The following is a 126,487-nucleotide window of genomic DNA, read 5'->3' on the forward strand; positions in this document are numbered from 1 at the left end:
GGTCTCTGAAGATTGGGGCTCTGGAAAGTGGAAGGGCCACATTTGTCTTTTCTGAAAAGGTTAAACAACATGCTACAGAGGGGTGATTTATTGGAGACTTTGATTCTGAATGAACCCAAGTCGGGGAGTCAAGGCCAGGGCTCCTGGGAAGAGGCCAGGAGAGGGAAGCAACTCCATCAGGGCTCATTCTGAGTCAGAAAAGAGACGTGGAAGGAGGAGAGCCACAGAAACAACAGATGTGTGCCCTGTGCTCAAGCACAACTGCATCACATCACTTCCAGGGTCTTTTACCAGGTCATGAATACACTCTGGCATGTTCTCCAACTGCAGCAGCAAGAAGGGGCACATTAAAATCAGCAGGGAAAAGTTATGAGGAAGGGTTCCTTGATTTATCTAGTGAGTAGGTGCAAATGGCAACTTCTCCAATTGAGGATGCTCTTGAAATCTGTTTTTAATGAGAGCAAACCTTTTATTCTTCTACCAGAAAAAAAAAAAGACCTTAAGAGTAAATATAAGCCAGCCACAGTGGTGTTGGGTGGGGGGAGGGAAGCAGGCCTTTAATCCCAGCACTTCCAGAGGCAGAAGAAGGTGTGCTGTGGGAAGGTCTTTCTGTGTGCTGTGAACATGTGTTGCTCTCATTGGTTGATAAAGCTGATTTGGCCTATAGCCAGACAGAATATAGCAAGATGGGAAAGCCAAATGGAATACAGGGAGAAGGAAGGGCAGAGTTGAGGCAGACGCCAGCCAGTCAGCCTGCCCAAGGAGCAACACACCAGCAGACCGGTAATGCCACGGCTATGTAGCAATGCATAGATCAATAGAAATGTATTAATTTAAGATGTAAGAGCTACCTAGTAATAAGCCTGAGCCATCAGCCAATCATTTATAAGTAATATTAAGCCTCTGAGTTAATTATTTGGGAAGTTAAGGCATTTGGGAGTTGCTGGCAGGACAGAAACTTCCATTTACACAGGTAGATGTCTCTGTGAGTTGGAGACTAATCAGGGCTAAGAGCCTGACTCAAAAAGGAAAAAGTCAATATTCAAAAAGACATAAGTCCATGTATTATTAGTAGATATTAATGATATTCTTTCCTAACAGCAAAGATATTTTTGTTTTGTTTTTCTGTTTCCCTTTGGTTCTTTGTTGATTTTGTTTGGTTTGGGTTTCATTTTGCTTTTTATGTTGCCCAAATTTGTCTTGGACTTCTTAGCTCAAGTGATCCTCCTGCCTCAGCCTCCAATGCAGCTGGGACTACAGGTGCATTCTACAGGGCCTGGCTCAAGAACAAGCCTGGATTAGGGATCCCAGAAGGCAGAGGTTATTACATAAAACTCTAACTGCCAGGCACAGGTTACCTCCTTATGAATTATTGCTCAGGGAAGCCCCAGAGGCACCTAAAACATACAGGCTATCACCAAGGCTCTTAGTTTCACACACTAACTAGATGGTAAGACTCTGTTGCTGAAGACATCACATACTTTGGTTATAGAATACAGGGAAATTAATCTTGAACCGACCCTGCTGGCTAGCTTTCACAGTGCTGGAAGGTGCCATGCAGGTTCCTGGAGGAGAAGAGACATCAGTAGTTTTATCCAGCACCAGACCCTGCGTGCTGTAATACACCAACCCACCAGGTGAGAGATGCCCACTGGTATGATAGTAGCATGACTATGTAACCATCTGTTCTCTTTATTGGACTTGAGGCATGCTCTATGGGCATACATGATACTATAAGTATAGTCAAAACTCATGGCCAGGCCCTAGGGGAGAACCTATGGATGTTGTTTTCTAAGTCATCATGTTATCAAACTGCCTTCTAAATATTTGTTTATGTCCACAAATTTATGCTTCTCCCAGCCCTGATCTGAGAAGCTCCTTACTGAAGTGGGTAGTGGTTAATGCAGAGACTCTTTGCTGTTTAAAGTGCTGAGAAAAAAAGCGACAATGACTGTTCAGCCATCAATGAGACATCTGTATCAACAGAGGAGACCTGTCCGAGGCTGGCCTCTGAAGATAACGTGACTGCTGCTCATGTAAACTCACAGTACCATGATTGTCCCACATGATAAGCCCAGTCAAAAATTCCAGCATGGAATGGAAGAGAAGTTCATAAGACCTGACCCCTAATTGAGGATGTATTGGCAGTTGATGGTTGCTGGGGAAGAGGCAGTCATTTTTCTTTGGGGGGTTGTCCACTGTTATGCTCCCCCATTTCCCCATGGCTGACCCCACACCCATGAGTACATGGACATGGACAGGACTATTACACTCAATAGGTTAATTAACTCATTAATTTTTTTAAAGATTTTAAAAGTGTTTCCTTTTATGTATATGAGTGTCTTTGCCTGCATGTCTCTAAGTGCATTACATGCATGCAGTGCCCACTGAGGCCAGAAGAGGGCACTGGATCCCCGGGAACTGGAGTTACAGATGGGGTTACAGATCCACCCCTAGTTAATTAATGTTAAGAAGACATGAAGTTTGGAGGTACGATGTGATAGCTGGAGTGGGAATTTCCAGGAGGATTTGGGAACAAGTGAAAGGTAGATATGATCAAGATACATATTATACGTGTGTGACATTTTCAAGGAGTTAAAAGAGAGCACATATCCTGTCCTAGGTATAAATGTTACTAAGAATCATCCTAGACGCTTTTGGGGAAAAAAAAGAAGAGACAAGAAAAAAAAAACTGATAGACTTGAACAGTGGATGGAAAGGAGAAAAGCTGTCCTCAAATCACGGAATGTACTTGGTGATCATTAGTCAGGGGTGTTTGAATTTCATCCTGAACTGGTCCATGAGGAGGAAGAAGCAGATGGTACTCAGTACACACAGGAAGCAGGTGGTGGTGAGGCTGGTGATGCTAGGAGTACAAATGACATCCCAAGAGATGCAGATAAGACAAGTCTCACCACAGGCAGCCACAAAAGGTTGGGCACATGTGCTTTCAGATAATGATGAAAACCAATTAAGTGAAGTTTCTGGAGGTCAGGCAGAAAATGGTAAAAGGAGTGATGGAGAAGTTGACAATGAAGGGGAAGGAGAGGGGAAAAAAATGGAAGCCTCGGGACATGCCTGCTGGTAAAAAATCTTTTTACGGTGGAATATTTAGATGAACTAGAAGAAGAATGAAGCCCACTGGATTTAGAAAAATAACACCAAGTTGATGGGAAATTCAACATGAGTTGAAACAAACAGCATTAATCTTTTCCCCACCAAGAATCAACAGGATGTTTATTTCTTGTGACAATTCTGGACAATTGCATTCCTCCAAAGCAAGAATCATCTCCCTAGGTCTTCCTTCTTGACTCTGGCTACATCTCATAGTAGGCCCAGGGTACTTCATGACAAATTAAAAATGGCCATAACAGAAAATGATTGATTCATGCAATGTCACTTAATGAGGATTATAACTGCTTTCTAGCTTTTGGGTTTCAGTGGGCATTTGTTGTTAACCAGGAACAACATGCCTGGCCTCAGTGGCTTTCCTTAGTTGCTACTTGACTCCAATGCCAGAACCATGTGGCCAAAGCTGCCAAGTTCTGCTGCTTGCTGGGGCTGGAACATGGCCCCTTGTTCAATTACATCTTCACCAGTTATCTGGTTTTGATGATTTCCTTCACTGCCTGAGCTTGGTTGTTCTGGAATTTGCTCTATAGACCAGGCTGGCCTCAAACTCAGATCTAATTGCCTCTGCCTTCCAAGTGCTGGGATTGAAGGTGTGTACCATCACACCTGGTTCTAAGCTTTTCTTTAATTCCTTTTCAGAAGTTGGAAACTTAGCTGGGTTGGATCTTGCCCTGAGGTTACCACCTCCTATATTCTATTTCTTAATCTGTTTATCTCTTTGAACACAGGATTCAGCCCCATTCCACTTCCTGGTGCCCCCTTTTCTCCTCAAATTGTACATTGTGTGTTTTTCCTTTTCATTATAGATCTTCATAAGAGTGAACACTAATAACCACATGGCAGAGTCTATACTAGGCTGTTTTGAGATTTCCTCTGCCAATGGAATTAATCTAAAACCCTTTACTTTGGCCTCAGTCACACTCTTTGGACAAGGGCAAAAAGCAGCCATATTCTTCACCAAAATATCACAAGAATGATTTCTAGGCCATATACTAAAATTCTTCTCCTCTGAAACCTCTTGAGCCAGACCCCCACAGTTCAAACTTTCCATGCCCCTACTAGTATGGCCCATTAAGCAGTGCTTAAAGCATTCCACTGCTTTCATAACCGAAAGTACCTAAGTCCAAATTTCTTCCAAAAAAAAAAAAAAAAAAATATATATATATATATATATATATATATATATATATATATATATATATATATAATAAGGCCTATCACAGCAATACCCAGTACCTGGTACCAACTTCTGTCTTAGTTAGGGTTTCCATTGCTGTGAAGAGACACCATGACCATGGCAATTCTTATAAAGGAAAACATTTAATTAGGGTGGCTTACAGTTTCAGAGGACTAGTCCATTATCATCATGGTGGGACATGGCAGATATGGTGCTAGAAAAGGAGCTGAGAATTCTACACCTTGATTCAAAGGCAACAGGAAGTAAACTGAGACAGTGGGCATGGCTTAAGCATATATGAAACCTCAAAGCCCACCCCCACAGTGACACACTTCCTCCAAGAAGGCCATACCTACTCCAACAAAGCCACACCTCTTAATAGCTTCTGGCAGCCATTTTCTTTCAAACCAGCACACCAAGGCGGCTTATAGAATCGTTTATTTTGGCTTATGGTCCAAGAAGGACAAGAGTCCGTCACAGCAGAGTGGCACAGCAGCAAGAGCCCTGGCAGCAGAAGCATGAGCTGAGAGCTCGCACCCTCAACCCAAAGCAGAAGGCAAACTGGAAGTTAAGGTAGAGGCTTTAAGCTCTCAAAGCCCATACTTCCTCCAACAAGGCGACAGTGACTCCTGAACTCCCTTAAGCAACACCACCAACGAGGCTCCACATATTCAAGTATTGAAGCCTCTGGGGAATGTTTCTCAGTTTGTAAAGGGAAGTGAAACACCATTCTTGCCCTTGCTTCTCTAAGGATAAAGTACTTTATGCCTCTAGCTTTTTTCTAGAATGTCCCTTAGTCTTTGATTTTCTGCTATCTCACTATTACGTGCCTACATATCAATCTTTTGGTGTTTATTCTCTTGCTATTCTTTGTGTTCTGTGTGAATCTACACCTTTCTGTCTGTCATTAATTTTAGAGAATTCTTGGTTGTTACAACACATGGACTTTGGGGGACATTTAAAAGAAGAATGGAGGGAGGGCTGGAGAGATGGCTCAGAGGTTAAGAGCACTGACTGCTCTTCCAGAGGTCCTGAGTTCAATTCCCAGCAACCACATGGTGGCTCACAACCATCTGTAACGAAATCTGGTGCCCTCTTCTGGCCTGCAGGCACACATGCTGTATACATAATAAATAAATCTTTTTAAAAAAAAAAAAAAAAGAAGAAGAAGAAGAATGGAGGGAGAGCCCCACACACACAGGGAGAAAACCTTGTGAAGTGCATAACTGATAGAAGCTTTGTGTCTAAAACACAGGGAACTCCAGCATTGAGAAATACAATAATTGAGAAAACAGCATTGAGAAAACAATGCTGTGTTTCAGATGGGCAGGAGGACTGAACAGAAGTAAACTGTTGCTCCACATTAAATGTCATTAAGGAAACTCAAATTAAAACAACCTTTAAGACGACACGGCTAAGAGATGGCAAAATTCCAAATACTGAGACCACCAAGTGCTGGAGAAGACTTATGGCATCTGCTCTCACTGCTTCTGGAAGCGGAAAATGGATACACTCTTGCTACATCCAGAGAATGGAATGTTTGTCAGCAGCAAGAAACAAAATGGCAAGCCAGGAAAAAGTATGGCGGAGCCTTCAATGCACTAAGTAAGAGACTCCAATCTGAAAAGGACTCATAGTGTATGATTCCAATCACACTGCCAGAATGGAATTCTGGGAAGGCAAAACTAAGTTAAAGTAAGAGCAAAAAGATCCTTGGCTGCCACAGGTTGGGGTGAAGAAAGGGTTAAACACATAGAAAGTGGGGCTTTTTTAGGACAGTGGAAGCATCGCATGGAACTGTATCAGAAGACATGCGTCATGCATTTGCCAAAATTCATAGAACAACACAGTGAAAGACAAAATCATAGAGACTTAATTTAATAATAATATATCCGTATCAGGCCAACAAGAATGCTCAGCAGGTAACGGTGCTTGCCCCACAAGACTGATGACCTGAACTAGATCTCTAGATGAAGAGAAAGAACTGAAAAGGACCGACCCCCCAAAAGATGTCCTCTGTCCTCCACACCAGTGCCGTAGCCCACCTACACACATGCCGGATTATAATAAATAACTTCAAGACAGAAGAATACTACATCAAGACAGGCTCACCAACTGTAATAATGTACCCCAGCAATGCAACATGCTATGGGGAAGCCTACAAGACAAGAGGAAGCCTATGGCAGCTACATTGTTTCAGTGAGATTTTTCTAGAAAACTTAAACTACTCTTAAAAAAAACCAGTTGATTAATTTTTTAAATCTCTGCATAAAGGCTGTTTCTCTAGTGTTGAATCTCGGAGAACAGCCATTTATCAAGCTGAATGGTATCTACGTGCAATTTTCCAGCAGTGGGTTTCACTAAACAGCCCTAAGCTGTTTTCTTCAGAGTCGAGTAAATAAGTCAAGTTGGGGCTGTAGCTCGTGATTCATCCTGGCCTATTTCCTTCAGAATAGAAAAATCTCCCTACCAGTTCCTTCTCTGCATTGCTTCTTATGTCTGCCTGTCCCCAGCGTGCTCTGAACCAGGTGTTTTTAAGCTTTTTCTGTCTGGCATCCGTCCCTCAATTATCCTCATTGTCTTGCCAGCTCATTGCCACACTGCCTTCCTCCAGAAAAACCCAGCTTCCATTCTCCTGGGCCCTGGATGTCCCTGCTTGTTCCCAGGATGTCCCTAAATTTCATGCTCCTTCTCTTCCTTGCTATCTTGCCACCCTAGCTTCCAGACATTACTTCTGTTTTTACATTCTTCCTCTGTTTCGTGGCATCTCAAATGAGTCAACTCACGGAGCCAAGCTGAGCTGTGATAATATGACTAACAAACAAAGAATATAAGCCCAAAAACTACAGCAGGGTTAAGTGATTCCTGTTTTAATAGTTTTTCATTATTTGTTACATTTTAGTGGGGGGGGGGGGGTGCGTGTGTGTATTGGCACATGTGTTTGGGGGATATCTGGGACCTCTCTAGAGAAGGCTGAATATTTATAAATATATCAATACATCACTAGTAGTTTCTGTATCATTAAGAAAATTTTCAAGACCATTTATTGGATATATAAAATATAGTGGGGGGTTTTTTAGCTGCTATTCTTTTTCCCCTCTTACATTTATTTCACTATTTTAAAGGACATGAGGAGAAATACTTTTACATCCAAGTCTTACTGAGAACGTCTAATAGTTACCTTGGGAAGGTGCAGTTTCCTTAGAAGTTGAATTCACTGGTGTTGAACATTTTTAAGGCTCTTAATCTAAATGATTAATTTGATTTCCAAACTTTTGTTCAAACATAAGCTCCTAGTTAAAATGCAGGAGCCTGCTCCTGTACTACCTCTGCAACAGGTAATGCAAGGCAGTTAGTTGTCCATGACTGTGCTAAGCTCTTTGTATGAACATTGTGAATCTGCATTGATTTCATTGATGACGAGCGAGAATGAGTAATGTTCATTTGTGTTGGCCGTGTAGACTTCCTGCTCTATGTAGCTCCTATTCATTCCCTACATTATTATTTCAGCTGTATCCTGATGATTTCCTTTAGGTATATATATGTGTGTGTGTGTGTGTGTGTGTGTGTGTAGGTGTATATATATATATATATATATATATATATATATATATATATATATGTATATATATATATGTATGTATATGTATGTCCATGTGTGTGTATATATGTATATATATGTATGTATGTGTATTAATTTTTTAATTTTAATTAATATAAAATAAATTTAAAATGTTAATCTTTATAGTATCTTAACAAGCATTTTTCTCAATATAGCATTTATCTTTCCATTGGGGTTATGATATCTGGACACAAATGAGGAAAGAGCCGTGATTTGGCATTTATTGGGTAAAGTCAGAAATCCATTTGATGACTCTCTATTAAAAAATACACACGAAGTCAGGTATAACAGCATATACCTGCGATCCCAGGAAGAGAAAGGGGGGAAGGGGAGAAGAGGGGAGAGGACAAAAGTAAGATATACACACATGAAAGCACATATATCTGAAAAAAAATTTAAGGGCTCATGGGCCATTTAAATTCTATGTCTGGCCAAGCAGTGGTGATGCACACCTTCAATCCCAGCACTCAGGAGGCAGGGGCAGGAGGATCTCAGTGAGTTTGAGGCCAGCCTGGTCTACAGAGTGAGTTCCAGGACAGCCAAGGCTACACAGAGAAATACTATCCTGAAAACAAAAAAAAAAAAATCCAACTATACCATATATTAATTATTATTTCCTCTGGGCTCTAACTACCTCACAACCTCCTCAGGGTGATTATACATTTATTGCAATTACTTACCAACTTTTTTCTTCTGAGACAGGATCTCATTGTCTTGGCTGGCCTGGAACTCTCTATATAGATGAGGCTGACATCAAACTCACAGAGCTCTGCCCACCTCTATCTCCCAAGTGCTGGGACTAAATGTGTGTCCTACAATGGCCTCTTACCAATGCTGATGTATGAAAGGCATGTACAATGTGTTCTGTGTCATAGTGCATTTAGGGAAAGCATTATGTAGTGGTAAGAAAAAATTGGTTTGGGGTCAGGATCCCCAAGAGTTTGTCCTAAGTCTGTCAGTAGCTAAATGAGGTGGTAAAAAACTATATGTTCATATCAGCATTGTTTGTAATAGCCAGAACCTGGAAACAACCTAGATGCCCTTCAACTGAAGAATGGATAAATAAAATGTGGTACATATACACAATGGAATACTACTCAGCAGAGAAAAACAATGACATCATGAGGTTTGCAGGCAAATGGATGGAACTAGAAAATATCACCCTGAGTGAGGTAACCCAGACTCAGAAAGACAAACATGGTATGTACTCACTCATAGGAGGATACTAGATGTGGAACAAGGATGACTAGACTGCTACTCACATCACCAGGGAGGCTACCTGGAAAACAGGACCCCAGGAAAGACACAGGGATCGCCCAATGATGGAGAAATGGATGAGATCTACATGAACAGCCTGGACATGAATGGGGGTAATGAAGGGCGAGGGTCGAGGGAAAGAGAGCTTGGGGGAGCGGGAGATCCCAGCTGGATCAACAACAGAGAGGGAGAACAAGGAATAGGAGACCATGGTAAATGAAGACCACATGAGAATAGGAAGAAGCAAAGTGCTAGAGAGGCCCACAGAAATCCACAAAGATAACCACACAACAGACTGCTGGCAATGGTCGAGAGACAGCCCGAACTGACCTACTCTGGTGATGGGATGGCCAAACACCCTAATTGTCGTGCTAGAAACCCCATCCTACGACTGAGGGATCTGGATGCAGAGATCCACGGCTAGGCCCCAGGTGGAGCTCCAGGAGTCCAATTGGCGAGAAAGAGGAGGGTTTATATGAGCGAGAATTGTTGAGACCAAGGTTGGATAAAGCACAGGGACAAATAGCCAAATGAATGGAAACACATGAACTATGAAAAAATGGCTGAGGGGCCCCCAAATGGATCAGGCCCTCTGAATAGGTGAGACAGTTGATTGGCTTGATCTGTTTGGGAGGCATCCAGGCAGTGGGACTGGGTCCTGTGCTCATTGCATGAGTTGGCTGTTTGAACCCTGGGGCCTATGCAGGGTTGCTTGGCTCAGCCTGGGAGGAGGGGACTGGACCTGCCTGGACTGAGTCTTCCAGGTTGATCTCAATCCTCAGGGGAGGCTTTGCCCTGGAGGAAGTGGGAATGGGGGGTGGGCTGAGGGGAAGGTGAGGGGGGCCGGAGGGGGGAGAACAAGGGAATCCGTGGCTGATATGTAGAACTAAATTATATTGTAAAATAGAATAAAATAATTAAAAAAAAAACTATTTAAATTGCCTCCAGCTCTTCATCTATAAAGTATACCCATGGTATATGTTTTTACCTACTTACTTTGTGTGTGTGTGTGTGTGTGTGCGTGTGTGTGTGTGTAAGGGGAGAATCAGCCTTCTCTAAAGTTCTCTCTATATCTAAAACATGCATAGATTGTGTAGCAAAATAGTGTTCCTATATCCAACACACTTTTATTTTGGAGTCATTAACCACAATCCTGTAGAAAATACAGGTGAAGGCCAAACAGCAAAGCTGCTAGTGTGCAGCTCCCTTAGTTACAAGAAGCTATACCACCAGTTAATGATGTCATTAAAAATACATTGTCACCATAGTAACCACAACACTATAGTTACCGAATCTCTCCCTGCGAAGCTCATGCTGCTCGCCTTGCGTGGTCTACTGTGACGGTGGCTGCAGATTCTCTCTCTTTTTCAACATGCACATCCTTCTTCTTCCCCCCCCCCCCAAACTTTACTGTGATTAAGAAAAATCATCAAGAATCTAAAAGCACAAACTATCTGATACCTTGACACACGCATCAGTGGTGGTCAATAGTGCCCTGTCTTATGGGTTGAAAATCAGCAATGATCCCATTATAAACAAAACTGCTGTCATTCTCCGGCCGTGACCTTTTCAGACCTTTCTCCCTTCCCGGTGTTTTCTCTCCTGGGTGGCCCTTTGGCTCCATTCTGTCACTCACTCATGACACCGTGTTGCTTTACCTATTCTGCATCTTTTTTTAAGGAGTAAATTCATAGGACTATTTGCACTTTAAACGGGGGAGGTTGGAGGCTACAGGTCTTACAGGACTTGAAGATGCCTGTGCTTTAGCAGTCATCCTGTGGGAAATAGGATCAACACTTTGAAGTACAGCAGCTCAGCCCCAGGTCCTCCTCAGCTGACTCCACCCTTCAACACCACCCACTTTGGACATCTCTCTGTTCTCCATGATGCAGGGTTTACTGGGTGCCTATTAAATTTTGCCTTAGGCACAGAAGATATACAGGTCAATGGTTTAAAAAAAAATAAACTTTTAGTCACATTTCTCTTGTCTAGTTCAAGGTGGAACAACAAAGGAAAGATATGGAAGGAAGAGGAGGAAATTTGACAGGGTTTCTCTGTGTAGCCCTGGCTGTCCTGGAACTCGCTCTGTAGACCAGGCTGGCCTCAACTCATTGAGACCCACCTGTCTCTGCCTCCCAAGTGCTGGGATTAAAGGCGTGCGCCACCACTGCCCAGGGGGAATTCTTACAGTGTCTGCATTGCCTTCTAAGGATTGGAAAGAACTTTCCAGCACAGGACCCCACTGGTACCAAGTTCTGAGACAGTGAAGCTCTGAGATAGTGATAGAGAATTATATACACTTCCGAAACAATAGCAAGTCAATATGCCTGGTGGGCGGTGCATGAAGTAGAAATGTGTTCGGAACAAGATCAGAGAAGGGAGTACGGGCCAGTTCAAGTAAGATCTTGAGAAAAATGAGGAGTCTGCATTTTATTCTCAGTCTAATAAGAGAGTTGCACATCAAAGTATAAACTGACTGGGTTTATTCTTGAAAAGGTTGTCTTGGCCACATTGTGAATGACCATAGTAATGGACAAGGGAAGAAAAGGAACTGAAATCTCTACAGTGATGCTTGTAATCATCAGGAAGAGGGACCGCCTGGGCGCTGGAAGTTTCTTCACAGTTACAGAAAACCTTTTACTGGAATGTTAAAAAGTTTTATTTGCTTTTACATCTCTCCAAAACATCATCATAGATGCTGTTATCCTGCCCAGATTCTGACAAACCGATGAAAAGATTCCAGCCATTCCTCCTCTACTCTAGGACTTCTGGGTCCAGCTCTACTTTAGCCAAATGTTCAAGTGAAGCACAGATTGTGAGGTGTCTCGGAACTTTTAACAAGCCTCAGTGAAAGCAATAAATACGATGTTATGAAACAGCATAGAGCTAGAGCAAGGGCAGAAACCCGGCATTCTCTCCTCCCACTTGGGGTCTTGCCTACCAGCCCGTCGTTCCAGGATTCCAGGTTTGTTCCACTTTGTCTCTCGATACTTCCTCCAAAAGTACTGATTTGTGCAGCCGTCATCCAAAAAGCATGCAAGAAGCAACTGAGGGAAATAATTAGTGGCTAATTAACCTTAAGATGATGCGAGAAACCTTCGCAGAAGTCTGCCTGAATGCTTCGTGCTAATTGAACCTATTCCTCATTAGTGTCTGTGTTGTGTGCTACTTTTTTTTGATGAATCACAGATGAATAGACTATGGAATCTTAGGGTAAGACCTTGGTAGAGACACGGGGTTTATTCTAATCTGATTCTCTAATTATATAATCTATGGATTTAGGTGATTTCCCCCCACATCGTTTACCAGTATCTGATACAAAGCATGACACCACGGGTACCTTCTCTCACAAGGTGACCTTGTCTTACCACTTCCCTCAAACCTTTACTCTCCTCTGTGTGGTTGCCTTCCCACTTTGGGGGCCCTTGTTCTGGTACCCTGTGATCGTCTATTGCAACCACTCCCCTGCATGAGTGCTCAACTATCTTGATCCTCATTAACTCTATCATACCCTACAGCATCTATCATGACTAAACCCAACCTTCTACCTCTGACACACCTGTGCCCTAAGGTCTAATTACGGTTGGAGAAAAGTGCATGATGGACAGGCTCAGTTAAGTGTGAAAACACCCACCTCCAGGATCTCTGGTTCTTTCCTGTAGACCTACTAAATTCCTTTCCCACTCCTGAACCACCCTCACCTTTAGCCTCCACCTCTGCGAGTCTGTGTCACCATTGTATTGTCACACTAAAGAAACCAAAGCAACCAGAAGAAAATTTCAGAATTTTTCACCAAATCTGCCCTTCCACCTTCCAAAATACCTGTAATATACATGACACTGGCAAATTGTCTATTTAAACTTGTTGAAAGTGGATTCTGGGTGCAAGGAGACCCTCCCTGGTCTCAGCCTCACGAATATTTATGTCAAGTGCTCTCCAAAATCTGCTGTCCTGGGTCAGGTTGGCCCCTGCCTCTGTAACAGACAGAAAAGCAGCTAAGGGGATGATAATCATTGTGTCCTTGAGAACAGCTAGAAGATAAGCCATTTCCAAAGGATATAACTATCACTCATCCCATGATATAAAAATGCCTGTAGTGAGAACAGGAAGCACAAAGCTCTCAATCACGAACTCAAGCTGACTGCCTCAATGCAGCTCTCCAGCTAATTTCTGCTAGATGTTATAAGCTTCTGTCTGATGATGTCATCTCTGTTTGCTCTCTCAATCAGGCCCCTCCAGTCATCTGTTGGTTTTTGTCAGTTCATGATTTGAAGATATTGGTATCCATCTGCTGCTTCCCATCTACATGCTACTTTACTTTCATTTGCTACACACTAAACAAATTCATTTGAAACTGTAAGTATATCTTAGATCACTCTCCAGACTGCACAAAGCAATGCCCCATTGTTTATATGCCCTCCTACCATTAAAGAGGGAAGCCTCCCTGTGTTCCTTTTTTTTTTTTTACTAGACTTCTCCATCACTTCTTTCCTATTATAGATCATGGTTCTTGCATGGCCCCTCTGCCCCCTAATGCACATCTTCTCTTTCTAGTCTATGTAAGAAGGGAAATTTTGTTCATGATGCTTGAATCTAGGCTGACTTCAGTGGGCAGTTTTTTAAGATGTTCTCTCTTATGGCTACTGTCATCTAATAGTTCACATGACTTCACTTGTAATAACCAAAGCTATTGGCTAGGGTTCTCAGTCCTCTTCTGCACAGGCTTTCCGGCTAGAAAGACCCAATACTGAGCATGTAGAAGACCATTCCAACTGGGAATAGGCAGAAACTACAAGATCCATCAAGACATTGTGGGAAAGCCATATCATCATTTCCAATGCAAGATATAAAGCCAGCTCAGATTAAAAGAGACTCCTAGTTTTGTCTGGAGAGGCTACAAAGATTTGTGGCAATTTTTGTTTTGCTTTTGCAAATAAATCTTATAGTACATATTTAAAATCTACAATATTATATAGTAAGATGACATATTTAGTCAGATGGTTTGTGGAACAAATGATATCCATCATTTTACTTTGTTACTATGGCCATATTTGGTCCAACACAGTCAAGAGAAATTGGAGGAAAAGTGATGCTTCATTTGCTGAAAATGCAAAGAATCCTACTTAAACTCTATACATATTTGTTCGTGGTGTTTATATATCCAAATTGAATGTTCAGAGGGAGAACCGTGTCCCATGCTGTAACTGTCTATACTAAGCAATTTCCTCCAAAGTTCCCCTTGAAGTAACACTAGAAATCCTCTAAGAAAGTCTCCCTCTTCCCCGCCTCCACCATCTCAGGCACACCTCCATTTCTACAGCAAAGTCGTACCTGAGAACATCTGGGGAGGCTGAGAAGAAGGGACGGACTGCTAAACATGTGCTGTGCGTTTATTCTGAGCAAGATCACAAGTCATTTCAAACACTCATTCAACTAAACCATAAAATATGTGGAAGTGAGAGAATTTTCAAAAATTCTCCCATGAATATAAAAGAGGACTTAGATTATATTAGTCGCTTTGGAAGTAAGTGGTAACAGCTGATAAGAGATGTGCCTAGGTTTGCCTAAGAAATTGGGTAGAAAAAAAAGAAGGTAATAGATATAAATTAGCTAGTTAGAATAAAAGGTCCTGAGATAGGGCCTTGAAAATGTCAGGAGGCGGCTTAGCTAATGAAGGGAAGATCTAACACATGGCAGGTACTCTAATGTGGAGAACATTGTGTTCTGCTAAACGTCTCTTAGTAGAGAGAGCATCGCCTGTGTTAAGATCCCATTGTCAACTCGTTAGCTAGAGGGACAGATCAGCTGGGCTTTGGTTTCTTTGAGGAAGAGCGAAAATTCCTCAGCATTCAGCGCTTTTCTGAAAAGAAAAACATTTGATGTGAACAGAAAGGAAAGTCCAGATTGCGCAAGCTGAGGAGAAAGAGTGTATCTGGAGGAAGAGACTGGGCTCCTAAGAAAAGGGAAACAGTGGTAGGAAAAAAACTGAGGATGAGAGCCAGCACCGTACACACACACGTGCATGTATGCACACATGTACAGGAAGACAGCCATGTATACAAACACATACATACACATCCATATGTACACTCATGCATATATACACACAAAAATCTACCAAAGTCTACCAAAATTTGTAAAACCCTGCATATGAATGGACCTTCCTTTATAGATTCCTCATGTTGTATGTAAAAAAAAAAAATCTAAGTTATTTCAGAAGAATAAGGGGATGTTCATTTAAACTAGTCCCAGAAAAGGGCTGGAACCAAGAATTGTGGCATCTTTGTGCTCTCTGCCTCTCTGTTTCTTAACACCTTGCCTTGTTTGTGGCAGAGCACTTGGCACCAGCAATTCCAGGCCTCACAACCCACAGCTCTGCCACACGCTGAGCGACAAAGGATCCTGCTACTGACCCAGCATGGGCCAGGTGTCCACTCATTCAGACAGCATGAGCTGCTGCAGACAAAAAGACAGTATCTCCCATCGCATGACAGTGAAGGTACTGGTCCAGAGGAAAAACAAAAGAGCAGTCAGTGTCTGTTGTGGATGGAATATCTGAGTCCCTCCAAATTTAGGCTGAAATGTAATTCTCCAGCACCAAAGGATTCAAAGGCGGAGAAGACTCAGTCCTCATGAACAGGGTTAGTACTCTTACGAAGGGCTATTTGTCTCCTGTCTTTCCTTTTACCATGAGAGGACACAGTAACAAGGTGCCTTCTGAAAGGAATGGAACCTTACTAGACTCCAAGGTGGCTGGCACCATGATCTTAGACGTCTCAGCCTCCATAATCGAAAGCAATACGCTTCTGTCGTTTGAATAATTTACCTAGAATAAGGTGTTTGATTATAGCAGCAGAAACAGGAGCCTATCAAGAGAATGTATACTACAGGTTGTATGAGGAAAATACTAAGAGACGTAGCTCTACAGGCCAATCAGTGAAGGAGTAAAGACAAGTCACCCAACATTCGATGTCATAGAGCCAAAAATACAATTATGGTTTTTTTTTCCAGTGCTACAGATTGAACCCAAGGCTTTCCATAGGCTAGGAAGAACTCTACCACTGAGCTACACCCCCATCTCCAGTAACTTTTGAGAAACAATTTAACTCACATAATCACTATTTTCTCCTTTGTTATCAAGTACATTATATCATTTCTGTCTCATTTTGTTTATCTGGGTTATTTATTATTTTTTGAGACAGTCTCTATATAGACAGTCTTTTGTACAGCCTAGGCTGCCCTCAAACCTGGGATTCTTCTGCCTTAGTCTTTTTCTCACCGAAGAGTTTTTAGAAGACAGTAACAGGATAAAGATCAAGCTACCAAGCAAACACACTATAAACAGAAAGTGTGGCTATTCTTGTATTTAGTATAGTAAACTTCAAAACTAATCAGAAGAGATAAAGAGGGCACCACATATTTAAAAGAGGAACAAGACAACAAGAAGACATAACAATTATGAACATTTATGCACTAAATACCATAGCCCTAAATTTTGTAAAAAGAAAAAAACACTAAGTCATAAAAGGCCATATAGGTCCTGACACAATAATATTGACAGACTTCAATTCCTTACTCTCCTGTCAGAGTAGATCTTCCACACTAAACGTCAGTAAAGAAACTTCAAAGTTAAATTACACAATAAACTAATGAGACTTAACAACTGTATACAGAATATTTCAACCAACAAATAGAGGATGCACATTCTTCTCAGAAGCACATAGAACCTTCTCCAAAACTGGTCATATCATGGGCCACAAAGCAAATCCTAACAAATAAAAAAAAAATTCAAGATAATTCCCTGGATCCTATCAGATCATAACAAAAAATTAGAAATCAACAGCAAAAGAGACTACCAAAAGTACAAAGACACATGGAGACAGAATGATACACTTTTGAATGAACAGTGGGTCACTTAAAACACTGTGGAGGAAATTCAAAAACAGAGTCAAAAGAAAATGAGAGCAAAATCTACCAGAACCTCAGGGATACAGTCAAGATAGCCCAAAGAGTAAAGTTTATATCTGTAAGTGTTTGTATTTTAAAAGAAAGATAGAGATTTCAAATAAAACAGCCTAATAATATACCTCATGGCTCCAACAGATGGCACGGGATAATAGGGTAGGGGAGAAATGAATGAAATAGGGTCTAAAAGAACAATATACAGAATCAAACAAAGAGTGGGTACTTTGAAAGGATTAACAATATTGGCAAACCCTTGCCCCCAAAAAAGAGAGAACACCCAAATTAACAAAACTTAAAGATTAAAGGGGTGTCATTATCATGAACTCCAATGAAATCCAGAACATCATTGGGGAATACTTTGAAAACATATATTCCAAAAAAGTTGGAAAAGCTTTAAAAAAAATGAGTGAGTTTCCAAATGCCTATGACTTGCCAAAATTAAAGTCAGAAGAAATAACTAACTTATACAGATTCTTTATAAGTCATGATATTGAATCTAAAATAAAAAATCTTCCTACAAAGAAAAGACAGGGTCAGTGAGATGACTCAGCAGGTAAAGGTCACACATGTCTGATGACCTGAGTGCAATGCCTGGAACCCACCTACAGGGGAAGAAAGGAACCAACCCCATGAAGTCATCTTTTGATTTCCACACATGTGCTATGGCATGTACACACCACACACGCGCGCACACACAATTTAAAAAAAAAAAAAGAAAAGAAAAACTGAATCCAATCAGCCAGGTCTACCCACATGACTACACAGAGTTTCCAGTGTGTTAAATTGTTGCAAGAACATTTCTTGTACTTATCAGTAGATACATCTGAGTTTTTTGGTCAACCCAGAGAACTCAAGGCAGAAAAACAAAGTTCATCATTGGTTATTATGAGCTCTGTTCTCTCCTTTCAAGCACCAAGACCTAGGTATAGTATGAAGAATTTAGACTTTCACTCCAGACTCAGGACTAAATCCTAGCCTCATCACTGACCACCAAAAGAACCATCACATTAATTACCTTACCAGATATGTTCTTTCATCTTTGAAATGGAGTGTAGCACCTAGCCCAGGAGGTACTGTAATGGTTAAATCAGTACAGCAGACATTATGCCTTAGCCCACATTCTTCCAGGAATTTTTCAGTTTTTTTGCTCTGATCATTGCATGATAACCAACTTCATGCAATACAATCTGATAGCCCAAGACAGCTCCATAATTTGAAGAATCTAGTGAAAATAAAAAGCCAGTGTCTCTGGTTATAAAATCATTCAGAATTTCAAGACCCAGAGCCTTGTGAGGTTGCACAGGTTGTATATCTGCCAACAGCTCCTCCCCTCTCTCCCCTGACTGTGCCAAAATCATCTACTTGTGCTTCAGAGCTTCTTGAACTCTATGGCATCGAAAGCATGAGTGATTACAACCTATGGGTCAAGGTTGGCGCAACAGAGGAGGGAAACCAGTGGGTAAATACCACCTTCATCTGTCATGCGGACGGGCAATTTGGAAGTGGGTTCTATGGGAATCCCTACTCACCTACCTCTGTCATGCTGATAGGCAATTGGAGGGGGCGGGGGTTCCTACAGGAATCCCCACTCGCCTTCCTCTGTCATGCTGATAGGCAATTGGGGGGAAGGCGGGTCCTACAGGAATCCTCTTCAAGGAGGATCCAGCTTCAGCCGTCCATAGCTGTAACCTGCTGATGTCAAGAATCAACTTCCCTCCTTTCTCTCACCTGCCCACAAGTTTTGGTCTTAAACACTGTCTCGGGGTTAGACATACTATGGCAAACGCCCTTATAGAGTCCTCCTCCTCATCAACCTCATCAGCATGCTCTTTGTCCCCTTCTGGATTGCAAGAGCCAGTGAAGAAGAGTTCCCGGCGCGGGGAGAGGAGTGTCAAAATCCCACCTTAACAACAAAGAAGAAAACAAAGGGTTCCTCTTCTCCTCACACATCCAACAGCCTTTGCTTCAAACTCATAGACTCATTTTGTCTTTAAACTCTGATAGAAGATTCCAGACATTCCATTTATTAAAGTTCTGTTTTCTCTGACATCCATTTGGCCTTGATCCTATAATAATCTCACTGAAAGAGAAAGCATGATCATGACTCAGGCTCTGAATAGGGCAGGAGAGCAAGATTCATGATCTTACCAATAACACAGTAAACTAATTTAAAGGAAGTGAAGTACTCTCAAGACATCACTTTAGAAGAATAAAGGACAATTGGATCCTTGACCAGCTGAGAACCTCATTCTGATAGCTATTAAAAATTTATAAATCCTACTTGCTTTATATCCCGTGTTACAGGATTGTACTTTTCTTTCTCAAAATAGAATCCTTTATCTTATATCTTTAATTCATCAGCACAGTTTTCCAGCAACATGTCTCAGAAACAATATTGGAGCAGGAAAGCTACATCAAACTCACTCATCAGTTCAAGTCCTGACACCTGCTAGCTGTCCACCCTTTGACACATTTCACTAAAAGTTCACTTCAACGGAGTCCAATCGGAGTCTCTACCAGATTATTGGATTTTTTTTTTCTACGCTGTTGGGTATAGGACTGACCACTTTGGGCACAGGCAATCTATCACAGACTTGTCCCTGGAGAAAACTGACTCTCATTCCCTCAGCAACACTTCAGCTAGAGCAGGGGCCTTGTGAGCTCTTCCTGAATCCTTGCTTGAGTGTGGACTGGTATAGTCTTTATAGAGGTCTTCAGGCAACCCTACTGTAGAGAGTACATAGCTACAGCATCCCTATCATGTGAGGAAGACACTACGCATTCTTAACAAATAAAAAATGGGTAATTGACTTTTGCACAACTGTAAAACATGCATGCAATAGAAACTTATTCAAAATAAGGGAGATACATGTTAAAGCAACACTAGAAACCAGTTTGCCCACCAACTAGACAACGATCAAAAAAAGTACAGCAATACTCTATAAGTATTTGTGGAAATATACAACTAATTCAACCTTCTTGCAGTAAAATTTTGCAATAATATATATCAGATTATCTACTCTTTTTTTTTTTTTTTTTTTTTGGTTTTTCGAGACAGGGTTTCTCTGTGTAGCTTTGCGCCTTTCCTGGATCTCACTCTGTAGACCAGGCTGGCCTCGAACTCACAGAGATCCGCCTGCCTCTGCCTCCCGAGTGCTGGGATTAAAGGCGTACGCCACCACCGCCCGGCTCAGATTATCTACTCTTAAACAGAAAATTCCTTTTCCAGGACTTTGTCCTTTAGATACATTCAAACAAGTACTCTGTGTTGAATGTTTAAGGCATTTGCCACAGCACTATGATTTAACAAAAGATTGAAAATAACCTACTTGTCAGTAGGTGACTGACTAAATCAATTTTAATGTATCTGTACAATGAAATATTCTGTAGACACAAAATTTAGTGAGGATTTTTGTAACAATATGTAATTTGATGATTTTGAATATTTTTATGATTTTTAATGATTTTAAATGTTAAGTTTTTTAAAACCACAAGGTGTTTTAAGGAGTGAGTATTTAATTATCTGCCTGAAGAAGAGGAATATATCTGCATATGCTTGCACATAATTAGGCAATTCTGGAAGCATATTAACAAAACTAATAGCACAGTTTCTAAGGAGGAGAGCTAGATGTTTGAGAACAGAATGGAATGGAGATTTTTCACTACATGCCTTTTGTAGCTTTTGAAGCATGTGAATATATGCTCTAATTCAAAATAAAAACAGGGCTGAGGAGATGGCTCAGTGTATAAGAGCATTTGCTGAGTTCAAATCCCCTGTGCTCATATACAAAGCCTATAACCCCAATGCTGTTGGGGGACAGAGACAGGGGGATCAAGGGGCTTGCTGGCTGCCAACTTAGCTTGGATTCAACTAGAGACCTTGTCTCAAAGGAATAAAGTGGAGAGTGTCAAAACAGGACATCAGACATCCTTCTCTGGCCTCTGTGCCCACCTATGTCCACACACACACACACACACACACACACACACACACACACACACACACTTTTTAAGACAGGGTCACACAACATAGCCCCAGCTGACCTAGAACACACTATGTAGACCAGGCTGGCCTTAAACTCAGAGAGACCCCTCCCTGCCTCTGTCTCACTAGTGCTAAGATTAAAGGCATGTACCACCATGGCCAGCAATATTTTTTTTTTATTTTACTAAGGAAGATGAATTAGTAAATCTCTTCTTTTAAAATTTGGGGAATGTGTAAAACAATTATGAAGCTTTTGCATTTTGAATATAAATCTGAAGAAAATAAAGGCCAAAAGGGACAGATAAGGATTTAAACAATATGGTGTCAGTGAGGGTATCTGGAATCAGTTAATATGACCATCATCAGCTCCTGAAGAACCATGAGAAAGCAATAAATATGACTGTTATGTAAGTTATTTAAACAGCCCTGGTAAGAAGAATTACACTTCTGTGTAATTCTCTTTTAAAATGTCCTTGGGATCAAGGGCACATTTGTCAGTGGCTCCTTGAATATTCTTTCATCTTCTAGTTCCTTCTATTCTCCATTTCTAGTCCTTGAAGTTGGCACTGTCAAAAGCCTAATGGTGGCCTTGGTCCATACAGTTGTGGTTTCATTTCTTTACAATCACATAGCAAAAGCCTGAATTCTGTACAGACACTTTACTTTCTTCCTTCAAACACTTAGTATTAACATGGTCTTTATGAAACTGGACATGAGCATGCACAACCCTGTAACCACATGCCAAGCAAAGAAAACCCTGTAATTCTCCACCTCAGGACTCCTGAAGACAGGTAGTGCTCTTAACACACTTCACTTAAGCGTGTCAAAGACCCCAAGACCTATTTATAAAGTTCACCCACTCTCACTGCAGAGAAAGATCTGTCTGCTTCATTCGTAGACAAATATGCTGGGGGTGGGACTGGAGAGATGGCTCAGTGGTTAAGAGCACTAGTGGCTCTTCCAGAAGACCTGGGTTCAAGTCCAAGTACTCAACTGGAGACTCACATCTGTAATGCCTGTCCCAAGGGACTCTACTTCTAAAGGATCTGATGCCCTCTTCTGGCCTCTATTGGCACTGCATGCAATTGGTACATAGACATATACTCAGGCAAAACACCCATAAACATGAAATAAAAATAAAGGTTTAATTTTTTTAAAGAATATAAATAAAACTATGCTGTATTTTATCTGTGCATGTACCATTTAACGGTACACATGCCACTTAGTGGCTCAGGAGGTAGTGTACATACATCTTAAGGCTATTTGTATGTAATGAAAATGGCCAAGAATATAGTTTTTATATGTAACACTAGAGTGTAGACACTAGAAATTGTACCCAACAACTCACAACACTTTAACATTCATTTATGATCATAAAGCAGAGGGTCAGTGACAGACTAAAGCAGGAATAATGCAAGGATAGCTATTTTTCCTTGGCTTTGGGAGAACTGCACTGATTTCACGTGTGAATGAGTATAAACAAGGCTTTTGCACACTTCTTAAGAACTATGCAGTATATAGCCCAACAACAGTAGCACAACTCTGCAACCACAAACACACTGATGTGAAAATCTTCTAGTTAGCTGACTTTCTTTCATGAAAACCCAACTTTAGTCAACTTTAACACTTAAAAAACAAAAATAATAGTCCTAATTTGCAATCTAAAATTTAGAGGCTATGAAGTGTTTTGTCTCTACCTTTCTCATTTGTAAGATAATATTTATTCTTACTCCATGGGGTCCTTTTAAGGATCAGATGGTAAAACATACTGTAACAAAATTTTATAAACTACAATCAGATCTGTATATTTCTCAGATGTAAATTATTACTTTCTTGGAGGACCTTCCTCCAATGATCATGCAACCTTGAGGACCCATGGGCAAAAGTTGAACTATGAGAGATCTCAAAGGATCCTTATAAGACTGGGGAATTTTGGCAAAGGTTAACATTTAGTTGAGTAATTGAAATTAAAGCTATCATAAAACACTGTTTTGAGATTAACATGTTGCGGATCTGCTGATAGGTCTATACAGTGTGCCTGTATTTGATCAATGAAAAAAATTTCCTAGCAAGAGGGGTTTCTTTGGTACAGCTAAGCCTCTAGTCCCTGACAAGCAACTGTTGAGGAAATAAAACAAGCCAAATTTCACATTCCCCCTTGGGAAATATGCCCTGCAGATATTTAATAACACACTCTGTTTCTTTGCAATCCTTATATTAGTATATGCAAACTCACCTTCAGGATCTGTTTTAATTACAAGAGTGTCATGCATAAAACATGGAGAGTCATTTTAACATGTTTATTATCCAGCACTTCATTCTTCGATTCACAAGGCAAGTTTACTCACAGTTTATTTGTTGATTCTTAATCCTAAGATTTCTACAGGTGTTAATTCAGCTGAAATCAGAGGCAAGTGCCCCTGATTGGGAGGCTGTTATTAGTCAACATACTAAAAATCTTGTGAATACCAAAGCTACACTAAGTCTGTGCTGGATCCCGTAGGGCTCTGATTATGAAAATAGATTCACATGTTTTAATAATGTTAGGGTTCCCGGTACTTTTCCAAATGAAGCCTAATGTATCCATGCAGGTTAGGGCTGATGTAACACTTCAAAAAGTTCTTTTTTATTAGGCAGAGAAATGATTGCCATCTGGCTATGCATTTCCCAAACTTTGATAAGGCAGCTCAGTGTTTAGTCAGACATATTGAAGACATTTAACCCTCCAAAGTCTCAGCTTCTGTGAATGTTGAATCATTATTTAATTTTAGGGGGAACATTTTCAAAAGCTCTTTCCTGAAATCAAAAGCAATTTAAGAAATCCCAAGATACTGGAGGCTGGAGGTTCTGAAATATAATTAGTTGATAGATACACTATTTTTTTTTTTTTTGAGACAATGGAACAGAAGTGGCCTCTCTGATGAGAATCCAAGTAAAATGTCAGGGAGGAAGTAAACGTGTAAATTAAGCTGGAGAACTTCAGAAGATAAAACAATAGGGAGTTATAAGAATTGCGTAGTGGCATTAAGCATCAAGGGCAACTTAGGTGTTGTTTTTTTGTTTTTTGGTTTTATAATAAAAGTTAGGTGCCCTGAGGAGAGAGAGTCTAATTGAATTGGTGTGCAGGCGTCTGAAAGGAAAGCAATTTTGATCAGCCACCAAAAAGGAGATTTGAGACCTGAATAAAAAAATAAAAAGAGTAAAAACTTTCCCATTAAGGAAAGATAAAACCAGACCTAACACATGATGTCTCCATTTAAGTCACAAAATAAGCCTGGTATGTGTGTAATTGTTTGACACAGTTCATCCACTTTAGAATTGCAGTGTGCAACTGGACCGTCTTGGCAGGACAGAAACTCTCATGTATGAGAAAAATTCATTGTTATCCTTTGGATTGTACCACACTAATATTTAGATAGTTCAACTTGTTTCCTTGCCCTTAGGGAGGTAAGCCAAGTTAGAAAGGGCAACTGGAAATGTCCAAAGAAAGGCCAAAATGTCTGTCAGCTTGTCTCTAAGCTCATGAAATCCCTAGCATAAAAGAAATTAGACATTCCCCCAAGAGTCTCCTACCACTGCCATGAGGACCAGCCTTCAGCAACTCAGGGTTTGAAGGGGAGCCAACGGAGTCAGCAGACTATCCCTAAGCTTGACTTTTCTATGTGAGGGAATAAAACTTAATTCTCAGGGGCCAGTGAAGGGAGCAAGCTTAACTCTCTAGGGCTGGCAAAAAAAAAAGGGGGCGGGGACACACACACACACACCCTTAGGGTCTTTCTCTGTTCTTTCTTTCTCTCTCTTTATTTCTTTTCATACCTCTACCCAGATGTACCTTCTATCTCTCTTGATACCTTTCTTCTCACTAACTTCATTTTTTTCCTAACAGCTTATACAGCCTAGGAAAATCTTTCACGCAATATAAAAATCACAATGTGGTTACATACTATTTTTCAAGTGAATGATTACAATGCAAACAAGTAAAAAAAAACAGCATGTTTTCCATATCCCTTCATGATTAAACGTTTTACATATTACAGGTGAAAAATTATTCCCAAGAACCCACATACATTCATGTCCAAGCAATTTGTTATAGATTAACAGAGTGTAAGTAAGCAAAGTATTTTTCTCAGGCAGTTCTTTTACCAGTAGGCTGCATTTTGCAGTTACAAAGGAAGGATCCATCACTTTATTACTTATCTCAAAAGGTAATCTTATAAGGAATCTTAAAAGAATCACAAATCTAAACTTTTATATATGAAAAACAGTCAGTTCTATTTTAAATCCTCAGAGTGTATACCAATTCATCAATAGCTTTTTCTATCAGGAAGCTGAGGGCAGAAATGGGTACAAGGAATTAATCATCACCTTTGATCACCAACCCATACTAGCAAGAAAGGCACGTCAGCTAATGATAATTGCGCTGCTTTGTTCTTGTTCTCTGACCTTAATGAGTCTCTCACTCAACTATGTGCTTTTCCAAACTTTAGATTGTTTCCCCCAGGGTTTTCACCTCAAAGCTATTAACAAAAACACCTTAATCTCTCAACATTAAGATTAAAAGAACCTGAGCTAACTTAGCTTCTGGGACTCAGTTATTTTTCTTAATCATTATCCTTAGCCACAGTCCTCAAGAGAAACTCAAGTGTTCTAGCAGTGTGACCTTTCCTTACTCTATTTTCTATCCTCTGCAGGCTCTGCTTTACAGGGGTAGGGCAACACCATATCTTGCTTTTACCTCTATTAATTTTCCCACTGAGCTAACTTCTATCATAATCCCTTACTATATTTACTAAAGACCCTCAATCATCAAAATTCTATTTAAACTAACACTATTTTTGTATAAAATCATTGCTTCAGTTAAACAGTACAGCTTAGGAGAAAACCATCTTCATAATAATCCACAGGTAAAAATGCCCAGTAGAATGAGATATTTCCAAGAGATAATCCTATCACATTAGGGTCAGTGGAGATTTCCGCACACCCATTCACACCGTGCCAGATACCAGAGAAAAATGGCAGCGGCAAACATGTGAAGACACAGCCGTAGCACGAGACGTTCTGGGGCCCAGGCCCTGGGGCGGGGTGGGGGGGCCTCTTGCCTATCAGAGATTCACCCATTGGAACTTTGCTTCCTGGTGGGCTGACTTCCTGAACCTCAACTGCCACCTGCTGCCCCTCTGACATGCCACTGGCAGCCTCTGATGATGAGGAGCCAAGATTCCTCTACTGGCAATATACAGCCTTCTATTCCCAATCCAGTTCTTTAAAGATATAACCTGTACATTTTAAACTTTAGACATTTTAAATAGTATCAGCCCACTCCTCAATAAATAACCTTCCAAATAACTTTGCAAAAAGGAGGGAGCTGCTTTTCACCGAGTCTTGACAAAACTATGAAACCAAAATCCTACCACAGTATCTTAAAGCAGACAGAGAAAGACCAAACTGTCTTTCTCATTACATGTCTTCTACCTGCTTATTCCGTGTGCCTCTCTTTTTTTTTTTTTTTTTTTTTTTTTTTGGTTTTTCGAGACAGGGTTTCTCCGTGTAGCTTTGCGCCTCTCCTGGAACTCACTTGGTAGCCCAGGCTGGCCTCGAACTCACAGAGATCCGCCTGGCTCTGCCTCCCGAGTGCTGGGATTAAAGGCGTGAGCCACCACCGCCCGGCTCCGTGTGCCTCTCTTATCCGGCTGAAAGGATTATCACCATTCAGAGAAACGTTTGGTCACAAACCTGCTACCGGTATTTAATTTTTTTATGTCCTCCTATCTCTCCAATCTGATAATAAAGTTCTGGTGATCGGTATTGAGTGCCACTCGGCCTCCAGGCATTGCAGGCACAGAGAAGGCGTTCTGCCAAGTGCTTGTATGACGAAGTAATTACACAAATTGATTTCTCTGTGACTCCATGTTTCCTGCTATCCTTTCCTATAGCGTTACTTTAATTTTACTACAAGCCAAGTAAAACAGCTACATGTATGCATATGGACATGTTTAATAGCTAAAGGGACACAGCGACAGATGTCAAATTGTGTGTGAAGATAAGCATGTCCAGGGCTGGAAAGAGAGCTCAGAAGTTAAGAGTAGACACTGCTCTTTCAGTGGCTCACAACAGCCTGTAACTCCAGCCCCAGGAAACTTAACACCTCTTCTGGCCTGCATAGTCACCTACACTCATATGCACAAACCACACACACACATATATGTGTGTGTGTGTGTGTGTGTATATATATATATATATATATAATTTAACAAAGAAAAATATGTCTGCAGAAACTATACAAATTGTTATCTTGAATAGAAACTGCTTTTACTATAAAAACAGACTAAAGCACACATTTGACTGTAAAGCAACCTTTTGTCTCACAGATTAAACTCCTGGACTTAGGGATTTAGGTGGATGGTAGGGCATTGGCCTAGCAAAGGCACGGACACTGGGTTCAGACCCTGAGCACAAGAGGGGAGTTGAGGAAGGGGAAGAAATACAGATTGTGATGATTAAGGTTGTCAACTTGACAGAAATCACCTGGGAGATAATCTCCTATAGACGTGTCCAGAGGCTATGTTGACGTCTTAAATATGGTGGGAAGAGCAAGCATGCATTCACTGCTCTCTTTTGAACGTGGATGTAATATAAGCAGTTGTTTCAAGCTCCTGATTCCTTGACCTCTCAACCAGGATGAACTGTATGTAGCACTGCGAGCTAAATCAAACCCCTTCTTCCTTAAATTGGTGTTGCCAGACTATTTTATCAGAGAAATAGGAAAATAAATAAGACAAAGACAAAATTCGATTAAAATCCTAATAGTATAAGCTGTGCTTGTTTTGATATAGCTCAGTGTTTTCTTTTGCATCAGTTTTACTATTGAAATTATCTTCTTTGGACCTAGGCTCAAACTGAACTGTAAGTCTGAATCTCTGCACCCACAGATCAATGCAGCTCCTCTCAGACCTCCTCAGAGACGTCTCTTGGTGCAATGGACAGTGATGAATGATGAAAGTGCGGGTTTAAATGTCAGTGGATTACTCAGCCACAGTGGAGCGTCCACATTACACACACACACACACACACACACACACACACACACACACACACACATCCCAAGACTCAGGGACAGACCATCATGGAAAAGGGTACAGAATGACTGTAAGATCCAGAAATCAGGGAGGACTAGACTAAAACCATGTCTTCTGTACATAACAGGACTGCGGCATCAGTGAACTCATAGTGGCAGTGGTTGGTTACCTGTACCAAATCTAGCCGGTCAGTGTTCTAGTTTACCAGCCCCCAACCCCGAGCTGAGGAGCAATTGACAGTTGATGGTGTAGGGTGGGAAGAATCAGTTTTCTTTAAGGATATAACCCCTGTAAGTCAATCATATTCCAGGAGCAGGTGGACAACACAAATTAGATTCAATGGGTTATTGTGGTAGTTTGAAAAAAAAAATGTTCCCCAAAAGTATTAGTACTATTAAGAGGTGTGGCCTTGTTGGAGGAAGTGTGTCACTGTGGGGGCAGGCTTTGGGGTCTCTTTTCTCAAGCTTCACTTGTCAGTGTGACAGTCAGTCAACTTGCTGTTGTCTCTGAGTTAAGATGTAGGACTCTCAGCTCCAGCACCACATCTGCCAGCAAGCCACCATGCTCTCCATTCTGATGATAATGGAATGAACCTCTGAAACTATAAGCAAGCCACCTCAATTAAATATTCTTATTTATAAGAGTTGCCATGGTCACGGTGTCTTTTCACAGCAATAAAAAACCCTAACTAAGACAGTTATTTAAAAAAAAAATAAAAAGAGGATGCAAAGTTGAGAGTAGGTGGCAGGGGGTGGGGTTTGGAGTTTGGAGTGGATCTGGAAGAGTTAGGGGAAGAGTTAGGAGTGACTATAATCAAAATTCAATGTATGAAATTTTCCAGCAATTAATAAAACACTGTACTTTAAAAGAAATTATCTTCTCACTCACAGTGTCACTTCATTCAGGAAAAATCGTATCGAGCTAAATCTGAGAAAATATTCACCTACCCAAGAAAATGGATAAATTAACATAAAAATTGATAATTTATAGCCACATTACTATGAAGCATGATCCTTATCAATTAGTCTTATCAGTAAAAACCAAGAGTCAAATATTGGGGTAATAAACTGAAAGGTCAGAAAAACAGAGCAGCAGGCACTACAGAATCCTCAGACGGAAAGGGGGCTGAGATCCTATCTCCACCCACCTTATATTCCTGTCTCTACCTCCCAGTTGTGTTGGGATTAAAGGCCTGAGCCTCCCAAGTGCTGGGATTAAAGGCAGGAGCCACCATTGCCTGACCTCTATGGTTAACTAGTGGCTAGCTCTGCCTTCTGATCTCCAGGGCAGCTTTTTTTTTCAGAACACAAGCAAAATATCACAGAACATTATTACTTTAAGAATCAAGGGAAGGCCGGGCTATGGTGGCAAACATGTTTAATCCCAGCACTCAGAGGCAGAAGCAAGCAGGTCTCTGTAGTTCAAGGTTAGCCTAGTCTACACAGCAAGTTTTAGGATGGCCAGGGTTGCATAATGAGACCCTGTCTAAAATAGTAATAACAACAATAATGATAATAATAATCAAGGAATACAGGGCTTGACCATATTTCTGACCAGTTTCAGGAAAATTAATGTCAACCCAGAGAATAAATAGCATGAAAGCAAACAGCAGCTTAATGGCTAATGTTGAGCTAGCTACAAGGGAAATTAGGTTCAGGGAGAGAGGTCCGAAAAATGCCGTGTGTGGGCAACCTGAATTCCTCAAAGAAGAGAGTACAATATCAGGATGGACCAGTGCTTCTCGGCCTTTGCTTTGCTAGTTATTTTTCTCTTTGCTGGGACAGAATGCCTGATGAAGAAGGGTTTGTTTGGTGGCAGCTCACAGTTTGAAGGTACAGTCAGTCCTCCAGGACAGGGAAGGGTGATGAAGCCAGCTATATTGCATCTGCAATCAAGAAGCCAAGAGACGGCCGGGCGGTGGTGGCGCACGCCTTTAATCCCAGCACTCGGGAGGCAGAGCCAGGCGGATCTCTGTGAGTTCGAGGCCAGTCTGGGCTACCAAGTGAGTTCCAGGAGAGGCGCAAAGCTACACAGAGAAACCCTGTCTCGAAAAACCAAAAAAAAAAAAAAAAAAGAAGCCAAGAGACATAACTATTGATGCTCAGTTTCCTGTCTCCTTTTATACAGTCTGGGATCAGGGATGGTGCCCCTCACATTTAGGGTTAGTTTTCTCACCTTCATTAACCCAATCTAGACACTCCCTCAAAGGCGTACCCAGACTGGGTAGATGGCTCACTTGGTAAAAGTGCTTGGCACACAAGCCTGACTAATTGAGTTTGATCTCTGGAGTACACATAAAATGCTAAATACAGTGGCATGCATCTGTAATCCCAGCACTCCTACGGTGAGATGGGATGCAGAGAAAGGAGAATTGCCTTGAAGCTGAGGGACCAGCCAGTGGAAGTTTGCAGTGTGAAAGAAACAGCAAGAGCAGCCTCACCTCAAAACACGGTGGAAGAAGAGAATAAACTCCCAATAGTTGTCTTCTGACTGTTGGACCCCAAAGGTTTAGGGTCTCGAGTGGGTGCCCCAAGAACCTAGACTCCAGTCTAGTTGATGCAATAGCAAGAGGTTTATTAGCAACTGTACAGACAGGCAAACTCTGCTCCTAAGAGCAAGAGTCGCCTCTTACTGCAGCCACATGGGGGTTTTTAAAGGAAAAGCCCACAAAAACCACAAGATTACAATTCCCATACAATTTTGTTTCAATTGATTTATGTCTAGAGGCTAATTTCATAAGATCATAGTCTGGTCACAGAGTGATCACAGAGGGGGTACAGTTACATCAGTGTGTACATCTTTCCCGAAACCTCAAGGAGGGTATCAGGGCGGGAGTGGAGTTTACACAAAGGTCACAGTGGTCCTTCCTGGAACACTTGCAACTATCCCAGTCACAGTTGAGCGCATCTCTTAACAGAAATCTTTTTACATTGTTATATTGTTATAGGGGTGATTGAGTAGTGGCTGAGTTAGGTGACCCTTGGAATTAGTTTTCTTTTTAGTTCCTTATTTCCTGGGGCTTGGGGGTGTAAGCCTGAAGGGCTAGGGTCTTTCACTGACCTCCGTACATACACCCTGGCATGCGCATGCCTGATCTCATATGTACACATCATACATACCAATTATTATTATTATTATAAATTATTAAAAATAAAGACCTGCTCAGAGATTTCCTAGGTGATTCTAGATCTGTAAAGCTGACAGTCTCACACTTGCTAAAAGTAGAAACCTGGGAAGTTTTGAACAATACCAACATTTGTCACTTACCCCCCAGAGATTCTGGTTTGCTTTGCCTGGGATGTTCCTAGTCATTGGTCACTCTATAAGTACTCCACATGACTGCACTGCATATCCAGAGTTGAGACCCATTTGGTTAAGTGATAGATAATTACAAATAAGCTTTCTAAGAACATGCATACATTTTGCTGTGTTCATTCCAGTACTAATTAAGACATTTGAACTGCCCATAAGTGTGTCTTTTTTGTTTGTTTGTTTGTTGTTTTTTGAGACAGAGTTTCTCCATGTAGTTTTGGTTCCTGTCCTGGATCTCGCTCTGTAGACCAGGCTGGCCTTGAACTCACAGAGATCCACATGGCTCTGCCTCCCGGGTGCTTGGATTAAAGGCATGCACCACCGCTGCCCGGCATCATTCTTTATATAAACTTAAATGTTAACACCTGTAGTTCACATGTCTGTAAAGTCCCAAAGAAATCAATCTATCAAATTTATACAGTTTCATCAGAGCCAAAATCGTAACCATCCTGTAAATAACGCTAGATCTCCAAGCCTAGTGCACCTCCTTGGACTGTTAAGACCTAATGTGATAAGCGCTAAATCAATCTAATTTAGTGGGGGGGGGGGGAGAATCAGGAGAAAATGGTATGTGGCCCAGTGCTACAGCACTTACCTAGCTTTTGAGATACTCTGGGTTTTTTTCCTCAGCACCACAGAAAGGGGAGAAGTGATAGGCAGTGTATTTAATCAACTAATAATTGAAGATGACTAGAAAAGATTCCATATCAAGCATAATTTAAGCCTCCGTGTCACCAAGACTTGGTTTGCCCCTCTTGCCCATGCTCCAGTCCTCATCTTTCCTTTCTTCTGATGGTGATGACTTTTTCTCCACCAGTGCACATCTTCCAAGTGGTAGGAACTCCAACTTCACATCCTCACAGCATTTTGACCCAAAAGGCAACAGGGGATCTTCACGACTGAAATCAGGATTAAAAAATCCCAGGCAAGGGCCTGGAAGACTCTGACTAGATCATAAGCAAATCCTTTAAAACAACTAAAAGGAGAATCTTCCCATAAATGTAACACCAGACAATCAGTCTGAGTTTTAAAAGGTTGCTATGAATGAACATTTGGAAGAAGCAGAGAGAAGACCAAGTGGGAAAGTTCTAGGTGTCTCCTAACCAGAGATACAGTGGTTGGATTAAACAGAGACCACTGTCTAATTGTCTAAAAGGCAATGGCAGACTTTTGCTTAGAGAGGTGAGATTGAGTTGTGTTTTGAAAGCGAAAATACCCTTAGAATGACTTCAGCAAAGGAAGGAAGAGAAGGTCATAACAGGGCTCCTGACCTTAATAGGCTCTAGACCTTAGCACAACTGACTCCATGATGGAAGTGCCATTCTGGCTGTAAAACTCAGCATGTAGACAGCATACTAGCCAAAATGAAAACAAAGACCTAATCCATCAAAGTCCATTGATCTGGGAAAGTCTCTAAATATACTTACCTTGTTTTTTGGCTTCTGTAGTTGGCTAACTGTTCTTGTTAACTGAAGTATGTCAACCCAGGGCATGGTTTTTTTGTGATTAAAAGCTCACCATCAGAAAGAGCCGTGTAGTCACTGGGATTCAAGACACCCAGTGTAGTCAGTGGTAAGCTAATAAAGACTTTCTATTGGCTTAACTTCATGTCCAAGCAGTCTTCTCTGGTGACTACCACACAACAATGGTCCTATATGTTTTAGAAAGATTATTGAAGAGAATGAGCTTTAAAAATAGAAACCAGTTAGGAGATAGAAGTTCTCTATAACTAAACCTGTGATAAAGCAATGGAAACACAAAAAGAAACATGGAATGGACTGAAGGGGATTGAAGAGTGTGTTGTACAGTAACTGAATTGGATATGGAATGTCCCAAAAGGGAGACGATTCAGAATGACTCATTGTTTTCTGACCTGGGAAACTAAGAGGTTAGTGACATTGTTAACTACCAGAATTTAGAAATAATAGCAAGTTTGGAAGGGGTAGATTATAAATTTAGTTCAACACATTAAATAGTCAACATATTTATAGTTCAACATATAAAAAAAATAGTCATCTATGTAACAAAACCGGAGACCAGTTCACACTGCAAAGCTAACTCTAAGATCAACCTAACTCTGAAGTCATGGCATTGGACAACTATTGCATAAACATAAAGCATCAGAACTCAAGGCAAAAGTACAAGTAGGAGAGTGAAGGGGGAAAAAACATTTCAAATAAATAAGAAATGGCACATTCACAAATAATGCCCAGTAGAACAGTATAAGGGGTGTTTTGCTCACCTGGCATGAGCCCCCAAAGAGGTCTAGCATGAGTGAGAGTGAAGACTTTTTTTTTTTTTTTGGTTTTTCGAGACAGGGTTTCTCTGTGTAGCTTTGCGCCTTTCCTGGAACTCACTTGGTAGCCCAGGCTGGCCTCGAACTCACAGAGATCCGCCTGGCTCTGCCTCCCAAGTGCTGGGATTAAAGGCGTGCGCCACCACCGCCCGGCGAGAGTGAAGACTTTTATGTGGTGGTAAGACAAAATGCATTCTGACCTCACCCCTTCCCAGATCTAATTCAGGAGCTCTGGAGAAGAGCATTAGTCTCTTGGTGAGGACAGAAGGAGAGGGGGCCTTGGAATTTTGAGGTATCAACCAAGGTGACCAGTCGTTCCACTATCCAGCTTCTTAAAAATCATAACTAAATGTGAGAGTTGTGGAAACAGTGGATACATATGTACCACAATTTCAGTTTCCACCCATCTGTTAATAGACATCCAGTCTGGTTCCATTTCTTTGCTATTGCGAATAGAGTGATAAACACAGATGAGCAGGTGTCTCTGTAGTAGAACATGGAATCCTTTGGGTCTACGTCCAGGAGTGATATAGCTGGGTAACATGGAAATCCTAGTTTTAAGTTGTTGAGAGTATCCTCCTTGCAAGATCTGGAGGAAAGGGAAGTGTTCCTTCTTTGGCTTCTGCTCCCCTGCTAACGGGAAATGCTGCTTGTACCTCCACTGGAACCTCTGCTACAGTGGAAAAGAGATTGGGATGCTGGAGAAGCAAAATGGGAGAAAGTTCAGCATAGGAAAGCTTCTTAAATTGCTCCCACTTGCCTCCCCTTGTCCCCTCAAAAATCTTTGTGGACCTATATATGTACGTTTTTGAAATAGGCACACAAATCAAACATCTACTGGTAATAAATCATAAAGAAATTTATTTTAAAACAATTCTTTGGTATATATATAATTTTACTATATAATAAAGATCAAAGAAAATTGGCATAATAATATGATTTTTTAACAAAGAATTAAATCAGGTGACTATTTGATACCATAGTATACAGAACATCTTCAAATATTTTTCAAGGTTGATAACCTGATTTTATAATTGTTAATATCAAGAAAACCACTTTATGTAAATATGTGGTTATAAAATTGTAAAATATATGTAGGAAAACTTCATAAATTGTTAGAAATTCTGTCCTAATCCCATTTAGTAATTTTTATCTATGAAACTCAAGTCAGCGACTCAAACAGTAACTTTTTGTATAAGGCACATGTGTATGTATGAGTGTGTGGTATATGTATGTGTTCATGCATATGCATGCATGTACAAGTATTGTGTGTAAACCAAAGGTGTCCTCAATTGCTCCCAATCGTGTTGATGTGTGTGTAAGTGTGTATATGACCCAGAGGTGTCTTCAGTTGCTCTCCAATTTATTTTGAGACAAAGTCTTTTATCCCACCTGGTGTTCAATGCTTTGACTAGGCTTTCTGACTAATGAGTACCAGATACTGTCTCAGCATCCCTCTCCCCAGCACAATGGATTTTTTTAACACGACTATAAAGAAAAAAAATGATATTATAAAAATTTCAAGGAAATGGATGACTCTTGAAAATATCATAATAAAGGTGGTGTGGTGGTTTTAATGAGAATGGCCCACAGAGGCTCAGATGTTTGAACGCTTGGTCCCAAGTTGATGGTACTATTTGGGAAGAATTAGGAGATGTGACCCTGTTGAAGGAGGTGTGTCACAGGGGGTGGACTTTGAGGTTTCAATAGTCTACACCATTCCAGGCTAGCTCTCTCTCTCTCTGCCTCATGCTTATGGATCAAGATGTAAGCTCTCAGCTACTGTTTCAATACTCTGCCTGCCTACCTGCTGTCATGCTCCCCACCATGGTCGTCATGGTCCTACCCCTTTGATACTGTAAGGCCCCAAATAAACTCTTTCTTCCATATGTTGCCTTGGTCATGGTGTCTTATCAGAACAATAGAAAAGTAACTAAGACAGGAGATAACCCAGATTTTTAAAAAGGGGGAAAAAAACATGTGTTTCCTCTCATATGTGAATTCTGGATTGTAATGTGTATATGTGTGTATATAGAAGGGTGTAAACATAGGTAAAGCCCAAAAAACTAGAAAAGAGATCAAAAGAGGAAGGGAGGAGGGCAAAAGGAGATTGGAACCATCGAGACATCCAGTCTCACGGACTGAGCAAGTCTGGATTCTCAGCCTGTGTGAGACAGCCATTATTAGAATATCCAGACAGTGTGTGTGTAATATATATGTGTCCATAATGTACACATATATAATCAGTTCTGTATAGGTATATGTAGTATACATATATATAATATATATAATCAGTTCTGTTCATCTAGAAAATCCCTACAAATATTATCATACCTAATACCTTGTATGCTAATTTTTAATTGATTTAATTTAAATAAAAAAGAAAGTATGAGTACCCATTGGCTCTGGGTCCTATCCATTTGTCCCTGACTTCTAGTCTTTCTCTTCCATTGTTCATGTTCATTCTAATGAAAGCAGTGAATTTATCTTCTGTCTTTTTAAATCTTCCAGCAGCTATGAATCCTCATTGTAGAAAACTTGTTTTGCATTTGAGGAAAAGAACTGGGTTTGAGATGACCGCCACACCAGGTAAGACAACAGACAAGCCTCCTGGACTCTCTGGACCTATGAGTGAAAGAATTGAGAGTCTCTTTGCATCATAGAATTGTGAGGAAACAATAGACGCTGCACATAGCCAAGAGCCATAAACCACAAAGCTTTATCAATATTAAAACATTATACTTGGTGGCTAAAGTTTCCATTGACTCCATCACAGACCCCCCTTCCCTACATTAACCTTCAACTTTAATCAGATGTCTCCAATCTAACATTAGCACAGACTGACTGAGTTCCTATTTTATGTGAAGCTCTGTGCTAGGAGCTAAAGATCCTGAAGAGAAGGAGCTGGAACTGCATGAGCTCAGCTGTGCTATTGAACACAACAGAATAGAACAACCTTGAGACATGTTGTGCACAGTAATGTCTGACGTTCTTATCGTCTAAGGTTTTTCCTTCTCTTTTTCTCCTTGTATTCTTTAACTTATTAAACTTCATGAATGCCAAGAGAGCAAACATGTTCTCCATTACTGAAATAGTCATAGAACATCATGTCCTCAGAGACAAAAACTCTTCCTGCTTATCAGTCCATTTAAAGTTATAGCATGATATAACAACAAATTATATTTCTTAGTTATAAATGGAAAAGTTGACAGATTCTCAAGACTCTAATTCTTCCCTTAATTACACAGCTCCTTCCCTACCCACAAGAGTCTATTCCTCATCCTAAAGTCCTAAGATTTCCCTACAGTGGTGAATGTGTGTAAGAGCAAAGCTTCTCTGCCTAGACTAGGGTTAGACTCTTTGTGCATCCTCTGTATTCCACCATATTGTCTGATGGGCTTACCAAGGATCCCCTGCCCAAGTGAAAGAGTATATAGAGCTGGTCCTTTTTTCCTAGTCATGTTGGAGAAAGAGGAGAATGGGAAAAAAGGGAAAGAAACAGAATGGGAGAGGGAGCCATCCAATATAGATCACCACCTCAGAAACCATAATGTGAAATAACCACTTCTAATCTCTTTATAGCCCTCTGAAAAGTGTGCCTTCATGCTGGGTTTAGCCTTGAGGTCTAGTTACGTGTCCCTGAGGACTACATTGTAGACTGAGTTCCTTTTCTCTGGAAGAAGAGAAGGACAGATATGAGTTCCCTGAGCCACATAGTCTAATATTTCCTACCCATGAGATTTGAACAAGTCAAGCTGCCTTGTTTGGCCTCAAGTTTCGTTACCTGTCAAATAAAGGGAACTGGATTGTTAGTCAGCTTTCCATTGCTATGAAAATAAAATAACTGATAAAATCAACTGAAATGAGGAAGGATTTTTGTCTCAAGATTTCAGAGATTTCAGTATGTCGTCCCTTGGTCCCATCAATTTGGGCCTGGGGCCAAGCATCATGGTGGAAAGTGAGAGGTTAACCAAAGATGCTCATATCATGGCAGAGGGAAAGGAGGGAAGGAAGAAATGATGAGCTTATCAATAATGTTATCCACTGATAAGGCCAAGAGTCCTCATAAATCATTCACTCTCCAAGGGTTCAACCCCTAAACACTGCCATATTAAGGACTATGCCTTCAACCCATAAACCAACTATACCAGTTGAACTAGATGGTTCCCATGTTCCTCTCCTTTCTAAAATAAGTTTTAAAGATATCTTGAATTAAGCTTTGTATTTTCAGTGGCATTAGAAACTGATAAATTGTTTCTTAAAAAAATCACTGATATGAATTATGTATGGTCATTCTTCATTTGTCATTGTATTTCAGGAGCTGATTCCCAGCCAGAGCTAGGCTGCATGCCAGGATCAATGATGTGTGGAGAAAGGGCTTCTAGATGAGACGCATGACCGTATTTGTACAAAACAGAATGGATAGATTCTACGGTTCATTTTAACACTGTTCACAAACATTTATTCCCTCTTTGTAAGAGGGTCCCATTTGACTTCCCTTGCCAAGCAGGGCATTCTTCCCACTGCACTGGCACTGAACTTGGCTATGTTGATTATTTAGCCAACAGCATGTATAAAAATATGACCTAGTTCATATCTAAGTGAAAATATTAAATTTGTTTGATTCAGCCAGATCTCTTTCTGCCATGACCTTGTGCCACAAGAAGGGCACATCACTATTTCTTCAGCCAGAGTCACAGAATCAAATGACACACAAGGTGACTGAATTTGACATGCAATCTTAAGCAGAAGCATCACTAGGAAGCCGCAGCTGCAAACATATAAAGTAAGAGGTAAATCTTGTTAGTACAAGCCACGGATACTGAGGTGGCTTACTGTTATGCAACAGCACTTACTACAGCTCCCATAATAAAGCATGTTAAAGGTATGCTTGCCTGGTGACTGAGCAGCTGACCCATTCACTCATTAGCTCTCTGTTTCTGGCCTCACTTCTCAAAATATTCCACTAAAACGTTATTTGGTTACCCTCTCCACCCTCTTCCCCTTCATCAAATCTTTAACTCACTCCTGTTAGGCTTTTATACCACCCATCAAATTGAACAGTAAGTTCTCCTTTGCCAAACCTGATGGGCAATCATTTTATTCCATGTCTGTGCAGAATGGACACAGTTGACAATCTCTTTGTTTAACATTTGTTCTCTCCTTCACAGTCTCCCTGTTGAGTCCAGATTGACCCTGGAACTCGAAACTCTTTGACCACACTCTTCCAAGTGCAGGATCATAGGTGTGCACCATAATGTTTGGCTTCAGCATCTTCTTTACATGGCTTCAGAAATTTCAGCCTCTTTTTCTTCCCATATTCCCTTTCCCATCATCCCATTTTCCTCCTGTCTTTCTTGGTACCCTCTTCCTAAGGTGGAAGATTTACAGCAGGCAGTTAGAGGTGAGGAAGAGACATGTGAATCATCTTCGGATGCTTACTGCCACTCAGATGTGACATATGAATGAGAAGAGCTACATTAGGCAAACTCTCGGCATACTTCACAGTGCCTAGGACCTGTGTCACCAAATGTGCCAACCTCAGTTCAATACCTGGAACTCACATAATGGAAAGAGAGAACAAACTCCTGCAAGTTGGCCTCTGACTTCCAGATGCCCACTGTGGCACATGTGTACACACATACATACAGATACACACTAAATAAATACTATGTTTTTTTAAAAAAAATAATAATAAATTTGCAGACTGATTTGATATGATTTCAAGATCTACAAAACTACAATAATCAAGACTATGAAATCAGCACAAATGAAGATGTGTAATTTTTTTTTTTTTTTTTTTTTTTTTTTTTGGTTTTTCGAGACAGGGCTTCTCTGTGTAGCTTTGCGCCTTTCCTGGGACTCACTTGGTAGCCCAGGCTGGCCTCGAACTCACAGAGATCCGCCTGGCTCTGCCTCCCGAGTGCTGGGATTAAAGGCGTGCGCCACCACCGCCCGGCTAGATGTGTAATTTAGTAGAACAAAACTGAGTATCCACAAACAGATTTGTGTATCTTTGTCAGTAGTGGTTTTTTTTTTTTAACAAAGCAGCTCAATATCAGAAAAAAATATTTATCAATAATTAGTGTTATTATCAACTGTTTAGCACTTGAAAAAATGAGCATAGATCTTTACATCACACCATATACAAAAAAATGATTAGCAATGGATAACAAACCATATTTTAGAGTCAAACTACCAAGACTTTAGAATAAGAAAAAATTATAATGACCTTAAGTTTATTATCTTCTACACATGGACATGGAACTTTATAGAAGCTCTTAAATGACAAATTCAATTTAGTAGTTAAGTGATTCTCTGAGCTTTCTGTTTTGTTTTGGAACACTGATAATTTGTGGTTTAGAAGAACAAAATTCCCTCCCTTCTCTCTTTTTCCTTTTCTCTCTTTTTCAGTACCTGGAATGGAACCCAGGGCCTCCTGCATGCTAGACAAGCACTCTACTCTAAAACAAATATACTGTAGATTTTTTTTTTAGTGACATAAAAATCACAAACTATAGCAGAAAAAAACAAATTGGATTTTGTCAACTAGACTTCAATATTTTAAACCTTTTTCTGCTCAAAACCCATTACTGTACAACTTTAAAGAAATAGAACATGCACTAGTAGAGTGCTTACCTAACATGCATTGGGCTCTGGGCTCCATCCCAGGTAACCTCAAAAGAAAGAGAAGCATGGGGAGAGGGGGAGAAAGAAAGGTCTGTTCTCCTAAACCACAAATTATCAAATGTTCCAAAACAAAACAGAAAACTCAAAGAATCAGTTAACTACTAAATTGAATTTGTCGTTTAAGAATTTCCAAAAAGTTCATGGTCCAAGCACAGATTACCCTAACAAATTCCACCAAATACTTTCTGGCTTGATAGACATCAACTTTACACAAGCTCTTCAAGAAACCTGAACAGGGGGCTGGAGAGATGGCTCAAAGGTTAAGAGCACCGGTTGCTCTTCCAGAGGTCCTGAGTTCAATTCCCAGCAACCACATGGTGGCTCACAACCATCTGTAATGAGATCTGGTGCCCTCTTCTAGCGTGCAGGCATATATGCAGGCAGAACACCGTATACATAATAAATAAATCTGGAAGGAAGGAAGGAAGGAAGGAAGGAAGGAAGGAAGGAAGGAAGGAAGGAAGGAAGGAAGGAACCGAGGAACCTGAACAAAAAGGAACATTTTTGAACTCATGGTATGAGGCAGTATTACCATGGGACCAAAAATGGACAGGCAGTCCAGAGAGATCCAGAGGCTTAAAAAAATCCTAAACCAGGAGTTGATTAAATGTGTAAAGGTGATTGCTACCAAGCCTGATGACCTGAGTTGGATAACCTGAGTTTGATCCCCAGGACCTACATGGTAGAAGGAGACAAATTGTCCTCTGACCGCTACATGCATATTCTGGCATATACACACACTACATAAACAAGTAAATAAGTCAAATTTCTAAAATTTTCAACAAGGAGGAAATTCTTATACACCGTTGATGGATGAAATGTAAACTAGAACAGACACTTTGGAAATAAGTCTGGAGGTGTCTCAAAAACCAGAAATAGAAATGGCACATGGCCCAGCTATAGCACTACTGGGCATAGAGCAAATAGACTTTATAGCCTACTTGTCTTAGTTAAGAGTTACAATTTCTGTGACGAAACACCATGACTGAAAGCAGCTTGGAGAGGAAAGGGTTTGTTTCACTCACAGTTCCATATAACAGTTCATCATCAAAAGCAGGCAGGGCAGGAACTCAAGCAGGGCAGGAACCTGGAGCCAGGAGCTGATACAGAGGCCATGAGGGAGTAGCGCTTACTGGCTTGCTCATCATGGCTTGCTCATCCTGCTTTCTGACTCGGGACCACCAGGCTAGGGACAGCACCAACCACGATGGACTGGGCCTTCCCCCCTCAATCATTAATTAAGATAATGCCCTACAGGCTCGCTTACAGCCCGAACTTAGAGAGAGATTTTCTTAATCGAGGTGCCTTCCTCTCAGATAACTCTAGTTTGTGTCAAGTTGACAGAATTAGCCAGCACACTACTACAGAGATACTTACACATCCATGCTCATTGCTGATCTATTCATAGGAGCTAGAAAATGGAAACAGCCGGATGCCCATCAACAGATGAATGGAGAAGAAAAATGTGGTACATATACACAATGGAATATTCCCCAGCTGTAAAGAAAAATGAAATCGTGAAATTTGCAAGTAAATGGATAGAACTGAACAAAACTATATTGAATGAGGCAACCCAGGCCCAGAAAGGCAAATACTGATACTTTAATAGTCGTTCACATGTGGATCCCAGCTCTAAATCTTTTCTTTTGTGTTTAACTTGGAGCACAAGGGAACCCAGGAAACTAAAAATGGGCCTTTTGAGGGAGGAACATTGTTATATTTTTGGTTGTGAGCCTAGCCTTAACGGCTGAGTCATCTCTCCAGCCCTTGGGGGGAACATTGTTCAAGAAGAGGAAATGGTAGATTATAGGTAGATCAACAGTAGCGTGTGGAATACTGGCAGTGGAAAGGCTTGAGCAAAGAGGGACATGGGAATGTGGAGGATATCAGGCCATGAAACAAGGGGTTGAGCCCAAGTAAGGAGGTATAAAAGTCTACTGTTTCACAATGCAAGTTAAAAAAAAAAATAAGTACCTGGGGGAACAGTAGAAAAGAAGAGAGAATACTGGGGGATTAAAGGATTAAGCAGGCAGAGATGGAGTGGGTGGGAGCAAAAAGAGAAAGTGGAAGGAGGTGAGTTCACCAAAACTAAGGATGTATGAAAAAGCCTTATGGAAATCCACTAGCTACAAGATCGTTTCAAAGTACAACTTCAAACAAAGCAGAGCTTACATGGAATTCCTAGAATATATGGGTTACTGAGGGAAAATGGCAGTGCAAGGCATCGGATGCCTTCTTAGGAGTTGTTGGTCCGAGAGGTCCTGGAGATCTCCAAAGCAACACAGGCAATGGCCATTACCCTTCGTTGGCTGCTGTGACTATGTCCTAGGACCCTGCTGCTGAAGACACATTATACTCTACTGCAGGCCATACAGAAATCAATCTCGAGCCGACAAGGAAACCTCTTGTCTGCTAGCTTGCTCCCGTGGTGCTGAAAGGTGTTATGGAGACTAAAAAAAGATATCCATACATGCTGCAATACTGACCCGCCAGGCAGGGTGTGCCCCCTGGCACAAAGCATTATGGAAAAGCTAATTCATTCTGGTCAGATCTGAGGCCTGCTTCCTGCCTCGCACTGCAATCGTGATCAAAAGCTCTTGGGTAGGGAGGTCCTAGGTCCTAGGAATAGGACCTACTGTTGTTATGTTGTTAAACGGTGTTCTCGTTTGCTTTCAGCTGCTGTGATAAAACACCATGACCAAAAGCAACTTGGGGGGTGGGGGAAGTGTTGGTTTGTTTGGCAAATAGATTGCGGTCCACCATCAAGTGAAGCCAAGGCAGGGATTGAAATCTGAAAGCAGTAACCGGGAGGCAGGAATTGAAGCAGTGGCCACAGAGGAACATTAATTACTGGTTTTCTCCCCTAGCTTGCTTGGTTTTCTTACACAAACCAGGACCACCTGCCCAGGGATGGCACTGCCCACAGTCAGCAGTGCCCTCCCATATCAATTATTAATCAAGACAAGTGTCCCACAGACATACCCACAGGCCAATGTAATAGAGGCGATTCAACTTAGGCTCCCTCTTCCCTGATGTGCCAGGTTGGAAACCAAGATTAGCCACCCCAAACGGTTATACTGTCAAACTGCCATCTAAGTATTTGTGTTCATAGTCATAGAGCAGGGCTGCTCCCAACCTTGGTCAGAGAAGCTTCTTTTTGCAGTAGGCAGCCATCAATGAAGGGACCTGAAACTGGCCAACGTGGTGAGAACGAGATACTGAGTGCTCAGCCCTAAATGGGACATATAAATTAAACTTCTCACCACCAACACTCAGAAACAATGGAAAGAATGTAAGAGCTGGTGGATGAAAGAAGTGTCATGAAATGCTGTCTTCTGAACACGGCATGGCCCTTGCACCCATGAATTCACAATAGCTGTGATGGCCTGCATAAGACTAAATTCCTAGCATAGATCAAGTAGATCTCTAGGCCCACCACTTACTGAGTAGCTATTGGCTGGGAGAGGAACAATCTTTTGGGGGGACATTCCTACTGGTAGATTTCTCATGTTCCAGTGGATGGCCCCATACTCATGAACATATAGATGGGCAGCGCTAGCCAAACTCAGATTATCAAAAGAAGATATGAAGTTGAAATGGAGGTATGATGGGGTATGAGGAGTTGTGGGGGACATGGGGAGTACATATGATCATGTTTCATTGTATATATGTATGAAATTCTCCAAAAAAAAGATTTTAAAATTCTCAACAAAATATCAACAAATAAAATCTAAGCATATACTTAAGCCAGCCTGGACTACAGAGTGAGTTCTAGGAAAGGCGCAAAGCTACACAGAGAAACCCTGTCTCAAAAAACCAAAAAAAAAAAAAAAAAAAAAAAAAAGAATATACTTAAAAAGAGATTATTTGGGTGGCTCAAATCTAATCACAACCCCACTAAAAGCAGAATTTTTTTTTAAGGTGGCATAAATAAATATCAGATTCGAAGAACAAAAAGGAGCAAGCCTGCTAATGCAAGACTTTAATTTCAGCAGCTCAGGAGGCTGAGGCAGAAGGATTACAAAATCAAGGCCCACCTGGGCAACTCAGTGAAACTGTCTCAATTTTCTTTTCTTTTTTTTTTTTTTTGGGGGGGGGGGGTCATTCAGTGGCAGAGCACTTGCCTAACAAGTTCAGTCCCCAGTTTAAAAAAAAAAAGTAAAAGAGACTGTGTGCTATTTTGGCTTTGAAGCTGGAGGGCCAAGTGCAAGGACTAGACAGGAACTTTTAGGTACAAGAGACTCCCAGGCAACTGCCCATGCAACAGGCCGCATGGAACCGTGCTGAATTCTGCTCCACCAGAGAGAGGATTTTAAAACGGCACTCCTCCCAACAGCCTTCAGGTAAAAGCCCAGCCCAGCTACCACCACAAACAATAAACTAGTCTGACCGCTTGAAGCGGACCTAAGAAAATTGAACAATGGGGGCTAGTTTAAGCCATCGTGGTTGTGGTTATTTGTTATATCAGCAACAGAAAACTACCAATAAATGAATGAAATCTGGTTTACCCATATAATCCAATACTGTACACCAGACCACACAATGGAAAAATCTCAGAATAATTATACTCAGTGATAAAAGACAAAAAAAAAAGTATGTGATGCATGGCTTCATCACTGTAAAGTTCTTAAAATGTACATAAGGAAAGGAAGCAGATCCCAGGTCTGAGAATGGAACGGGAGTGATTAAGGAGAGATGGGCTATAAAGGTCCATTATAAAATTCAGGTTGCAATGAGTACTCTATAACTGAATTAAGTTGTTTATTATCTCTTATGAAACGGTGACTTCATCGATATACACATAAATTAAAACTCAAAAACCACACATTTATTTATGTTAAATGGATAATATAGAAAACAAGACTTTAATTCATCAGTAAATTTAGTATCGTTTTATTAAATTGGCAAAATCTTACCCATTCATATCTCAATGTTTTAAAGCTTACAGTCTAAAGGACGGTGTGACTTTGTAACTCTTTGGAACCAGCACATTCTAGCTGCCTAGTGTCCTTAGCAACATCACAACCACTAACTAGCGTGAGTTGGAAAATAGAAGTCAATCAAGGCGCAGTTCTGGCCCTCCACCTCCCATCTTACTTAGTGATAGCTACACTTTGCTCCACAGCTCTGGGTCTGACTATGCTGCACTGTCAGATGTAGTTGGAATTCTCTTTGAGCCGCCAACCAGCTCCCAAATAAAGACATGGAGACTTATTAATTACGAATGCTCAGACTTAGCTTAGGCTTGTCCCACTAGCTTTTTTAACTTAATTTAACTTGTTTCTATTCATCTACATTTTGCCCCAGGGCTTTTTACCTTTCTTTCATTCTGTTTGTTCTACTTTCCTGCTGCCTCCATATCTGGCTGGCTGGCCCCTGACGTCTCCCTGCTGTCTCCTTTTCTTTCTCCCTTGACCCTAAATTCCTTTTCCTGCTTACTCTCCCTGCCCAGAAGTCCTGCCTATACCTCCTCCCCCACTATTGACTATTCAGCTTTTTATTAGATCAATCAGGTGCCTTAGTCAGGCAAGGTAAAACAGCAACACATCTTTACATAGTTAAACAAATGCAACACATCTTTACATAGTTAAATATTCCACAACATAAACAAAAGCAACACATCTTTACATAATTTTAAACAAATGCAACACATCTTTGCATAGTTAAACAAATATTCCACAACATAAACAAAAGCAACACATCTTTACATAATTTTAAACAAATGCAACACATCTTTGCATAGCTAAACAAATATTCCGCAACAGTGAGACGTTGTACTAATTCCTTGCATGAGTCATGTCTATTTAGTTAAGTCCAAAGATACAGTAAGGCCAAAGTCTGCTCATTCGGTCATTATATATTGGCAGTTTCAATGTAGTATGATGGAGGGGGGAAAAATGTTCCCTCTATCTGTATAAAATCTTGGCTGGGGCCTCTGTAATAAAAGACAGATTAGCAAGCGAAAAACAAACAGAAGCTTATTAACATGTGTATTTCAAATGCGCATGGGAATAAGAAATTCCCACAGTGGCTTAGCAATCTGGCTTAGAACAGTAACTTCAACAGAGAATAATAAACCAGAGAAAAGCTAAAACAAAAGTCGTCTACCCCAGGACACGTGAAGAAGCTGGTGCTAACGGTAGGAAGGTGATGCCAGTGTTATTTGGGGGTTCCTCTGGGGTCCCCTGGCTGATGAGGATAGAGAGTACCCTCAGGTTGGTGATGAACTTCAATCCTGTCTTTCCCTGTAGAGAAGGAACCACCCTCTTTGTGAACTCGCGTCCTGCTTTTTAACAGATGAGGTCAAGGCACGGGGAGCCCTGTCTTGTTTCGGCTTCTCAGCCTCCGGCTAAAAATCAACTCAATCCAAAGCATACTTTGGCACGGCAGATTGGGCTGCCATGCATCGGGATGAGAGGCCACTGAACACTGGTCCTGCCTCCCATTATCTACTGGGGAGGGAGAAAAATGACCTGGTCTGTTCCAAAGGCGTCCCTGGGAGCTCCTCTCTCTCCTCGTCTCGCAGTGGTGATGACCCAGGAAAACAGCAACTCACCAAATGCAGATAAACAGACTCAAGAGCAAGTGCAAAGATCATCCAGAAGCAAAATACCAAGTACATCAAAGCAAACTGGTGCTGGGAAAGGCAGGCGAAGACCAGATTCTAAAAGGAGAAATAGCATTTCCCGAGGCTGCTACTTCTCCACAGCAGGAAAAGTGCACCTGTGAAGTGGTCGGTTGATGCTGCTGTCACAGTCACAAATAACAACCTGGAGAGTCGGCTCCAAGTCCCTGAAGGTACTAGGGGACCATTTTAGCTTTCTCATCGCCATGACTGCACATCTGACATAAACAATTTAAAGGGAGGAATGCTCGATTTTGTTCAGTTTTTCAGAAGTGGTGGGGTGGGGAGGGCATGGCAAAGCTGTGCGGTTTACATCATGACAGCCAAAGAACAGAAGTGTGGTTGTGCTAACTGGCTTTTTCCTCTTTCTCCGTTCTTTCACCTGGGCCCCTAGCATATCAGACGGAGCCACCCACATGCAGGGGAAGTTTCCTCCCCAGGTTAATGCTCCCTGGAAACATTCTCAGGCACACCAGATGTATGATTTACCACTCTCTTAAGACACTCTCAGTTCAATGAAGTATACCACCAAAAATAACCATCAAAGGGCTGGCTGGTGATACGGCCTCAGCACTTAAAAGCATGTGCTGCTCTTGCAGACGACCCAAGTTCAGTTCCCAGCATGGACTGAGACGCTTATAAAAACAGCTGTGCCTTGTTGAGAGAAGATTCTAGGAGCTACCCAACTGACCACGGTGCCTTTGCACTCTAGAGACATAGAGAACATTGTTACTGAAACAGGTGAACAGACTCAGGTTGTGGCAGATGGAGGAGCACTTGATGTCCTTCCTGGACTGCTCCTAACCTCATACCTAACATTCAGAAGAAATCCACACTGTAACTGGACCAGATCAGCAAGCTGTGAACCATGGATAGTCCTATTGCTCATAGCTAATCTAAATCAAACTTTAAAACACACGTGAGCTATCTGGGTTGTGCCCAAGTATGTTAAGTGGTGGGACAGTTGAACAGATTTATAAACCTCATTCATTGTGGAACAATGTCACTATCAATGAGTCTCTTATCAGCTAAGGACACCAAGAACATTCTGGTTGTTCTAGATGCCACTTTAAGTATCTTTCAGGCTTCTGTAAAACTATACGAAAGTGAGAAACTTACTACAACTCAACAACGTGTAGCTTGGCCAGAAGGAAGTTCTGCAAACCCATGGAAACAATTGTGGGGGAGGTCTCATAAAGCCACTTTGCAAGTGTCCCCCAGGAGAGGATAAGACCAAAACCTCTGAAACCTATGCCTTCCAAGCTCAAGATGGAGATAGAACCCCAGGGACCTTTGACTTTTGGATTATACAGTTGAGGTGTCGTTGGTGTTTGTATGCTGTTTTGCATAAACTTGTCTGTCTAGTAAGAATGTTTTTTAGGCCAGGGAGATGGCTTATTGGATAAAAAATACCACCTTGATTGCAGAGCAAGTTCAAGACCAGTCCGTGCTAAATGAGACTCTGCCTCAACAAAAACAAAAGTTCTAAATGCCCTATTGTCCTTAATGATGCTGGCTGAAAGCATTTCCCATACTGCAGACCACCACTCACTTGCCTGAACCATCACTGTACGGTGTCCCATTGTCAGTACTAGATACTCAGGCCTATGTCTAACCTGAAAGAACAGTGAATAATGCTCTTGTGTTCTCCGCCCCTAGAGGTCCATTTGTTCTTACCTGGTCCAAGGGTTTGAACTGATCTTGGAAAAAAAATCTATAGATTCTACTAGAGGTCATAGAAACTGGGAGATGTGGATTAGCTCTAAGAATATTTATGCAGAAAAGGCAAGGCGGTAGAGTTCAATGCCATGATAGTTCTGGCTTGTTATCAAACTGGAGCAGACTGGTAACAGAATGTGGAGTTTTGAGTTGGTTCATATATCCAGACAAAGATAACAGACAACATCAGTCATTTTTAGCATCCTTAGGTTATGGAATCTCCCCCTTTAACTATCTGTACTCAGTGTTATTTAGAACGTCCTTAAAATGTGACTGCGTGGATAAGTACAACCTCATGGTAATGTTAATGGCTTAGCCAACACATTTAGTAGCCCATTAGATTTTAAATCTTTCTCAAGTTATCAGTTCACCAGTAAAATTTAACAAGAAACATTGTGTCAGGAACTAAGAAGACTGATGCTATGGCATATTGAAAAAGGTATGTTTCTGTGTTAATATAGGAAACATTCTAAACACACCCCAGGCTACCCAATGAGCCCTCTGATCAGGAACTAATGAGACTGTCACTTTTAAAATCTCAGGTTCAGGGATGGAGAGAAGGTTCCGTGGTTAAGAATACTTGCTGTTCAACTTCCAGCACCCATGTGGCAGCTCACAACCACCTGTAACTCCAGTTCCAGGGGATCCAACATTCTCCTCTGGCCTTCGATAACACCAAGCACATGTATGGTACACATCCACACATGCAAGCAAGACACTCAAACAAGAATTTTAAAAGTTGAAAATGAACCCAAATAAGCAAATGGGTACCACATCAAGTACCTTCAGTAAGGAACTCAAATAGAATTCAAGTCTTAAGTCTCTAGCCATACAAATCAGCCTGAGGTCCTACTCCCTCATTTTGGCTGTATCTTCACAAGCATGTACTGGGGATAAAGCAAGGTGACTAGTAATCAGGGAACTAGGCACACAGTGCTCTGGTACTTCCGGGATGTGACAGACCAGTGGTACACTGGGGGGTGGGGGTGGGGAAGAGGGGAGGCAGAGCAGGGAAATCCCTGGAGCTTGCTGGCCAGTCAGCCTAGCCTACTTGGTAATTTCCAGGACAGTGAGAGACCCTGTCACAGGAAGAGGAAGACGGCACCTAAGAGACAAAAGCCAAGGTTGGTCTGGCCTCCATGCGCAGACGCACATGCACGTGCACACACACACACAGGGGGGCAGGGAGGGGCTGGATGATTTCCCCGAAAGGTGGTTACTACTCCAATGAGCCCTACAGGGAGTGTAAGAATCAACAGGACATCCAAGGATCTGAGTTTCTTGAGTTAGCAGGGAGGTTTCATGTGGGTGGCTTATGATCAACTGTGAATCTACAGTCTCTTCTGAGTCCAAAATCAAACAAAACTTCATAGGTGCAGAGGGCAATGAAACCGTTTCAGACACCCTTGGTCATCTGTTTGGTGTTCAGTGCTCTTACATGGACTACGGCATGGGCGGTCCATCTGTTCTCTACTTGATTCTGGGTTTACAGATAAAATGGTCCCCTCAGCTTTACTTCTGCCAACCAACAAATGCAGACAGTAGCTATCTCCCAGAGCTATAAAAGGAGAAGATGCAGTAAAACATGTGAAACAGAGGAAAACCATACTATTCAGTTAATGTTAGCTCCACCCTTCAGCCCAGGCTGTTTTGGTTGGTTTTTCAAGACAGTGTTTCTCTGTGTAGCCCTGGCTGTCCTGGAACTCATTTGTAGACCAGGCTGGCCTTGAATTCAGAGATCCTCCTGCCTCTGCCTCCTGAGTGCTGGGACTAAAGGTGTGCGCCACGACACCCAGCCTTCAATACAGGTGTTATTACAAAGTCCCAAAGGATCTTGAACCTATAAACAAACTATGACAGGTCACTGAAAGCCCAAAGAATTCTTAGAAGTTACAAAGCCTTCTTGTTTGTGTTGCTGGGTTAGTTGGTTTGTTGACGGTTTTACTGTTGTTGATGTTTTGGGGTTTGATATTTTATTTTGTTTTCAGAGAGGGTTTTCCACAGTCCAGGCTAGTTTTGAACTCACTGTATAGCTGAAGATGACACTGTATTTCCAATTACCTCCCAAGTGCTAGTGATCCAGGTATGTACCACCACTGCCAGTGAGAAGTTACAAAGTAATATATAAAGCCCTTTATGAAAAACAATCTCAAAATAAGTTTATCAGGTCAGCTGGCTAAAAGTGAGTTTAACAATGGCAAGAGCGGTGTCCTTGCTACACACTTGTTCTCATGGGGCATGGAAGGCATGCCACTGTAAACTCTGCAGTCACCCTTCTATCCACAAAGATCCTAATAAGGAAGCTTAGGAATGAGACCCAGGGGTGACAGAACTTAAGAGTTAGAGCTAACACTTTAACCCCTGCCAGTTGAGTACAGGGCTCATTGAGTGAAAATTATCTTTCTCTTTCAGGACCAATATTCATGATGAAAAAGAAATTCCAAAATCATGCTAATAATAAAATGCTTCCACAAACTACACAAAAAAAGCTATAAATACATGAAGCTGCAAATAATTTCAAATGAAATCCTTAAAAACTTGCTTCAAGTTTAATGCCTTTTCCCATTTAAGTAACAAGTCAGGCTACACCTACAAACACAAAATTAAGTTTCTGATGTTAGCCTTACACCCTCAAAAGATGAACAAACCTCAAAAATAATTTCCGATGAGATTGGTGAGTAAACTAAGCAAGCTTGTCAAAGTAATTTCAGTCTAACCATTTCCTAAGTAAACAGTGAGCAATTTATAAATAGTGCCAATGCTTTTCCTAAACGCTAAGCGAAAGAAACCAGACACACTGTTTCTCCACATGATTCCATGTCTACGAATGTCTAAAAACTAATGTGAGAAAACAAATCACTGTTTGCCAGGGATCGAGATGAAAGGAAGGGACGCATTGCAAAGGACCATAATGTGGACAACTGTGTATGATGTAAAACTCACTCCACAATGGAAACTAGTGGATTCTATTATTCGTTTTTTTTTAAAGAAAGGGAAAAAAAGAGCAGGGAGTTGGATAGATGGAGAGGTAAGGAGGATATGAGAGGAGTTGGGGAGAGGAAACCATGATGAGAATATATTATATAAAAAATTTTTTCAATTAAAAAATGTATAATTTTTGAGTACATATTATCAACATGCTTTTCAAAGAATCCTTTCAATGAAAACATTTTAGAAGCCGGGCAGTGGTGGCACATACCTTTAATCCCAGCACTTGGGAGGCAGAGCAGGCGGATCTCTGTAAGTTCGAGGCCAGCCTGGTCTACAGAGTGAGTTCCAGAACAGTCAGAGCTGTTACACAGAGAAGCCCTATCTCAATAAACCAAGAAAGATAGATAGATAGATAGATAGATAGATAGATAGATAGATAGATAGATAGATAGACAGACAGATGCTTTTCAAGTCTGGAGGTTTAGCTTAATGGCAAAACATCTGCATACCATATGTAGAGCCCTGGATTCAGGCCTCAGCACTAAAGAAAAAAAAAAAAAGAAAAAGAAAAATACCTTGGTAGAAAAATATTTATTTGTGTAAAATCTATAATCTAAAAACTGTAAGCGGTGTTTACTTCTTGACATCCTACAACAAATATCTTGGGCTGGAGAGATGGCTCAGAGGTTAAGAGCACTGACTGTTCTTCCAGAGGTCCTGAGTTCAATTCCCAGCAACCACGGGTGGCTCACAACTATCTGTAATGAGATCTGGCTCCCTCTTCTGTATACATAACAAATAAATAAATCTTTTTTAAAAAAAAAAGAAAGAAAAGAAATATCTTAAGTTGTCTTCTAGAAAAAGGCAAAAATAAAGAAGTGCTTAAACAGTGACCCTAAATACAATGGAAACATTCCAAACTGTCCAAACTATTCAGCACATACGGACACCAACTACCTGGCCAGCGCTTTTCTTATATAGCAGAGGCTGCAAATTCAGGCCAAATAGGAGCCACAGAGCTAACACAGGGAAGCAATGTGGCAGAAGCTACACACTGGGAAACTGGAGAGCACATGGCCTTCCCCAATTGAGCTGTCACCACTGGGTACTGCAAGCTGATGCCACCCAAGGACACAGGCTCCAATGGAGCTGGAGTTTCTGATGTTTAAACACGTGCAGACATCTGGACTCGGGTAATCTTTTCTGATTCTTTCCAGAATGAGGCTTCCATTTATTTTTTAATACCACCAAATAAACAATATCCATAGACAAGCTCGTGACCTGGAGTCCACAGTACATGCTTTCTGAATTAGTTCAGTAGCAGAGGCAGGTCGTTCTCCTAACCGCTTACCTCTTTAATTGTAGAGAATCCACAACGGTGTGGGATATTAGTGCAAGTGAAGTAGAACTCATCTCAAAATACAGGAAGGACAATCACTGGTTGAAAAGCCAAAGTCTAGGTCCATTTCTAAGCACATTGATTGGTATAAAGTCCACATGTCTAAGCACACCGCCTGGTACAAGGAGAAATGAGTCTGAAGGAGCTGGAGTAAAAGGCAGCACAACTTTTACAGTCAGCTTCCGGACTCCAGAGCAATGAAGTAATCCACGTGCTGAAACTTGAGGACCTCGTTGCCCCAACTCATCCAACCTGGCTGTAAATTTCGAGCAAACAATTCCAAACACTGCCCACCTGGCTTAATGTAGTCCTTCAGTACTTCTGTCCAAAAAGAAAAGAAAAAAAATCAATATTAAGAAAGAAATCAGTTTCCTTTTATAAAGTAGAGAAGCATAGATGATATTTCAGATATTTCAGTTTTTAAGACAGACAGCAAACCAGAGTCAAGCATGTCATGGTCGGCTCTGCTATTCATGTCAGAAACTCAAAGAAGCATCACCCGCAGGCTTGGGAGCGGCACCTGCGGGCTCGGGAGCCGCACCTGTGGGCTCGGGAGCCGCACCCGCGGGGCTTGGGAGCGGGACCACTGCAACCTGCACTAGTTCCGATTTACTGCTTTCCATTTGCAGATGAGAGCTTTAACACCCACATACGTGACTCTCCAGTTTTCCAATACTGCTCACACGTCTCCTGAGAACTAATTTACTTGATTTTTTAATAAATGCAATCCATGCATTTAAAACAAAACTGTAGAAACAATATAAAGACAATCTTCCTGGAAACTGAAGATAAACTATGAGTCTAGTATTAGCAAATACTTTAGTGAAATAATTAAGCAAAGAGTATACAGACAGAAGTATTCAAAAGTCATTACTACAGCCCCATAGCTGAAACATGGAGGTTCTAAGACTATTCCCATACTATAGTTCTTTGCCTAACTTTCACCATGCTATTTCCAGTTTAGGAGCCCTTATTTATATGTTCATAACTACAACACCGAAAAACCATCTTTTTTGGAGAGAAGACACTTCATTTAGACTAGTTAAGTAACTGTGGTCCACACTGCCTGGGAGAAAGGAAACCACGGCAACTTGTTCTTAAAAAGCACTCGTTCACTTAGAGGACAAACAATTCAATCATTCTAACCCTGATCATGTTCTGGTTGCTCTACGAACCACATAACAGGAATTGTGTATAAAAATAGTTCCAAGAAGAAAGTACTTCAGCAAGCAGAATATAGTTCATAGTTGCTATGTTGGGATGGCCTTCGAAGAAGCCTATCAAATTCTAAGAATGACAAGGCTTCTTCCGGATTTTTCTTTTTTCCTTGGGAAGGAAGGATCCAGCCCAGGACCTGTACATGTTAGGCAAGCACTCCATCTCTGAGCTATACCTCCAGTCTCGTGGCTTCTTTGGGAATAACTGAAAGTTTTAAGAGATAACAAATGTAAAGTTAGAAACACAATATAGCAGGGATGGATCTGGGAGGAGCTGGGGAGAGAGAGGAAATGAATATGAATACATAATATGAAACTCAAATAATTAATTAAATTGTTACATTATTATTAAAAAACATTTTGAGTGTCAGACTGTTCTTTGTCCAAAAGTAATATTCTTACTTATCACAAATCAAAGAAAATTAAAAGCTGTTATTGCCTGCAATTGAACTAACTCTAATTTAGGCTTTGGTGAGTTTCTAGATGTTGACATAAAAGATTCTATTCCTTTCAAAAGTATGGAATTAAACACAGGACAACTTGAAAGAGAAAACTTTCCCTGGAGACCTAAAGGAGAAAATCCTAACTCCCCTTCTATTTTCTAGAAGTTACCATGGGTTACGCTACAGTGACATAAGATTGTGCTAAACCACCCCTTCTATTTTCTAGAAGTGAGCATAAACTAAGGTACAGTGATATAAGATTGTGGGTTTACTTAGGTTCTGCAGTCTTTCGGCAAAGATGTTCTCTTGATGAGGGGGCTGGAGAGACAGCTCAGCAGTTAAGAACTCTTGCTGCATCTGCGTGAATAAGAGGGTCTCTGACTCTTGCCTACTCTTGGGCTCTTTTCCTCCTCTTGGGATGCTATGTCCAAATTCGATGTGATAGTTTTTGCTTTATATTATTGAATTTTATTTTGTCATGTTTGGTTATCTGTTGGATGCTTGTTCTTTTCTGATGAGAGACTGAAGAGGAGTAGATCTGGAGGTGGGGGAAGCTAGAGAGGAACTGGAAGGAGTTGAGGGAGGGGAAACTATGATCGAGATGTATTGTATGAAAAGGGAATCTATTTTCAATAAAAGAAAAAGGAGGAAAAAAAAAACACTTGCTGCTCTTACAGAGGAGCAGGATTTGATCCCCAGCACCAACATGGTGGTTCACAACCACCTGTAACTCTAGTTCCAGGGGATCCAATGACCTCTTCTGGCCTCTGCAGACATCTGGGATGCATGTGGTGCACAGACAAGCATGCAAACAAAACACCCATACATATAAAATAATTTTTAATTAAAAAGATGTATCTTGAGATTTTGAAGCAAGAGAGAACAGTTCATGTTTTGAGAACACATAAAACAGTTTAATAAGGTTCACAGGAAAAGTTCTAAGTAGTATGTACACACCATACATCATGCAAACCCCCAGAGTTATGATTTCACTGTAAAATTAGTTACTTTCTGATGGCTTTAACTTGTACCTCTCTATAGCTAAAATACATATACTAAACTAATGTGAACTCAAAAACAAAGTACTACAAATACTTCATGCATATTACTATGTAGCCAAAGCTTGAAGGTTAACTCAATTGAGTCATTCAGATTTTCCTCACAAATACAAGTTTGAGTTGAAATGTTTTCAATTCTAAAATGTGTTTGTGCTGCCCTCTACTGGCAGTACAGCAGAAACACTTCATAGGCTGTTCAGGGCAAGACTAATTTTAAGGCACTCTCTTTAAATCTTTTCTCTTAAGAATAATCTTTAAATGTATTTTTATTCTATTTCAAATGAAATGGCAGATTAAAAATTAGTTTAGAATTGAAAGGTTTGGGGTCTTAGATTTTTTTGGTAAATCTTTTATAGCAAACTATAAACCCTAAAACAAATTACTTATACCTTAAGCGTTGGTACATACCAAATGATAAACAAAATTCAAGTAAACAAACTAGATTTCATTAAAGTACAACTGGTGTTAAATAATCTTTTTTTCAAGGAACAATAGAGTTCACTTTCATCTAGGTCACAAACTAATGCACTAGCATTTACAGAGTCCCAAGTGTGAGGTTGCAGAGGATCCTTCTAAGCCACAGAATAGTCAAACACATCGGAATATTTCTCAAATTACAGGTACTGTAAGGACTGCTTTGCAAAGCTATTCAAGGTAACAGAAATCTTGAGTTCACTTTCTTTTGCTTGTTGTATGTCAGCGTGTGTATCTGTGTTATACAGGTGTGGCACAAACACTGAGCATGTAAGTACCAGGGTGCACTTGCCAAGGTCAGAGTAGTGCCTCCTTCATGGCTCTCTGCCTTATTCCCTTGAGATAGACTCTCTCATTGAACTGGAAGCACACCATCTGGCAGGCCTGGCTGGCCAGTGAGCTCTCAGTGAAGCGCCTGTCTCTGCCCCTAATGATGGGGCTGCAGGCACACACAGCCATGCCCGGCGTTTTACATGAACACTGGGGACTTGAACTCATATTCCTGAGCAAGCACTCTTCCCCACTGAGCCATCTCCCCAGCTCCCCTAAGTTTACTTTCTTATGTTTTCGTTTCCTAGCCCACAAACTATACTCTGCAAAAGTAAAATTGATAATTGCCCCATAGTTTTTAAACAGTAATGATCAAATTAGTAAAATATCGTCCTGAAGAAGTTATCTAACAAATAAACTTGGAATACCAAATTCCGGCTCTCAAAGACTTCCATGAGTAAGTCTTTAAACTCTCACTTGAAAAAGTTGAGCATTTACTGACTTTTAAATACATTGTAAGCAGTGTGAGCAATCCTTACCACTTTGCAGTATTAGATATCATTACTCACTCTGAAAATGAGGGTGGCAAGGAAAAGATCTGGGTAATCTGCCAAGCAACAGAGCCAGAATCCACATGCCTGCGAGCCAATGCCCAAGGCCAACACTGGCCACTAGTCCTTGCTGCTCAGTGACCCTGAATGAGGAGCACGACACTGAGCACTCCAGCTTGAGGGAACTGCATCCTCAGTAGCTGCCTTCCCATGCTGCAAAACAGTAGCCTGCCTTCAGGAGACATAAAAGTACCACGCTCAGGGGATCTAGACATCTATTCTGCTGGGTTCCTAGTTGGAGGGCAAGTAAGGGATTTCCTGTTCTGAATCCTAAACATGAGGGCAAAGCAAGGCCACTCAATGAACTACAACCTCTGAGGCCCTGACAGCCTTTGTCTGCCAAGGCTACTACTAGAGGGACAAAGATATAAAGAAAACCTGGGAACTGATGCTAAAGGATGGCTGAGGTAATATAAACCAACGTGCTCTGTTTCATAAGTTCTGCAATGAATTTCCTACAGCATTTCACAATATTAAAACATCTCATTCACAAACCGACAGACCACTCAAATACTAAATTCAATCCTTCTTTGAATATTTCCCAAATTCTAACAGTTCTGTTTCACAGACACATACCGGCCAGAGGTGGCTTATGTGAGTGAAGAATGCAGGGTACACTGACAATCAGTTTCTGATCTGGAACAGGGGGCACTTCTACATCTGTGTTCCTAATTAAAACAGAACAAGAGAGCAAACTATTACTTAAAGGATCATTGTTAATTATATGCTACAGTTGCATCATATTTTTTCTCTTCTAAATAGTAATTAATTCTATTAATAAATAAATTCAAAGACAGAATCAATGAGGAAAATCAATTTTAAAATTCAAACATTTTTAGAATGTTATTTTTCATATTAGCTACCTTACTCTTGATAAAACAAAAGTTAGTATAAATTTTTATTTACTCTCACTTTTCTTACCTTAATGCTAAGGCAGCTTTTTCTCGAACTCTCCCCAGTACAAGACACTCATAAGGCTTTTTGTGTGGGGAATCCAGTGGGAACACAAACTCCCCTGAATGTGTGATCTGAAAGGAAGGAACCAAGGAAAGCAATTTTTTTTTCTGTCATTATACAGTTTCCAGCAAAAAAGAGAAGTTGTTAAACCTCCAGGCTAGGATTGTCTAATAAAAAATATAGTGTGAGCCAAAAATCCACATATATAATTTTAAATTCTCTAGTGGTAACAGTAGAAAGAAGTTAAAAAAAAATGCAAAGTAATTAATCTTAATTGCATTTAATCTAGCATGCCTAAAACAGTATTTTCACATGCAATCAATTTGAACAGGTATCATAATATATGACATTCTTTCCTCCATAGTGGGTCTTTCAAGTCCAACATATATTTAACACTCAACGGCACCTCTCCATTTGAAGGGCACAGTCAAATGCTAGAGAGCTACATGTCACAGTGGCTACCATACTGGACAATGTAGCTACAAAGAATGTTTCAAACTCACATAACATGGATATGTTTAAATATATTGTATTATTATCTCACACATAAACAATCTCTACTTTTTATGATCACTTGTTCCTGGAAACCAGGCCATTGTTAATTCAGTCATTAATTCACTCAAATAACATTCACTGATCACTAACCACGTGACTAAGTAGTTACAAATAAAGCCTTCTACCCTTGAGATGGCAGACCGCCAGAGAGTGGGGGAGGTGTGAGGTAGAAAAGACCTGGTGCAGAGGCTGCCTCTTGGCACTATAAATTCCAGGCTGGCAACTTAGCAGGATCCTGTCTACAAAATAAAATAAAACAGAGACTGAGAGCCTAGAAGGTAGCTAAACATGGTTACATAGGTTGAAGGTCAGCCTCGGCTACAAAGCAAGGTCAAGGCAGTGTGGATTACAGGAGACCCTGTCTCAAGGGGGGAAAAGCAAACCAACAACAACAAAAAAGAGAATGAGCCGGGCAGTGGTGGCGCACGCCTTTAATGCCTTTAATCCCAGCACTCGGGAGGCAGAGGCAGGAGGATCTCTGTGAGTTCGAGGCCAGCCTGGTCTACAAAGTGAGTTCCAGGAAAGGTGCAAAACTACAGAGAAACCCTGTCTCGAAAAACCAAAAAAAAAAGAGAATGAAAGGTTCTTGGTTCCCTTTCTTCTCATACACTCGACAGTGGCCTTGCTATTCTCTGCTCTCATCCCCACAAACAGGGGCTAGGGATGGGTAATGCAAAGGGCAATGAAACTGTTGGTGTGTGGAGAAGACAGTGAAGGCAAGACAGTCCCAAAATTCCTGCTTGTTCATTAAACTACAGATATCACATGGGTGCACACACGTGTGTGCATACGTGCGTGCACACACTCAGGCACACAAAAATTTTTTTTAATAAACTAGAGCTTTTTATAACTTCATTCTGATCTCTCTGATTTCCCAAGGTCAGCAGTTTGGGGCCCTGCTGCAAAGACAGAGGATAAACAGACAAACACCTTGAGAACAGGAAGATAGGTATTCAGGCACAAAGCACAGAAAGCTCTCATCAGAGCCCGATGAGGACACCAGGGATGCGGACGCAGTGAGAACAGCCGGTGTCTTCCCGTGAGCAGTAGGAGACACTGTGTATGTAACAAATGAGCTAACTTCTCAACTCACTTTTACCCAGTACCATTCCGCAACGACTTCCACAGACCACGAAGGATAGAGTTCCTCCTTCACAAAACACAGGTGCTTCTGCCTGTTGGTCACCCACGTAACAACCAGACAGTCGGCAGCAGCCAGCTTAGGAACAGGCATTTGCTTTATCTGCTGTGGTGATAAGCAACTGTACCTAAAAATGAACAGGAAAAAAAAATGAGAAAACTAACTTCAAGAAAGAAATCTAAGCAGGAGAAGAGCTGCAGGGCACCAACCCCACAAACGCAAAGTTCCAGGAGCCACTCACGTGTGGCAGGTATGGAGTCACACTGACACCTGGTGGATTCGATGGCACTTACACATGCACCAATTTTTCTGTTTTATTCGTTTTTTTTACATTGCCAGGCTGTATGTTCTTTATTTTTTTAATTACTTTCAAATGACTTACATTTTGGTAATTTTCCCACACATAATATGCTTTTTCTCTCAGACTTAAACAAATATTGCCTGGATTCCATCATTATGTGTTTCACAGGAGCCCCATTGGAGTGAGTCTTGAAATTAGTAACCCAAATGGTGACATCGCTTGGTACAGGAAGCATTGGCTGTGAGCCCGGTGATGCAAAAGCCAGCTGACTTTAGGGAGGTGCTGGGCCCCACTGTAAGCCTAAGTCTTGCGCACACTGCTGACCCCGAGATCTCCTATCACCTTGCCCAACCTCACCTTCTCAATACAGTTTCAAGCCCATCTACCACCCTGCTCCTGTCTTCCCGTTTTCTCTCAAGTCTGCATGCTCTCATTTTGAAGGCCCAGTGTCTTCTGCCTCCTGGCCACTAACAGTACAAAGGAAACTTGTCTTGCTAGAACATTCCTTGCTCTACAAATATTCAAACAAATACAGCTCTTTCTCCAACACTCCACATACAACTGGAGATGCCGAGGTGGTATTCTAGTATCCCCGTGATTGCTTCTAGACGCTATCAACATTTGCAAAACCCCCCTTCTCTTTCAGCATTATCCAGCCACCCTAGCCCCAACTTTCCTCACTAAACACATTTTGTCCCCACTTTCAACATTCAGTGTGCTGAAGCTCTGAGATCCCTCTACCTCAACAAGGAAAACCTTGACACTATCCTGGGCAACTTCAAAGTACAACCCATATAATGTGCACACAACTGTTAATTACCTATACAAACAATACATGCACTTACCCTCCAACAACCCATTCCAATGACATAACTAAGGCCTTGTCACTGTGCTCACATGTGGAGGTATGCATGTGCATATACATGCACACGATAAGGACTGAACCTAGGACCCTGTGCATGCAGAGCACACACTCCACCACTGAAGTATGCCCATGCACACATAGCCGATGTCACAATGCAATTCAACTTCTTCACACAGATAAATGAGGTGAAGGAAAATGCAGAGGGAAAGAATTAGACCACTGAAGCTTTCAGTCTGTTCTCAAGTTCTCAAACCAGTCATGGATTCTTTTATTTCCTCAGGGTTCCCACTTCTCAGCTCCTTTTGCTCATTATTTCCCTTGGCATATGAAGTTATCTCATACTTTAGTTAAAATAAAGCCACCAGGTCTCTTCAACTACCACACTATCTCCTTCCTCCTTAATACACTTTACTCATCTACTTCAACCAAGTTCTCCTTGGGGAAATGGATGACAGTGTCTACTGAAGTTTATCCTTCCAACTGTCTTCTCATTCCTATATTCCAATACCCTGTAGTATCAATTATTACTTCTGCATTTCCATCCTCTCTGGTAGTTTATCATCATACTTGGATTATGCAATTTGAAAAGAAAAGGAGAGAATGAGGAGAGATGGGGACAAGGGAAATGAAAGAGAGAAAGGAGGAAGGAGAGAGGTTTTTCAGATATTTATTTATTTGTTTGTTTGTTTGTATTGGCGTGTATCTGTTGTAGCATGTGTGTGGAGGTCAGAGAACAATTGAGGGAGTCAGTTCTTTCCTTCCATCATGTGAATTCCAGGGACTAAACTCGGGTCATCAGGCTTGGCAGTGGGTGTGTTTTCCCAGTGAGCCATCTTGCAGGCCCAACCAAGTCTTATTATTTTAGCCTGGAATGTCTCCCTTTGGCTCAGGTGGGGAGTGTTCAGTCTGGATTGTGGTGCTGTTCTGGAGACTAGCTAGCCTTAGGGGTGCAGAGGGCTGGCAGCAGTAGATCACTAGGAGGGGTGGAGATCTTCGAAGGTTACGCCCACCACTGGTTGCCATCTAGTGCTCTCTACTTCCTGTCTGCTGCTATGTGCTCCTGTACCTGTGAACAGGGGCCATGCCTTTCCTACTGTGATGGACCGAGATTTCTAAAAGCATGCGTCAAAAGCATACCTTTCCTTCCTTAAGATGCTTCTGTCGAGGGTTTTGTCAGTTTCCTCCCAGGGCTGACTAGGCTACGGATGCCATGGACCTAAGTCTCCCTACTTCCTCTCCCTCGTTTCATTCCTCTGTCAATGCCAAAGAAACTTCTACAACTCTACTCACTCAGAAAAAGACACGGAGTCTCCCCAGGGCCAGGCACACGCATCTGGTTCTGACATAAAGCAACATTACATTGAAGGGGTCGGGAATAGCTGGCAAACTTTTCTTAAGCAGATACACTTGGTGGAAGAACTTAAACAGGGAAAAGGACTCAGATTGCAAGCATCCTGGGCTCATGCTATCCGGACCGTCACACTCCCAGAACACTGGCTTTCCCATTCTCACAGGGACAGTTTTCAGAGTATTTTGTCACGGTGGATAAAGCATTAGGTGAAACCTCTGCAGTGACATTTTTCAATGGCTATGGATTCCCGACTGCCTTAACTTATCTGGAGTGTTTGGAGGTGAGGAAATACTCACTTTCTCTGGTACCTCTAAACTCACAGAAATCACTGAGCAAATTCCAAAGGATGCATCCTTATGCCTTATGAGGATAACTATGCAAAAGCACCTACTTTTCAAAGGTAACGTACATCTTCATACACCCTTTGAATTAGAATACAAACAGGAGCCGGGTGGCGGCGGCGGCGCACGCCTTTAATCCCAGCACTTGAGAGGAAGAGGCAGGCGGATCTCTGTGAGTTCAAGAGGCCAGCCTGGTCTCCAAAGCGAGTTCCAGGAAAGGCGCAAAGCTACAGAGAGAAACCCTGTCTCGAAAAACCAAAAAAAAAAAAATACAAACAGGATTTCTTATAGAACTTTCACACAGGCTAAGTTTTAGTTGATCCGTGTTCTGTACTCCTCCCCCTCATCTCCCTGCCCCCTACTCGTACCCTTCCACCCCTAGTCTCTTTTTTCCAACTTTCATATCATAGGTGTTCTATTACCTCCTCTACCCTCCTCCCTTAAAGTATCTTATGACTTTGTGTTATGTCAAAAGAAAAAAAAAATTTTTTGATTTTTCTAAGACAGGGTCTCACTTACCAGGCTGGCCTCAAAGTCATAGAGATCTGCCTACCTCTGCCTCCCAAGTGCTAGGATTAAAAGTATACACCACCACGCCTAGTTTGGCAAAAAAAAAAAAAAAAAAAAAAAAAAAAAAAAACCACTTCCTAAATAAAACACTAAAAGCTTAAACAACATTGAAAAATTAACAAAGTTCTGAGCAGTGATGGTGCAAGCCTTTAATCTCAGCACTGGAGAGGCAGATCTCTGTGAGTTCAAGGTCAGCTTGATCTACAGAGTAAGTTCTAGGACAGTCAAGGCTACTCAAAGAAACCCTGTCTCCCTGTCTCGAAAAACAAAACAAAATGACAACAACAAAAATCAAACTTCATGCTTTATATAATTCTGAAGAAAGCAAACAAAAAAAGGTTGAAGAAAAATATTTGCTAATCATGTATCTGATAAGAATCCAATATCTAAAATATACAAAGACCTCTTATAAATCAACAAATTTAAAGATGCAACCTTAAAATATACATAGAAGCTTTTCTATAGAACATAAAAGAACTGATAAGAACATGAAAAACTGTTAGGTATGGTTCGTCTTTAGAGAAGTGCAGATCAAAACCACAATGTAATACTTCATAGTAACATAGTTATAATTTGAATTACAAATAACAAATATTGGTAAAGATGAAGAAATGTCATACGCATTATTGGTAGAGATGTAAAGTGATACAGCTACCATGAAAAATTGTTTGGTGGTGCCTCAAATTTTTAAGGATGGACTCAACACAAGGCACAGCAACTTTATATCTAGGTAAGTGTCCAAGAGCTAGTCAAACTACAGAGTTTAAAGGCACAGTCTTCACAACTGACCCCACTTTCAAAACCAATTATAATTCTCTAAAACGACCTCAGACTCAACAATCTGTCAGAAAGTTTCACAAAACTTACTAAATGTTGTTACAGTCATAGTTATAAGGAGTCACAGGAAACTGAGGGCACACATCTCAGTGTAGAGCATGATCTACAGTTTCAGTGTGCTACAAAGGCTTTTGGAACAACTGGTAAAATCTGAATAAAGTCACAGATGACACCAATGTGTCCACAGACATTTTATATTAACATTAGTTATCTACTTGATAACTGCATTATGATGATGTAAGACCACCTCTGTTTTTTGTTTCAAATACACTTCAAATTTTTTTTTTTTTTTTTTTTTTCCGAGACAGATTTTCTCTGTGTAGCTTTGCGCCTTTCCTGGATCTCGCTCTGTAGACCAGGCTGGCCTCGAACTCACAAAGATCCACCTGCCTCTGCCTCCCAAGTGCTGGGATTAAAGGCGTGCGCCACCACCGCCCGGCACACTTCAAATTTTTAAGAGTAACTTTCTCTTATTTCATTTTCAAGTGGTTCCAAAAAATGTAGAGAGATATATAGAGATACAGATATAGATACACTGAAAAACATAGATATCTATACACTCCAGAATAGATACATGATTCTTCGCACAATTCTTACAACTTAAAAAGACAATTATCACACACCTTATAAAGAAAAATCCAAAGAAAGCTAAAGATAAGTGTTGAGAGGAAGAACTTCAGTCTAAGTTTATAACAAAACAAGAATTGTTATATCTGGAACACTGAAGGGTGAGAAGAAACTAAAAGCATTCATCGAAAGTACCAGGGAAAGTTTCTTCAAGTGATAAAGATGTTAGTAAAAGTAAACACCATCCCTGTCACTAACTGAGCTTATCCTATGAGATGACAGGAACTAAACATATAAACCATCTGTGAACTAGAGGATTCACTCCCTGCACATTACTCTAAACTACAAGAGTGGCACATGGCTGAGTTTCCAAACAGGACAGGGAAGAAGGCAAAAGGATGGCCTTAGTGTTGCTCAGAAAACCTTGAATGTTTCAGGCCTCAGCGACAGCTGTAGACACTGTTTCACAGATATATTGGCTCCAGTTCAAGTATCTAGAATTAAGGAAGTTAATTTTTTTGATGAAAGCATTGCTAGTAGCTTCGGATAACTGCTATCGTGTTTATAGTATACCAAACTAAAATTCACAAAGGACTGAGGTTTCCAGAATGCAATCTAGCAGGTGAGTCGTTCCCACTCACCTGTTACTTCTTTTAACCGATTTGTTCTCCCACGGTGGATCAATCACAATGACATCAAATGTCTTACCGCCTGAAATCAAAGGCACAATTTCAAAAAACATCCTCTGTATGTGCTGAGTTTAAGAGCTAAACACTGGGACTGAGGGGAAACCATGGAGCCCACACTCTCATAAGCGAGCTCTGAATTGAATCCCCAGAACCCTTCAAAGATAAAAATTAAACAAGTAAAACACACACACACACACACACACACACACACACACACACACACACACACACACAAACACACATGACTAAAAATGAAATTAAGACAAAAAATTTTAAAGAGGGACCAGCAAGTGCTCTGCAGGTAAAGGCCACCAAACCTGCTGATCTGGGCTGGATCTCAAACCCACATAAGGGTGGAAGAGAGGAGTCCACAACACTGTCCTCTGACCTCTACACATGTCACAGACATACACAATGATAATAAGAAATCAATACATTTCAAAAGTAAAGTACTGTTTTTTGAACCTAGGACCTTGGGCATGTTCAGCAAGCTGCATAAGTGAGTTATAGCCCCAGCCCAAGGACTTTCATTATAGACACAAATACAATGGAATACAACAAAAGAGTTCATGGCATTTATTCAGCTACTGTCACTCTGGACCTTTGAGACAATAGCGATTGTAATTGTGCACACTGACTTTTGCAGAGCCATCTACGGATGGTTACAGTCCACTGAGCTGGGTACTAAGAACTTGAAAATGCCCTTACTGTTTGGAAGGAGTCTGGTGGAAGATCCACCTAGGCTCCCTTCCCCAAACCCACCCCTTCAAAGCCTGCTGGACACAGCTCCTCCCCTAGAGAGGCCCAGGATGACTCCCACAGGGGATATATAAGCAGCATCCCAGAAAACAGACTCTCTCTGCAGGGCCAGGGAGTCACCCGGGAGCACTTTACCCATTAAACCTGGGCTTTTCCTGATTCGGTTTGTTGTGATGGCAGGAAGGCCTAAACTTATCACTTACAAGTCTGGCAGTCTCATTTATGGTCCTCCTGACCCTATGTACTTTTTAACTCTCTCTTTTTTTAACTTTTTATTTTGAAATTACAGTTTTACAGCTGATATGGTAACCATAAGAAAAAGAAAACTTCTCCAGTTATCCCAAAATCTTTTCTTCTTTCTTCTTTCTTTCTTTTTCTTTTTTTTTTTCTTTAATCCAGGCCAAAATCAGAATCACATTTTGCTTTTAGTTACCACATCTCCTATTTCAGATTATTTCAGATGTCCCTAACTTGGGTTTGGTATTTCCTCATTACTAAATTTAGATCATCTATTTCTGGCAAGAGTATTGCCAAAGTAAGTCTGCCACCTCTCCTCCAAATCCAACCCCCAGCCTCATCCCCAGCTCTGTAGCAGACTACCTGTCGTGGCCTCTCCCCACTCTTTGCTACCATTCTTGGGGACTAAGCAGATCCTGATGAAACACCACACTTTCCTCCCTCCTGTGGACCCCTTCAGGACTCTCCAAGCCCATCCCCATTCCTAAGTGTCAGCTCTCAATATTGGGATCCTATCCATTGCAATTCTAGAATCCAATCTGAGAAGAATTCCCTACCAGGCAACACACAGACACCAGAGTCTCCTAAGAAAAGGGGGAGGGGACAGAAACCAAGGAACAATACACCCACCCAATAAAAACAAGATGAGGTATCAGCACCTAGAATTAGAATCTTCCCAATCCCAGATGCCTAGACTCCAGAGTAAAAACACAATCAATAACAGCCAGGACAGTATGTCTCCACTAGACCCCAGCAATCCTACCACAGCAGGTCCTGAATCTTCCAACATAGATGAAGCACCAGTAAAAGACACTAAAACACCCTTAATGAAGATGCTAGAGGTCCTTGAAGAAGAAACAAATAAATCCCTTAAAGAAATGTATGAAAACACAGCAGAAGGAAATAAATAAAACCATTCAAAACCTAACACTAAAGAAAGTCCCCTAGCCACAAACTAGTCAAAACACTAAATGTATAGAACAAAGAATATTAAAAGCTTCAAGGAAATAAGACCAAGTAACATATAAATGCAGACCTATTAAAATGATACCCAACTTCTCAATGGAGACTCTAAAAGCCAGAAAGGGCTGGACAGATGTTCTACAGACGCTTAAGAGACCACATATGCCATCCCCACACTACTATACCCAGAAAAACTTTCAATGTTAGATGGACAAAATAAGACATCTCATTATAAAACCAAATTTAAGCAATATCTATCTATAAATCTAGCCCTACAGAAGATGCTAGAAGGAAAAATTCAACCTAAAGAGGCCCACCACACCAAAGAAAACACAAGAAATAAATAATCCCACAAATCAAAACAGGGAAAACACACACACACCACCATCACCACCACCACTACCACCACTACAATAAAATAACAGAATCAACAAACACTGTTCATTGATATCTCTCAACATTGGTGGTCTCAATTTCCCAATAAAAAGACACAGATCCTGCAAAAACAGGATCCATACTGCTGCTGCATCCAAGAAACACACCTTAACCTCAAGTTAAAAGAATGGAAAAAGATATTCCAAGCAAATGGACCCAAGAAGTAAGCAGGTGTAGCCATTTTAATATCTGACAAAACAGTCTTCAAACCAAGACTAATTAGAAGAGATCAAGGATATTACATATTCAAAGGAAAAATTCACCAAGAGGACATTGCAATTCTAAACATCTATGCATGTATACAATGGCACCCAAGTTCATAAAAGAAACACTACTATAGCTTAAATCACATACTGACCCTCACACATTTTTGTTAGTGACTTCAATACCCCACTCTCACCAATAGATAGGTCACACAGACAAAAACTAAACAGAGAAATGGTGGAGCTAACTGATATCGTAAACAAAATGGACCTACCAGATATTCACAGAACATTTCACCAAACAAGAAAGGATACACCCTCTTCTCAGCACCTCATGGAACATTCTCTAAAATTGACCAAATACTCAGACACAAAGCAAGTCTCCACAGATACAAGAAAATTGAAACAACATCATGCGTCCTATCTGACGACCATGGATTAAAGCTGGATATCAATGATAGAAACAACACAAAGTTTATAGACTCATGGAAACTGAACTCACTACTGAATAAAAAAAAAAAATGGGTCAAGACAGAAATAAGAAGGAACTAAAAAACTTTTTATAATTGAAAGAAAATGAAACACAACATACCCAGACTTATGGGACACAAGGAAGACAGTTCTAAGAGGCAAATTCACAGCATTAAGTGCCTACATTTAAAAAAAAAAAAATTTAAGAGGTCTTATTCTAGTAATTTAACAGTACACCTGAAGGCTCATAACAAAAAGGAAAAATCACACTCAAAATGAATAGATAACAAGAAATAATCAAACTCAAGGATAAAATCAATAAAATAAAACAAAATTACAAAAAAATCAATGAAACAAAGAGTTAGGTTTTTGAGAAAATCAGTAAGATTGACAAACCTTTATCTAAATTAACTAAAAGGTGGAGCAAGATATCCAAATAAACAAAATTAGAAATGAAAAGAGGGATATAACAACAGATATTGAGGGAATCCAGTGCTGTGGGATGTCTTTCTGTATGCTGTGAATACGTGTTGCTCTGATTGGTTGATAAATAAAATGCTGATTGGCCATTAGCCAGACAGGAAGTATAGGCAGGGCAAGCAGACAAGGAGAATTCTGGGAAGAGGAAGGGCTGAGGAGGAGTCGCCAGCCAGACACAGAGAAAGCAAGATGACAAGGAAGAACTGAGACAAGGTACCAAGCCACATGGCTAAACATAGATAAGAATTATGGGTTAATTTAAGTGTAAGAGCTAGTCATTAATAAGCCTGAGCAAATGGCTGAGCAGTTATAGTTAATATAAGCTTCTGAGTGATTATTTTATAAGTGGGCCACGGGACTGCAGGGGCTTGACAGGACCCGAGAAACCTTCAGACTACAGTCCAGAGAATAAGGACATACTTTAGAATCCTGTGCTCCATCAAATTGGAAAGTCTAAAAGAAATGGATAATTTTCTCTATATATGCCACTTACCAGAGTTAAATCAAGATCAGATAAACAATTTAAATAGACCTGTAACCTCTAGTGAAATAAAAGCAGTCATTGTAGCTAGAGTTTTCCTGCCTTGCCCACAGTCAGGACAAATCTCTATCACCCGCCAGTCCCACAGCCGTCAGACCCAACCAAGTAAACACAGAGACTTACATTGCTTACAAACTGTATGGCCGTGGCAGGCTTCTTGCTAACTGTTCTTATAGCTTAAATTAATCCATTTCCACAAATCTATACCCTGCCACACGACTCGTGGCTTGCCGGAGTCTTCACATGCTGCTTGTCCTGGCGGCGGCTGGCAGTGACTCCCTTTCCCTTCCTGTTCCCTGAATTCTCCTCTCTGTTAGTCCCAACTATACTTCCTGCCTGGCCACTGGCCAATCCATGTTCTATTTATTGACCAATCAGAGCAACAGATTTGACATACAGACCATCCCACAGCAAGTCATTAAAAGTCTATCAATAAAATTTTTTTTAAAAACCCAAGGTTTTTATTTTTTATTTGTTTTAACACAAAAATCTACCAAACTTACAGAGAAAAGTTAAAGCCAATATTCCTCAAATTATTCCACAAAACAAAAATAGAAGGAAGTTGCCTGATTCACTTTAAGAGGACACAGTTATCCTGATACCTAAACCACATAAAGACTCAACAAAGAATTACAGACCACGCCGGGCAGCAGTAGTGCATACCTTTAATCCCAGCACTTGGGAAGCAGAGCCAGGTGGATCTCTGTGAGTTCAAGTCCAGCCTAGTCTACAGAGCAAGATCCAGTATAAGCATCAAAACTACACAAAGACTCTGTCTCGAAAACCAAAAAAAGAAAGGAAGGAAGGAAGGAAGGAAGGAAGGAAGGAAGGAAGGAAGGAAGGAAGGAAGGAAGGAAGGCAGAATTACAGACCAATTTCCCTTATGAACACAGATGTAAAAATTCTCAACAAAATACTTGCAAACTGAATCCAAACACAAATTAAAAAGATCATCCACCATGACCAAGTAAGCTTTACCCCAGAGACGCAGGGATGGTTCAACATACAAAAATGAGAAAATGTATCTACCAAAAAAACAAAACAAAACAAAAAAAACCCTGAAAGACAAAAATTTCATGATCATCTCATTAGATATAGAAGAGGCCTTTGACAAAATCCAACACTCATCATGATAAAAGTTCTGGAGAGATTAAGGATACAAGGGACATACCTCAACCTGATAAGGGCAGTTAACAGCAAGCCCATAGCTAACATCAACTTCAATGAAGAGAAACTCAAAGCAGTTCCACCAAACTCAGGAACAAGACAAGGTTGTCCACTCTATACCTATTCAATATAGTACTTGAAGTTCTAGCTAGCGCAATAAGACAACTAACAAGGGGATAAAAATTGAAAAAGAAGAAGTCTAAGTATCTTTATTTGCAGATGATATGATAGTATACATAACTGACCCTAAAAATTCTTCTGGGAAACACCTACAGATGATAAACACTTTCAGCAAAGTAACTAGATACATAATTAATTGACAAAAATCAATAGCCTATCTGTATACAAATGACAAATGGTCTGAGAAAGAAATCAGGGAAGCAACACCTTTCACAATAGCCTCAAATAATAGAAAGTATCTTGGGATAACTAACCAAGCAAGAGAATGACTTGTAAGATAAATTTTTTTTTTTGGTTTTTCGAGACAGGGTTTCTCTGTAGTTTTGCGCCTTTCCTGGAACTCACTTTGTAGACCAGGCTGGCCTCAAACTCACAGAGATCCTCCTGCCTCTGCCTCTTGAGTGCTGGGATTAAAGGCGTGTGCCACCACCGCCCGGCTGTAAGATAAAAATTTTAACACGCTGCCGGGCGATGGTGGCACACGCCTTTAGTTCCAGCACTTGGGAGGCAGAGGCAGGTGGATCTCTGTGACTTTGAGGCCAGCCTGATCTACAGAGCAAGTTCCAGGACTGGTTCCTTAGCTACTGAGACACCTTGTTCTGAAAAAATAAAAATAAAAAACAAATTTAAGACACTGAAGAAGGAAATTGGTGAAGATTTCAGAAGATGGAAAGATCTTCCATGCTCGTGGATCGGTAAGAATAACATAGTAAAAATGGCTATCCTACCAAAAAGCAATCCACAGATTCAATGCAATCCCCATTAAAACTCCAACATAATTCTTTATGGATCTTGAAAGGAAAATTTTCAGCTTCATAGCTTCATATGGAAACACACACACACACACAAATTGATCAATTGAATCAAACTGAAGATCCTGGGACATCTGATTTTTGACAAAAAAAAAAAAAAACAGAAATACACACTGGAAAAAAGACAACATCTCCAACATCTTCAACAAATGGTAGTGGTTAAACTGGATGGTTGTATGTAGAGGATCCCAAATAGATCCATACTTATCATCCTGCACAAAACTCAACTCCAAATTGATCAAAGACCTCAACCTAAAAACAGATATCTTTGAATCTAACAGAAGAGAAAGTAGGGAACAGCTTTGAACTCACTGGTACAGGAAAAGACTTTCTGAACAGAACAGCATGAACACAGATGCTAAGATCAACAATTCATAAATGGGGTCTCATGAAAAGCTTCTGCAAGGCAACGGATCCCATCATTCAGACAAAGTGGCAACTTACAGAACGGAAAAAGATTTTTACCAACTACACATCCAATAGAGGGCTAATATCCAAAATATGTATTAAAAACTCAAACAAAATATATAAAGAACTCAAAAGACTAGGTATCAAGAAAACAAATGACTCAATTAAAAAATAGGGTACAGATCTAAACAAAGAATTCTCAATAGAGGAATCTTAAATGGCTGAGAAAAAAAAAGAAATGTTCAATATTCTTAGTCATTAGAGAAATGCAAATCAAACCAGCTTTGAGAGTCCATCTAACACCTGTCAGAATGCCTAGAATCAATAACACAAGCAACAGCTCATGCTGGCAAGGATATAGAATAAGGGGGGGGGACACTCATCCATTGCTGGTGGGAGTGCAAACCTGTACAGCCACTATGGAAATGAGTGTGGTGGTTCCTCAGAAAGATGGGAATTAATATACCTCAAGATCCAGCTATACCACTCTTGGGAATATACCCAAAGGATGCCTTATTCTACTACAGAGACACTTGTTCAAACATATTCGTTGCTGCTCTTGTATCCAAAAATTGAATAATAATTAATATTCAAGAGATGAATGGATAATGAAAATGTGGTACATTTACGCGAATGAATATTACTCAGCCATTAAAAAGAATGAAATTCACAGGTAAATGGATAGAACTAGTAAAAAAAAAAAAATCATCCTGAGTGAGTTAACACAGACCCAGAAAGCCTAATACGGTATGTATTACTCAGCCATTAAAAAGAATGAAATTCACAGGTAAATGGATAGAACTAGTAAAAAAAAAAAAAAAAAAAACCATCCTGAGTGAGTTAACTCAGACCCAGAAAGCCTAATACGGTATGTATTAGCTTACATGTGGATATAAGCAGTTAAGTCAATGGTAACCAAGCTTCAATCTTTAGAATCACAGAGGTTAAGCATAGAGTAAAGGACTAGGGAGGAGTCCTTCCCCTAGAAGGGGAAATAGAAGAGAAAGTTATAGATTGGGGTGGGGGTGGGGAGCTGGAATGAGAGGATCAGGTAGGCAAGGAGAGAAAAGAAGGGGACCAGGGAGTGAATACAGGGAGAAACAGCTAAAATTAAAGGCCATTTGAGCAGCAGTATGGGAAATAATACAGTAGAAGCTTCCTAAAATATATACATATACAAAGGCAATCTAACTGAAATCACCAAATAAAGGGGAAGGGGGCAGAGCCCAAAGTGGACATCTTTTGTCACCAAATGAAATTTCCAGTACCAAGAATGGGTTATACCTAATTGAGTTGTTGGCCAAAGGGTTACCATGGCAACCCTCAAACAACCCAAGCTGTTGCCCAGACTATAGGTTGCTCTCCACAAACTGAAGGCAAGACTCAGCCAGATAACATGCAGAGAGTGAGAGACCTTGGAACACTCAGCCCTAAACAGGATGTCTCCATGAAATCCCTCCCCTTAGGACTCAGGGAACACTGTGGAAAAGGAGGAGGAAAGAGTGTAAGAGCCAGAGGGGATGAAGGATGCCAATAAAAGAAGGCGCTCTAAATCAACAGATCGACCCACATATGAACTCACAAGAGATTGAGGCAGCATGCACGCAGCCTGCACAGTCTGCACCAGATGCGGTCCTTCAGCTGATGGACACACTCCCCCATCCCTAACCCACAGCAATCTCCAACTGAAAACCACTTGGACACAAAGAGTTAGTTCCTCCAAGGCAGTCTCACTAGGAAAACAAACTACTCTTAAGGGTAAGCTGCATGCCCAGCAGTAGATGGCCAACAGAAAACAAATTCAAGAGCATCTTTGGAGGATCCTTGTCCCATAATGTTGTGTCAGGGCTTTTTGTTTGTTTTGTTTTGTTTGAATTTCATCTTATATTCTATTTTTAATTAATTTTATTTTATTTATATTTTTTCCTCTCTAGTTACCCTACAGGTCCTTTGTGTAGGTATTATGGCTTCCAGTTTAGTATTTTAATGGGATTCCTGAGTGTGCACGCAAATGAGCTTCTATGTCTGTATCTGTTTCTTGTGTCTTTTCTTGGGCTCTTTTCCGTCTGTTTGTTTTGTCCTATTCTGATGTGTTATTTTTGTTTTATCTTACTATATCATATTTTATTTTATTGTTATCCCTTATCATCCTTTCTATTTTCTAATGAAAGATAGAAAGAGGGTTGATCCGGATGGGAGGGAAAGTGGGGAGGAACTGGAAGGAGTAGAGGGAGGGGAAACCATAATCAGGGTATTTTTTTTTTTTAAGATTTATTTATTTATTATGTACACAGTGTTCTGCCTGCATGTATGCCTGCAGGCCAGAAGAGGGTGCCAGATCTCATTACAGATGGTTGTGAGCCACCATCTGGTTGCTGGGAATTAAACTCAGAAACTCTGGAAGAACAGCCAGTGCTCTTAACCTCTGAGCCATCTCTCCAGCCCCAGGACATACTATGTGAGGGGGAAAAAAATCTATTTTCAATGAAAGGAAAAAAATAAGGATGTGAGTCTGGAGAGATGGTTCAGCGGTTAAGAGTATTGGCTGATATTACAGAGGATCCATGGTTCAGTTCCCAGCAACTATATAGTGGCTCACAAACCCAGAAAAATGAACAAATTCTCTTTCATCAGAGGCATCTAGCTCCAAAAATTCAGATGCAAATAAATATCTTGGAATAACTGCAGAAACCAGGAAAGCAAATGGGACCATTGCTGGCGTAGGTGGTTGGGGGAGCCGTGAAGAGGGGAATAGCAGGGTACAGGTGATCTGGTGGAGGAAAGGGGGAAATGGGGGCGCTCTAATTAGGTGGTTGGAGGGAGATAAATACACAAGGAAACAGGAAGGGGGAATAAAATAACAGTAAGGATGTTTGAAAAGTCATAAAGAATAATACTATTATCTACCTAAAAAAAGCATAATACACATAAATATATATAAATATACATATACAGCTTAAATGAAATTTTCCCATCTAGGCTGATAATGCTTCCTCCAATACCCAAAGACCATCTAACAAAAACCCCCATACCAGTCAAGAGAAGCAGCCCTCTTCTGGGTTGTTGATGAGGCTGTCTCAAAACATTAGACTATTGCTATTGACCTTGGTTGTCTCCCAGAGATGGAAGGTAAGCCCCTATTGCTGAAGACCCCATTCACTTCAGACACAGGGATCAGAGGCCCCTAAGCTGGAAGTGACCTGAAAGCTTCCTCCTTGAGGATTAGCCTTCATGGAACCAGAAGGGGCCGTGCAAGCTTCCAAAGTCGGGAAGCAACCAACAGTCCCATTCAGCTATGATGCCTAGGAACCACAACAATGACCAGCATGGCACAATAACCCTAAGGGTGCAGCAGTGGTATGCAGACCTTGGTGATACCCAACAGCTCTCTAATTGGACTTCAGACTCACCCAAGAGGAAATCATACTGGAAACCCAGCCAACTACCCAGGACTAGTGAAGTGATGGATCTTGGAGGAGAACCTATAACTGTCACTTTACTAGATCAGCATAATCCCTAACTGTACCTCTAAAACAAACATAAAAACTACTTACAGTTCAGGAGCGGCTGCATACAAGAAATGTCAGATAAAAGAAAGGTGCTTTTTGGTGGTAGCAGGTACTTCTGCCCCATTAAAGTAATCATTTTGGAAAAGCTAGAGCCGTTTTCAATGACCTGTGAAGATAAATCCAGCTCTGTAACAGACATGTCGTCTTCCGGCAACCGTAGCATCTGAAGCTCCATTTCATTCAAGGCAGGCCACTGCTTTGCCATCTCACAGAATTCTGACAAATTGCAAGCATCAAGTGGTAAAGCGGTGTGGCCACTATTGCCATCCTGTTTTTCAACAAGTGGATAAAGAAAACCACTTTTGAGACCTTCTTGGATTAACTGTGAAGATCCACCCAAAATCAGCTCTCTGATCTGTTAAAAAAAAAAATTGTTTAAAGTACATTAAAACAATACTGGTTTTAAAATCGTTTTACAGGGACTGGAAAGATGGTTCTGCAGTTAGGAGCACTAGCTGTTCTTTAAAAGAATGTGGATTCAATTCCCAACTCCCACACAGTTGCTCACAACTAGCTGTCAATCCAGTTTCAGGAGATCTATCACCCTCCTCTGGCTTCAGAGGGCACCAGGCATAAACACGGTACACAGACATGTATGCAGGCAAAACATCTATACACATAAAATAAAATTAGATTACAATTAAAATAATTTTCCAAATAATTAATTCTACTGTGCTTTGACTATTTTATTTAATATACTAAAATCTACTCTTATTCAGCTTAGAGTAATTTTATAGTATAATAAGATTATAAGAGTGTTAAGAGCATACTTTTGAACTCTACAGAATGAAACACACGTCATAAACCCCCTATTAAATAATGTGACGACATATGTATAGAAAATGCTGAAGCTTCCAGCCAAAAATAACTTTTTCTTGCTTGGGTTGTTTCTGTCAGACATCTGTATGTAGTGATGAGAAAAATAACCACTGTCTATGCTTGCAACATTCTTATAGGACATGGGGTACAAAGGGCATATCAACATAAAGCACATGCTTTTCCTTGTGCCAGGAACCACAGTCCTTTGTCCTGGTCCAGACATTCCACATCTTCTGCCAGCATCTATGAAACTTCATGGTAGGCTAACTTGTTCACTTCCTAAATCACAGTCGTCACAGTCCTCACTGGAGCGTTGGGTAATCACGTCACTCAGTAGGGGAGAAATACTGACCTTAGACACTGCTCTAAACCCACCTCTTAAAACCAACCAGAGGCTAGCACGCCTTTAATCCCAGCACTCAGGAGGCAGAGGCAGAACTCTGTGAGTTCGAAGCCAGCCTGGTCTACAGAGCGAGATCCAGGACAGGCACCAAAACTACACAGAGAAACCCTGTCTCGAAAAAAAAAAAAAAAAAAAAAAAAAAAAAACCCAAAAAACAAAAAACAAAAACAAAAACAAATCCACCAGAAAGGGTAGAACAAGAAACACAAATTCTGCAGACAGTGAAGTTCTCAATCCTACACTTAGGAGCACTACATCCAACAGTTACAGAACATAATCTTCAACCCCACACAGTACAATCTCAAAGATAATTCACACGCTGGGCAATGAAACAAAGCTCAACAAACTTAAAAGAAACTAAAATTTATTCTTTTTTTTTTTTTTTTTTTTTTTGGTTTTTCGAGACAGGGTTTCTCTGTATAGCTTTGCACCTTTCCTGGAACACACTTGGTAGCCCAAGCTGGCCTCGAACTCACAGAGATCCGCCTGGCTCTGCCTCCCGAGTGCTGGGATTAAAGGCGTGCGCCACCACCGCCTGGCCTAAAATTTATTCTTAAACCCCAAAGGATTTAAGTTAGAAATCAAGAACAAAATGATACTAAAATTAACCCCAAATGCAAATGAAATAGTTCTGTTCTAAAGAATTCACGCAAGTCAAAGATGAAATCACAAGAGAGATTAGAAAATGTTTTTTTTCACAATAGAAGTGAAAATAAAAAATATTAAAATACATAAATCACAACGAGATCCCATTCTGTACTCATTAGGATAGCAATTACAAAACGAAATAGAATGTTTTGGTGAAAACGCGGAAAAGTTGGAATGCACTGTTGGTGGTAATACAAAAATTGTACAGCAGCTATGAAAAACAGGATGACAGTTTCTGGGGGAAAAATAATTCCATGTATATAATCTACCTACTCCACGACCTCTATAGCAGCAATATGACAAGATCTACCAAATGTTCAAACCAAGATAATTAGGGGAAAGGGGAACAAAAAAAATGCATGTTTTCTCTCATGCAGAATGTACATTTGATGATACATGCATGTATATCATTATTTAACTCTGTGTCTATGTATGCATCATGAAGGAAGAAGGGGGACTACTTGGAGAGAGGGACTAGCAAAAAGGGTTAAAAAGAGAGAGAAAAGTACTGGAGGTGGAATATGAGCAAAGTACAATGATACATATGTATGAAAATGTCATGATCAACCTCATTATTTATAGGCTAAATAAAACAATTAACAAAAAATCAGCAATTCATCATAATACAAGACTGTGGCCTTATTCCTGCTGAGCTACTCCTGGCCTGGCTCCAGAGAGTAGCATCTAGCCCTAATCCATCCTTTGTTTAACCAATACCTTTTGTTTCTCCTTTGTGAATCTTGTCTGAGAGTCCCCCAAGGATCAAAGGCCTATGCAAAACTTGGTTCAGGAAACCCGGAAGACCATGGTACCTTCTTCCAGCCATCACTGGTCGCCTTTCTACCCTCAAATAATCCCTCTGTTTCATGTCATAGCTACATACAGAAAGTTAAATAACAATCCATGTTCAGCTGTTTACTGTTGAATCTAAATTGAACGCATGAGAGGAAACATGCAAGAGTAAAAACACTGAACAGCCTCAATGAACTTAACCAATAACACAAGATTAATTCATCAACTACTCAGACTGACAGAAGCATATGTGATGTTAATAAAAATTGGCTTCCACTGTTTATTACTGAGAAGAAATAAACCACCTGAATTCTAACTCGGACCAAAACAATTGCTTTTATTCCTAAAATATATTTTGCTCATTTTTATGCTACTTCACATTAATCTTCCTACAAAATCAATAAACATTTTATACTTACCTTTGTATGATATTCTATGGCATCCAATTCACCTTGATTGAAAACCAGACATCTTTTACGTTTCTAAAGAGAGGGTGACAAGAAAAAAAATAATGTTGCCATCTCTCGAAAAGTTGACATTTTGAAAACTGTTATAAAGACAATTGACTTCTGAGCCCACTGTTTATATTGTGTTTTATTTTTTTTACATTTATCTATTTATTCATCCATTGTGCATTGAGGGGAAGGGTACATAGCAATGTCACCCATGTGGAACTTAGAGGACAATTGGTGGGAGTCAGCTCTCTCCTTCTACCACATGGGCCCTGGTGACCAAACTCAGACCATGAGGTTTGACAGCAAGCACCTTGACCTGCTGAGCAGCTACCTCTCCAGGCTTCTGCTTACTTTTTTTTTTTTTTTTTTTTTGGTTTTTCGAGACAGGGTTTCTCTGTGTAGCTTTGCGCCTTTCCTGGAACTCGCTTTGGAGACCAGGCTGGCCTCAAACTCACAGAGATCCGCCTGGCTCTGCCTCCCGAGTGCTGGGATTAAAGGCGTGCGCCACCACCGCCCGGCTCTGCTTACTTTTTGAGACATGCAATGTGTTGTTCTAGAATGGTAGATAGATAAATAAATAAATAAAGTATTGCTCTTGGGTATGCTAACACCTTCTCCATTATTAATTCGTCTTTATACTTAGGAAATAGAAAGTTATTTGAGATACTGGAATTAAAATTTTATTTCATGTAAAAAAAAAAAAAAAGCTTAAAACTTCCTACCTTCCCAATAGAAATGGAGACTTCTTGTTTATTACCAGCCACTAAATTCTCGTGGTTGTTGTTTTGTTGGCATTCTTTGCGAACAGCTGAAGTTATGTGAGGTTTGGTGACATTAAACAGTTCAGGTCGGAAAACGTATTTCTGGGTGATCATTTCACAACTTCCTCCGTCCTCACTGCCTGGCACAGTAGTGGAGTCTGGAGCAAAGCCCGCAGCAGGAGCCCCAAAAGGAGACATGGCTTCCATCGGACGAGAATCCAGGCAGACAGGAGAGGTGGGCTTCTTTTTACTGCAGGAAGGCTCTGGATGCTGGTGAAGTTGATAGTTGACCTTGTTAATGAAAGAAAGATGATCCAGTAACCACCCAGGTGGCAAATGGTGTACCACAGACATACTTAAAAGGAAAAAAAAGAACTGAGAATCAAGAGTCAGAAGTAGGGCTTGGAGCGTAGCTCAGTGTGGGGGTGCTGGGCTTGACACCCAGTGCTGAAACAACAACAACAACAAACAAAAAGAACTTTTAAAATCAGGTTTTTAATGTCCTATATTTCAATGATGTACTTCATACGCACAAGTATGTTTGATATGCAGACATACATAGCACCTCTAAGGAAAAATGCAATACTTTAAATGTCTTTTAATTTTAGAGTTGGTCATTCAAATTGTTCAGCCAACTTGGCCAAAGATGCTTTTAGAGTGATGGATCTGGAATCCCGGTTTGATCCTCCTTTCTTCCATTGTCCTCCATGGTCCTGTTTTGGTCCTCGGATTGAGGCACTCGTCCACATCATCCAAGTATTCAAGTCACTTGGTCCTTAAAGGGTGAGTGGCCTGTCAAGTCAAAGAATACTAATTATCTACAAGAATACACCTTCTTAAATTACATAAAACCTGTCTAGAGAGGGCCACAGAACTTCAAGAGGAGCTAGCCTTTGCGTTTTCAAACTATATCTTCCACAGGATGTCTAATCCCTGCCCTGTTTAACAGCCATCAATGGAAGAACAGTAAGAATAAAAGACTGCTCCAGCCAGGTGGTGGTGGCACACGCCTTAAAGCGAGTTCCAAGAAAGGCGCAAAGCTACAGAGAAACCCTGTCTCGAAGAAAAAAAAAAAAAGACTGCTCCAGCTAAAGGAACTGCAATATGAATCGCACATCAGAAGCGCATACCTAACTAATTTTCTAGGTCAGAACTTCAAGATTAAAGGTCTAGACCTGTAATCTGTTTGCGCCACACTCCAGTAAATTGGTTTTTCAGAACTTCTTTATCTTCATTTAAACTATGTTTTGCAGTTCTGGATATAGCTTATTTAATTATGATGTAGTGGAAACTTTAAGAGGGCACCGGAGAAGAAATACGTGAAAGGCACAGCTAATAATAATAGCATTTATAGTCAAATTTCTTATGAAATTGACCGTGAACTAGTTTTTGTTTGTCAGTTATTAAAGACGGGGTCTTATGATGAATCCCTGGTTGGCCTGGGATTCGCCATGTAGACCAGGCTGGCCTTAAATTCAACAGACTCACAGAGATACACCTCTCTCTGCCTCCAGTGCTGGTATTAAAGGTGTGCCCCACTTTCAGGCTAGGTTACTTCATTTCACTGAGCTTCAAAGTTCTTTTTGTATGGCTAGGTCGTTTTGTTGTTGTTGTTTGTTTGTTTTATTGTTGTTTTTGTTTTTGTTTTTGTTTTGAGATAGTGTCTTACTATGTTGCTCTGGCTGTCCCCGAACTATGTAAACCAGGCTGACCTGGAAATCGGAGATTCCCCCTGCCTCTGCCTCCCGAGTGCTGGAATTAAAGGCGTTCGCCACAACGCCCGACCAAAGGCATCATTTTTATGTTCTATCGTCATTAGTTTGGAGAACTAAATGAGATAATCCCCATGAAACTGCTGCTCACCGGATCTGAAACATAACAACGGCTAACACATCTGATGACTTATTAGTGACGGGGTTCCTGGTGATACCTGCGATTTTGGTTCCCCCACCCTCCACGCCCGTCGTGACGTGAGCTGAGGAGACAACGTGATGGCTAGGAAAAATTGAGACTCAAAAAGGCTGCTAGACCCAAAACTACAATTCTAGCTAATGCACAACAGCTCCGAGATTCAGGAATCAAACTTTCTCCCTAGGACCTCCCACCACTTTCTGGGAACTGCAATGCCTGCTTGTCGTTCTCCACTCTGGGAGGGGAGAATCCACAGCACTTGGAGCACCCTGCAGCTATTTATCCTTCAGACTCTTCCTGGCCTCTGCCCAGCAGAGCACCACCACACTCAATAGCCTCTCCTACCGTCAGAAAAGGTCACGCTGCCTCCTAGACTCTCCCCATGGAAACAGCACTCATGTAAACCTGGTCCTCCTTACAAAGTCAAAGGAAACCCTCGCTTCCTTAGTCCATGGGCGCAGCCATGTTGCTGTACGGAACAGGACCCCGGGAGCGCCTGGGCCGCTACATCCCGACGTCGCTTTTGTCCTAGATTCCAGTTTCGAGGATAGGGCCAGACTCCTCTCGGGACAAGGACACCGGCTACAAAACGCCAGGGGCCCCGGGTACGCTGAGGAGCGACCGACCCGCACACTTCCGGCGACTGCGATTGGCGCGGAGGAAACGCGTCTGCGTACTCGCCGCAGGCGTCTGACGTCACGGGGGCGGAATTTTTTTCAAAATTCAAACGGCCCTTGGTTGGCGGAGACGGAAGCTTTGGTTTTGGCGGCTGTTTTCGTGTGCAGTTGTGTGCAGTTTACTTCAAGTTGGGCGCTGGGTCTCGTCGAGAAGCCGAGAGGAAGGTAACTGCTGACGTGGGGTTAACTCTGTTCGTGCGAAAATGCTCTGCGGCGTTAGAGCCCTGGGGTGGAATCTGCCAGGCTCTGCTTTCACATTTCAGTGAGTTTGTGCGGGCAATGCTTGTAGAGGGAGAAGGGGGTACTGACCGGGTGGGGAGTGACAGGGAGGAGCTGATTGGAGCGCTGCGTTCGCACGCTAATGCTGCAGCTTAAAAGCCGTGTCCGGAGAAAAGCCTGGGAAACTGGAGTCTTTGAGAATAAAATCTAAGTGGAATGTAAGCAGCCAAACAAGGAGGGGGTGTGTCTCAGTACACAGCCTGTCGTGCTAAAGGTCCTGGCTTTCCATCCCCAGCCAAACAAAACAGACAGTAAAGTGAGGTCTGTCAAACCTCAAAGGAAGCCAGGGCAGGACCTGCAAAGGCTGAGTGGATAGTCTCTAACACTGCAGGGATCGAGACAGGATCCGACACAGACATGCTTATGACACTAATGTGTTTTGGAAATGGAAGCAGCCTGTATGTACATCATGTTGTGGACCAGATTGTTTATCGTTGTTGAAAGGGAGATTAGAACCAGAAAGACAGTAGTGAGTATTAACTGAGAAACATTTGGTTTTGAAACCAAAGGAAACATTTTGAGAGAAGTAAAGGAGCCTGAGATTTCTTGTCAGGAAGCCTGTGAATTACCACTGAAATAGACTTAAGCGATAGCAGTAATGTGGTCAGGGATAACATATAGGAATTTTGTAATCATGGATTGCCTTGTGATGCAGGAATCATATTGTTCATTTTTGTATTGCGTTGTTTGAGTGTATTAAATACTTGAAGTTGCATAGGTGTTCTTTGTAGTGGGGACTTAAGTATACATGAAAAACAAATATAGACCCAGGGAAATGACTATCATAAAGAAACAAACTTAGTTGCTTTTCTACTCCAGGATAAAAATGATGATTGTTGCTTAATGAACTGCTTGCATCTGGAACACTTTTCTAATATTGAAATTATGAATTAGGTTATAAGCATGAAGCGCAGTTCAGTTTCCACCGGTGGTGCTGGCCGCCTCTCTATACAGGAGTTGAGATCCCTGGACCTCAATAAACCAGGCCTTCATACCCCTCAAACGTAAGTACCTCCACCTATGGTTCTCACCTGCATACTTTACTATCTAAGGTGGAGAAAATGTAAGAAATGGTTAATACAAAAGTGTAAGTGGTGTCTTAGTGAATCTTGTCTCTTCCGGGTAGTACTGGATGAGGGTCAGTGAAACCTAAAAGTGGACATGGTGCTAGGTGGATTGGCTTGCCACGTTATTTCTCTAATTCCCAAGTCAGGTACTTTACCAGGCATTCTATCAAAGGATGGTTGAGCCCTTTCAACACTCTGTTTTCCTCTCCTACTTTATAATTAACTGTTTAAGCAGGTGCTAAGATGTTTCCAACTACTAAAAATAGTAATAAAATAGGGCCAGTAGTGTTGGCACACACTCTAGGGAGGCAGAGGCAGGTGGATCTCTGAGTTCGAGGCGCCAGCCTGGTCTACAAAGTGAGTTCCAGGACAGCCAGGACTACTCAGAGAAACCCTGTCTTGTCTTGAAAAACCAAAAAAAAAAAAAAGTAGTAATAAAATCAAAGCGATTTTGATGATAAACTATAAAATTATTTCCTCAAGTTTGGAGGGAGAAGGGTTTCCAAATGAGCGTGCTATCATAGCTGAGTGTGGTCACACACACCTGTAAGCCTAGTATTCAAAAGGCTCTAGGAAGAAGATGCCTCCATGTCAGTTCAAGGCCAGTGTGGGCCATACAGTAGTTCCCCAACCTACAGAGCAAGACATAGTTCACAAAGCAACCAACCAAAGAAATTGTCATCATAAGCATTAGCCTTTCACTCTGAGCGTTGCTCTTCTTCCAGTTAACAGAAGGCTGTTTCTACTGTGTATGGGTACTGTGTGTACCCATATCCTATAACGTCTACATATGAGCTACTTAATCAGCCATTCTTAAATTACTTGGAGTTATGTAGTATGAGCCTCTCCTGCTTTTAGAAATTTGAGCCATTTACATATGTTCCTTCCGGATTCTTGAAGCACATTTATTTTTAATCATTACACATTGCTGACACCAGAAGATTTCGTGCATTGAATCATATTAGAAGAAAAACTTCACCATCACCATCGTTTTTTTCAGAGTTCAGAAAATATGACTTTAAGTCGCTGTACCTAGTACAGGGGCTGAGAGAAAAATTTTGAGTTTGAGGCCAACTTAAACTACATAGTGAGTCCTAGGACATCCTAGAATGCAGAGTAAGACCCTATCTCAACATTTAAAAAGTAGGCTTTAGGGACTGGAGAGATGGCTCAGAGGTTAAGAGCACTGCTTGCTCTTCCAAAGGTCCTGAGTTCAATTCCCAGCAACCATATGGTGGCTCACAACCATCTGTAATGAGATCTGGTGCCCTCTTCTGGCCTGCAGGGATATGTGTACTGTATACATAATAAATAAATAATTTAAAAAAAAAAAAAAAAGTAGGCTTTAAAAGAAAAAAATTCAAACATAGCTGTCAACCTATAATTATTTTTTATATTTTTCTTAAAATTCTTATCCATACATAAATAAATTTTAAGATTAAAAAAACATAGATTAGAGGGTTGGGGATTTAGCTCAGTGTTAGAGCGCTTGCCTAGCAAGCACAAGGCCCTGGGTTCGGTCCTCAGCTGGGGTGGGGGGGGGGGGGGTAGATTAATTTTCTTTTTTTTTTTTTTTTTTTTTTTTTTTTTTCCGAGACAGGGTTTCTCTGTGTAGCTTTGGAGCCTGTCCTGGATCTCCCTCTGTAGATCAGACTGGCCTTGAACTCACAGAGATCAGCCTGACTCTGCCTCCTGAGTGCTGGGATTAAAGGTATGTGCCACCACCACCCAGCTCATAGATTAAAATTTTTAACGTTTTAAAATTATACCATCTTTTAGCTCATTCCAGTGAAAACAGTTACCAAAAACTTGTGTGGTTTTGGAAACTTGCTATAGATAGTGGAAAAGAGGTATTTGCTCTAACATATTTCCAAGATTACTTGAACTGATATTTTGACAATTACTTTAAAGACTTGTTTTCTATTTTTCTTTAAAGCAAAGAGAGAACAACCTTTGGAAAGTCGAGTACAAACAAACCCACATCTGAAAGAAAAGTCTCAATATTTGGTAAAAGGTAATGAAGTTTTTCATTATGTTTAATGAATAGATTCTTCTAGCCATTCATTAATTCCCTAAGAGACAAAAAAAAAAAAAATTATATTGTAAAGGTGCTTTCAAGACAAAAGTTATGATCCAATTTTCCTGTTTTAGATGGTGAAAATTCTAGGTGGTATCTGCTTTGCTGATGCTAGAGATGAACAGATTCAGACTACTGTTCTATCACTATAAGGTGATGGTCAAGTCTGTGCCATGTTCTGTACCTGGTTCTCAGAAACTGTAGAATCAGATGGTAAAAGGGCAACCATCCTCTAGTTCAACATTTGAGTCTTTTACTCTGTGAAAGTTAATGATGACTTCAAAGAGCTTTTGTTTTATTGTCTAGATCTGTCACTGTTATATTGGAAATTAAATTAAGAAACTCAATATAAACTCAATTTAAAATAACAATATTCCCATTGCATGGTTTCAAAAATAAAAAGCTTTTAATTTTTTTTTGCTTGTTTGTTTTGTTTTGTTTTGTTTTTCGAGACAAGATTTCTCTATGTAACTCTACCTAGCCTGGAACTCACTCTGTAGACCAGGCTAGCATCGAATTTAGAGATCCACCTGCCTCTGCCTCCCAAGTGCTCAGATTAAAGGAGTGCACCACCAGCAGCAGCAATGCTTTTAATTTTTAAAAATGTTTCTGTGTAACATGAATTCTAATTGATCTTAAAAATTAATAAATCGCCGGGCGGTGGTGGCGCACGCCTTTAATCCCAGCACTCGGGAGGCAGAGCCAGGCGGATCTCTGTGAGTTCGAGGCCAGCCTGGTCTACAGCGAGAGATCCAGGAAAGGCGCAAAGCTACACAGAGAAACCCTGTCTCGAAAAACAAAAATAATAATAATAATAATAATAATAATAAATCTATAATAAAAACCCAGAGTGAGATATCAGGGTAAAAGCTGAAAGATCAGGGAAGTGAAGGAGCCAGCCACTAGAGAAACTTCTTGCCTCTACCAAATCCTCAGACCAAAAGTGGGGGCTTAGCTCCTGTCTCCTCCCACCTTATATTACTGTCTCCACCTCCCTAGTGCTAGGATTAAAGGCGTGAGTATCCATTGCCTGTCTCTGTTTTTTCTTTTAGACTTGATCAATCTGGTATAGCCCAGGGTGGCCTTAGACTCCTGATCTTCTTGCTTCCTCCTCCCAAGTGCTGAGAGTAAAGATGTATGCCACCACTGCCTAGCCTCTATAGTTAGCGAGTAGCTAGCTCCAAACTCTGATCTCCAGGCAAGCTTTATTTGTTAGAGCACAAACTATCACCACATTTCTGGTGGAGCAAGATGGCTCAGCAGGTAAAGGCGCTTATCACGAAGCTAAAGACCTGCTTTCAGTCCCCAGACCCACATGGTACAAGGATCGAACCTACTACTGCAGGTTGTCCTCTGAACACACACACACACACACACACACACACACACACACACACACTCACACCCCTATCTAGACCCCCCACCCCCCTCCTCTGCCTCTCCCTTCCCCCCTCTCTCTCTCTCTCTCTCTCTCTCACACACACACACACACACACACACACACACACACACAATGTACTAGAATTCAAACATTTCCAGTGCAAAACAGTTTAATTGAGAAACAGAACATGGTCTCCCACTTTTAAAGTCAGATACCGTTAATATCTGACTAATGGAAGATGGTTAGAATCCATGTCTGCTGCTGCATTCAGACTGTTGAGGAATTCAGTCTCTAGAAAACTGTACTTGTGTAAGAATGAAAGGGTGAAAAGAACAAATAGCATCTGAGTTTTGTTGTAGTGGTACCTAGATGCACCTTGGAGGCCTTTTTCTGGACTAGATCAGCAGTTGTCTGGATTGGAGATGGAGAAAGTTTGATTGACAGGAAACATTCTGTTATTTGTATAAGCTGGGGTATGACCTCACCTTTTTGTGCTTTGAATTCCTTGTGTATCAGAGTGGAGATAATGGGAGGTGGCTCAGTGGTTTAGAGTGCTTGCTGCTCTACCAAAGGACCCAAATTAGTTCTCAGTACCCACATTGAGCAGTTCACAACCACCTGAAACTACAGCTCCAGGAGATCCGATACCCCTCTTGTGGCCTCCATAGGCATTTACCCACCCATGTGGAATGTACTTATACAGACACACTACACATAAATAAAAATAGATCTTTTTATTTCTTTTTAATGGAGATAATGGCAGACTCTCCTTTTAGAGCAGTTCTGAGAATTTACTGATAGAAATGAATATTTACAAACTAATATTTATTGAGTGTTCATTTAGTCCAAATGTTGTTTTTCAGTTCTTTGTGTATGTTAACTCTTGATACTCAAAGACAGTTTTCCCATAAGGAGTAGCGGCAGGCCAGGGATAGAAGTAAGGGAGCAGTTATGGGGGAAATAGAAATGAAAGTGCTCAGGCAATGGAACAGATTTGTAGGCTGCTTGGTACAGAAGATCTGTGGGCCTGAAACACGCCTTCAAATTCATTTTGGTTTGCTTTGGTAATTGTGGTGCTGTGGACTGAGCACAGAGCCCTGCACATGCTGAACAAAACACTCACTGAGACACATCTCCTATCCCAGAAGTACATTTTATTCCCACCTCACTTTATGCCTAAAACTGCTATAGCCTCACATTACGCTCTCCTCCTGCTTTAAGTAATACATTGTGTTTAGCTATTTAAAAATTAAAGATTCATGTTTGATGCTATTGTTACAAGGGTGTGTGTGTGTGTGTGTGTGTGTGTGTGTGTGTGTGTATGTGTGTGTGTGTGTGTTATGAATAGCCTTGAAATAATGCAGTCTTGAACACAGAAGGAAATACTTTTGATTGCCTTTTTAAAATATTCCTCTAGGACTAGCGGACATGGATCCAGGAATAGTCAACTTGGTATATTTTCCAGTTCTGAAAAAATCAAGGATCCAAGACCACTTAATGATAAAGCATTCATTCAGCAGTGTACTAGACAGCTCTATGAGGTATTCTATAATTTAAATTGCCTGAATTGGGTGTTTTTGTTTCTGTTACTTTTTTTCTAATCCAAAACTTTCGATGCTTCATAAAAATGATTGTAGTTTCTTATAGAAAATGGTAATGTGCATGGTGTATCCATGAAGTCTCTCCAAGCCCCATCAACCAAAGATTTCCTAAGGATCTTTGCCTTTCTTCATGGCTTTCTGAGCCCGTCATATGTACTTCCTGATACAAAATTTGAAGAAGAGGTCCCAAGAATTTTTAAAGACCTTGGGTATGTAATATTTTTCATTAGTCTAGAGATCTTATCAGAATACAGAAAAGAAACACATGTAATAAGTTCGTGAATACTTTGAATTAGTGAGTTTAGTTTTAGGATGAGCACTGTGAGATGTGTGGATAGGATAAACTGAAGAGAAAGGAAAATTGATAAATTGTGGAATATTCAGCTTTTTTTGTTGCTATAACAAAATACCAGTGCTTAGTAATTTGTAAAATATAGGAGTTATTGAGCTAAAGAGATGGCTCAGTAGTTAAGAGTACTGACTGCCCTTCCAGAGGACTTAGGTTAGGTTCTCAGCACCCACATGGTGGCTCACAATCATATATAACAATTCCTCTTCTGGCTTCCACAGCCACCAGGCACACACATGTTATACCTATATGCAGGTAAAACATCCATACACATAAAATTAAAGACATATGAATACATTTTTATGTAATATATCTGTTGTAGACTACTTGGTACAGAAGATCTGTGGGCTTAAAACACGCCATATATATTTATACACAACACACACACACACACACACGTGTGTGTGAGTGGCAAAACTTGGTTATGAAGGATGAAAAACCCAAAAGCATAGCATCAGCATCTACTCAGCCTCTAATAAGGAAGGTCCTTCTTGGTGGGTCATGACTTGCTAGAAGGTATCACATGGCAAGGAAGAGCATGTGTGTCAGAAAAAGATTACATTGATAACAATACCATGCCTTCAAAAGCCCAAAAGTCTCATCTCTTTGTATCATTAGTATATGACTCTGGGGACAGAGTTCCTAACATGAATTCTGCAGAATAAACATTCAAACCGTAGCGGTCCATTATTATAGGTGATAAGAGCATAAAGCTCAACAATGAGGAATATAAAGTACAGCCTGCTTTGGTGGTAGGCCTTAATCCCAGAACCCCAAAAGCCGAGGCAAGTAGATCTCTGAATTCAAGGCTACCCTGGTCTACATGATGAATACCAGGCTAGCCAGTTAGACCCTGTCTCAAAAAAACATAAAGTACAACCTGGTTACCACAGTTTGTAGTGGCAAAACCATAACTTTAAGGTCTGATGAAAACAATGAGATTAGTTTGGTTTCCTATAAAAGGATAAAACACAGAATGAAACCAACTGATGGAAAAGTTTATTACATTAATCATTGAGGGAAGTAAGGGCAGAATCTTAATGCAGGAACAGAGGCAGGAACTATGAAGGCGAGCTCTTTACTGGCATGTTCTCCATGGCTTGCTCAGTTTGCTTTCTTCTACAATCCAGTACCACCTACTGGGGTGGTACCGCCCACAGTGGACTAAGTCCTCTTCCATCAGTCATGAATTAAGAAAGTGCTATGCCCACAGGCCAACCTAATGGAGGCAATTCCTTTATGGAGGTTCCATCTTTCTAAATAACTCTAGTTTGTGTCTGGTTGACAAAACTAACCAGCACAGAGATAAAGTTAAAAAGCATAAATCTTTATTTATAAGAAAGCACAGAACAAATGTGGGGAAACTGAGGAAGGAGAGCTGTTTGTTTGTTTGTTTGTTTGTTTGTTTGTTTGTTTATAGACACAGGGAAGTAGGTTTAGTGGCAGATAATCACAAATATGTAATAGAAATACACTGAATGTAAGAAAATAAGAAGGCTTTTTAGGAAAAGTCTATATACTCGCCTGTTAAACACTATGCAAAGTAATCTGTGAAATGTGAATAAATACACAGAAATCATTGATGAGTAAGGTCACCAGGGTAGACTCAAATGTCTTCACAACAAGCAGACTAGGCAGGTGTATGCAGAGCTTTAAAACGTAACTTTAGTGTAGCCTCTGTGCTTCCTGCTGTGATGGCTCCTTGTTTGCTGATTTCCCATAGGTATCCCTTTGCACTGTCCAAGAGCTCCATGTATACAGTGGGAGCCCCTCATACCTGGCCTCACATTGTGTCAGCCTTGCTGTGGCTCATAGACAGCATCAAGGTACTGGATTGATAGTTTAAATGTTACCTTTAAACGTTTGGGTTTTGTTTTGTTTTTTCCTCACAAAGATTTTCTATTTCTCTCCAATCTGACCTTTGCCACTTGTCTTAAACCTCCTTCAGTGTTCAAAGCCCATTTGATATGAAATGCCTCAAACAGTTAGCATAAGAAAGGTGAGCGGGGAGAAGTTCTGCTTGACCTAGAGATCGTTTTCTTAGGTGCTACAGCTTAGATAAAAATGAGTCTATAGTCTTTCTTTATGAAATTCATTCTCTCCTTCTTTACAAATGAAATCAGTATTATCATTAAAAATTGGGGGGAAATATAGAATGAATATTCTCCCAACTAAGAAATAACTTCAGTCATTTTCTTTGGATGTAGTTTTATTTGGTTTTGTGGTATTAGGAGTTGAACCCAGGGTGGCTCTGCCATTGAGGTATACTTCAGCCCTGGGTATAGGTTTCAAAGTCCTGTTTCCTCTAAAAATGTGTACAGTCATGTGTCACAGGCTGTTGTTTCAGTCACCGATGGATGACACGGTGGTCCTATAAAATTATCACGAATATGTTCGAACTATTTCTGTCACTTAGTGATGGAGCCATTGCAACATTTGCTCGTCTGTGGTGATGCTGATATAAACCTGTGCTGCGGCCATATGAAAGTACAGCACATGGGTTTAATGCTGCCTAACATGTTTCCTAGACTCATGTTAGGGTGCACTACATTTTTTTTTAGATTTTTTTTATTTATTATGCATACACTATTCTGCCTGCATGTATCCCTGCAAGCCAGAAAAAGGCACCAGATCTCATTATGGATGGTTGTGAACCACCATGTGGTTGCTGGGAACTGAACTCAGGACCTTTGGAAGAGCAGCCAGTGCTCTTAACCCCTGAGCCATCTCTCCAGCCCCTAGTGTGTCCTACACTTTTAAAACAAATAATTTTACTGTAAAGCAGTGCCATGTTATTCTGTCAGCAGCTTCATGTATCATGTCTCTTGACTAGCTCAAGGGGCACGTGGAATAAGTGACCTATACCGCCTAGGATTTTGTACGTACACCATGGTGTTCACACAACAAAATCACCTGATCATTCCTCAATGTGTCACCATCATTAAGCAATGCATGACTGTATGTTTCTTAAGCTTTTGCAACCTACAAACAAATCTTCCTCCAAGGAAACTTACAGCAATTAAAAACAACTCAGCCACCAGATGTGATGGCACACACCTTTAATCCCAGCACTCGGGAGGCAGAGGCAGGCGGATCTCTGAGTTTAGGGACAGCCTGGTCTACACAGAGAAACCCCGTCTCTACTCAGCCATGTGAGAGCATCATGTGCATACTGTTTTAAACTCTTTACCTATTTGGAAATTTTAAAATAGCTTGTTTTCATAGTTTTACATCCCACCATGTGCTTTTGCTATTAATTTGAAACTTAGATTCTATTTCTTGATTGGTTGGTTGGTTGGTTTTTCTGAGAGTGGATCTCACTATGTTGCCTAGGCTGTACTCTGGGGTCAAATGATCTTCCTACTGCAGTCTGGTAAAGAGCTGGAACCACAGGTGTGTGTCACTGCATCCAGCTTTTAATTTAAACCTTTTTGTATGAAATTTCTTCATCTCAAACTGAGCCAGTGATTGGGGCAGGGGGCGTGTTGTGTTTTGTTCTGTTGTCAGATTGCTTTGGATTTGAGAAAGGAGTGACTAGGATATGGTGAGTGGTTATTTTGGTTCACCTCTTTGGGATAGAAACTATTTGTGTTTCATGGGTAGTCTTAAAATCTTCCCACCTTGAACTCCCAAGTAACTGGCACCACGAGTGCTTGGCATCATATCCAGGTTTTCACTTGACTTCTGGTTCCCTAGATTCATGTTCCCCCATGTTAGAGTTTGAGCCTCTTATATACTATGCAAGCACTCTTAAGCTGAACTATACTTCCCAGTCCTGATAATGCCTTTAAAGGGCTTTTTAGTTTGTTATTTCTGTGTGCGTAAGCTATGTGTAGACATGTAAATGGAGGATTTAATAAGGCAACTCCATGTAGTTTATCTGGTAGTTAAAAGGAGGTTTATTTTGGGGTAAATTACAACTGTAAAGGGGTTGGTCACAGGATCCAGGAGAGGTGAGGTGCAGTCCAGCATAGTTCTCTGGAGAACTCTGACTTGGTCTGCAATCCAGCATGCAGGATGACGAGGAGCCAAGCGCACCAGAATGGCACATACGGATCTGGGGCTTAAGGGCTCCCGTCTTGGCCACGCCCCAGGGGCAGGTCATAGGTGGGTGTGGCAGTTACCAGCTGCCTCACTAGGGGCAGTGCTCCGAAGTCAAAGCTGGAACAGCTACCCACTACAGACATGCCATGGCACACATGAGAAAGTCAGAGGAAAACTTTTTGGAGTTGCTTACTGAGCCAAGTCCCTTGTTCCTGTTTTCAATAATTGACAGCATGACCAGCAAAAAGAATATTGCTAATTTTTTCATATTTTTGTTTTTAAAGTTGGACATAAAAGTTTCACACAAAAATAATTGCCTGGCTAGAGAGATGGCTCAGAGGTTAAGAGCATTGACTGCTCTTCCAGAGGTCCTGAGTGGCTCACAACCATCTATAATGAGACTTGATGCCCGCTTCTGGCGTGCAGGCAAACATGCAGACAGAACACTGTATACATAACAAATAAATAAATCTTAAAAAAAAAAAAAAAACAGTAATTGCCTATCATCTCCTATTTTCCTTTTACATCATCATCATCATTATTATGACTGTGTGTTTGCATGTGTATGTGCATGTGCACATGTATACATGCTACAGCATATATGTGGGATCAAACCCAGGTTGCCAGGACTGTAGATCATGCTGTTACCTCCTTCTCTCTAGCCTTCTTTTCCTTTTTTCTTATCAATTTACAAGAATGGTGTTTTGTGGGACTGGAGAGATGGCTCAGCAGTTAAGAGCAGTGCTCTTCCAGAGGACCAGGGTTCAATTCTCAGCACCCACATGGCAGCTCACAACTGTCTGTAACTCTGAGATCTGACACCCTCATATAAATACACATGCAGACAAAAGCACCAATGCAAACAAAGTAAATAATTCTTTAAAAAATGAATTTTTTAAACCATCAACTCAGCCAACTTAATGTGTTTGTGTCTTTATTAGGTTCATACTGCCATGAAGGAAAGCCTACCTTTATTTGATGATGGACAGTCTTGGGGAGAAGAAACTGAAGATGGAATTATACATAATAAGGTACTATACATTACCATAAACATATATAAAGAGGTTGCTTTGATAGTCTTCACTAAAAAGAATTCTTTTATAGAACTTGTCTTTTACTTTCTAAGGTTGATTTTTTTTCTGAGGTTGATTTTTTTTTTTAATCAGACTTAATTCATTAATTTTTCTTGTGTAAAAACCCTTATGTGGTGGCCACAGCTGAACCCTGGGTCCTCTAAACAGAGACACTGGTGTGAGGTTTCACAAGATGGTCAGTAAATTCCTGATTGGGAGACTTAGTGAGTACAGTCTCTTTCCGGAGGTCCGGGGGCTCAGGAAGCTGAAGGTCATGGAGAGGGCAGCAAAGGTGACCTTGGCAAAGTTGCCCAAATTCTTACTATGTATTCCTGACTATCCTAGAACTTTCTGTGTAGAGCAGGCTGACTCCTGACTCAAGGAGAGCTCCCTACTTCTGTCTTCCAAATGCTGGGATTGACAACATGGACAACCATTCCCAAGCAAAACACGCATAAAATAAATCAATCTAAAGAAAATGTTCTTAGTAAAATAAAATTGATCTTTAAAAAAATGCTTATTAGTGTGCCTACTATTGAAATGACACTATAACTTCCTAAAATTACTAACCACAGAAACTTAAAAATGTTAACTAAAAAATGCGGACGTAACCAGGTGCACACCTTTAATCCCAGCACTCAGGAGGCAGAGGCAGGCGGATCTCTGAGTCAAGGCCAGCCTGGGCTACATAGTGAGACCCTGTCTCAAAAAGGAAAGAAAGAAAGAAGGGATGTACTGGAACTAATATACATGTTATAGGTAAGATTTTTTTTCCCTCCTGTATCTTACTTTAATGTGATTCATGGGCGATACAAAACATAGCTATGTGGGTATCTTTCATGCCAAAAAGTCCTCTTAAATTGTTGAGGCTGCCCTTAAACTTACTCTGTACTCAAGGCAAGCCTTGAACTCACAATCCTTCTGCTTTGGCTTCACAGTAGCTGAAGTCTTATATTCAGAATTGGCATATTGGCTCTTAAAATGTAGGTTCTGTTTTATTTTGTTTTGACTTCTGTAGTTAGCCATATTGTCACTTAGCTCAGTTACCACTTCCAAAAGTAGTTGTGCTAAATGCAATCAACAGCTGGGTGTGGTGGTACGCTCCCATAACCTCAGCACGCGGAAGGCTAACGAAAGGAAGATCATAAGTGCCGAAGAGAAAAGCAGTTATTAGCAGGTGATAGAAGTTGGTTCCATAGGCTTTATTAGAGCCTAAAATGCATGGCAAACCCCACCGTATTCTAAAATACAAACAACGGCTCACAAACTTCAGATTATGTGTGCTGCCTGATGTATGCTAAAGACCAGTTATTACATAGGTCTCTCAGAGGAACAATTGCTGTGTGCACTATTTCTAGCTTTATCTTGTTAAAGCCTTTCTCACAAAATGAAAGTGATAATCAATCCTGTCTCATCTTTTGTTAATGCCTGAGAAATAGTTCAGAGATACATTAACTGACTAGCATAGTATCAGTGACCTTTTTTTTACTCTGTGTGTGTGTGTGTACACATCCATGTGTGTCACATGCACACATGAGATCAGAGGACAACTTTCAGGACTTGACTCCTTCGACCACTATAGACTCTGAGGTTGGAACTCAAGTGGTCAGACTTGTACAGGAAGCACTGTCACCACCGAGCTCTCCCCCAGTCCACCCCTTTGTTTTGAACAAGAATGAACATGCCACATTAAGCAATGATCAAGCTGCAGAAGCTTCTGGAGAGACTTTGATCCTTTCCTCTCAAGAGTTCTCAGGCTGGAGCCAGAGCTCCTTCAGAGTGCTTGCCTGAAGCATCCAGAGCCCTAGGCTCTCTCAGCACCTCAGCAGTAACAGCACAGCCCCTAGGGAGAGGCCGCAGGGCACAACATGGGGGGGGGGACGACACGACACGACTATATTTACACAACATGTACAGGGGACTATATTTACAGCACAGTTTATTACAGGCAATTTCAACTTCTGGTCGTCAGCTTTGGCAGACTACAGACTTACCACGCTGAGGAAACTAATTCACTTAACAAATTCTCAAGAAAGTAAACTGAAGCGGCATGAAAATACATTAGTTTCCCACCAGTGGCCTACCTTTCTGGTTACAGGAATATTTACCGCCTGTCTAGGGTAATGAGAGGGTTTCTTAGTAAACACAGGATTGGTGCAAAGGGAATGTGTCTGTCTTGGGAATAAAGTTCTTCATCTAGGCTGTGGAACATTCTGATTAGCCATTCTCAGAGTCAGGTGCTGTGACACTATGATTCCAACATTCAAGGACGCTGAGGAAGGAGAATCACCAGTAGAGGCCATCCTGGGCTACATAGTGAGTTCCAAGACAGCTTGGGCTACATAGTGAGTTCCAAGACAGCCTGAACTACATTGGTCACAGTGTTTCATGTTGGAAAACAGAGTTGCTTTCTCTTAGATAAATAGTCACAGCTCTAATAGTCTTCTTGGGTCTCTATTTACCACGTCATTACTCACCTGAAGTTTCGATGTAGTTATAGCTTTTATTAGTCCTGTTCTGACTTTCATAATTAGTCCCTGTCTATTTAATTGGACTTAGATAATCATAGTCATTTCAATTTTCCATAAAGTGTGTTCTTCTTGTTTTGTTCTGCCAGTCTTATAGATGCATAGTAGTGACTCAAAGAGCTTTTGTTTTGGCTTGTTTAAAAAAATATTATTTTTATTTTGTGTGTATGGATGGTTTGCCTGCATGTATGTCTGTGTACCACATGTGTGCAGTGCCCATGAAGGCCAAAAGAGGGTGTCAGATCCTCTGGACTAGAATTATGAACAGTTGTGCATCACCGTGTGGGTGATGGGAACCAAAACCAGGTCCTCCACATTAGCAGCAATTGTTCTTAACCACTGAGCCATCTCTTGAGCCCCAGCATTGTTGTTATTGTTGTTGTTTTGTCTTGTTTTTCTTATGTTTATGCATATTTTGTCTGCATATATGTGTGCGCCACACACATGCCTAGTGCCCAAGGGAGTCAGAGAGGGTATCAGATCCCCTGGGACTGGGGCTGTGAATAGTTGGGAGGCACCATGTGGGTGCTGGGAACCAAACCCAGGTCCTCTGCAAGAGAGACAAGTGCTCTCAGCTGCTGAGCCTCTCCAGCCCCAGCATTCTTAAAGAAGACTAAGTTTGTTCATTTTATGTTGAATTATACTCATTAGTAAGCTTCCTGGGTTGGCTTCGAAATATCTGTCCAAATTTGGTATTTTCATCCACATTCATATTTAGAAGTAATAGATTGCGTACATCTTTATAGCACAGTTAATAACAGGTTTGTAATCTCTTATTCTAAGGAATTTATATAACTGCCTACTATTTTTGACTTCATTTTTATTCAAATTTGAATTTCCAGTCTGAACAAAAATGAAACAAACTAAATAGAGAATCATGTCTTTGTTTTTAAAATCTGCCTAACACATCAGTTGTTTTTGGACTACACCATAAAATGCTATGAGAGTTTCATGACGGGCGCTGACAGCTTTGACGACATGAACTTGGAGCTGCAGTCGAAGCTGAGTAAGTGTCTTCCCTGCTCTGCTGCCACTTAGCTGTGGGTGGTTGCTTGTCTTGCCATGCCCATTTTTCATGAGCTACTTTATAACAGGTGGGTACCTCTGACCTGTTCTTTGTTGACTCTTTAATGAGAAGAAGTAATAGTTAAGCAAAAAATACTGTTATAATCGGACCTGAGTCATAACCCTTTCTGGCTGTGTGAATTCAACAAATGTTTGACCTCTTTGAAACTCTGCAAACTAGAAAGCAATGTAATAAAATACCAAATGAGCCGGGCAGTGGTGGCACACGCCTTTAATCCCAGCCCTCAGGAGGTAGAGGCAGGTGGATCTCTGAATTTGAGCCTGGTCTTCAAAGTGAGTTTGAGTACAGCCAGGGTTACACAGAGAAGCCCTGTCTTGCAAAACCAAACAAAATAAAATAAAGTATAAAAAACTCTCTGACAGGAACACAAAAGATAATTGTCCATGCTCTAATATGTAAGAAGTTACAGCACTACCTAGGGAAAATATGTAAACTCTCTCTATTAAAACTTGGAGGAAGTTAACAGGGTATTACATTTCCAAATCAATTATTTTTCACTTAGTGCTATCTGGTGATATACCTAGTAATGTGGGAATATCACTCTGACACCCATGACACAAAAGGAGAGGGAAAGACAGAAGCATTCCCTTCGGATGCTCCAGGGATGTGTCATCCTGAAGAGTAAAGAAGACAGTCCAGCTGGCCTTCAGCTGTCCAGGGAGCAGATACATACATTTAAAAGGCAAAAATTCGGTACTAGAGAAATGAATGGTTCAGTCCGTAAAGTAGGTCCTCAACAAGCATGAGGACCTGAGTCTGATTCCCACACCCATAAAACACCAAATGTAGCAGATGGGAAGGTGGAGGCTTAGGGTCCCTAGAGCTTGTTGGCCAGCCAATCTGACCAAATCAGGGAGCTCTCGGTTTGGTGAGGGACTTTTATCTGAAAACAGCTGAGCCAGGCGGTGGTGGCGCACGCCTTTAATCCCAGCACTCAGGAGGCAGAGCCAGGCGGATCTCTGTGAGTTCGAGCCGGCCTGGGCTACAGAGCAAGATCCAGGAAAGGCTCGAAGCTACACAGAGAAACCCTATCTCGAAAAACCAAAAAAAGAAGGAAAGAAAACAACTGAATAAGGCACACATTGTCAACCTTTGGCTTCTATATGCACCCATGCATACTCATGACCACATAAACATATATAACACACACAAAGGAAAACTCATTGTGATCTAATATGGAAAGCATTCAGTGAGTTACTTAATACTTCTGTATATAATTAAACATAAATTAATCCACTCAAGCAAATAATTTTTATATACCTACTATGTGACAGGTACCAAAAATGCAGTAATGACGAACAGAAAATCTTGGCCTTATGAGCTTTTATTCTGTTAGATAGAAAGGAATGATAATTAAATAAGGAGCCATAAGGCACATGACAAGTGCTAAGGAAGAAAGCTTAAGCAGGTTAAGGGCAATAGGATATTCCATGAAGTCAAAATAAAAGCTTGCTATACTAGAAGGTAGTCTCTGCTGCATTGGTGGTTTTGGGAAGTGAGGGGATAAGATCTGAAAACCTGAGGACTACTGTAGATTGATTCTGATGAAGTGTTTGGGCTTTTCTCCAGAGGATTTATATAAGGTCGATGCGTCCAAGCTGGAGTCATTAGCAGCAGAAATCAAAGCACTGAATGAAGAGATTGCAAGATTGGAGCAAGAAAGAGAAAAAGAACCGGTTAGTAAATGTGTTTCTGAACTCACTTGACAGCTCCTTAGACTCTTGAGCATATTTGAGAAGACTCTCTTCTGGTAGGTGTTTTTAAATAAGCTTCTTAAAGGTTAGATAGGACAGACTTTCAGTGCAACCATGTGTGGTGTCTGTGGTGCTTTGTTTTCCCTTGTGGTCTATCAGTAGTAGACTAATGGTGCTCAGAACATGATGAAAGATTCCTGCCTGTTTACATAAGACCCAAGCTACCCTTTGAACAAGGTCCCTGGAGTGTATACTTGCAAGGAGCACTGTTCTCAAGAGGCCCTGAGTTTAGTTAGTGAAAACAGATTGGAAACAAACTGGCTTATAGAGTATAGGGTAGCCTACATGTTTTTATAAAAGCAAGATGATAATATGGGTATTTATTTTAATATGTATGGGTATTTTGCCTGCTTGCATATATGTGTACCACATGCTCACAGTGCCCATGAAGAACAGAAGAGGATGTTGAATCCCCTGAACTCAAGATTCAGATGGTTGTGAGCCACCATGATGGTACTGGGACTTGAATCCAAGTCCTGTGAAAGAGCAGCCAGTGCTCGTAACCCTGAGCTATCTCTCCAGCCCTGTTATCAGAATCTTAACTTTATCTTGTGTTTTATTAATGGAGCACCCAGATTGTTCTGCAAAGTAATCAGACATTAAATATTTGTGTTTTTACATTCTCCTTGGTTTTTCCCTATCCCAAACTCTTTGAAGTCTCTCCTTAAATTATTAAGTTATAATAATAATTCCAAAGTTCTTTTTTTAGTTCTTTTGACTTCCTCTAAGATAAGTGTAAATAATATTGCTTTCTTTAAAATACAGAATGCTTCTTGGTGAAAATAATTTAATATGCTTTTTTCTTCAAGAATCGTCTGATGTCATTGAAGAAACTGAGAACTTCCTTGCAAGCAGATGTTCAGAAGTATAAGGCATACTTGAGCAATTTGGAGTCGCATTCATCCGTTCTAGACCAGAAATTGAGTGATCTTGATGAAGAAATTGGTAGAGTAGGTAAGCAGAGCTAATGGAGAAAGAGGTCGTGAAGATTGGCCATGGGCCTTTGTGGACTTGTCTGATACCCAAACAGCTGTGTCATCCTTTCCTTCTGTGGTAACTTTCTGAATTTGTTCTGTCAGCCGAGCATAGTTGTGTGCACCTTTAATGACAGCACTTGGGAGGCAGAGGCAGGCAGATCTCTTGAGTTCGAGGCCAGCCTGGTCTACATAGTGAATTCCAGGACAGCCAGGGCTATATAGTAAGACCTGTAATAATAATAATAATAATAATTTGTTCTCTCATGACTACATATGTAATCTAAGATTCAATAAATTTGTGCTTGCCAAGGGACTCAGGAAGAATCTGTTCTTCCAGCTCCTGTGGCTAACAACATTCCTGGGTTTATGTCCACATCACTTTAATCTCTACTTCCATTTCTCCATTGCCTTTACTCTGTGTCCTCTTCTTTTTTCCTCCTTTTTAAGATTATGTTTGTATCCCACACTGTCTTTGAATTGATGATCCTCCTGCTTCAGCCTCCAGAGGGCTTTAATACATAGCCCAAGCTTGCCTCAAACTCAAAATCTTGCCTCCTCAGCTTCCCAAAAGCTGGCATTTTAAATTGCCACCACACCCTTCTATCCTCCTCTTTCTTTTTCTTTTCTTTTAAGTTTTTTTTTCTTTTTAATGTGTATGTTAAATTTATGTGTATGTGCATTTTGCCTGTGTGTATGTAAGTGTACCACATGTGTGCCTGGTACCCCTCAGGTCAGAAGAGGGTGTCAGATCTGCAGGAACTGGAGTTGTGGATGGTTGTAAACCACCCATGGAGGGGCTGGGAACTGAACCTGGGCCCTCTGCAAGAGCAACAAGTGCTGCAAACCTGAGCATCTCTCTGGTCCCTATGTCTCTTCTTTCTGTCTGTCTGCATGAACTCTCCCTTTGCCTCTATCTTACAGTGACACCTATGGCGATATTTAAGGCACACCTGCATAATCCAGGGTTAGCTCACATCAGCATTCTCAGTCATGTCTGCAAAGACCATTTTCCAGATAAGGTAAATGTACATGTTTGAGAGATGGACAGCCCTTTCTCAACCCTCTGGAACTTCCAACATTCTCAGTTTGGGACAGGGTCTTACTGAACAACCCAGGTTGGCCTCAACTCTTGGCAGGCCACCTACCTTAGCCTCTCAAGTTCTAGGATTATAGGTGTGCACTACTGTACCTGCCTGGCCTAAACACATGGCTTTTTGAAGCCCACAGACAAGCTATTCTGAGAACAGAAGTCCTCTGAGTGTGAACCTGTATGTGTTTCTATATATAATATATTATATATAAATTTATAAATATGTATAATATAAACTATATAAATGTTTATGTATGGTACATCATAACATATTCTATGTAACTATATTCTGTTTTACATTATAAGCTAGATTCCTTTTTTGTAATTTTTATATTTTTATTTAGCGTGTATGCTGTATGTGTGAGAACATATCACAGGACACGTGTGGAGATAAAAGGACAACTCCTGTAGTGTCGTTCTCTCCTTGCGTCTGTACATAGTTCTGGGTCCAAACTCAGTTGGTCAGGCTTGCACAGCAAGGCTCTACCTGCTGAGCTGTCTTACTGGCCGCATCAGCTAACTCTCCATCTCTGCCTCCCTCAGTTGCCTGTAGCTGTCTCATCCTGTCAGTCCCCTGTAAGCAAGTCAGCAGCTGGAATTGATTCCAGATAAAATGGAAGCAGAGCTAAGGAAGCTTGGGTGTGTCCTGTGTCTTTCTAACATTGTACTCAGGAACACAGACCAACCCTAGTTAAGCTTTGGAAAACACCACAACACGTACCGCTTGCTAACTTCTGTGGCACCAGAAGCAGAGCAGAAGTTGCCTGAAATCACAGAGCCATTGAACCACAGTTTAAATCTACGGACAGCCGCAGTTTTCCTAGGATCGTGCAGTTTCTTCCTTTAGGATCCCAGTTTGTGTCTGTTCTGAGTGGACTGTGCAGATGATCTTTGGAGTTTTAGATTTAATTCTTAGTCTGTTAGTTTTGATCATCTACAAAACCAAAGCTTGTAATTGTCACATAGTATATGCTAAAATCAAGATTTTACAAACGACTCCAATTGTGCATATTGGGTTTGCTCTAAATGAACTCTTTACTATTTTCTTGGCCCCCGATCAATATCCTTTGCTATTCTGTATCATAGACTATTCTCTCACTCCCAATGTAACTAAACCAATACTAATATTACCTTTTCATTAGCACATAATAAAAAGAATTAGTACACTTGTTCTTTTTGTGAGTGTGTTTGTGTATGTATGTGGTATGTGTACATCTGTGTGTAGGTTTATGCACATGTGCAGTATGCTTGTGCATGCATGTGGAAGCCGGAGATCAACATCAAGGTCTTCCTTGATCCCTCTGCACCTTACTTTGAGACATGGCCTCTCTCTGAATTTGGTGCTCATCTTGTCAGCTAGACTGGCTGCCACTGACCTCTAGGGATCTGCTTCTGTCCACCTTCTACCCATAACATGAGGGTCACAGATGCATGTCCCATGACCAACTTTTATGTGGGTGCTGGATCTAATCTTAGGTCCTTATTCTTGTACCATAGGCACTTTACCAACCACACCATTTTAGCACCTCCTTATTCTTATGAGAATATAATGTCCAAATATCGCAAACTGAGTAGATGAGAGAGTAATACTTCATCTGTCATTTGGTTTAATTCTCTGAGTATTTTAATTCCTTGATTACTTAAAACCATTTGTGGCTACAAATGAATAGAACATACTTAAATCCCTTAGATCTATCATGCTTTTGTGCAGATACATAATATGTGCATAAAGTTACTTAAACTAGCTCAGAGGTAGAGCTTACCAACTATTATGCTGTAAAAACCACATTTCTGAGTAATTCAAAGGATTTATACAAGAGTACTAGAAGTGTTTAAAATGAACATTAACAAAGTCAAACTACGCCAGTTTAAAGTTTTAAATGGAACTTTGAATGGGGCCACATTTTTGTCATATAGTTCCTTCTGAGACTGCAGTAAGCCAGTGTGGAAGATGTTAACATAAAATGTTAGTTGTTGGCTTATTTCATTAATGAAGTAGGATCAGCTATCCAAAGAAAGGATGTATGTGTATAAAATGGATATTTAAACATCAGCAATCTTAAATGATGCCATCAGTTTCTTTGTAGAAATTTAAAAAAAAAAATGTTGACAAATATTGTTTCTTCCAATGCAGAACTAGAATGTGAAACGGTAAGACAGGAGACCACTCGGCTACAGAATATTGTTAATAACCAGAAGTACTCAGGTGCAGACATTGAGAGAATAAATCATGAAAAAAATGAATTGCAGCAGACCATTAATAAATTAACCAAAGACCTAGAGGCTGAACAACAACAGATGTGGAATGAGGAGTTAAAATACGCCAGAGGCAAAGAGGCGGTAAGTCATGCCATATTCTGAGTGACCACTCATCACCGAAGACCTTAGTAAAGGTCTGTGTAACCAAGAGGAGTTCAGTAGGTAGAGTGACAAATTTTTCTAACACTGACATTTAGCACAACTAAAACACTCATATCCTTATGCCAGTTCATTAACACCCCCAATGTTTACCAGTCAAATTTAAGATAAACTTGGTTTTCTGATAATGAACTAAGAAGTCGGGGGGGGGGGGGGGGGGGGGGGCGGGAATGTATGTGATTCTAATATAGAGTGAGCAAGCAAGCAGTTCAGTGTAAGTAGTCATCTATATTTTCTTATCTTCATATCCCTTGTAGGTAAGCTCCATCCCCATGTATAAAGGAAATGTATACACACATTTATAAGAACTAGCAGTTAGGGGTCTACCTCAATGATGGAGCACAAGCCTAGCATGCTCAAGGTATCAAGTTCAATACATAATACCAAAGAAAAGGACACAGCACCCAGTGTCTGAACCTAGAATGTGGTCAGACTTGATTTAGCTTTAGCCCATAATGTGCTATTATCTGCGTGCATAGTCTGCATCTTCTAACCTTTCATAGCCTCCACTTGCTTCTTTAGAAAATGAAGTGTAGACTACATCAGTGAATCTGAAGTGAGTTACTTCAGGGTACCTTACCTCTCAAAGGCTGTGTGAGAAAGGGAAGATTATAAATCTCTGGACTGCGTAAACATTAGGTCTATGAAACTAAAAAGAATTAACATGCATTTGGATGACCAAGCTGGAAGAAGAAAATAATCTAGGAGGTAGGTAAGCAGTGGCCTAGGGAGGGGCCCAACTCGGGCCTTGTAAACCAGAGAACTGGCTGAGAGCAGTGTCAAAGGATCTCACTAGGATATAAAACCTTACTCTAAACAATTCATCTGTAACCTTCTTTTCTGTACTATATTTTTGCCCTGTATGTCAAGTCTGGTAGTGTAGTCTTCCAGCACTCTTGTAAAGTATAACAGCTGCAGCTCCATCTAGATCACCAGAAGTGTTTACTGTGGGAATTGATTATGGGAGAAAGAATAGAGACATATGTAGTGAACTGGAAGCTTTTTCATTAGACTAAAAGGGGGCACAGGAAGCAGTCGGACAGACACCACTTGGTCCTGGAGAGTCTTCACTGTATTGCAGTAGAGTAACAAAGGAGGGGAACCTGCCCGGCTGTGTTCTAGGGCAGGGGAGGAGATACATCTGGGTCTAGAGAGCATACATTCAGCTAGAAAAAGTCAACAGATGGGTCACATTGTAATGTAAAAGGAAGAGTTTGGGAAAACTGGGGACTCCATCAGAGGGAAAGAAGAACTTTCTGGTAACATTCAGATGTAGCCTTGAAGGACAGGGAGAAATATGAACCACTGAAATTTTTTTCAGTATAATTAAGATAACACTTTGAAATGTAAATTACCTATTTCTTTTATTTGGGATAATTAAAATGTTTCAATTTATACATTGTCAAATATAAGTTTGGGGTTTTGTTTTTTGTTTGTTTGTTTTTATTTTTGGTTTTTTTCAGACAGGGTTTCTCTGTGTAGCCCTGGCTGTCCTGGAACTCGATCTGTAGACCAGGCTGGCCTTGAACTCACTGATCCACCTGCCTCTTCCTCCCAAGTACTGGAATTAAAGGTGTGCACCACCACTACCCAGCTCTAAGTTTTGGTTTTATTTCATATCTTTATGTAGGTTTGAGAAAGTAAATTTTAGTTGATAATGAAACATGGACTTACTCTAAAGTATATGGAGTAAATGGACAATCAGTTGTCCAACCAACCAGTTACACCCTTAGAATTATTGTACAAACTTTCATTTGTATACGTTTACATTGCTATCCTTTAATTATCAAACTACCAAACACTGGCGTAACAGCTTGTGTCGAATTGCAAAAATGCCCATTGAAAACCACACAGTGTAGGATCGTTTCATTTTTAACATTTCTTTCTGTGTTCTCTTTTCCAGATTGAAGCACAGTTAGCAGAGTACCACAAGCTGGCTAGAAAACTAAAGCTCATTCCCAAAGGTGCCGAGAATTCCAAAGGTTATGACTTCGAAATTAAGTTTAATCCTGAAGCTGGTGCCAAGTGCCTTGTCAAATACAGGGCTCAAGTGTATGTAAGTGTCTGTTCAAACTTGAGTTTATCCTTGACCTCGGGCTAGACTAAGAAGGAAAGCACTGACTCTCTCTCTTTCTTCTCAGTGGTAGAAATCTTAGTTCACACCTAACTTTTGAACTTTATTTGTTTTGTTTTTTCGAGACAGGGTTTCTCTGTGTAGCTTTGCGCCTCTCCTGGAACTCACTTGGTAGCCCAGGCTGGTCTCGAACTCACAGAGATCCGTCTGGCTCTGCCTCCCGAGTGCTGGGATTAAAGGCGTGCGCCACCACCGCCCGGCTAACTTTTGAACTTTAAAAGCCTTTTCCTCTCTGCCTACTTTACCTCATCCAACTATCCACAACAAAAGTTGATCCCAAGTAACATATGTGAGGACTATGTGGACAGTCTGGGGTAAGCTTTGTTCTCTAGTTCCCTTCAGCCCCTCTAGGGAGAGCAATATCAGCAAATGTCAAGTGCGCACTTTACTGGTGGTCCTTACAAGGTTGGTAACCGGATCAGTGCTTCTAGCCAGAAGACTGAAGAGGGATAGCAGTGAAATCTTGAAAGATGAAGTATCTGTGGTACGTCTGTGGGGAAAGTTTCAGTACAACCACACACATGAAGGCATTAAAGTATAATGGATTGTTTTTCAAGGCAGGAAAAAAAGAAATGTCAGTAATAACAACAACCACAAAAAAATGTAAATTTTTTTTTTACATTTTTTGATCTCCAGAAACCACTCAAAGGTGGGAGGGAGAGAACTGACCTCCACACGTGTGTCATTGCATGTACTATCCCAATGTCTTTCCACATTTTAATAAAAGGCAAAACAAATGAAAACCCTTGCCAAACCCGAAATAGTACAATACAACAAAACAAAAAAACCCCTAACTGCTAGTTCTTATAAATGTGTATATATATTTCCTGTGCCTGATTTTGAAATGATCAAAGAGATTTGAGAAGCAAACATTTTATTGCCATATTAAAATTTTTAGATTATTCACAAGTGTTACAGATTTATTGTCAGTACTAACATGCCACCTTTGAAATACTTAGCTTTTGGATTCAAAAATGTGAGTCAAAAGCTATGCGTTTTTCCCTTGAGAATTATTCAGCTAGTCTATGGCCAAACCACCCTGAACCTGCCTGATCTCATCTAATTGAAAGCTATGCAGGGTCAGCTCTGGTTAGTACTTGGATGAGAGAATTAATTCACCTACCATGTGTCTACTGTGTACAGGCTGTGTTCCAAACCAGCTGTGTGCTGGAGATAAAATACCCACGTAGAACCTTGTTTTCTCAGAGATAGCAGCTTATTGGTGAACAGACATTGCTTCAATCAAGCTAGCTACATTCACACATACACACCTGCTTGTTCAGTGAGACATGATCTTACTGTGAATCGTGGTCTACAGCTCACCATGTAGCTTGGCTGGGTCTCAACTGTGACAGTGCTACTGTTTCAGCCGCCTGAGTGCTGGGACTGCAGGTGTGTGCCACAACACTCAGCTTCTACATTTACTTCCTAGAACTGCCTGTTGACATCAGACTGGCCTCAGTCTCTTCCAGGGGCTGAGATTAGAGGGGTACAACACTACACTCAGTTTAGATTTACTCTCAATTAAGAAAAGAAAGTGCACACAGTAAATCATTGCTTACTGGTTTTGCAAGCCATTAGTTGTCAAACTAGGTACATTGATTTCTGTCAGTAACCAGAGTACCAGGCTGAGTTTGTGAATCACTGCTTTGAATGGTTTCATATTACTGCAGCAAGAAAATAATTACCTAGGTTAAATAATCTTGTAAGAGATTATTCAGGTACAAAGAATATGTTCAGAAAGGGAGAAGATTTACTTTCATCTCTAGAAATATTTTTACACAATAATAGAACAATGAAAGTAGAAACAGGCTGCTGGAGAGAGAGAGCTCAGTGGTTAAGAACATGCATTGCCTTTACAGAGATCCCAAATTCGAAATCCAATACCTGCAGCAACTAATTTACACCTAATTGTTACTCTAACTCCGGGGGAATCCTGTGCCCCCGGCCTTTACAGGCATCTGCATTCAACATGCACGTGTATCCACAAAATTAATGTAAATCAAAAAAGAGAAAGTAGAAATAGTTAGGAATGATGGAGAGCATCTTTCATCCCAGCTACTTGGAAGAGAGTTGTGAAAAAGCATTGAATCTTTCAAAAAACAGGCCTGGAGTGGGTTTTTTTGTTTTGTTTTGTTGTATTGTACTGTTTGGGGTTTGGCAAGGGTTTTCATTTGTTTTGCCTTTTATTAGAATGTGGAAAGACGTATGGGATAGTACATGCAATGACACACGTGTGGAGGTCAGTTCTCTCCCTCTCACCTTTGAGTGGTTTCTGGAGATCAAACTCAGGTCTCTAGGCTTGAACAGCAAGCTCTTTACCCATTGAGCCATCTTGCACATCCTGTTTTTGTAATTCCTGGGATTACAGACTTGTGCAACCACATCCATCACCAGGAGTTGGGTTTATGTTTTATTTTTTCTTTTTGGTTTTTTTTTTTTTTTTTTTTCCGAGACAGGGTTTCTCTGTGTATCTTTGCACCTTTTCTGGAACTCACTCTGTAGCCCAGGCTGGCCTCGAACTCACAAAGATCCTCCTGCCTCTGCCTCCCGAGTGCTGGGATTAAAGGTGTGTGTGCCATCACCGCCCAGCAGGAGTTGGGTTTATGTTCAGTAGAAGATCTTGGGTTTGATGAACAGTACCATAAAGGAACTGGTCAAAATTAGAAGTCAATAACTTTAAAAGACTTAGTTGAGAGCCAGGTATGATAGTGCAAGGCTTTAATCTGAGCACTTACAAGGCAGGGGCGGGTAGATCATGGTGAGTTTGAGGCCAGCCTGATCTACATAGTGAGTTCCAGGACAGCCAGGGTTACATTGTGACACCCTGTCTCCTAAAAACAGAAACAAAAAAGACTTACTTGATACATAATGGCCTATGGCATTTTGTTTTTTGGAGTAGCGAAACATTTTTTTTAAAGTACAGATGGCATTTACATAACATTGTAAGTATACTACGTCCACTGAATTGTATACTTTTTATATACACTAATCGTATAGAACGTTTAGTTTCAAGTTAAATTTATTTTAACATAACTATTTCTATTTAAACATTTTAAAGTAGGTATTTACCTCAATTTTCTCCAGACAATGAGAAAAAATGCAATATAGTGTTGAAATAAAATCAGTAGGTTAGAAGACAAATAGAAATGCAACCAGAATTATGAGACTAAGTCTTAAATAAGGTATTAAGAGAAATGGGGGGATGGAGAGATGGCTTATGGGAAAGAGTGTGTACTGTTCTTGGAGAGGACCCAGGTTCGATTCCCAGCACCCACATCAGTCATCTCTGTAGTTGGAAGTTTTCCTGTGTCCTGGCCTGCTGGTGGTTGGGACAAATCTCTCCCACTTGTGTCCCCCAGGTAAACACACAGGGACTTGTATTAATTATAATTGCTGGGCCATTAGCTCAGGCTTATTACTGACTAGCTCTTACACTTGAATTAACCCATAATTCTTATCTCTGTTTGGCCATGTGACTTGGAACCTTTTTTCAGTTCTGCCTTGTCATCTTGCCTCCTCTGTGTCTGGCAGGCGACACCTGACTCAGCCCTTCCTCTTCCCAGAATTCTCCTCGTCTGCTCGCCCTGCCTAGACTTCCTGCCTGGCTACTGGCCAATCAGCGTTTTATTTATCAACCAATCAGAGAAACACATATTCACAGCATACAGAACGACATCCCACAGCATACCTTACAACCTCCTGTAGCTCCAGCTCCAGAGATAGCCAACACCTCTGGCCTTAGGAAGTACCCGTACTCACATGTACATTCATACAAACACATAGAAATGGATTGTCAGGCATTGTAACATATTCCTATAATCCTAGAACTTGGAGGTTGAAAGTTGAAACCAGCTTTTTTCTCTTTCCTAAACCTTGTCTTCAAAAAAAAAAAAGATGTTTTCTCATCAATGGTATATTGTATTTAAAATGTCATGGCTTTGTTTTATTCCTCCGAAACTGTCTTACATCATAATATATTCACGCCTCATGGGAGAAGTTTTGTAATTAGATATCTTGACTCCCCTATATCATGTATTTTCTAGGTACCTCTCAAAGAACTCTTAAATGAGAATGAAGAAGAAGTTAACAAAGCTCTAAATAAAAAGATTGGTCTAGAGGATTCCTCAGAACAGGTAAGTGTGGCACACGGTAACTGAAGCCTAATGTTGCGTGTGACTTGTGGTTTCTGAGCAACAATGCCTTAAATTTTGTTTTTTTTTTTTGAGACAGGGTTTCTCTGTTTAGTCCTGACTGTCCTGGAACTCACTCTATAGACCAGGCTGGCCTTGAACTCACAGAGATCCACCTGCCTCTGCTGGGATTAAAGTGCTAAGATTAGAGGCATGAGCCACCACCGCCCAGCTTTGTTCTTTTATTTTTTTAAACTATAAATTAAACTTGGCATTTCATAAATAGCTATTCAAGTAATCCACAGAAAGACGTTTTAAGCGTTAACAAATTCTGTGGAATCTGACTTTGTGAACTGCAGACATGGCCCTGTGGTAAAGTACTTTTTAACGTGTGCCCGGAGCCCTGGATTCAATCTCTAGTACCACCAAAACAAAAAACAAAAAAATTACTTTTTATTAGGGAGACCTTTTCCTCTCCCCAGTTAAATAGAGGTCAGGAGTATTACCTTATGCCTGCAATCCCAGCACTTTGTTTCCAGAAGCTGGGAGGATTGCAAGTTCCAGGCCAGGCTGGGTCACATAGCAAGACCCTATCTTAAAAATACAATAGCCAAGAAATTGTATTTATTTATTTTTATTTTTATTTTTTTTTTATTTTTTTTTTTTTTTTGGTTTTTCGAGACAGGGTTTCTCTGTGTAGCTTTGCGCCGTTCCTGGAACTCACTCTGTAGCCCAGGCTAGCCTCGAACTCACAGAGATCTGCCTGTCTCTGCCTCCCAAGTGCTGGGATCAAGGCATGCGCCACCACCGCCCGGCGCCAAGAAATTTTAAAGTGAAAAATGGACTGTGTTTAGAAATAGTGAAAGCTAGTTTAAATTATGAAGAAATATAAACAAATAAACAATCTTTAAGAAAAAGTTGATGAGGGGCTGGAGAGATGGCTCATCGGGTAAGAGCACTGCTTGCTCTTTCAGAGGTCCTGAGTTCAGTTCCCAGCAACCACATGGTTAGCTCACAACCATCTATAGTGGGGTCTGATGCCCTCTTCTGGAATAAAGTTGTACATGCAGATAGGGCACTCATATACATAAAAATAAATAAATAAGGGCTGGAGAGATGACTCAGGGGTTAAGAGCACTGCCTGCTCTCCCAGAGGTCCTGAGTTCAATTCCCAGCAACCACATGGTGGCTCACAACCACCTGGTGCCCTCTGAAGAGACACAGGCAGAACACTATATACATAATAAATAAATAAATCTTTAAAATAAATAAATTAATAAGTAAATCTGGAAGGAAGGGAGGGAGGAAGAAAAGAAAGAAAGAAAGAAAGAACAAAAGAAAGAAAAGAAAAGGAAAGAAAGAAAAGGAAGGAAAGAAAGAGTTGATGAAGCCAGATGATGCGTAGTTGATGAAGGTGGTGGTGGTGATGGCTCATTCCTTTAATCCCAGCACTCAGGATGCAGAGTCAGGAGGATCTCTATGAGTTGGAGGCCAGCCTGGTCTACAGAGTGAGTTCCAGGACACCCAGGTCTATACAGAGAAACCCTGTCTAGAAAAACCAAAAAGAAAAGAGTTGATGAGCTAAACCTGAGTATAGTAGTGCATACCTATAATCCCAGCTTTGGAAAGCAGGAGAATCCAGTGTTCTAGGCTACATGAGCCCATGACTCAAAACAAACAAACAAACAATAAAAACAAAACACCATATGTGTATGTGGGGCTGGAGAGTTCGTTCAATGGTTAAGAACACTGGTTGCTCTTGCAGAAGACCTGAATTCAATTCCCAGCACTAACATGGTAGCTCACAACCATCTGTAACTCCAGTTCTTCTGACTTCTAGGGGCACATAACACACATACCTACATGCAGGCAAAACATTTATATCCCTAAAATAATTATATGTACATAATAATTGGAGGGATAGCTTTGCAGTTAAGAGCACTTGTTCTTCCAAAGGGCCTGTGTTCATTCCCACCACCCACATGGTAGATCACAACCATCGGTAACTCCAGTCCCAGCAGATCTGACACCCTCTTCTGGCCTCCTTGAGCACTGTGTACACATGATGCACACATGCTTACCCAACACCCGTATACATAAATTATTTAAAACATAATTGATGATCTAGACATGGTGGTGCATACTAGTAATCCCAGCACTCTGGAAGCTGAGGCAGGAAAATCTTAAGTTCAAAGTTAGCCTGAGCTGCATAAGCAAGTTTAAGGTTAGCCTGGTATGTACAGCAAAAACCTGTCTCAAGAAATTAGAAAATGGGTAATAAGATGGATTACAGTATAAACAATAAAAATCTCAAAATGAAAAGTCAAAATAACCAGAAAAAAAAAGAAAAGTAATTAGCTCTCAAAAAACAACTCCTTTAACAAATTATTTTATAGATGAGTACTTTCAAATATTAAAGGTCAGATGATTTTAGGACATGAAAATTTCCATAGAACATAAACATATAACTATAGGCCCATACAACAACTTACAGGCATCACAATAAGGAAAATCAAACCAGTCGCTGACAGACATAAAATGCAAAGCTCAATAAAAATGACTATGGAAACATATTTAAGACAGGGTCTTGCTCAGCATAGGCAAGTCTCTAACTACAGTCTTCGGGCCTTCCTTAGCCTTCTAAGTGTTGGAATTAGATGCATGCACAGCAGCAGCTGGCTCAGCAGATGCTTCTGTGTGACCGTGTGCCTGGAATGTAATAGATGTCTCCAGGACGAAGATAGCACAGCACCTGCCCTGGGGACTCCGTTCCACACGGGAAGATGGCTGCAAGAACAAATATTTCCATTAGGAGAATGAAGTTAGCTATGAAGTAGTAGATTTCATAATGACGTTTTTATACGTGCTTTCTTCTCCCGCACCCTGCCCTCTGCCCTCTGCCCTCCCTTCCTGTGTCCCACTCTTGCTCTTCCCTTGCCCATAACAGCCTCCTTTCTGCTTTCCCAGCACAATATTCCATTCCCTTCTTTCAGTGCCCCATACCTGAACCTCTTAAGATCTCTTCTTCCATCTCACAGTTCTCTCTAGTTTCATGAACCATCCACAAGTATACACCATCCTACTCACACAGAGACTTACATCAAGAGACTTACATGTGAGAGGAAACATACAGTATTTATCTTTCTGAATACAACTTATTTCAATTTACATAATGATTTGCAATTTGACCCATTTTCCTGCAAATGTCATGGTTTTTTATTACTTTTAAATATATATATTTAATATATATATATCCATGTGGATGCAGGGGCCCACAGAGGTCAGAGATGTCAGACACTCCTGGAACTAGTGTTATAAATGGGTGTGGACCACCGGTGTTACAGGTAGTTGTGAACCTCCTGGTGTGAGTTTTGGGGATCAAATACTGGACCTCTAGAAGAACAAGAAGTGCTCTTAACCACTGAGGCATCTCTCCAGCAACATGTTGTTTGGGTTTGGGTTTGGGTTTAGGGGGTTTTTTTGTTTGGTTTGGTTTTTTTGGGGGGGGGTTGTTTTTTGTTTGTTTTGTTTTTTTGTTTGTTTATTTGTTTTTTGTTTTTTCAAGATAGGATTTCTCTCTATAACAGCCCTGGCTGTCCTGGAACTCACTCTTTAGACCAGGCTAGCCTCAAACTCACAGAGATCCACCTGCTTCTGCCTCTCAAATGCTGGGATTAAAGGTGTGCACCACCACCACCTGACCAATTTTTTTTCAGTGCAGATGAATAAAGTTATATAGTGTAATATAGAACATTTTGTCTTTTGTGTATGGACATCTAAGATGATTCCATTTCTAAACTCTTGTGAACAGTGCATCAATAAACGAGAGTGTTCAAGTGTACCTGGTGGGACTTAGAATCTTCAGGGTGTGCACTCAGAAGTGAGATAGCCAGATCATATGATAGTTTTGGTTGTAGTTTTCAAAGATTTGTCCACTTTTATTTTTATGTATGTGAGTATTTGTCCTGCATGTATATATGTACAAGAATGCTGCCTATGGAGGCCAGAAGAGGATGTGAGATTTCCTCTGTAAGAACAGCCAGTGCTCTGACAAACCTTCATACTGGTTTCCACAGCAGCTGCTGTGTGTATTTTCACTGGCAGTGAATGAGGATTTCTCGTTCCCCAGACCCCTGCCAACATTTGTTGTCATTTGTTTTCTGGATGAAAGTCGTTCTGAGCAAGGAAGGTGGAATCACAGATCATTGGTAGTTTGCCTTTCCCTGAAGGCTAAGGATGTTGAACCCTTCATCAAATGTCATTGGGCAATTATGTTTCTTCCTTTAGGACTGTCTGTTCACGTCATTGCCTCCTATCGATTAGACTTGGTGTTTAGTTCTTGCTGTTCTTACATAGTAGAGCCTATCTGATACATAGTGGGCAATGATTTCTCATTCTGTAGGCTGTCTCTCCAGTTGTGAGGTTGTTTCCATTGTTATGCAGGTTTTAATTTCCTAGAATTCCATTGGTCAGTCCTGGGGGTTGTTTCTTGTGCTCTTACAGTCCTCCACATAGGGCATAGTTGATATGTCTTCCCTAGCAGGTTCAACATTTCCTGTCTTAACATGAAGGCTTTGATCTATTTCAGTGTTTCATGTAGGGTGAGGCTCAGGACTTGGTTTCATTTTTCTACAGGTATATACCCAGTTTTCTCAGCACCATCTGTCAAAGAGGCTGTCTTTTTCCTAATGTGTGGTTTTTGTTTTGTTTTGTTTTGTTTTTTGAGACAGGGTTTCTCTGTGTAGCTTTGCGCCTTTCCTGGAACTCACTCTGTAGCCCAGGCTCGCCTCAAACTCACAGAGATCCACCTGGTTCTGCTTCCCGAGTGCTGGGATTAAAGGCGTGCGCCACCACCGCCTGGCCCTAATGTGTGTTTTTGACATCTGTGTTTTTAAAAAAAGACTAAGTAGCTGCTGGGGCTAGAAAGATGGCTTAGTGATTAAGAGCACTTGACCGCATTCATACATATAGCAGCTCACACCACTTGTAGCTCCAGTTCTAGGGTATCTGATGTCCTCTTGTGGACTCCATAAGCACCAGGTGTGCACATGGTATAAATACATACATACGTTCAGGCATACATACATACAGGCAAAACACTCATACACATAAAGTAGAATCTTGAAAAAAAAATTGTACTTTTTTAAAAGACCATCAAGGGCTGAAGAGTTGGTTCATCAGTTAAGAGTACTTGTTGCTCTTAAAAAGAGCCAGGTTTGATTCCCAGTATCCATATGGCAGCTTACAACCATCTGTTAACTCCGGTCTCAAAGGATCTCACTCCCTTTTCTTTCCTCATTGGGCACCAGGCATACATGTGGTGCACAGACATCCATGCTAGCAAAATGCTCATATACACAGTAAATAAACATTATGCATAAAAGAAGATATAAAAGTCTCATAATGTTAAAGAAATTTTGATGTTCAGTTATGATTTCTCAACCAAAGTTTTGTCCCCAAGCTGAGCACCATGAAGACAGAAAGCAGGAAAATTGTGAGGATGCTGAAGGAAGAGGTTCAAAAGCTGGACGATCTTTACCAACAAAAAGTTAAGGTAAGAACTTGACCAGTGTGTTCATTTGACTCCCATCTGAAATCTTAGCTGGATGTGGTGGCACACAAAAGCTGAGAGACAGCCTTAAAACTCAACCAGAAAAGCCAGGTGTGGTATCGTCCATCCCTGTGATCTCAACATTTGGAAGACCCTGGTGGGAGAATTGGCACAGGTTCGAGACCTACCTGGAATACATAGCAAGACCATGTCTCAATAAGTAATAAAGCCATAATCTCTTGTATGTTTTTATTGAGTTAGTGTTACATATTCCCAAGAATGAACCCCAGTAAGGTATTTTGTATAAGTAATTGTCTATTAAGAATCATTGCAAACTGATTGTCCGAACTAAATTCCACACTATTCATAAAAGCTCCAGAAGGTGGGTAAGGTGTAAGAGCACTGACTGATGTTCCAGAGGAACAGGGTTCAATTCCCAGGTCATCTGGAGTCCGATCACACCAAGACAAAAAAAAAAATAAAAGGAGCCAGGCAGTGGTGGTGCACGCCTTTAATCACAGCACTTAGGAAGCAGAGCCAGGCAGATCTCTGTGAGTTTGAGGCCAGCATGGTCTACAGAGTGCGATCCAGGACAGGCACCAAAACTACACAGAGAAACCCTGTCTCAAAAAAACCAAAATAAATAAATGAAAGGGAGAAGGGTCACGTGGTCCTTTTTTTTTTTAATGGGTTACAGAATTTATTAAGATATAAATTGAGGAAATACACTTACAAATACAGAATAAAGTAGATAGCTGAAGTTGTCCTCTGATCTGACCGGGAGTGAATCCACCTCGCAGGCAGATGTAGGGAGAAGGATCATGTAACCCTTGTCCAACTCCTTATCAGAGGTTGCATACAATGGCAGGAAGCACCACCTCCTTTGGGTGTATAGCCCAAGGTCATGGGCAGAGCAAATGCCACTACAGCCGCTAGTCTACCCAACCCTGTATTTTACCACACAGGTATGAAGAGGCCCGTTTATTGGCACTCAAACAACTTAATTAAACTTTCCAACTGTGCCATTATTAGTTATACCAATGGAGTATCACTAATGGAAACATTTGTATTACCCTGTATTATATATATATGTTGTTTTCTGTGCAGTGTGAAATTTTTAGAAATTATAACACAAAATCTGACCTGTACATGTAATGTGAAATATGTGGCAATCGTTGTTACTTTTATCATATTTCTTCCATGAAAATTTAAGTTTATTCTTGGAAGCACTTATGTGAAAGACTTTGTAAGTCCATACTTCATCTTCACAAACCTAGAAATCTGACAATGATTGGAATGACTTTTGCTATACATAGTTAGTATGTGTGTGAAAAATCAAAGTGCTGGGTTTCCTATAAGTTAGACTTGAAACACTTTTGAATAGTCTGCTACTTAGAAGCCTCCTGCAAAGGGCACATTTGTGTTTATCATATGGAATCCCCAGTAGAACAGTTAAAGAAGGCAGTCAACATCTTGGGAATATAAATGATGCAACATGATGTTTTTTAAATGTTTTACACACTTTATTTAAATACACTATGAGCAAATGGAATGTAAGTATCAAGAAAAATTACTTTCTCCTGTAGGAAGCTGAGGAAGAAGATGAGAAGTGTGCCAGTGAGCTTGAATCCCTGGAGAAACACAAGCACCTGCTGGAGAGTGCTGTGAACGAGGGCCTCAGTGAAGCCATGGATGAGTTAGATGCTGTCCAGCGGGAGTAAGTTCACCTCACCAACATCTGATTCTTTTTTTCTTTTCTTTCTTTCTTTCTTTTTTTTTTTTTTTTTCCATTTTTCATGACAGGGTTTCTCTATAGCTTCGGAGCCTGTCCTGGAACTCATTCTGTAGACCAGGCTGGCCTCGAACTCACAGGGATCTGCCTGCGTCTACCTCCCAAGTGCTAGGATTAAAGGCATGCACCACCACCTCCCAGCCCAACTAGATTATTAAATGGCTTTTAATGCTTGGAAACAAATCTATTGTTTGTTTGTTTGGTTGGTTGGTTTGGTTTGGGATTTTGTTGTTGTTGTTTGTTTTTTTTTGAGACAGGGTCTTTATACAATACATAGTAGCCCTGGCTATTCTAGAACTCACTATATAGATCAGGCTTCCTGTCTTTGCTGGGAAGGCATGCTCCACCACACCCGGCTGGACACATATTAAATAGTTAAGAAATACATAAATAATTCAATCAAAATGGAACTCTTCAATTTAAGAAGACCTACAGAGCCAGGCATTGTAACCTAACACTTGGGCTAAGAGGTGGAAGGTTCATCTGAAATGGAATGGAAGGTCATAGCACCAGGGTAGCTGACCACACATGCAGCAAACTAAAGCAGCTGGTGGAGATCTGAGGTGTGTGCTTACATATGGTATTTAGATGGATTCTACCAGGTATGGTTTTCTATAGTCACCAGCCATTTCTCAAGGGAATAGTCACATAAATAAGTGCAAAATTTGCATTTTTCTCAGGTTACTGCACTATGCTGATTTATTCATTTATCTTTTTAGACATTAAACGAGTTGTCTTTTTTATTTTTAATTCTGTAGATACCAACTAGTTGTACAAACCGTAACTGAAGAAAGGAGAAAAGTGGGAAATAACTTACAGCGTCTTTTAGAGATGGTTGCTACACATGTAGGGTCTTTGGAAGTAAGTATGAAGGTCTTCACTGAATTCTAACAGCTATAGAAATTAAATGACAAATTTTATTTTTATGGAAACTAGTGATTTATTAAAAGAATCTTGTCTTCTGATGTGGCGAGGTTACAGGAGACCACTTGTATACCTTATAAAGTAGTGTTTTGTTCATGTGCATACACCCACACATACACCACCCTCAAAGTGGGGGTTGTGCAGAAGTGGGTCAGGCATGGTATTCACGCCTGTAATCCCAGCATTTAGGAAGCTGAGGCAATAGAATTGCTATTAGTTCACACCTGGCCTGTCTCCAAGAGTTCAAAATTAAGCTGGGCAGTAGCAGTGCACTCCTTTAATCATGCACTCAGGAGAAGAGAGGTGTATGCCTTCAATCCCTGCACTTAGGAAGAGAGGGGCAGGGTTGGGGATTTAGCTCAGTGGTAGAGCGCTTGCTAAGGCTCTGGGTTCCGTCCTCAGCTCTGGGGAAAAAAGAAAAAAAAAAGGAAGAAAGGGGCACAACTTCAATCCCAGCACTCAGGAGGCAGAGGCAGGTAGATCTCTGTGGAAAAAAGATGACTACAGTCCAGCAACGTAGGAATAGAACTATAGCTCTGCATCAACATGAGTGAACTGTCAAATACCAAGCAAGCACTGGGCATGATGGTGGCACATGTCTTTAATCCTAATGCTCCAGAAGCAAGAGGACTGGAGACTGAGGCAGCAAGATCACCATGGTTTCCAGGCCCTCCCAAGCTACAGAGTGATGACTTTTCTTCTTTTGGTTTTTCGAGACAGGGTTTCTCTGTGTAGTTTTGACGCCCGTCCTGGATCTCACTCTGTAGACCAGGCTGGCCTCGAACTCACAGAGATCTGCCTGGCTCTGCCTCCCAAATGCTGGGATTAAAGGCATGTGCCACCACCACCCAGCTAGTGATGACTTATCTTAAAACAATAAAAAAGAAACAAAAAAATGCAAGCAAAAAAAGTTCATATATTACATGTAATAAATACAAAATTTTTTTTTTTTTTTTTTTTTGGTTTTTCGAGACAGGGTTTCTCTGTGTAGCTTTGCGCCTTTCCTGGAACTCGCTTTGGAGACCAGGCTGGCCTCGAACTCACAGAGATCCGCCTGGCTCTGCCTCCCGAGTGCTGGGATTAAAGGCGTGCGCCACCACCGCCCGGCAATAAATATAAAATTTAAAACCAAGTCCGAGTACAGTATTAATCAAATGTTGCATAATGATGGTGTTACATTCAGAGATATGGCACGAGGCAGCTGGGCTGGTTGTAATCATTATAATGTCCTTATACAAAAACCTCCAGGTTTTGTTAGAGATTGTATTCTCATGAGACCATTCTTTGTATGTGCTGTCTAGTCACCAAAACATCTATACAAATGGCTGCATATCATTAACACACATAGCTCTGAGAGGATTAGAGATATTAAAAAGCATATTAGCCAGGCAGTGGTGGCGCACGCCTTTAATCCCAGCACTTGGGAGGCAGAGGCAGACGGATCTGTGAGTTGGAGGCCAGCCTAGTCTACAGAGTGTGTTCCAGGACAGCCAGAACTACACAATGAAACCCTGTCTTGAAAATAAGAAAAAGGGAAAGAAAAGAAAGGAAGGAAGAGAAAGAAAATGGAATGCATGTAAATATAAGAGTATTTTTCTTTTGAGATGGTCTTTCTTGGCAGCCCAGACTGGTATTAAACTGTGATCCTCCTACCTCAGTCTTTCAAGTGTTGAGTTTACAGTCATCTACTATTATTATATCTAACTGGTTCTTTCCTTAATTTATAAGTGTCATTCTTCTATGTAAATGTCTTGAAACAAAATTAATGTTTGTACATTAAGAATTGTGAATTGTTTCCACTAGAAACATCTTGAAGAACAGATTGCTAAAGCTGACAGAGAGTATGAAGAATGCATGTCTGAAGATCTCTTGGAAAATATCAAAGAGATTGCAGAGAAGTTTAAGAGTAACGCTGCTCTATTTAAGGCTCCTGATGAATGAAGATAAATTAATGGTGGCTATCTTTTATCTTTCATAGACATAACATTAGCTTAAAATATATCCCATAATTATGATAACTTGGTAGATTAACTTTTTAGGTGTAACAGACCAGTTAATAAAGTACATTAGTAAATTGTAGGTTTTGCCTCCCATTTCTGTGACTCATTCTGATGTGAAAGTACCTGGTATGGGCTAAACCAGGAGTTGGTAAACTACAGTGTGAACCAAGTAAGACAGACCCATTCACTGACTCTGGGATGAAGCCTACTTGGTCATGGTGGATAATTTTTTTGATACGTTCCTGGATTCGGTTAGCCAGTATTTTATTGAGTATTTTTGCATCAATGTTCATGAGGGAGATTGGTCTGTAATTCTCTTTCTTTGTTGCATCTTTGTGTGGTTTGGGTATCAGGGTAACTGTAGCCTCATAAAAAGAGTTTGGCAATGTTCCTTCTGCTTCTACTGTGTGGAATAATTTGAAGAGTATTGGTATTAGCTCTTCTTTGAAAATCTGGTAGAATTCTGTGCTGAAACCATCTGGTCCTGGGCCTTTTTTTTGTTTGGGAGACTTTTATTGACTGTTTCTATTTCCTTAAGGGTTATTGGTCTATTTAAATAGTTTATCTGGCCGGGCGGTGGTGGCGCACGCCTTTAATCCCAGCACTCGGGAGGCAGAGCCAGGCGGATCTCTGTGAGTTCGAGGCCAGCCTGGGCTACCAAGTGAGTTCCAGGAAAGGCGCAAAGCTACACAGAGAAACCCTGCCTCGAAAAACCAAAAAAAAAAAAAAAAAAAAAAAAATAGTTTATCTGGTCTTGAATTAACTTTGCTATGGGGTACCTATCCAGAAAATCGTCCATTTCTTTCAGATTAATCTGTGAGTTTCTAATTAGTAGAAAACTTGTCTCAGAAAATAAGATGGAGAGAGAGAAAGGAAGACACCTACAGTGGACCTCTGGCTTCCACGTGCATGCTCACACACATGCATGAACACACGTGCATGCACACAAATAAAAAATGTAAACTGAACAGTGTGCTATCAGAGGGATGGACCAACGGAAAAACTAGTCCTTTTTCAACTTTCAACATCACAAATAGAAAAGTGTCTTCTCTCCAGAAATCAGGTGGTAAATTAGTTACAGGCCCTGAACTCATAGTTATCCTCCCTCAGCCTCCAAACTGCTGGGATGTCAGGCATATAGTAGCAGACCTGGCTCATTCAGCATCTTTGAAGTAAATATAGATTGTGCTTTGAATGTGAAATGTCCCTTTTCAGGTTCATGCATGGAATGCCTGGTCCCTAGCTGGTGGCACTGTTTTGGGAGGTGGTAGAAGCTTTAGGTGAGGAAGCTAGCTGGAGGAAGTAGGTCACTAGGGTGGGAGTGGCTGGGTGGGCTATACCTAGTGCCCTCCTGCTTCCTGGCCATCACGAGGTGAGTTACCTTCTGCCATATGGTGTTCTGGGCAAAGTTCAAGCTTAGAAGACTGGAAAAGAATTCCAGATCTGCTCTCCCCAACACCTTCATTCTTGCCATCATGGAAGAGATGTGGAGAAGCACAAGACTTAGGCTCTTGAACGTTCCGTTTTCAGGAGAGAAGGGAAAGATGTTGAATTGTTAGGCTCGAGTTGACTGTAGAGAAGGGGAAATGGCTAATTAGCCTTGGCATACCACAGACACAGGGATGGAAGGTGGTGGGTGAGGGGTAGATAAAACAAGTCCAGGGGCTCTCAACCTGCAGGGGATTGGAAGGTGAGCCACAGGCTGAAAGCTACAGATGGCATACCCATAGGAAAATTTCTATCCAGGCCTGGTGAGATGGCTCAGCAGTTAAGAACACTGACTGCTCTTCCAGAGGTCCTGAGTTCAATTCCCTGCAACCATATAGTGGCACAGAACCATCTATAGTGGGATCTGATGCCTTCTTCTGGAATAAAGATGTACATGCAGATAGAGCACACACACACAAATATTTAAAAAAAAAATTTCTATCCCATGATAAAGAAAAGGAACTGGGGGCTAAGGATGTACCTCAGTTGGTAGAGGACTTACCTAGCATGCTTGAAACCCATAAACTGGGTATGGTGTCTTGAATGAGAATCCCTCCCCGCCCCCAAGCTCATATATTTGAATGCTTAGTCCCCCCACAATTGGTGAAACTGTCTGGGAAGGATTGGGAAAAGTGTTACTGAACATGAGCTTTGAGATTTCAAAAGCCCACATGATTCCCAGTTGTGTCTCAAGATATGAGCTCTCTCTGGGCTGGAGAGATGGCTCAGGTTAAGAGGTTAATTCCCAGCGACCACATGGTGGCTCACAACCATCAATAATGAGATCTGGTGCCCTCTTCTGACCTGCAGGCATACTATATACATAATAAATAAATTTTTTAAAAAAAGATGTGAGCTCTCAGCTACTGCTCCAGTGTCGTTCCTGCCTGCTTCCTGCCTGCTTGCTGCCATGCTCCCTTCCATGATAGAACTCACCATCTGAAACTTGAATCCCCAAATTAAACATTTTCTTCTATCAATTGCATTGTCCACGATGCCTTGTCACAATAATACAAAGATAACTAAGCTATTGGGTGTGGTGGTATCTACCTAAAATCTCAGCACGGGGCATGAATTCAACGACATGCTGGGCGATGTGGTGAATTTGAGGCAAGCCTGGAATAAATGAGACTGCCTCGAGAAGGACAAAAAGGGGGAAGGGGAAGACCTGGGGGGGGGGGGGGGCGTCAATCAAGTAGAGAGAAAGAAATGAAGAGTCAGGGGACTCCAATTCTATGGGAGAGTTACTGAGAATTAAGAAGACATCTAAGGAACAATAAAGCTTTGAAGCCAAGCCCATCTGTAGTCCAAACTTGGGAAGCACAGGATGTTGTGAGCTTAAATTCAGGGGTTTTCTTACTTTACGGAACAACAAGAGCAACACAGTAACACTTCACATCAAAAAAAAATAACTAAATGTCGGTAGTGTTGTGGAATATTTTACTGTGTAAAAGTGTGTTACATTTTTTTCTGCTGCTTCTGTTAACAATGCAAAGACGTACATTTGTTGGATTAAACAAAATTAACCTGGGGTCAGGAGGCTGAACCAGCCACTAGCTGACAGGAAGTGGTAGGGAGGAACTAAGTGTAGCTGGGGTTCTTAAGTGGGGGCTGAGCAGAAGGATGCCTTCCCCCCCCCCCCCCCCCCCCCCCCCCCCCCCGGAAGACATGAGCAAGGAAAGAAGGTTAGCTACTTGCTATTCAGTCTTTCTGGGAGAGCAGAATTTCACCTCAGCCTTTGAATCCTGAGTTCTACAGAAGGACAGAGATCTAGATAAAGTTCCTTTAGGGGCTGTAATAGAGCCAGTGCCTGAGGGAACAGAATCCCCGCCTGGCTGGGGCCAGTGCAGCTGCTGGTAGCTGAGGAGCTGCAACTGCTGATTAGGACAGCAGTTGCTTAAGGGGCAGCCACTGTATTTGATGAAAAACAACAGGGTGGTAGTGGCCCATGCCTTTAACCCCAGCACTCAGGAGTCAGAGGCAAAGAAAATCTCTGTGAATTCAAGGCCAGCCTGGCCTACAGAGTGAGTTCCAGGATAGCCAGGGCTACACAGTGAAACCCTGTCTCAAACAAACAAACAGTGGATGGATACTCACCTGTAACTCCAACTCCAGTAGATCCCATCCCCCTTCTGGCCTCTATGGACACCCGCATGCATGTGTGCATACACACACAGACTGGGACACACACACACACACACACACACACACACACACACACACATACACGCACACAAATAAAAATTAACTAAACATAAATAAACCTCAATAGCCATAGGAAAGACCATATACCAAACCATACCTGTCACTGAACTTGTGAATAACCGATGGAGGGATATTTCAATCAGACCAAGTGAAGAGGACCTTATCATAAGGTTTGCTGTGGGTTGACCCACTAAGGAATTACCAGTCTTTTTTTTTTCTTTTTTATAAATGCAGTACAGTGTTTATTATGTTTGGTTATGTTTGGTTACAGTGTAATCATGTTTCCATGTCCAGAGGAAAACATCATTTATCTCCGTTATCTAAGTCTCCCCAGTCCTGATTAGAGTACAGGGTGCTGGTTGGAGAAGTGATTTTGCTGGCTAAAGAGCTGCCGAAAAGCCTAGGAGGGATGGAGCTCCAAGAAGGGCACTCCGTGAAAAACACAGGTAGGACAAGGGAAAACGGGAGCTCTGATCTGTGTAGAGCCTGAAGATGCTCAGAGCTGTTAAATATCTGGGGTCATTTTTCCCTCCCATCCCTACTGGCTGTTTCCCATAGGGACCCCCGTAAATAAACAGTGGGTGTGTGAAATGTGTGAACTTATAACTTGACTCTAACTTCTTTATTCTTTTTCGAGATTCCTTTTTTTAGGTTTAGATCACAGGAACAGGAGGAGGGACACACCCAGCAGCTGTAGAAGCAGGAAACAGCTATTCTAAAACCAAGAAGAAAACACACACACACACACACACACACACACACACACACGAAAACTCAGACTATCTCTGCTGTTTTGTCCTGAGTAGCTTGCCTTTCAAAGTGGGCTCTGTGTGCATGCGTGCGTGTGCGTGTGTGCGTGCGTGCGTGTGTGTGTGTGTGTGTGTGTGTGTGTGTGTGTGTGTGTGTGTGTCTAAGAATGGAGATGTTTGGCTCTCTGTGTGTAGCACATCCAGGGTGATTAACCCAGATCAACTTTCAGAAGTGCTTGGAAGCTAAGTCCCCAGGGACAGCAGAGGGGCGGTTAGAAGAGCCGCAGTCACTTCAAGCCAGAACATGGCTGAGACGAGGAATGAGCCTGGGCTTGGCAAATTTTATTTGGTGGGGCATTTAACTCAAAGTTACAGGCTTTGAGGAAGACAGGAAAGAAAACTGTGTTCACCTCTCATGCTTCCCATGGCTGCACAGAACTAAACGATGTCCATTTGTGTTGTTGGCTTGGCTTCCGGGGATGCTGCATGCAGTCAGTAAGTAACGAGCTAATGGTCCTGCAAGAGGAGTGTGAGAAACAGCCATTTTTCTCGGAACAGAAGAGCTCCCTTTTAGGAAACCGAAACCTAGATGAGAAACAGAACTCAGTCTGCAGAGGGATACCGCTTTCTTTCTGCTGTCTTGAGGCAGTGTCTGAAATAATGTAAGTATGTGTGAGTTTACCCCTGTCAGATAAGGAGTATAAGCTACAAATCAGACATATTTTGTAACAGACACTTTCACTCATGTCAAATGTTCTTTAAAAAGGGTTTAAATCGGGCTATACACCTTTCCTCGCTCTCAACAGCTCTCATACATTGTCAGACTGGCTTCTGCTAGCAATGTTTATTAAACCCCAAAGTAAAACTGTTAGAACTAAAAAGAGACCCAGTTCTGAAGTTGGAAAATCAACTTCAGTCTAATTTAAAACAAAATGAGAGCTGTTTCATGTTACTTTATATGCTTCTCATAAACACAGAACCTAGGCAATTCTAACTCAGGCCAGTATTAATGCTGACGGAGACACTACATGAACATTCCCTCATACCTGAATACTCACCCATGTATACTTTTACAAAGAAAAATGGGCATGATGGCCACACCTGTAATCCTACAAACCTGGAGATGGAGACAGCAGGCTCAGAAGTTGAAGGCTATCCTTGTCTACATATTGAAGTGAATCCAGTTTGGGCTACAGGAAAATCCATTTCAATCAATCAAACAGTATTTCATTTTTCTAAAGAAGTTTCTGGTTTACAGCAAAATTGAAAGGGACTTAGATACATCTTCCATCCTCACAGACTCTTCCTCCACATATGTACAGCCTCCCCATAGTCTCCACATATGTACATCCTCCACCAGAACGGTACATTTGTTACAATTGAACCATCACCTGCATATCATCATCCCCAAAGCATAATAGGTTAGGATCCTGCTCTCACTCTTCCGGGTTTAATGTCTTACATCATCAGCGGGCGACTACGTACCAGCCTTAAAAAGCTGGACTCAGACCCCCACCCTCTCTTTCTGTTTCCTCTCTGCTGTCTGCTCTGCCCCGCTTCCCTCCCCCGCCAGGCCTGGTTCCTCCACCCCCTTTCCCTCCATCAAAGCTCTAAAAACTAATATTGGGTTCTGCCATGGCCGTGACTCTTCTGCCGCCGACC

The 126,487-nt window shown here is 41.0% G+C and overlaps 2 protein-coding genes and 1 long non-coding RNA gene across 5 annotated transcripts; 1 reads left to right on the forward strand and 2 right to left on the reverse strand.

The window, feature by feature from the left end:
- Nucleotides 1–30,767: 30,767 nt before the first annotated feature.
- Nucleotides 30,768–42,005, reverse strand: LOC128117778 (uncharacterized). 2 transcript variants are annotated; one of them, XR_008220904.1, is made up of 3 exons: nt 41,890–42,005; nt 36,219–39,193; nt 30,768–34,520 (listed from the first exon to the last, which is right to left on the reverse strand). It is a non-coding gene; the product is annotated as an uncharacterized LOC128117778 (long non-coding RNA). The 2 variants fall into 2 exon arrangements; XR_008220903.1 differs by lacking the exon at nt 41,890–42,005 and having other exon boundaries at nt 36,219–39,544.
- Nucleotides 42,006–45,389: 3,384 nt separating this feature from the next.
- On the reverse strand, nt 45,390–82,076 carry Mettl4 (methyltransferase 4, N6-adenosine). 2 transcript variants are annotated; one of them, XM_052750090.1, is made up of 9 exons: nt 81,867–82,076; nt 79,498–80,328; nt 78,740–78,802; nt 75,644–76,013; nt 65,386–65,455; nt 59,865–60,039; nt 58,181–58,287; nt 57,836–57,927; nt 45,390–53,507 (listed from the first exon to the last, which is right to left on the reverse strand). In XM_052750090.1, the coding sequence occupies exons 2-9, from the start codon at nt 79,888–79,890 to the stop codon at nt 53,362–53,364; spliced, it is 1,416 nt and encodes a 471-aa protein (XP_052606050.1). In that variant the 5' UTR covers nt 79,891–80,328; nt 81,867–82,076; the 3' UTR covers nt 45,390–53,361. The 2 variants fall into 2 exon arrangements, with proteins under 2 accessions (XP_052606050.1, XP_052606051.1); XM_052750091.1 differs by having other exon boundaries at nt 81,793–82,076.
- An 84-nt stretch (nt 82,077–82,160) lies between these two features.
- Nucleotides 82,161–120,774, forward strand: Ndc80 (NDC80 kinetochore complex component). The gene is made up of 17 exons (XM_052750089.1): nt 82,161–82,289; nt 83,298–83,407; nt 85,407–85,484; nt 88,346–88,469; nt 88,566–88,738; nt 90,602–90,704; nt 93,864–93,953; nt 97,436–97,529; nt 99,180–99,286; nt 100,174–100,318; nt 103,566–103,771; nt 105,753–105,905; nt 110,030–110,119; nt 115,578–115,670; nt 117,254–117,384; nt 118,218–118,320; nt 120,187–120,774. The coding sequence occupies exons 2-17, from the start codon at nt 83,307–83,309 to the stop codon at nt 120,322–120,324; spliced, it is 1,929 nt and encodes a 642-aa protein (XP_052606049.1). The 5' UTR covers nt 82,161–82,289; nt 83,298–83,306; the 3' UTR covers nt 120,325–120,774.
- The last annotated feature ends 5,713 nt before the right edge of the window (nt 120,775–126,487 follow it).

The sequence above is a fragment of the Peromyscus californicus genome, unplaced genomic scaffold, assembly GCF_007827085.1.
Source record: "Peromyscus californicus insignis strain IS unplaced genomic scaffold, ASM782708v3 Scaffold_21__1_contigs__length_65335640, whole genome shotgun sequence".
NCBI lineage: Eukaryota > Metazoa > Chordata > Mammalia > Rodentia > Cricetidae > Peromyscus > Peromyscus californicus.

What these genes read in the sequence shown, in the direction of transcription:
- Mettl4 (XM_052750090.1), bottom strand. Translation starts at nt 79,890, where the DNA reads ATGTCTGTGGTACACCATTTGCCACCTGGGTGGTTACTGGATCATCTT. An exon ending in CGGAATGGTACTGGGTAAAA is followed by an intron (nt 58,288 to 59,864) that starts GTGAGTTGAGAA and finishes CCTTCCTTTCAG; the next exon opens with ATCACACATTCAGGGGAGTT. An exon ending in ACATAAGCCACCTCTGGCCG is followed by an intron (nt 53,508 to 57,835) that starts GTATGTGTCTGT and finishes CTTTTTGGACAG; the next exon opens with AAGTACTGAAGGACTACATT.
- Ndc80 (XM_052750089.1), top strand. Translation starts at nt 83,307, where the DNA reads ATGAAGCGCAGTTCAGTTTCCACCGGTGGTGCTGGCCGCCTCTCTATA. An exon ending in GGAGCTGCAGTCGAAGCTGA is followed by an intron (nt 97,530 to 99,179) that starts GTAAGTGTCTTC and finishes GCTTTTCTCCAG; the next exon opens with AGGATTTATATAAGGTCGAT. An exon ending in AATACAGGGCTCAAGTGTAT is followed by an intron (nt 105,906 to 110,029) that starts GTAAGTGTCTGT and finishes TGTATTTTCTAG; the next exon opens with GTACCTCTCAAAGAACTCTT.